Source organism: Vitis vinifera, chromosome 11 (genome assembly GCF_030704535.1).
Source record: "Vitis vinifera cultivar Pinot Noir 40024 chromosome 11, ASM3070453v1".
Classification (NCBI taxonomy): Eukaryota; Viridiplantae; Streptophyta; class Magnoliopsida; order Vitales; family Vitaceae; genus Vitis; species Vitis vinifera.
The window spans coordinates 17193481-17337659 of NC_081815.1; the positions used below are offsets into that span (position 1 = coordinate 17193481).

At 34.0% G+C, this 144179-nt stretch overlaps 4 protein-coding genes across 5 annotated transcripts; 1 reads left to right on the plus strand and 3 right to left on the minus strand.

Annotated features, from left to right (window-relative positions):
* The first annotated feature begins 20066 nt into the window (after positions 1-20066).
* Positions 20067-71054, plus strand: LOC100258105 (DNA ligase 4). Its single transcript, XM_002263931.4, has 27 exons — positions 20067-20475; positions 22094-22185; positions 23109-23194; positions 23264-23400; positions 26871-26945; positions 27193-27284; positions 28459-28530; positions 46327-46406; positions 46510-46547; positions 46636-46642; positions 46956-47111; positions 49778-49853; positions 57854-57978; positions 58076-58110; positions 58207-58265; positions 63946-64029; positions 64463-64558; positions 64658-64706; positions 64869-64956; positions 65159-65362; positions 66003-66128; positions 66325-66424; positions 66522-66627; positions 66869-66999; positions 67131-67292; positions 68813-68968; positions 70091-71054. The coding sequence occupies exons 1-27, from the start codon at positions 20143-20145 to the stop codon at positions 70812-70814; spliced, it is 3489 nt and encodes a 1162-aa protein (XP_002263967.1). The 5' UTR covers positions 20067-20142; the 3' UTR covers positions 70815-71054.
* Positions 71055-71572: 518 nt separating this feature from the next.
* On the minus strand, positions 71573-85293 carry LOC100263241 (uncharacterized). The gene is made up of 2 exons (XM_002264145.5): positions 84244-85293; positions 71573-71967 (listed from the first exon to the last, which is right to left on the minus strand). The coding sequence occupies exons 1-2, from the start codon at positions 85186-85188 to the stop codon at positions 71809-71811; spliced, it is 1104 nt and encodes a 367-aa protein (XP_002264181.3). The 5' UTR covers positions 85189-85293; the 3' UTR covers positions 71573-71808.
* Positions 85294-89075: 3782 nt separating this feature from the next.
* Positions 89076-96447, minus strand: LOC100240983 (APO protein 3, mitochondrial). Of its 2 annotated transcripts, none has more exons than XM_010658597.3 (4): positions 96224-96447; positions 92348-92743; positions 90491-90918; positions 89076-90124 (listed from the first exon to the last, which is right to left on the minus strand). In XM_010658597.3, the coding sequence occupies exons 2-4, from the start codon at positions 92716-92718 to the stop codon at positions 89715-89717; spliced, it is 1209 nt and encodes a 402-aa protein (XP_010656899.1). In that variant the 5' UTR covers positions 92719-92743; positions 96224-96447; the 3' UTR covers positions 89076-89714. The 2 variants fall into 2 exon arrangements, with proteins under 2 accessions (XP_010656899.1, XP_010656900.1); XM_010658598.2 differs by lacking the exon at positions 96224-96447 and adding an exon at positions 95713-96201.
* A 122-nt stretch (positions 96448-96569) lies between these two features.
* LOC100244514 (transcription factor bHLH35) lies at positions 96570-99709 on the minus strand. The gene is made up of 5 exons (XM_002263963.5): positions 99574-99709; positions 99331-99496; positions 98960-99196; positions 98684-98854; positions 96570-96894 (listed from the first exon to the last, which is right to left on the minus strand). The coding sequence occupies exons 1-5, from the start codon at positions 99642-99644 to the stop codon at positions 96805-96807; spliced, it is 735 nt and encodes a 244-aa protein (XP_002263999.1). The 5' UTR covers positions 99645-99709; the 3' UTR covers positions 96570-96804.
* Positions 99710-144179: the final 44470 nt, after the last annotated feature.

Sequence of the window (144179 nt, forward strand, 5' to 3'; positions counted from 1 at the left end):
TCTTTTTGAAGAAGCTTTTGAAATTCTTAATAATCTTATATGTCCAAATTTCAAGATTTTAAGTGGTATATGGATATGTTTTTAGTTAAAGTCATGTCAAGACTTGATTGTGGAAGTCATTATTGGAAAGAAAAATTTATATATGGTCTACCAACTTTATTTGTTGAAAATGTTAGACAAAGAATAAGAAATATCCATAATGGAATAATTCCTTATGAGTCATTAACATGTGGAAAATTAATTACTTTCATCAATAATGAAGGTTTAGCTCTTTCACAAACCTCAAATTAAAAAGTCAAATGAAAAAAGAAAAACAAGTTAGTAAGAAAGAATGAGGAAAATTTTGTTCATATTATGGGTATGATACAATAATAGCCAATTCAGAAAGAAAAAATAAACAAAGTAATATAAAAGGTAAAAAACCTTCAACAAAGTCAAAATTCCAAACGAAATTTGTAAAATTTAATTCCAATAAATCAAAATCCTCAAATAAATCAACTCTAAAAAGGAAAACACCAACATGTTATAAATGTGAAAAAGTAGGTTATTACTCAAAAAATTGTCAATTAGAAAATAAGATCAATTCATTAGAAATAAGTGATAAACTCAAAAATTTAATGATAGGACTAATGATTGATAAAGAAAATGAATATTCAAGTGAAGATTATGAATCATAAGAAGATAATCAAATATTAATAACACAAGAAATATCAAGTGAAGAGTAAGTTAGGATGAAGAAGAATCAGATAATAAAAAAAATTATGATGGAATTTGTGCATGTTCTTATAAATCGATAAATTTGATTTCAAAAATTTTTAAAACTCCTTTAAATATTCTTATTCACAATTATGTGTTCCTCATAAATTCAATATCTTTTAAATTTTGGTATCTTAAAGATAAACTCATTAGATATCTTATTCGTGCTTTAAAAGGTGTACTCAATTTTGAATTTTCTTTACACATGGAGCAAGAACGGATTAAGTTTGGGAAATCCATTTATTCTTGTTGTATAATAGATTAAATCATATTATTTTTCTCCTTATAATAATGCAAAAAGAAATTATTTTCAACAACTTCCTCCTTAAGTTAGAAACGCTTTAAGAAAACAATATGAAAAATATATGCAACAAGTTAAAATCACAATTCCTTTTTTCCATTGGTTTTTCAAATTTAGGAAACCCTTTAAAAGAATTGCAACATTAACCTCAAGAAAAGCAATAGAAAATTCTCCTCATAATAAAAAAATATTAGATCAACAAAACATAAAATCAAGAAGAATCAAGAGAAGATCAAGTGAAATAAAATTTAATTAAATTTTGTTTTCTTCTACCCTGGGAGAGGTGGAGGAAACATCAACATCAAAGATGGAAAAAACAACAAGTGAAATTAATGAAGTCCAAAAAATAGAAAATAAAGAAAAACATAAAATAATTAAAAACAATAAATCTAGTATCTTCGAAAGTAGATAAACATGTATTTTTTGATGTTATAGACAATAAAAGATAAGGAAACACAAAGAAATTATTTACAAAACTTTAATTCTCATAGAAAATTTAAATAAAACTCAAGAAATTAGACTTGCACAATACTCAATGGATGAAATTTTTAATAGATTAAAAAAAGATTTAAAAGCCTATAACTATTGAAGATTTAAAAAAAGAAATACAAGAAATAAAAAAGCAAATAGATCAATTAAAACAAGAAAACGAACAAATAAGAAATATAATACAATACAAACAAGAAAATTTTGTTGAAACATCTAATAATCAAGATCCAAGAATAATAATATCTGATAAACAAACTCCTATAGAATCATTTAAATATACATTAAAAATAGATTTTCAAAGACGGTATACAAATAAAAAAGTCATAATTGAAGATTTTGAAATAGAAATGATAACATTAATAGACTTAGGAGCTGACATGAATTGTATTCAAGAAGGATTAATCCGTACTCAATATTATGAAAAAACGAGACAAAAACTTTTTGTTGCAAATAAAGAAAAATTAAACATAGAATACAAACTTCAAAATGTTCATATATGTCAAGATAATTATTGTTCAAAATTATTCAATTAAAACTAAAGAAAAAATTGTTTCTCTTAATCAAAATTTAGAAAGTCTTCAACTATTAAGTCAAAACACTATTAATCATCATAGAAAGAAATTCAATTATATTCATATAGGATTAGTTCAAGTTGAAAAAAACCCTTGTTTCGTTTAGGTTTAGACATTCCTGTGTTTGTCTGCTTAAGAGATGCTAGGTCAACAAAAATTACTGATTCTGTTTTTAGCATGATTGATTCAAACCTTGCAAATGATCTTGTTTATTTGAATTGTTTTCCAAACTTTTCCATGAATATAAATGATCCAAGTATTTTTTTTTCAAGTTTAACTTTAAACATTAAAACCAAAAATATGAATTTTGTAGAAGAAGCTCAAGCTATAACAATAATTTATAGGATATATTATAAAGTCATAACTATTCAATTAAATCCTAGAGTTGTATGTCAATTTGTCAAAGATAAAATATTATTATTACAATACAATCCTAATAATACACAAGCTTTTGTTCCTAAAAAACTAAAATGGAATGAAATTACTCAAGGAGATCAATGAGAATTAAAAGATTTAACCAATCCAAAACCAATTAAACCTTTAACAACTTGTAGACCCCCCGGAGGCAGGGAGTTTTCTTTTTATTTATTTATTTTTTCTTTTTTCCTACCTTTTTTCTCGAGCCACTCGACATGATGGGGAGGGCTGTTTGTGGGGCAGTAAAAGGGGACTGATGAGGGAGCTTTTGGGCGGCAGATGGGACGGGGTACGGAGATGGCTTGGAGGAGAAGCTAAAGGAAAAAGAAGAGAAAAAGAAGGGAGAGGAGAGGATTGGTCAGGGAAAGCTAGGGCGGGCATCCAGTGTGGTTTATAGGTATGTTCATATTTCACCATACTTCTTGTTATTCTGAGCATCACTCCCACGCCCTTGTTGATTTAGTTGATGTTTTTTTTACTCATGCCGTTGATGTCTTCTCCATTGCATCAATTTGGTTTGAATAATGGATGGGGGTCTCTATCATATTCATTATGCCATCCAGATATGCATGGTGTTGTTTTCTTGGTTTTGTGTTTTGAAACCCATTCTCTTCTCCCCCAGCATGAGCGTTAAGAACCATGCAAGCATGGCTGTATCATACCCATCTCCTACCTCACCACCTCACCACCTCACCACCTCACCACTCACACTTCTCATTCCCTTTTCTCCCGTGCTCAGCCCTATTTCATCCACGTACCTTCCTCTCTTCAGTGAGTGGAAATTCACCCTCGCTTTTCGTGAGCTCCTCCGTAATACCAGAAGCCTCGCCACAGTTGTAGTGGATGACGATGTCGCTTTCCGTAGCAGCAACAACAGATGTAGCCCCGCCGTTTGGGTGTAGCCCCGCCACCCCAGCAGCAGCAGTTGCGCCTTGAGGTCGCGAGCTGATTCTCCCCGACGCCGGCACGCGGTTCGCCCCGTATTGCTCCGACCGCGTGGACAGCTGCACCGATCATCAGCGACAGCGGTAACGTCTTCTGGACGTCGCCACTATTTCTCCCTCCATCGACCAAGCTGGCAGCAACCACACCCTTGGACCGCTAGCAGCTCCTTCTCTGACGCAGGCATGGTGCGTCTTGACCTGCTCCGGCCAGGTGGACAGCCGCGCCAGTCGTCGGCGATGGCGACAATGTCTCTTGGTGCCGCCGGCGGTAGGAGCTCCCTCGGAGGGTGATTTCCAGGTGGGAGGGGAAGCTAGGAAGGAGATGAATTTGGTTTGGGCTTGGGATAAGGCACATGGCCCAATTTTGTGTTTGGTTTTGGATTTGGGCTTGGGCTTGTGGGTTGAGTTTTCTTTATGTTGGACGTGGGCTTGGGCTTAAGGACTTGAGTTTATGATATTATCACTATTATTATTATTATTATTATTGTTATTATTATTGTTACTTGTAGACCCCTATGTGGGGCTTGATTTGCTATAGCATATTTGGCCACGTGTCACTCTCTGATTGGCCATCATGGAATCAGAGTAGTGCTTTTGAAGGCCAATCTGGGGTCGACACGTGTCATCACGAAATCAGACAAAAATCATTTTTGGCTGTTATTTGAGGGAGAAAAAGCCAGCTGCAGGAAGGAGGTTGTCTGGCCGTTGGAGGAGTGCTTTTGGAAGGCTGCAGAGTAGTGGGGCTGGAAGGAGGCTGTCTCTGCAGATATGGTTAGAGGGGCAAATCCGGGAGAAGAAAAGCTGGTTACAGAGGAGAAAAAGAGGAAGAGATTTTGGAGAGAGGTGAGATTCCAGGGGCTGCTGGAGAGGGTAGTGGAGGCTGGCAGAGAGTGACTTGAGAGAGATAGAGAGAGCTGGAAGGGGGAAGTTTTTCTGGCTAAGTGAAGACACCAAACGGCAGTAACGAGGGCAGACTGCTTTTGGTAGGGAGAGATACAGAGAGAGTGGGAGAGAAAAACGAAAGGAAAAATCAGAAGAGAGAAGTACCTGGGCTGCTGAAGGGATTGCCAAGGGAGTCCAGAGGGAATTTCTATTTGAGAGGAGAGTTCTCAGCTCAGGGAGTAGAACGAGAAGGTGGGATTTCAGTCACAGAGAGAAAAGGAGTCATCCAAATTTTGGTTGTCTTCGACTTCAGGTTTTTTTTTTCTTTTCATAACCATATTTTACTCCTTTCCTAATATTTGAAATGTTCATTTTGACTGTTTAAGATCTTAAGCATGTTTTCATCCCTGCTTGCTTGATCTTTGTTTATTCCTGTGTGAGTCACATGGTGTCGATGTTGTTTGTTTATGTGTTAAAACCATTCACTTAACCCACCAGATTGTTTTAAGCTCTCCGATCTTCATGAAGTAAACTTTGGTTTAATGGTATTATCATCTCTTGCACGCACTTTGTTTTCTTCACTTTCTTCTCTGTTTTTTTTTGTGTTCTTTTGGAGTGTTGGATGTCTTGCTTGGGTTGGTCGTTTGGATTGGGTGTTTTCTAAAGGCAACCAGTACTAGAGACTTTGGGAGGATCCAAACCAGATGGGGCAGCTATGTTTTCTTTGATACTCGTTATGGTCATTCAAAAGGGATTGAGGTGAAGCCGGTGCTAAGGAGCATGTCTTTCGTGCCAATCCAGCATACTTTGAGCCTACTGTAATTGATGAAGTAGAGCCTGGAGCACACAGGCAACTTTTCTGTTCAGGAAAACTCTCCGGTGTCAAGGAAGATGCCATTGACAACTCTGCCCCTGGCCATTACACCCTAGAGAAAGAGAATATCAATCTCTATTTGAATCGCATCAAAAATCTGGCGAATAACTGTGTTGATCTTCAAGTTCTTCAAGTCTTCAGTGGTGGTTGGAAGTGGTATTGATTTTGTATTTGGGTTTCTCTTGTTGGCACGATCATCCGTTGATTATGGCAAAAGGTCAAGATCAGATTCACAGCTTACTCCTCTTTTCAGGCCACCCTTTAATATTGATTGCTCACTCTACACCACTCTCTATCGCCTGGTCTCCCAACTGGTTTCATCACTCATTACTTAATTAAGGTTTGATAGATTCCTAAGTGTGGAAGTGGCCTGATCTCAAACTAATCTGGTTCTTTATCCAAGGATTCGTCGTATACTTTCTTCATATATCCTCTTCATTTTCATTGAGAAAGACTAGGCGAAAGTCCCACCAGCAGCTATTGTTATTTTCATGCACAAACCTGAGATTCCTATGAATGAAGATTTGATGGAATTATTGACTCTTGAAGAGAAAACAAATTGGGTTGAGAGCAGTCCCACCACAGTTTTCGACATTTGATCCTAGTACCCAATAGGTTGATGTGGTTGATGCTAAGGCATGTACTCAGGACGATGTAGTGCTCAAGGCATGAAGGTTGCATGAGCCCTAGGAGATGTTGTCGCTGTCTAATGCATGCATGGCGATCTCTCTAAGGTTGGATGGTGCCTTAAACGTGGATACGAAGGAGTTACAGCCTAACCTGTTCCCATACCCTAGAATCCACCTCATGTTGTCCATCCTATGCTCTTGATATATCGATTGAGAAAGTTTTTTTTTTTTAAGAACCGCTTCCTGTAGCAAAGATCACAAGCCGAGCAGACATCATCATCTCAATTGTTAAGACAATCAAATATTGTGAGGGGTCTCAGCATGTGGTATAGTCATCATGTGATCAGAAAACCCATGGTTGGATGGCAGTAGTGGTGATGTGGAGACAAATGAATGCCTGAACAATAATGGTGATTGTTGGCAGGATAAAACAGCCAACATCACTGCATGCAAGGACACATTTCGCGGGAGAGTGTATGAATGCCCCTTAGTGGACGGTGTGAAGTTTAAGGGAGATAGTTACAGTTCCTAACAAGCGTTTCCTAGTCCATTAGTGGCTGCATGGCCTATCTTGTGCCATGCGTCACTTCCCATCACATCCTTTGTTTTTTTTTTTTTAATGGTTGCCTCAAATCTCATCTTGTAAATATTTTTCTCAAATTTTGGTTTTCATAGTTTTCCAATCTCTAAATTTTTCATCTTTAACCTTTCTTTAGACTTTAAAAATCCGTTTTTCTAATAAATTTTGTTGCCATTTTTTTTTTTCCCTTCGGCATGCAATTTTGGACCACTTGTCCTTGTTCCATTCTTTCCCTTTTGATTTTAAAAATAATCTTCCTGGAATCAAATACCATCTTGAAAATATTTTTTCTCAAAATTCCGGTTTTCTAATAATCTCCATTTTCCCATTTTTCACCTCTAAAGTTTTCAAGATCACCAAAAAGTCCGTTTTTCAATAAAATTTGGCCGCCATTTTCTTTTCGGCGAGCCACTTTCAAATTTTTCATGATTTTAAAATGTTTTAAAATAAACATGAATATTAATTCCGTAATTCCGAATAATGGAATTTACGTAATTAATTCATGCAAAAATAAACGGGCTTTGGTGGGGGCCCTACATCAAATAATCTTTTTTTTTATAAATAAAAATGAATTTGAATGAGATGTCATGCATGCTATTGGTGTTTCTTTATCTGGTTTGATGATGTGAGTGATATACTTTATGCTCATTACTATGCACTAATCCCATTTTGTGATAGCGCGTTGCCGTTTGCTGATCAGGTACGCATCCACTTTCACTTCGGTTATCCTCTATTGCATATTCTGATACTCATACGTGCATGATCGATTTGAGTATTCATTGACTTTCTCATTGGTTGCCATGTTAGCTTCATTCTATTAGTAGAGACCCGACATTAGGGACTTAGAGGGGTGCTACGGTCTTTACTGTACCTTCCCGATAAGTAACCTGACCCCCGAATCCGATCCGGTTTTTCGTAGATCACCTTTTCCAAATAAGGAGTCACACTTAGGGTTTTTCTTTCTTATTTTGTTTACCCTTTTAAAAATAAAACAAAAATAAGTGGCGACTCCAAGTCATTTTCTTAATCAATAAAAATCAATTTTTCAAAATAAAAATCGAGCTCGCCATTCGAGTGGGAAACGCATTGGAGCCATCGAAATGCGGGGTCCACAAAATGGCGACTCCACTGGGGAATTTTAGAGGGTCAAGCTTGAACTTAAGATGAAGCAAACATGACATTTGATGAGTCTATCAGTGGATACTCACTTCTTGATTGCACATTGAGGGTTCCCGAGTTTTCACTTGGGACATTTGACATGATTGATTGTATTGGTCGATTATCTTGATTGGAGTTTCTGACACAGTGATTTTCTCTGTGCTTCATTGATATATTCATTTGAGATTTTGACATGCTGATTATATTGATTGATCATTTCGTATTGCTTAGCGCATTGATCCTGTTTTTGCCATGATTATTCTGATCACTTCACATGCATACACTCACCACTGTACATCACTCAGCTTGCTGTGTTGTTTCTCTGGCTTGCATATTATCTTGATCGTCTTTTGAGCATGATGTTCATATCGCTATTCATCCTGATAGTTGTAGCTTTTTGTGTGGACATGAGTGATATATCCTGTATTCTGCTTGACTGTATGATGCATGACTGCCCTCCCTCTGTATGATTGCATGTTGCCTGTCTATGTGGGCCGCACATATATCCCCTTATCTCCAACTCTCTTGGTTTCGGTCATTCCTTTCATCCCGGTTCTCACTATTGCAAGTGTGAGACCTTCTGTGTGTTTGCTTTCTGACCGAGCTAGAGATTAGGAGTAGGGTCTAGCGACGGGCTATACCGATGCACGGGAGCATTCTGGAGAAGAGTGACACTTTGATGTCGATTGGAGTCCGATCATTGAAGACCTGTATAGCCCCGAGCTAGATTTTATTATTATTATTAATTATTATTATCATTGTTATTATCATTATTATTAATTATTATTATCATTGTTATTATTATTATTATTATTGTTGTTATTATTGTTATTATTATTGTTATCATTGTTACTATTATTACTATTGTTATTATCATTATTCTTGTCATTATTATTATTATTATTATCATTAATCCAAACTTTCAAAAATCTAACTATTATTATTATTATTACCTCAACTTTCAAAATCTATTTATTATTATTATTATTATCATTAATCCAAACTTTCAAAATCCTATTATTATTATTACTAACCCAACTTTCAAAAATCTCATTACTATTATTATTATTAATCCAACTTTCAAAATCTCATTATTATCATTATTATTAATTCACACTTTCAACATCTATTTATTATTATTATTATTATTATTAATTCACACTTTCAAAATATTATTATTATTATTATTATCATTAATTCAGACTTTCGAAATCTTATTATTATTATTATTATTATTATTATTATTATTAATTCAAACTCTCAAGACCTTATTACTATCATTATTATAAATTCAACTTTCAAAAGTCTATGGTCTCGCAGTTCAATTTCCTAAAGTCCGTTTCTCATTTTCTTTAACAAATTTCAATTTAATCACCGGAGCTCTAATCTTCAAAATTTAATTCCAAATACTCCAATTTTCAAATAAGCTCCAATAATCCAGTTTTCACTCGAATAGTTTTCAATTACATTTCAGTTCCTAAATAATCTTCTGATCTTCTTGATTTACATAAGCAATAGTGATTCCTTCATAATTCTAAAACACGGGATTTGTGAGATTAGCTCATGAACAATAAATCGGGCTTTATTGGGGGCCCTATGTTTGACCCTTTTTGACTGTCAATTATCGTGCTTACTGTATTTTGCTTGAGCTTCATTTTGCACTCCGATATGTATGAGCTATGTTTTGTATTCATTAATTGTGCACTAATCCCGTTTCTTGATAGCGCATTGTGGCTCGTGGCCGAGGTACGCATCCACTCCCTTTCTAGTCAATCTCTATTTTGATTCTCATATTGTGTATGATTTAGGTGAATATCCATTGACTTTCTCGTTGATTGCCACGTCAGTTTCATTGTATTAGTAGAAACCCGACTTTAGGGGCTTAGAGGGGTGCTACGGTCTTTACTGTACCTTCCCGATGAGTAACCTGACCCCCGAACCCGATCCGGTTTTTCACAGACCACCTTTTCCAAAACAAGGAGTCACACTTAGGGTTTTTCTTTCTTATTTTGTTTACCCTTTAAAAATAAAACAAAAATAAGTGGTGACTCCAAGTCATTTTCTTAATTAATCAAATCATTTTTTCAAATTAAAATTGAGCTCGCCATCGAGTGGGAAACGCATGAGCTGAAATGCGGGGTCCACACAACTCCTTCAAAAATTATACAACATATAGATGGTACTGTTCAAATAGAATTTAATCCAACTTTAAGATATTCATTTAATCAAGATTTTATTTCTATAAGATCTTCCACTTCAAATACAAACTTAAATAGTGTCGATTTTACACCAAAAATTCCTATTCCTGTATATCAACAACAAGAATCTCCTCATGTGTCACTTACTCATTCTGATATATATCATAATCAAGTTAATATTAGTCATAAGAAAAATTATAAAAAGACTTCTTTTACTCCTAATGTAGAATGGATAAAATCATATTATTTTTCCCCTTACAATAGTACTAAAAGAGCTTATTTTCAAACACTTCGTCCTCAAGCTAGAAATGCATTAAGAAAACAAGATGAAAAATACATGAAGCAAAAGAAAATGATTATTCCATTTTTCTATTGGTTTTTCAAACTTAGAAAACAAAGAAAACAACTCATAACTTTAAGAAATGAAGAAGGACATCAATTGGCCATAAAACACTCAGAAAATATTCAAAAAAGAATTTCAACAATAACCTCAGAATTAGGTTCTCAACCACCCTTAAATAATCATCAATTTAATTTTGATAATAATTCAATTTCTACTCCACCCTTCAAAATTCCAAGAACCAAAGATGAACAAAGCCCACTAATTTACAAAGATATTAAACAAGTTCAACAATAATTAAATTATAGAAATCATTCTCTTCAACATTTAATTCAACAAATAACAAAAATTTCTCAAGTTTTGTTTTCTTCTGTCCCGGGAGGGAAGATAGGATAAACATCAAAAACAAAATGGAAGATAGGAGAAACATTAAAAACAAAATCTTCTTTAACTTTATCATCATCATCATCATCATATCTTTAGAACAACATTTTATTGTTCCTATAAATGTTGCAAAATCAAATATATAACTAGCTACACCAACAGAAACAATATTAAAAGAAATACAATTTAGATTAGATAAACTTAGTATTAATGACATTAATCAAAATAAGAATCAAATTTAAACTATAACAAAAGGAAAATCAGAAGTCAATAAAATAGAAAAACAATTCAAAATGTCTCCAGACTTAATAGTTAAACCCCCATCAACAATTAATGCAATTTCTAATAATTTTGGAAGTAGAAAAAATTATTATTCAAAACCCTCTTTTCCTGACATTCAATTAGAAGAAAGAAATTATCAGTTAATTGTTAGTTATGATGGTAGTAGTTTTTATGAATGGAATATAGATTGAATGAGTGAACATCAAATAATTAATTTACTTCATGAAATTATGATGGGTGCTAATGCTTATAGAATCAAGACTAGTAATTCTGATTTTCATGTTGTCGGTGCTTTAGTCATAGGATTCACTGGTTTGCTCAAAGGTTGGTGGATTATTATTTGAGTCGAAATGATAGAGAATACATATTAAATGCAAAAAAGACAATAATTAAAGAAGAAGGAACATTTGTCCAAACTTATGAAGAAGACGTTGTCAATACTTTAATATTTGCAATAATAAAACATTTTATAGAAGATCCACTCTGTTTTCAAGAAAGAATTTCTAAAATTCTTAATAATCTTAGATGTCCAAAACTTCAAGATTTTAAATGGTATAAGGATATATTTTTAGTTAAAGTTATGTCAATACCTGATTGTGGAAGTCATTATTGGAAAGAAAAATTTATATATGGTCTACCAACTTTATTTGTTGAAAATGTTAGACAAAGAATAAGAAATATCCATAATGGAATAATTCCTTATGAGTCATTAACATGTGGAAAATTAATTACTTTCATTAATAATGAAGGTTTAGCTCTTTCACAAACCTCAAATTAAAAAGTCAAATGAAAAAAGAAAAACAAGTTAGTAAGAAAGAATGAGGAAAATTTTGTTCATATTATGAGTATGATACAATAATAGCTCATTCAGAAAGAAAAAATAAACAAAGTAATATAAAAGGTAAAAAACCTTCAACAAAGTCAAAATTCCAAACGAAATTTGTAAAATTTAATTCCAATAAATCAAAATCCTCAAATAAATCAACTCTAAAAAGGAAAACACCAACATGTTATAAATGTGAAAAAGTAGGTTATTACTCAAAAAATTGACAATTAGAAAATAAGATCAATTCATTAGAAATAAGTGATAAACTCAAAAATTTAATGATAAGACTAATGATTGATAAAGAAAATGAAGATTCAAGTGAAGATTATGAATAAAAAGAAAATAATCAAATATTAATAATACAAGAAATATTAAGTGAAGAGTTGAGTCAGGATGAAGAAGAATCAGATGATAAAAAAAATTGTGATGATATGTGTGCATATTCTTATAAATCGATAAATTTGATTTCAAAAAAATTTAAAACTCCTTTAAATATTCTTATTCACAATTATGTGCCCTTCATAAATTCAATATATTTTAAATTTTGGTATATTAAAGATAAACTCATTAGATATCTTATTCATGCTTTAAAAGGTGTACTAAATTTTGAATTTTCTTTATAGATGGAGCAAGAACGGATTAAGTTTGAGAAATTGACTCTTCTAGTGTTTCCTAAAAGTAATCTGTCATTTCAGATTCATAAAGATATAGAAGGTTTAGATAGGTCACAAAAATGCATTTTTGACAATCTTTGGAATGCAAAAAGTGATATCCAAAAGTTAAAAGTTTTACATGTTTTGTCTTTCTATTTTAAACAACTAAATGATAACTTAGACAATTTTCCTAACCCTTCAAGTTTTGATATGCATTGCATTCCAATGGATACAGATCTTGAAAGTTTCAATTATAGGAAAATTTCAGAGAAATCTAAAGTTACATTTTCAAAATGAATCTCCAACACTTTTTGATGAAAGCCTAGAATTTCAAAAATCAAGATTTTCATTTTTCAAGCAAATGAATTTGAATATTTCTTAAGACCTTGGACATATAATAAGTCAAAAGGCTCAAGCTATATAAGAAACTAAGCAAGAGCATAAAATGTAATTTCTTGGTGACTGTAGCACTTTTGGAGTTACTATTCAAGGGATGAGTTTCATTTGGCGTACTCATTATGGCCACACCAATAATGAATTTCCAAAGCTTGATCGTTTGTGTAGGGAAATTCCACTAGAAAGGCATGATTGTAAGTGTGCTCTTATAGCATTTGCAGAGCTAACATTGACTTAGACAGATATAGACCTGTAGTCATCGATTTCAACAATGAGTCAATAGAACCAATGATGAAAATATCGATAATCACGAATATATCGACGGATATTTTGGAAAAAAAATTCAATATGCCAAAATTTGATCAAAACTCATGGAAATGTAAGATAAACCTCATAGCAATGTAATTAGAAATATAATAGACAATTTAAAGTTGTTTTCTTGAAGAATTTAATATATGTATGATATAATTTGCGATATTAAATGTAATTATATCATGTCGGTCGATAAGAAATGTGAATTTTGTAATTGTACACTCATTATGAAGCTTCATGAAAGACTTTATTTCATTAAATATCAATAATTTTTACATATTACATTGCAATGACCCTTTAGTACCAAAATAAGGATCGATGTGATTCAATGGAATTGGTATATGAAGGAACTCCGTCTTGCTATTGGTGACAATATTGGTACCAACTCATTGAGCCTCGATAATATTGGTTAAAAATTCTAACATGCCATGCATATATCTCTTGAGTCCTGCCCACTGCCTCTACATGGATAGGATACTCGAGATTGACCCATGTGTTCATGTCAAATCCTCCTTGCATTTGATATGGAACTTGGTATGACATTTGTGCAGCAGAGGGGTAGCTCGGCATACCATACTCTTCATCAGTTGAACTTGAAGGTTGACCATAACCCATCACATAAGGAGGGTAAACGTTAGCCTCATTCGAGGAGTCACTAAATTGAGTTCCTATATTCATAGATTCAAAACTCCCTGAAAGTAACTCCTCGTTATATGGAGTCATCATCTATTCTCTTCTTCCGTATGGCTTCCCAATAGCTCTTATACCTAGACCAGCTCTTCTAGAGCCATGGTCTTCATTTTGTGTGCAATGCATGAAATCATTTTCACAGGTGAATTGACTCATTGGATATTGATTTTGTTGGCGTTCCCCAATATCTCTTTCTCCGTGATCACTTCCATCATTAGTTCCACCTCTTGAACCATCGTAACTAGAATTAGAAGTACCAGTAGCACTAGGTCTACTACTTTGGCCAATACTTGTGGAGTCAACCTCTTGGTGGGAATTCAATGCCTCTTGAAATGAATCCTCAGTATCTTTGCTAAAACTTTCACTATGAACTTCTTCGGACAACACACGTTCAACATCAACTCCAAATTCTCGAGCATGAGCAGCAATTCGTGGATCAGGATTACCAACTTCATCATCTAAGTGTATAGGCCTGACCCATTGGAATAACTGATTATCTTATTCTTCACCCACCTCGGTTGAAATGTCAAGAAGATCAAGGTAATCTTTCTCAGCAACTCGATCATTTTCTGTCCATATCACGTAACTTTAGCTTCATATTGTAGTAATAGAAAACTAATTGTTGTAGTCTCGAGTAAGCCAAACGATTGCGTTGCTTTGTGTGGATTAAAGCAAATGTACTCCAATTTCTCTCACAAGCAGAAGATGACGCAGTTTGTGAGAGAACTTTAATGGCCAAATTTCTCAATGTAGGTGTTAGGTTCCCATACATGAATCATCATTCAGCTGCAAGAGAATTCATAATTATATAAATACTTATGTGATGAATTTACAATAATGATAATCAATTTTTTTTTCTATTAAGAAATAGTACTTACCGGGCACCATGGTTGACCTTGATGCAATCGCCGCTTGATCACCAAATCCTCTTTTTGCAACTTGAAAAAGCACAAGCTATGTATTCATAATTTAAATTGTTAATATCATATTTATTAGTAAATGTTCAAATAAAATGATGAATGAAATAAGAGATTTGAGTAAAATAAGAGTTTCTTATTTACCTCATTTCCAAATTGACCAATCGATTCAGCATTTGAGTCTAATTTAGCAAATACTTCATGGACTGCTTGAATTAAATCTGGATCACTACCAACTCCACGCCTATATTGAAACCTTGGATTCAAGAAGTATGCTACAATAAAATTATGTAGATTTAGTATTGTGTAAGAGAAAATGAAATAAAATCAAAGTAACAATTGATGAAAATTAAGTACCTACTGCATGAAGTTGTTGTTTTAGTGTTTTCTCCCAACGATCTTTGAGTATTTTGAAGATCCAATCACCAACTTGTTGACGATTGATTTTTTCTTTCATCACTTGCATAAGCTCGTACACAAACCACATTGTTGGAACAACTTTTGAATCCATGATTCGAAGCACCACGTATAGTGGCTCAAAGTATGAAACGACATGTTTCACTCTATCCCAATACGGATGATCAATCATTAGTTTCTCTATATCTCGTCCAATGTTTGTCCGACTAAGCTTGTGTAGTGCCCATTTATCACTCATAAACAATTTCTTCAAATCAACCCTTTTTTTAAGAAGACTTTTAAGAGCAATATAGTTTGTAGCAAACCTTGTAGCTTCTGGTCGAACAATGTCTCTACCACAGTACTTTCTCATTTCTACAAGTAACCAACAATGATTGTAAATGAAGTTAGTTATCTTACGGGCATTGTGTATCACCTATGCAGTACTAAGTCTTTTCCCAATGTCTTCAAACATTAAGTCGATGCAGTGTGCCGCACATGAGGTCCAATATAAGTTAAACTTTTTCATCAACAACTTTCCTACTTTCACAAACGCTGACCCGTTATCTGTGACAATTTGGACCACATTATCTACCCCAACTTCTTTGATGACATTCTTCAATAGCTTGTATATGTATTTGTGGTCTTTGATATTGTTTGATGCATCGACTGACTTGAGGAACACTGTACTCCCTTTTGAATAAGCCATGAAATTAATTATGCTTAATCTTGTGGGCCATGTCTATCCATCTAACATTATGGTGCAACCATATGTCTTATATTTTTCTTTTTGCTGGTTCACATAAGATTTCATATCTTTGTACTCCATTTCCAAGTACTTATTCTTTATTTCATATGGAGATGGAGGTTCGATTCCCATTCTTACAAATCATATGTAAGAAATATTTAAAACATGACACAAAAGGCTACACCTATTGAAAGTATGAAACAATATAAATTTTGAGAACTTAAAAATTACCTGCTTGTTGTGCACCAATAATCATATTCTTGAAGTGGTGAGAGTTTGCTTTATTGGGCGCGACACTATCATAAAAGAAGAATTTGTTTATTAAGCGTCCCATCGTTTCTTTAATTGAACTACCATTTGATATATCTTTAATATTTTTTTGCTTTGCTTTAGAAGACTTCTAGAGTGAGGGTGCAATAGGCGATAATGGGTCTGAATGTCGCATACTTTGAGATTTCCGCATTATCGGTGCACTACTAGGTTGTGATGACTCCCCTATTTTACATTTGCTTCTTACAAGATTTTCATGTTGTTGTTGCTCCCATTATGTTACCTTCGATGCACGAACCGCTTCTCGAAAAGCATCCCACTCATCCAGGTCCATATTTGTTGGATACATGTACACATCTTCATCTTCATCATCATCATCATCCTCGTCCATGACATGTGTATGCCTAGCCCCCATAGTGCCACGTAATTGATCTCTGATCTCTTCAATATTTGTAGTTTTCTTTGCTTTTGCTTTACTTTTTTCATGTAACATATCTCGTATCTCTTCTTTCACTTCGGGTAGCACTGAAAGACACTTTTTGGTGTTGTTATTCGAGTCTTTATGCGCTAAATGATACTTGAATCGACTAATGTCTCTACTCTTCATCACCAGCCCACAAAAATTAAAAATTGTCCCATTTTGGTTTCCCTCTAATGGTAAACAATACTTCCAAGCTAAATCTCGACTGAATGTGCCACTCCCACCACCTCCATCTCCACCTCTACCTTTACCTCCACCTCCACTTCCACTTCCACTTCCACTAGCCATTGCAAATTTATTGAACATATACTATTTCATTACAATTGAATAAAAATTTAAATTAAACAAGTAATTAAAAATAAACTTATTGCAAATATAGTAATCATGTCAATCAAACTTATTGCAAATGAATTAATTAATTAAAATTGAAAAGAAAAAAATTTAAAGAAATTGGGAAGCTAATAATATTGTTAATTAAGTTAATAAATTAACTAAGCTAAATTAATTCTATGAAAATCTATTAATTCATTCAAGAGTTAAAAAATGTATTAATTAATTCAAATGTACTAATTAATTACGATTGAAAATATAAAAAAAATTTGAAAAAATTGGGAAGCTACTAATATTGTTCATTAAGTTAATAAATTAACAAAGCTAAATTAATTATATGAAAATCTATTAATTCATTCAAGAGTTAAAAAATGTACTAATTAATTCAAATGTACTAATTAATTACAATTGAAAATATAAAAAAAATTGAAAAAATTGGGAAGCTACTAATATTGTTAATTAAGTTAATAAATTAACTAAACTAAATTAATTATATGAAAATCTACTAATTCATTCAAGATTTAAAAAATGTACTAATTAATTATAAATGAAAAGAAAAAAACATTGATGTACTAATTCATGACAATTGAAAAGAAAATAAATAAAATTGAAGATTTAAATAATATACTAATTAATTACACTTCAATACAAAATAATAAAATTTTAAAACAAACATACCTTAAAAACAAAATGAGTAACCTTGGGAGCAATGAGAGATTAAATATGAAATGTGGATGAAATTGGTGAAAAATGAGCTATTTATAGAAAAAAATTGGGTCAAAATAGCTGTTGGAATCTCATTTTACTGTTGGAAAACAAAATTGGTCGTTGGATCGAAATTTGGGTGAAATTTGATCATGGGATCATCACATAGCCGTTGGGGTTCAATTTTGGCAGTTGGATCACATCCAACTTCAATTTGGACCATTAGATGCACATGAAATTGACCGTTGGAGCTCGGACAAAATCTAGACCATCGGATTAACGCGGGAAAGCTGGGAGCCGTCGGATTAGCAGTAGGTGCAAGGCGCCGATTTTTTCAAAAAATCGGTGAAATAAACTGAAACAAAAGGAAATTTCTTCAAAATTTTCCAATTGGAGGCAAATTTTTTCAAAAAATCACCGATATTTCTCTTTTTACCGAAATTTATGGATATTTCTTCCGTCGACATTTCACTCCCCTCTTTCGTTTCGCTGACCCCCGAAACACCAAATTTTGTCGAAATTTCAACGAAAAAACCGACATTTTCAACCATGAATAGAACTAACCCCTGCTCTTCTCATAGATTATGAACTACTTTATCAACTAATTTTCTCCCATCTTGATCAAACTAATGGATTTGGAAGAAAATTAGTAGTCTGTGTATTAAATGCCTTCATCCGGGATTTCAAATCAGTTGAACTCATTATCGAAAGTAAGCCTCCTAAATGGTCGAATGATGAAGGAGCTTATCTTGCTCAACATCTAATCCTTCTCAAAGTCAATCATAGAAAACATCAATTGTTTGGTACATAGGACCCTTGCCCTTGTACTAAAGTCAGCCTCAAAAAATAAATCAAACATTGGAAGTAAAAAATGATTGCAAGAAACCTTGATTATGAGATTTATAGTTCTTCTAATTATAATCCCATTGTTGAAGACAATATTCAAAAAATCATCTCTGCAAATGTTTTTCCAAAAGTCCTTATTCTGTTCTAAACACAATTTTCTTATTTTGTTGATAAATATAAAAAAGATTATGTTATTAAAAAAGAAGCTCAACAAGTTTTTAAGAAATATATCTTAGAAATGCTTAGTTAAGAGATATCAAGAATCTTTTGTACATTTGTTTCATTATATTTATCCTTTGAGGTATATATATATTAGTATTGATACTATTACAACAATAGATTTTGTCTACCAATGTGATTTTCAGAGAGCAACGTGGAGAAAAGAAAATTTATTTTCTCCTTACTTCATTCAAAAGACCTCTGACAAGAAAAGAAAACTTGCTTCCTTTGTCAGGCTTCATACAACCAGTTGTCCAAGAGTTGATTATGGATTTAAAAAACTTTCAAGCATGTAGATTTCATCAACACTTATTTATTTATTTTTAATTTATTTGTAATTACAAAGCTATTTACATTTTCTATCAAACTTGAATTAAATTTGAGGTATATATATATATATATATTAGTATTGATACTATTTCAACAGTAGATTTTGTCTACCAATGTGACTTTCAGAGAGCAATGTGGAGCTCCTTACTTCATTCAAAAGACCTCTGACTAGAAAAGAAAACTTGTCTCCTTCGTCAAACTTCATACAACCATCTGTCCAAGAGTTGATTATGGATTTTAAAAACTTTCAAGCATGCAAATTTCATCAACACTTATTTATTTATTTTTACTTTATTTGTAATTACAAAACTATTTATATTTTCTATAAAACTTGAATTAAATTTGAGGTATATTATATAAATTGAATTTGCAATGTTCTTAAAAAAAAAACCTATTTTATAAAATAACTTATCAAAACAAGTTTTTTATTCTTTATTTTTAAAAACTATTTTTGAAAATAATTTGTTAAATACCCTTATTTTTTTATAAAATATTATAAAATTACTTTTAATTATTTAAATTGAAAACAATTTTTATAAAACTTAAGTCCATAACTTTTAGCTTTATCAACTTCAATTTTTTTGTTTGTTTGTTCTCTCCCCTATCTCTCTTGGGTTTGTCCATCCACTTGCTCTCGCTTTTATTTCTTTTTTATTATATATAATTTTTTTAATTAAATATTTTCCTTATTGCTTAAATAACGTGTTTTATATAAAACATATATTAAATAAAATTATCATAAATAATTTTATTAAATATTAAAAAAATTATTATATAGTGTGATATTTTATTATATTATTTTTGCACATGACCTTGTGATTATATTGTATTTTTTATTATTTTTTATTTTAAAATAGTTTATTAAAATATTATAATATACTTATAATTAAATAAATGAATTATTTTAATATTAAAATATATCATTCGATAATCATTTATAGTTTAATAAATAAATAAAATATTTATATTATATTTTTAAAATAATATTTTATTCAAATATATATGAGATAAAATTTGATCACGTCAAGAAGAAGTACAAATAATTCGATTAAATTAAATAATTAGAGTAGAAATATATATTTTTTCGTTTTATTAAATAAATAAATATTTTAATAGAGGAAAAACAAAGGGGCCTTCTTCCTGAAGAAGCCAAGCGTATTTAAAATCCAAGTTTGAAAATTGAAAGTTTTCTCAGAGAGTCTTCTCCATTATCAAAAATGTGCGAAGAAACCAAGTTCAGTGTTCTGTGCAGCCTCTTCACATGGATTCAGAGGAGCAGAACCTCCGCCAAGAAGCGTTCCAAGTTCCGCATATTCCTCGACACCTTTTGCATAAACGGCCACCAGTTCAGCGCCATACGATTGATCCTCCCCAACCTCGACCGCGAGAGGGGCTCCTACGGACTCAAGGAGTCCGTGCTCGCCACTTGCCTCATTGACGCCCTCGGCATGTCCAGGGAGTCCGAGGACGCCCTTCGCCTCATCAACTGGCGAAAAGGGGGTGCTAAAACCGGCGCCAATGCTGGAAATTTTGCCATGGTCGCGGCTGAAGTGAGTGTGCACTGTTTTTGGTTTCTGGGTGTTGGGTTTTGTTCGAGGTTTGGCGGTTTGCGTGAGTGGGCTTTGGTGGTGTTTTACTTTATTTTTATTTATTTATTTATTTTTGGAATAGGGTATTCTAGGAGTTGGGTCATTGTAATTTAATAGGTTTCGTTGAGTTTGGTCTTGTGGGGTGTATTTTTTTTCCATTGCTTTCTGGAATTTGTGTTCTGAGCATTCAGTTTGGTCGAGGATGCTTTCATGGTGTTTTGAATTACTTTGAATTTGTTGTTCTTTGCATTGAGTCCTTGAAACTCGATCAGTTCGGGTGACTATGCCTTTATGTTTTTTTTTTTTTTTTAATTATTAAATATTTATTATAATTATTATTTTTTGTTTTTTTCTGAATTTGGTGATCACAGCATTTTGTCATTGTCATTTTCTCAGCTTGGTTGAGAATATGACACATGGGGTTTCAAATTTTTTTTTCCCTAATTAGGGGTTCTTAGCACCGGGGAGTTTTATCAGCTTTGTTCAGTATGCTTTTATGAGGTTTCGATTTTGGATTTTAAATTTTTGGGAATTTTGTGGTCTTGGCATTGAGATATTGCAATTTTATCCATTTTGTTGAGCATGCTTCTATGGGTTTTCATAGTTGGGGATTTATACACCATTCATTTACCTACTTTCAACATCATTGAAATAATCAGTCAAACATCATTGTAACAACATGAAAAGGTGGATTGAGATTTTGGGATATGCTTATTAGTGGGACTCTGTAGGTAGATCAAACTTGCGAAAAATGGTATGATTATATTTTTGGGATAGAAAATTGATTTTGGTTAATTTTTTTTTCTAATTTTAAATTTTATCAAAATCAATTTCTCCATTGTATTGGAATAGTAAGTGCAAAGAAGGATGAGAAACCCATGTACAAAGTTGGGTAAAAAAAGGAAACTTGATCCATATTAGTGCAAAAAAGCAAATCGATCCACATAGGTCAAAACAGTTAAACTAACTCTTACTACAACTTAATGGAGGTAAAAAATCTCCTAAAAGGAATCAAAAGTCTTGCTCCATGCTTTGCTAACACATCACATGATTGCCCAAGTGATGAAACCATCAGAAGGAGTTTTCAACTTTGAAGAAATACCAATAATTTGGATCAACAAATCCTCCAAAGGGCTAGAATTTCTGCCTTAATGGCTAAACCCTTTTGCAGGTTTAGAGAATGCTGTTACTGTTGTACCAAAATTGTCCCTGTACAACTGTCTAATTAATATTGGGTATATAATTGACAATTCATTTTCTTTCAAATTCTTTGAATGGTATGGGGAATTTTAGGCCTTTTCAAGACAATAGATTTTATTAGATGCCATGATTTTTGTTTGATTAAGCTTGTTTTCATAAGCAACTGGCCAATCAATGTTGGTTATTTATATCAAGAATTCATTTTCTTTCTAGTTATTTGAATGATATAGGATCCTTGGGCTTTTTAAAGACAATGTACTTTATCAAATGCCATGGTTTTGTTTAATCAAGCTTATTTTCATCAGAAAGATCCAGTGAAAGTACTAACTGGTGTTCTGTTGAAGTTTGTGATTGGTACTCTGTTGTTCTTTGTAAATAGGTGCTGCAGCGTCGGCAAGGAATGACTTCTGGTGGACTGACAATCAAGGAGTTGAATGATTTGCTTGATTGTTTAGCTTCAAGTGAAAATAGGTGGGCAATTTTTAAGGGCTAAACTTGGTTACTAAATGTTCCAATGAGCTCTTTTTAAGAGCTAAATAGCATGGTCATTTATCAGGAGAAGTTACAGCGTGAGGCATGATATTCCTTCCCAAGAGTGAAAACACACTTTACTTCTTGAATTTGTTTATAGTTTAAATTGTTTTTTTCAAGACATGGCTGACCTTAAACTTGCATTAGTGCATAAAGATGTAGCATGAGAACAGGAGAAATAATTGTATTGGGAGTTTTTATTTATTTATTTTTTAATAGATGATGGATGGAATTAGATGTGGAACTTTCCCATCTTCACCCCAACTCTTTTGCCACTTGATCCAAGCCTTAGGGACAATAGAAGTAGTATTAACATATATAAACAATTGCCCTTGAGGCCTAGCTTAAGCGGTAAAGGGCTAGGAAGAATTTTTGGGAGGTTCAAGGTTCAAGTCCCACTGGGGACAATCCATGAGCCTCATTAACCAACACCAAAAAGCACAACATAGAAATGCATATCTGTATAAGAAAAGAAATAAAGGGATAGTTATTAGTGAAGTTGATTATTATCAGGAAACTATAAATAGGGGATGCAAACAAAATATATACATAACTTGGATGATGTAGGATAGTTCTGAGGTGCTTGCCTACAGTCAAATGAGTGTGGGCTAGGGCTAGGGTTCCAGTAGTTTAGGATTTAAGGAGGGAAATGGAGGGTTAAGCTGTTAAGGTAATGACAGTGGGGAAAATAAAGGTGAGAAAAAGAAAAGATTATGTGGCTTCATAGCATGCCTTAAGTTTGTTGTCATAATGATTATAGTAATTATTTGGCTTTGCTTTTTACCTGAATCATTTTTATCATACTCTTGTGAAGCATGACGCTTATCTTTCCTTTCCCTTTATTTTGGTCACTCGTGCAACAGAACAGAGAAGACTTCAGTCCTTTCTACCCTGATCAAGAAAACAAACGCACAGGAAATGAAGTGGATTGTCATGATAATTCTGAAAGGTTCCGTCTATTAACAACCATGATTTAAGATTTTTTTGGCTTGTTATTTACTTTTTAATTTGCTTGTAGACCTGAAGTTGGGAATCAGTGAAAAAAGCATCTTCCATGAATTCCATCCGGATGCAGAGGACTTGTTTAATGTCACATGCGACTTGAAACTTGTTTGTGAAAAGCTCAAGGATCGAAGTCAAAGGCATAAACGCCAGGTCTGTTACAAATCTTGAAGTACTTAGACAATTGACTATCTTTTTTGCATTTCTGATGATGTGCACACAAATCTAGTACGTTTTTTTGGGTTCTTTTGAGTTTCAGTAGGGGGGATGGTGTGTGTCTGTTTTATACTCTTTATATGGATGATGCATAACATTTGAGGTTTGGGGGTGGACCTGTTGATATACCTCATTTCTGCCTTTCAGCCTTTCTCTGAGCCACTGCTGGGGCTTGAGGCTAACTTGGAGAAGAGTAAGCTGATCCTATTTGGCCAGGCTAGAGAGATAGACAGTTCAGCAAATGGTTTGGGATGCCGATTTGTCTTGGTTTGCCTTTGGAAGATTATAATCAAAAGAAATCTATCTATTCTCCCTACTTATTTCCTGACAATTCATTTTTCTCATCGGTGGTTGGGAGACTAGAGAGATTAAAATCGCTTTCTATCAGGACACTTGGAAAATCAAGGGAATTCATTAGGTGCACTATGATGGAGTTTGCTTGCCAATGGGGATTAGAAGGTTGGGTTGCATTGATTTAGATTTATTTGGAAAAATGGTAGCAGAGATTTTGCATTGGAGGGGAATGGAAGTGGAGCCAATTGGTGGTGGAAAAGTGTGGGGAAGGAAGGGTGATGGTGCCTTAATTAGTTAGGGGGCCTCATTTTGTATCCTTGAGAAGGATGATGGAAGGGTGAGAGATGTTCTCCAGATTGGTGATCTTTAAGGCCATGGACAAGAAAGGGTGCTTCACAGCATGATGTATGGGTGGGGAGAGGGCATTGAATCCAAAAAGTTCACTGGGTTGTTTTGCATTGTGGATTGTAGAGATGCCATAGTATCAGATTTTCACTGTTTATGAGGCAGGGACACTAGAATATTAGATTTCTTAGAGCAGTTTATGTTTGTGAGTTGGATCTAGTGGACATCTTTTTGATGTGATCTATGGAGTTAGAAGCAGTATTTTTAAAAGTAAAAGGTGATGTCAAGCCGATAAGACTCTTTTTAGCCTAAGGTGAAAGGCGAAAAACAAGATAATAGCTTGACTATAATAAGGCGATAAAAAATATACATATATTTACCTACTCAATACTTAAACCAATATAAACATTGTCTTCAACAGTAAACACTATTAATTTTTCATCCCTAATGGTGTCTTATAAAATTAATAAAATAGTAATAATTATTAAAAGTGTTAAATATTATACCCCACATTATAAGAAACATCATATTACCTAGTTCGTTATGTTCAAATGCATATTTTAATTTTCCAGACATCTAAAAATCATAATAAGAAACAAATAAGAGAATGGACATCTTAGAGAAGCTTTGGGCATCATCATCATAGTCATCATTAAAATCAAAATTGTCATCACTTCCATTAAGACTAGATTAATAACCGTCCATCTCATTATCACTATGATTGATAACATAATACTTCATTTTATATTTTGTTTAATCTAATGTTAGATTGAATTAAATTACAATTTTAGTATGTTTAATCTTAACCCATGGTCAAAGGTCATTGCCCCTATGCCTTATGTCTTATTCTAAGACAACTACCTAAGTGCTACCTCTTTGAAGCCGCCTTGCTTCAATCTTCTAGAGGCAATTTTTTATTTGCCCCGCTTCGCCTGGTGGCCTAAGTGACCAAGGCCATCGCCTTTGATAACACTGGTTCGGAGTTTGAGGGAGGGTTTGAATTTAATTTAGGGAACGATATCAAGGAGGGGTTGTTCTAGGTCAGGCCTTTTTACTTTTATTTCTTGTATGGAGGAGGGGTTAGGTAGCTCTTGAAAGAGGTTTTATTTTTTTATTTTTTTGATAACCAAGGAACCTTCCATGGTCATGCCCTTAGGACTATCTGTGGGAACCTAAACCTAGGGGTGTTGACCGCCCTGCAACAACTCTTGAAGGAGGTTTTATGCCATCAGGAACTCTTTAATGGTGCTATTTTTCATGGAAGGTGGCTAAGAATTGGCTTTCATAATAGACTGGTTTGGGAGAAGAGTTACCTAAATGATGCAACACATCGACAATCATCTTTCATTGCAAGGAGGGTTCCATCTTGTCTTTGTTTAGCCAATCTGTGGTAGGGCTGTCTAGGGACTTGCGTGCTGGTCTTGGTGTAGAAGAGTGAGAGGCTCTTGGTGGAACAAAAAGACTTGTGATTTGGGGTAGAGATACAAAGAGTGGGGAGAAGTGGAATGTTTTGGGACCCAATAGTTGTATTGGTTTTTGTCTTTTATAATATTCTTTATCATGTAATGGAATATTTAGGTAAGCTTGATTGACTGAATCATGGTAAAACCTCATGTACCTTTATGAGTGGATTGCTTTATTTTTGTATTCTTCCATTAATATGTTTATATCAAAGCTTCTGCATGCATAACAAAGTAGTCATCAACCTCTTTTTCTGCTGGGTCATGGACTCACCGGCCTAACCACATGTCGACTCTTTTTTCTTGGTTTGGTCCAAAAAGATATTTAATATTCAGAGATCCAAAATTTGACTGAACATACAAATTAACTCTGGTTAGAAATTCTCCATTCACAATCCTCATCTTTGTTTTTGAGGTATTATACAAACTCTGGTTTGGCTGGTTTTCCAGTTCACTGGTTTGAGCAGATGTGGGCCAAAAATGCTTATACGTATACTAAAGAGGAACTTTTGTTATGTCAAATAGAATTCTAAATGTATTATCAAAACCTTGAAATTGGGTTGAATTTTTGGCAAGCTTATAAGTTTGGTCATCAGCTATTGATATACAGTGTTTGCGACTTATGATTTCAACATGAAACGTTGTAACTCAATAGTGAAGTTGATTGGTATAGGCCTATGAAAGTTCAAAGAAGCAAATAGTCATAAGAAAGTGTGAAACTGAAAAAGGGAAGCAGTTCTTAGAGTCTTATTATATGAGTAGATTCAGTTTTGAAGTTCTATGGAGCTTGTTCCTCAACAAAAGTCTGGCACTAGTCATTGGCATATCAGTGTTAAGGTTTTGCCTCCCTTCTTTCCTTCATGTTCACCTCAAGGAGGCCCTCAAATCATCTATGTGCCTTTGATGATTACATGGGATATATATATTGCAGTCAGGAACTCCATGATGCTGATTGCCTGGTGTGTTCAAAGCTATAAATGCTGTTTGTTTTGAAGCAAATGGGATTATGCCATGCAGGACTGAGGCATTTCGATAGTATGTTATTGTTTCTAGTATCTCATGTAAAGAGGGTGTTATTCAGATGGCATTTTATTGTTTCTGAATATAGGGTCTTTCTTGAGATAATACGGTTGCTTGCATTGGCAGTCAATAATGAGTACAAGAGTGCACATATGCCTCACTGGCTATTAATTGTGTAAACCAACTAATGATTTTCCTGCCTTGTTGAACTTCTTTGCCAATGCATGGTTTTGTCTTACCATATTTTTTATTTCAAATAATGAAAATTTTCCTTCATCATTTTTGTAGGATATTGAAGTTGGAAAAGCTGTGCGACCCCAACTAGCTATGAGGGTTGCTGATGCAACTGCAGCATGGAAGAAGGTTTGGGTTTAGTGAGAGCTTGGTCTTTTATGCTTCAATCCATAATATGCCATTTTTATTCTTAAAACATCCAAGAATCTCAAAAAATTCAAATTGATATTCTTGTCTCCAATTTTTAATTGTTTGTTTATTCTTTTGGCTGCCTCAGAAGCCTCTCTTTTGTTCTAATAAATGATTTTTTTCTTGACTTCAGTTTGTTTTAGTTCCATTCAATAATTTGTGGTTTTGCTTTCTCCCATTTGTTTAGCTTCATGGGAAGGAAGTGGTTGTTGAGTGCAAGTTTGATGGTGACCGCATCCAAATTCATAAGAATGGAGAAGAAATACACTTCTTCTCAAGGTAGGTAGACATATATCAGTAATTTAATGTTCCTCAAATTTTTATTTTAAAATTTTTTAACTTGGAGATTTTGTTGGAACTTGTGTGCTTCCTTGGATTTGCCTTAGTTTTGCTACTAGCCACAAGGACAAGTATTTGCTATTTTAGGTCTTAACTCTTAGTTCAGATTAGGCAAATATTTCTCAAAAACAAGGAGTTCTTTAAGCAAGGACAAAAATATTGTGAAATATCACTGATATTTTGTTGAAATATCATCTATCGGATCACCTTGACATGATAAATAGGATGGACATGTTGATTGGGCGAAATTTCGAAAATTTCCTATTTATTGATAATATATTGGCGAAACACCGATATTTTACCGATGTTTCAGCAATATCGTTGATTTATTCGGGTGCTACGTCAGCACTGCTACACTTTTCCCTTTTTTAAATGTCAAAATTGTGAATCTCTCTATGGGTTTGGCCCAACGTGTAGCCTCCCAGGCCACCGCTTGCCCTATCATCCCATGCTGCAACGTAACATGAAGTGGGCAACTGCCTTTTAAATAGGGAATTTTTTTGTTTCTCACTTCTGAAGTGAGATTCTGTTTCTTAAAGAAATGAAAAATAAATACCTCTCAGCACACAAGAGTCTGAATCAAACCCAGGTTTTGACGGTAAAATGTTTGGCCCCAACCACCCGACCGAGTTATATATATTTATGAATAAAACTATTGTAAATAAGTTAATTTTATTTGTATAGTAATTAAATATAAGATAAATATAAATATATGAATAAAATTATTAATATTTTTAAATAAAAAAATACTTATATATTTTATCAGTTTTTTATATCCTCCAATATATCCAAACTTAGTGTTTTCAAATTGGGTATATTTTTGCTTAATATTATTACAAATTTATTTTGTACATATATATTCCTTAAAACAACTTCAATTTATATATTATTGTTTCATCTATCATTTCCCTTGAGTTTTCCCCAACATTCCATGAGTTTTGATCCATTGTTGGCCCATTGATATTTTTTGTCAAAATTTTCATCAATATATCCCTATACATCCATAAAATCCAACGACTGATATATTTGTAAAAACCAATATTTTCATCCTTGCATGGAAGTGAGTCTATGTACTTTGCTTTAGTATGATTCATGAGCTGTGCCATTTATGCAGGAACTTCCTTGATCACCCTGAATATAAATATGCAATGTCAAACATTGTTGCACAAAATCTTTTGGTTGATAGGTAAGAATTCATATCAAGTCTATTTGAAATTATATTGTTTCTGAGTGCATTTTTTTTTTCTCCATTTGTGTTTTTTTGTTCTCTCTACTTAAAATTAAATCCAGACTGGATTGGTTATTTGAATATGGAACCATTGCCTATTCCTGCATTCCATGTTTCACATTTATTGTTTATTGTTGAAAGTTTAAGGTAACACCTTTTTCTATTTTCAAGGTGGGACATAAGTCATGTCACAATTTAAAGTGCTAAACAAAAACAATATGTCAATGTTTAATTAATCTATTATTAAATTTAATAATAGATTAATTAAACATTGACATATTGTTTTTGTTTAGCACTTTAAATTGTGACATTTAATATATCAATATATCTCTTTGTCGTTTCCTATCAAAAAAAAAAAAAAAATCTATTATTAAATTTTGTAAATAGAAATAGGGAAACGGGCCAGAAATATTTCGACCAAGGAATGTAATTAAATTAAAAAAAATAAAGGAATGATAAGCAAGAGAAACATGGTTGAAAAATTATTATAACAAAAGTAACATGTGGTGACATGACATCAGCCTTACCAGATTCCTGCTTAATTTTTAAAGCTTCGGGTATATCTGAATGTATATTTGGCATTTCTCAAGTAGCAAATTTTCTTGGAAAACATTCCTATCATGTCATTTCTCTAACCCATTTCTTGATACTCGTGGTATCTCTAGTGATACTAAGCTGACTTATTCTTACAGTAATATGTCATGCATTACCATCTCAACTTGGTAATAAATTAGAAATATTGAATTGTTCTAGCATGAGCTTCCTTTGTTCTGTTGCAAGTTTCAACATGTGCTTCTTCTAAGTTTGTGCTTCTAGTAGAAAAAAAAAGGTTATTGCATGTAGAAAAATTGACATCTAGGAACTAAACTTCTGTTTACATGAATATTTTAAAACTGTCAAAAACTCATGTTGGACATGATACGCCATGGTTTTGAGCCTAGCCATATCAGTGATGGTTGAATATACGACATGGTTGTGGGTATGGGCATATTCAATATTATCCAGCATGTCTATTCTCCAGCATTCATCAAATAGGATTTTACACACGCTAGAGATGTGTCTGATAAAAGTAAAGAGGAAGCTGCTCCCTGGTTCACTAGAAATTTCCAGGATAATTCTTAATCTGTTCACCTGTAAGATGAAAATTCTTAATACCTTTCATATTTTTACTTACCATGTGGTTCTAGTTGCTGGTGTGAAGAACAAGCTCAGTTCATTCATGTGTGAAAGCATTTGATCAGTTCATGACAATTTTGTTACAGTAATGGGTGGCTTAATTCCTTCTGCCTTAGGTTGCTTCTTTTTTAAAGATGAAAGAAAACTCTGAATCGAATAAGAATCAGTTGTAGGTCCAGGTTTAATCTTTAGGATGGCATATGACCATGTATGGCCCCACTTATCTCCTATGTTATAACCAAGGAGGGAAAATTTGCCCATTTTTGGTAAAATATCAGCAAAAGATTGGGATTTTGGGAGGCACCAACATGAAAAATGGAGAGGAAAGATGGTTGGGTGGAAAGTCACCGATTTTTTCTATTTTTCACAATTTTCTTCGGATTTTTATCGCTGAAATATTGGCAACCCACATCAGTGCTCCTTAAAAAATTTCTAAGGGAAGGGAGGTGAGTCTCCAGCATGAAATGGGTGGCACTTAGTCACCAGGGCTATTTTGCCCTTCATAATATATATCTATGCAAAAAAATGAAAGCCTAAAATAAAAATTTAGTACATAAGTTAGTTTTAATTATCTTATTTTCCAATTTCATTTAACTGATTTTTAAAAATATAAGATCCATCATGATAATCTTCCTAATGAGTCTTTCTTTTTATCTTTTGTATGGTAATTGTTGGAGTGCATGATATACATTGTGGGCCTAAATTGTACAAGCTCAAGCTTTTAGAAAAATTGGTTATCTAACATGGTATTAGAGCCTCATTTGGCGGGAGGTCATGTGTTTGAACCTTATTTCCCCACTTTATTAATTAAGTCCAAAGGAGGCTGTTTATGGTTTGTTTATCGAGGGTCCGTGTGTCCTTATGTGCCTTTTCATGTGCGCAAATGGGGTTGCACATGAAGGAGAGTGTTGGAGTGCATTGTATACATTGTGGGCCCAAATTCTACAAGCTTAAGCATTTAGAAAAATTGGTTTTCTAACAATAACTAAATATAAGAGAAATATAGACTTGTAAATAAAAATATGAACATTTTTAAACAAAATAAATCATATATATATATATATATATATATATATATGTTATTCTTTCTTTTTATATCATTGAATACAACTAAACTAGATAGATCATCAGTTTAGTATTAACGTGCTTTCAAGTTTTGCATATTATTGTTGAATGTCACAAATTTTATTATGTATTTTGTTTTTACAATAAAACAACTTCATATATCTATTAGTTCTTATTTTATCATTTCTTTGAGGTTTTTTTTTTTAATATTTTTATGAGTTTTAATTAATTTCCATCCGATCGACATTTTTATGACTCCGAATGCATCCCTACCTCCCCCTTAGGTGCGTGCACACATGAAGAATAGCAGACACAAACAAAAAAATGCATCCTCTTTCCTTACCAGACACTCACATGACACACACACACAAATGCATCCCTTTTCCTTACCAAACACTCACATGAGCATGATGGATATATTAATATGACCTTCATCATAGTGGACACACAAAAGTGCATCCCCTTCCCTACCAAAAACTCATGTAAACATGATGGACTTATTAATGAGACCTTCCTCATAGAGCACACAGACAAATGCATCCCCTTTCCCCACCAATCACATTCACAAATGCATTCCCTTTCCTCACCGAACACTCACATGAACATAATGGACATGTTAATGAGACCTTCATCACAAAGCATGTGCGCGCACACACACACACACACACACACGCACGTGTGAGCACACACACATATGGACAATAATGGACCATTGAATGTGATCTTCAATGAGGACTGCACACACAAGTGCATCCCCTCTCCCTACCACACAAATGCATATGCACACACAATAATGGACTAATGAATGAGACTCCAATACAGGTCACACACAAATGCATCCCTTCCCTTTGCTACCCACTACATACACACAGATAGACAAATAATAATGTACCAATGGATGGGACCTTTAATATAGAACATATACACAAATACACCCCTTCTCCCTACCACACAATCACACATGCATAGACACACACACATGCACATAAATCCCCTACACTTGTACATATGCACACACAAAGGTACAATCTCGAATCAATGAATTTGACCTTAATATAGAACTTATACACTAATGCATCCCTTTCCCCCCCACACACACATGAAACAAACATTAATGTCCTTATGAATGAGACCCTTAATAGAAAACTATAAACCAATGCATTCCTTTCCCACAACACACATTGATAGGGAAAAGGAACTTGTTCCAAACCCCAAGCCTTAATTTGGAACATTAAAGATGATTTAAGTTTCTCTTGGGGATGCATTTGTGTGCTCACACCTATGCACACCTGCATGTACATAAAGTGCCTTTTGCTTAGGGGTTTGCTTGTGCACACCTCCTTGATGTCTTCTGCTTGTGTGCATAGCTCAACTGTGCACAATATTGACTTTTTTTTTTCCTCAAAAACTTTTCTTTCTTCTTAAGCTTTCTTTATCCAAGCTATTAATGGACTCCCATGGTACCTTATTTCTTGTTTTCTAATGCCTAAATTGCTTCTTTTTATACCCAAAAAATCTAAGAAAAAAATCAAATGCAATGATTAAGGGTTTAGCAACAAACTTACACATTAGATCAATTTTAAGTAGGCAAACACACTCATTATTTTAAAAGGTTAAAGGCGATCTTGAGGTGTTTTACCCAAATGAGGAGAAGTGCAAGCTTCGAGGTGGAACAAGGTTTATAACTCAAATACACTCATTGTTTTACAAGGCTAAAGGTAGTCTTGAGGCGTTTTACCCAAATGAAGAGAAGCGCAAGCTTTGAGGCGGAACAAGGCATAAACTTAAATAATAATAATAATAAAATCAATTGAAAATTAAATAATAAGATTTGTCTCTCATAGACTCTAACTTTCTCTCACACCTTTATCAGATAATCTTAAAAATTATCACTTGAAAAATTAAATAATAAGAAAACCATACAATTCATAATAATTAAATTAGTTGTATGTTATTTTCAATAGTTTCTAATTTAGTTCCAATTTGTCTCTTATAAAATCTAAATTTATCTCATGCCTTCATCAAATAATCTTAAAAATTACCATCACTATCACTAGTAGGATCCTCTAGGTGAATAATAACTATATCCAATTACTCTATTGTCTTCTCCATTAGTGTTAATGTCAACCCTTTTTCTTCTTCATCTATTGATTATATTGATTTTTTTTTCTTTATCTATCAATAATAAGAAGTGATCATATATAAGTTCAGTCACTACAGTGACTAATAATTCTTTTATTTATTCTTCTAAATCTTTTCTTTTCCTTTCCATTTAAAGGGTTAATTGGTAGCTAACTAAGTGCCTATCACTTAAAAGGTTTAACCCTAGTCATGGATGCAAGACAAAACTTATAAATTATACTAAAACTTCGTAAAAACAAAAATCATTAAAACCAATGAACATTGAACATTAAACCTCTTAAGACATGTATACAAAATGCCTATAAAGGCCCTAAACCCATTAAAACCTTGTAAATATTTGAGGCTATAAAGCCTCAACAGGGTGAGACTTAAGCTTTTATACCTATATTGAGGCTATAGCCTTTAGGCTAATTTGCATAACCTTGCCTTGAGGCCAGCCTCAAGATGTAAGCCTCAATAACCTTTTAAAATACTACACTGATATCAGTTTAAATGACTCCATTAAAGTGCTAAATTTGAGTTCTTATCACAAACTTCAACTAGCTTGTTGCTAGTCCCTTAGCAATTAAAAGCAAGGAAAAACAAAGGACTCAAACTAAGCTCAAAGGTATGATATAAAAAAAAAAGAGTCAAAAGACACAGAGAAAAAAAAAAGAAAAAAAAAGAAAGAAGAAAAAGAAAGAGTTTGGTTTATAAGGTAGTAATAAAAGCTGCATGAGTTATCCCAAAGTCTCACCAAAGGTTCCTTTCTTCATCAAGCACATTAAGTTTAGCTTACCCATTAGCCACCCTTATTAATTTGCAATAATTAGCTTAGAGGGCCTGCAAATTTTCTTGCTTGAGTTAGTTTACACAAAAGAACTTCCATGCCAACCTTCCAACCTTATCACTGTTAAGTTGCATCCAACTTCATGATAGTAAAAGCCTTTGGGTGCTGCATTTTATTCCTTCATTTTCTTTGTCTTTGGATTTTTTTTTTTGCTTTTTCTTTCTTTTATTTTTCTGCATTTTCTTCCATTCTTCTTGTGAAGAAAAATTGTATTTCTCATTCATATTTTAAAAGTATACAACCAAGGAAATATATATACAACAATAGAAAAGAAAGAATAAGGAAAGATCCCTACAAATCAGGGATTATATATACATAGTTGTATAACTTCCACAACCATTTATTGCTGCTTTATCCTCTACATTTGTATATTACAGCTGTAATAATCTTCAACAATCTTCAATAGCTGTAATAATCTTCAGGGGAAAAGCTTGATTGTCGGATTGGAATCGATGACTTAAGCCCCTTTATAAAGGGCATTAAATTTCAAGGGCGTGACTTGCCATTTCAGATAAGGGAAAGGCTTCTCTGTCGTAGGCGACAGAGGCACTTGCTTACACCAGTAGAAAGTCTAATTGTATCACTGGGAAGGGGATCTATCTTGAAGAAAGAAAACAACAACTACTCTATATGGTAAAATATAGTAAAAAAGCACTTTAAACGCTCATCCTCAAGTTGGTGAATAGATATTATTCATTCCTAGCCTGCCAACAATAAACTGAAATGTTGTACCACTCAATCCTTTAATTAGCACATCTGCAAGTTATCGATTGATGCAAATAGAGTACAAATTAGTTCGCCATTTGACTTCTCTTTTATAAAATGTTTGTCTACTTCCACATGTTTGATGGGGTCATGTTGCACAGGGTTATGTGCACTATCAATTATTGACTTGTTATCACAATACAACTTCATAGGTCCTTCCCATACAATCTTCAGATCTTCCAAAATTATCTTCAACCATAGAAGCTCACAAACTCCTAATGCCATAGCTTTGAATTGAACTTCTGCACTTGACCTTGCAACTACATTCTATGTCTTGCTTTTCCACGTTACAAGGTTACTTTCGAGGAATGTACAATAGTCTAAAGTCGATCTTTTGTAATCAACTGATCCAATATAATTTGCATTAGTGTATGCTTCCAATGTCAATTTTTTGCCTCTTATAAACAACACTCCCTTTCCTAAAGTACCTTTTATGTACTGTAGAATCAAATGTGCTGCTCGAAGTGTACTTCTTTTGGATTGTGCATAAATTGACTCACTACTTCCAAAGCATAGTGTCACAGGATGACTCAAATGAGCCTCCCCATGGGCTTATATAGAGCCAGGAAGCTTCTGGAGACTCCTAGAGTGGGAAGAGTGTGGAAGGTTTTAGACATGCCTGGAGAAATTCGCACAACTCTACACTATGGTGGAAGACATGAGAGGAGTCTACAACCTTCTAGAGAATTCCAGAGGTCTCTTGTATATCCTTGTACATAGGCTTGTGCCTAGAATGATGTAGGACATTCTAGAATATACTTGAGTTGTAAGGAACCCTCCAAGGTTCTAGAGAGTTCCATTGGTGCCTATAAATAGGTGAGGGCCTCATTTGGCCAAGACACCAAGCAAGTGAGCTTCCAAGCACTTGTAAAGGCTTCCTTGAGTTAATAAGAGCTTCCATTCTTTAAAGAGTTGTCTACTAAGCTTCTTAAGCTTTCGAGTCGTGAGCATCTTAGCCTAGCAAGCTAAGCATTGGGAGCAAGGTTGACTTAGCAAGATCAAGCATCTTGACTTGCCTAAGTGCCGCACAAGCTTAGTGAACGACTAAGTCTGTGACAAGTGGTATCAAAGCGCGGTTACGAAGTGGGCATAGCAAAGGAAGCATGTCGGGCTCTAACATGGAGGAGACTAGCGAGCAAACCTGTGGAAGGGAGATGGAGCATATTGCACGGGGCAGAGGCAGGAAGGATAAGTCTTGTGACGCCTTAGCCAACTTGGAGGCAAGGCTAGCCAAGGTGGAGCTAGCCATGGCGGACACCCGGGAAGGGGTGGACTTGATTGAGCAAGGCATGGAGAAGGGCTTAGAGGATCTAAGGGAGCAGATCCAAGACCTTCGTGAGGGGGTGCTAGGCTCACAAGTTCAGCCGGTGTCACACGAGGAGTTCATGTCCTTCCAAGACAAGGTCATGAGCATGTTCGCTAGTGTGGAGTCAAGGATGGAGGCCTTGGCTGCACGCATGGAGACCCGAGACCAACAGATTCGTCAAGAGCTGACCATCTACAAGACTGTGGTATCAGCACGAGTCATGGCCACTCATGGGGCACCAAGAGTGGAGGTGCCCAAGCCACACACGTTCAGTGGCAAGAGGGATGCTAAGGAGCTGGATAACTTCTTGTGGCACATGGAGCGTTACTTTGAGGCCATTGCATTGACGGATGAAGCCACTAAGGTATGCACTGCGACCCTTTACCTCACCGATAATGCTACTCTATGGTGGCGTCGACGGTTTGCCGACATAGAGAAAGGGACGTGCACCATAGACACATGGGATGCCTTTAAGAGAGAAATCAAAAGGCAATTCTATCCCGAAGATGTGGCTTACCTAGCAAGGAAGAGTATGAAGCATCTCAAGCACACGGGCTCGATCCGTGAGTATGTCAAGGAGTTCTCTACGCTTATGCTTGAGATACCCAACATGTCCGAGGAGGAGCTACTATTTAACTTCATGGACAACTTGCAAAGCTGGGCCGAGCAAGAATTGAGGAGACGTGGTGTTCAAGACCTAGCCACGACCATGGTAGTAGCAGAGTCCTTGGTAGATTATAGAAGGGGAGACTCCTCCAAGCCCAAGCCACCATCCAAGGGTAACCAAGCCAAAGGTGGGGGAGATAAGGGATCACGCGGCTACGCTTCTAAGGAAGGATCAAGCAAAGGCCCTAGTGGCAAGGATGGCAAAGGCAAGGATAAGCGGAAGGAGTTCACTCTCAGGACCAATTGCTTCCTATGTGATGGTCCACACTGGGCACGAGACTGCCCTAAGAGGAAAGCTCTAAATGCTATGATCGAGGAAAAGGAGCAGGAAGGTGATGCTCAAGTAGGATCGTTGCAGCTCCTAAATGCCCTTAAGGCCAAGCCGATGCCTAAGACGCCTCAAAGTAAAGGGCTAATGTATGTAGAGGCCCTTGTGAATGGGAAGGCCACTAAGGCCCTGGTGGACACTGGTGCCACTCATAACTTTGTCTCGGAGGATGAGGCAAGAAGGCTGGAGCTCCAAGCATCCAAGGAAGGAGGATGACTCAAGGTAGTTAATTCAGCTGCCAAGCCATCACATGGAGTAGCTCGCAGGGTGACCATGCACATCGGCTCATGGGAAGGAAGGGTCGACTTCACAGTGACACCCATGGATGACTTCAAGATGGTGCTAGGGATGGACTTCCTGTACAAGGTCAAGGCTGTGCCACTACCTTTCCTACGCACAATGGCTATCCTTGAGGAGGAGAAACCATGCATGATCCCTACGGTCACCGAAGGTACGCTCAAGACCCCTATGCTATTAGCTATGCAAGTTAAGAAGGGGTTAAAGAGGAAAGAGGTGACTTACCTCGCCACCCTGAAGGAAGAAAGGGATGATGGGTCGGGAGAACCCATGCCAAAGGAAATCAAGGGAGTCCTTGATGAGTTCAAGGACGTGATGCCGCCTGAGTTGCCCAAGCGACTTCCTCCTAGGAGAGAGGAAGACCATAAGATCGAGTTGGAGCCGGGAGCCAAGCCCCCTGCTATGGGGCCATATAGGATGGCACCGCCTGAGTTGGAGGAGCTAAGGAGACAACTTAAGGAGTTGCTAGATGCGGGGTTCATCCAACCATCCAAGGCTCCCTATGGCGTGCCGGTTTTGTTTCAAAAGAAGCACGATGGGTCCCTACGGATGTGCATAGACTATCGGGCACTCAACAAGGTGACGGTAAAGAACAAGTATCCTATTTCGCTCATCGCTGACTTGTTTGATCAACTTGGTAGGGCAAGGTACTTCACGAAGCTGGACCTAAGGTCGGGCTACTACCAAGTAAGGATTGCGGAGGGGGACGAGCCGAAGACTACATGTGTGACCAGGTATGGCTCGTACGAATTCTTAGTGATGCCTTTTGGACTCACCAATGCCCCAGCAACGTTCTGCACCCTCATGAATAAGATCTTCCACCCATACTTAGACAAGTTCGTGGTGGTGTACTTAGATGACATAGTCATCTACAGTAACACCCTGAAGGAGCATATAGAGCATTTAAGGAAGGTCTTCAAGATCCTAAGGCAAAACGAGTTATATGTGAAGAAGGAGAAGTGCTCATTTGCTAGGGAGGAAGTGAGCCTCTTAGGGCATTGCATCAGAGATGGCAAGCTGATGATGGATGATAGCAAGATGAAAGTCATCCAGGAATGAGATCCACCAACCAAGGTACCACAACTCAGATCTTTTCTTGGTTTAGTTAATTACTACCGGCGGTTCATCAAGGGTTATTCGGCAAGGGCAGCTCCACTCACTGATCTTCTTAAGAAGAATAAGGCACGGGAATGGGACGGAAGGTGCCAACAAGCCTTTGAGGATCTAAAGAAAGTTGTGACTGAGGAGCCGGTGTTGGCACTACCTGACCACACCAAGGCTTTTGAGGTACACATCGATGCCTCAGACTTCGCTATTGGGGGAGTCTTTATGCAAGAAAGGCACCTGATTGCATTTGAGAGTCGCAAGCTAAATGACATGGAGAGGCGTTACACGGTGCAAGAAAAGGAGATGACAGCCATCGTCCACTGCTTGCACACTTGGTGGCACTATCTTCTGGGGTCTCACTTCATAGTGAAGACCGACAATGTTGCCACTAGCTACTTCCAGACACAGAAGAAGCTAAGTCCTAAACAAGCTAGGTGGCAAGACTTCCTGGCTGAGTTCGACTATACGCTGGAGTATAAGCCAGGAAGTGCTAATCATGTGGCTGACGCCCTAAGCCGCAAAGCGGAGCTAGCGTCCATGACGAGTCAGCCCCAAGAAGACATAATGGATCTTCTAAGGGAGGGACTGCAACATGAAGGGAAGACTAAGCGGTTTTGGGTGGAGGACGACCTACTCTATACTAAGGGGAGACGACTCTACGTGCCTAAGTGGGGGAACATAAGGCGGAATCTGATAAAGGAGTGCCATGACACCAAGTGGGCTGGGCACCCTGGACAACGACGCATGAGGGGACTACTTGAGTCGGCTTATTACTGGCCTCAAATACGGGATGAGGTTGAGGCCTATGTGAGGACTTGTCTTATATGCCAACAAGACAAGGTGGAACAACGACAACCTAGAGGCCTGTTGGAACCACTACCCATAGCAGAGCGCCCATGGGGTAACGTCACCATGGACTTCATCATCGGGCTACCCAAGTCGGAGGACAGCGACTCTATCATAGTAGTAGTGGATAGGTTCTCTAAGTATGCAACCTTCATAGCAGCCCCGACTGACTGCACTGCAGAAGAGCCAGCGAAGTTATTCCTAAAGCATGTAGTAAAGTATTGGGGGTTGCCTAAGTTCATCATCAGTGATCGCGATCCGCGTTTCACTGGGAAGTTTTGGACGAAGCTCTTCAAGCTTATGGGTTCGGAGCTTCACTTCTCTACAAGCTTTCACCCATAGACGGATGGTCAAACAGAAAGGGTGAACGCCTTACTGGAGTTGTACCTAAGGCATTTCGTGAGCGCCAACCAGAAAGATTGGGCTAAGTTGCTAGACATAACCCATTTCTCATACAACCTGCAAAGGAGTGAGGCAACCAATAAGAGCCCATTCGAGCTAGCCATAGGGTAGCAACCGTTAACTCCTCACACTCTAACGATTGGCTATACGGGGAGAAGTCCAGCGGCTTTCAAGTTCGCGAAAGGGTGGCACGAGCAAGCCGACATAGCGTGCTCATACTTGGACAAGGCCGTTAAGAAAATGAAGAAGTGGGTTGACAAGAAGCGACGTTACACGGAGTACAAGGTGCTTGTCAAGCTCCTTCCTCTACAATTCAAATCCCTAAGGCCGGTGCATAAGGGCCTTGTGAGGAGGTATGAAGGACCCTTCCCCATACTTGGGAAGGTCGGCAAGGTGTCCTATAGAGTTAAGCTACCACCAAGGTTGAAGATTCATCTTGTCTTCCACGTAAGCTACTTGAAACCCTATCACAAAGACAAGGATGATCCAAGCCGAGGGTTGTCTAAGAGGGCACCTACAACGGTCGTGACCTCCTATGATAAGGAGGTAGAACACGTCCTCGCAGATCGGGTCATCAGGAGACGAGGTGTACCGCCTGCTACGGAATACTTAGTGAAATGGAAGGGACTACCAGAAAGTGAGGCTAGTTGGGAGCCAGCAGATGCACTATGGCAATTCCAGGAACAGATTGAGAGGATCCGAGCAGAAGGCGTGACGAGGACGTCTACGGCTTAGGTGGGGGAGAGTGTCACAGGATGACTCAAATGAGCCTCCCCATGGGCTTATATAGAGTCAGGAAGCTTATGGAGACTCCTAGAGTAGGAAGAGTGTGGAAGGTTCTAGAGATGCTTGGAGAAATCCACATAACTCTACACTATGGTGGAAGACATGAGAGGAGTCCACAACCTTCTAGAGAATTCCAGAGGTCTCTTGTATATCCTTGTACATAGGCTTGTACCTAGAATGATGTAGGACATTCTAGAATATACTTGAGTTGTAAGGAACCCTCCAAGGTTCCAGAGAGTTCCATTGGTGCCTATAAATAGGTAAGGGCCTCATTTGGCCAAGGCACCAAGCAAGTGAGCTTCCAAGCACTTATAAAGGCTTCCTTGAGTTAATAAGAACTTCCATTCTTTAAAGAGTTGCCTACTAAACTTCTTAAGCTTTTGAGTTGTGAGCATCTTAGCTTAGCAAGCTAAGCATTGGGAGCAAGGCTGACTTAGCAAGATTAAGCATCTTGACTTGCCTAAGTGCCACACGAGCTTAGTGAACGACTAAGTCCGTGACAATAGCCTATGTTTGGCTTGGTATGAGAAAGATAGATTAGTTTGCCAACTAATTTGTAATAGGATTCTCTATCTACCATCACATCTTCAAGGGCCTTAAAAAGCTTGTGATTCTGTTCAATGGGTGTCTTTATTGGTTTACACCCTAGTTTCTTTGCTTTAGTTAATAGATCTAGCGCATACTTTTGTTGGGATATAAAGATCCTATGTCAAGAGTGAGCCACTTTAATTCCAAGGAAGTATTTTAACTTGCCAAGTTCTTTAATCTTAAATTCTTGCAATAAACAACTTGGCTATGCCTCAATTCCTTGCAAGTCATCTTTTGTTACCACTATATCATCCATATAAACTAAAGAAGCTATAACTTCCCTTGAAGTAGAATGTTTAATGCACGATCACCCTGACTTTGTAACCCAAAGCTTTCATTATTCTAGTAAACCTGCCAAACCAAGCCTTGGGAGATTGTTTTAAGTCAAAAAGTGCCTTTTTCAACCTGCACACCTCATTCTTCTCTAACTCAAACCTTGGAGTAACCTCCATATAGATTTCTTCATCAAGATCACCATGTAAAAAGGGATTCTTTACGTCAAATTGCTGCAAACTCCATCTATGATTAGTTTCTAAAGATAATAAGATTCTTACAATATTCATTTTTGCAATAGGAGCAAATGTTTCAAGATAATCTATCCCATAGGTTTGAGTACACCCTATAGCCACTAATCTCGCCTTATATCGTTCAAGTGATCCATCTGCCTTTGCCTTGTATTTCATAGTGAAGACTCGTTTACATTACTAGCTTCTTTCCTCGAGGCAATTCCACCAAGTCCCATGTTTTGTTCTTCTCAAGTGCATCCATCTTAACCTTTATAGCTTCTTTCTACTCTTTAGTTCTCAATGCTTTAGAGATAGTTTTTGGGCAATTAGCACTTCAAGGTTTGGGTCCTCATGGAGAGTCCTAATGACACAAAGTGAGGCAATGTGAGGTGGATAAGAAAACTTTTATGACCACTAGACAACTTCTCATAGGACACAAAGTGAGACAAAGGATTTGCAGGCTGTTGAGTACACTTCCTAACGCCCTTTCTAGTTAAGATAGGAAGATCATAATCATAAACAACAGACACATTACTTTCATAATCTTTTGAATTAGAAGTTACCTCAACATTATCAACACTAGAGATTTTTTATGAATTATGAACCTACATTGGTTGAACAAGGGGTTTCTTCCTCCTTGAATATACTTGCAATTGGCAAGTAGCACTTTGAGTCTGTTTATCCTTTGCTGTTGGACCAGGAGTACTTGGATCTAACTCATTTGGTAAAAGAACAAGAACGAAGGATGATAGTGAAGACAAAGGATTTTGATTTTGTGAGGATGGGAAGGATGCAAGATCAAGCAAAAACAAATCTCTATCCTTATCTTCCATGAATGATGTCTCCCCTTGAAGATAAGGATTTGGAAAGTTGTTTTTCAGTTTCAACGAATGTTATATCTACAGAGACAAAGAACCGTTTGTTGGAGGATGATAACACTTATAACCTTTCTATGTAGAAGAATATCTCAGAAAAACACACTTAAGAGCCCTTGGATAAAATATAGTTTTTCAAATGAACATGAGCAAAGGATACACACCTAAAGACCCTAGGAACCGGGTGATTTGTTGTTTTGAAGTAAGGGAAAATTTTCTAATAGTTTCATGGGGTTATTATAATCAAGAACTCTAGTAGGTAGTCTATTAATAAGATGTGTAGTGGTTTAGATAACTTCTGCCCTATAATTTTTTGGAAGATTTTTTTTTGGAAAAGAAAAGCTTGGGTAACAACTAGAAGATGGCCATTTTTTCGTTCTGCCACACCATTTTGTTATGGTGTGTTAATGCATGAAGACTCACGATTGACTCCTTTTTCTTTGAAGAATGGTGACAATACTTGATTAAAATAATCCTTAACATTATTAGATCAAACTCTTTTTATCTCAACCCCAAATTGATTTTTCACCATGAGGAAATTTTTTTTGAAAGGTGGAACGGAGATCTGGTTTTTGTTTTAAGAGAAAAAACTAGGACACTTTGAGTACAATCATCAATAGATGAGACAAACCAACAAGCCCCAGAGATATTATGAACCGTAGAAGGTCCCCAAATATCATTGTGAATAAGAGGAAAAGACATTGAAGCTCTTGTATTACTTATTGGAAAAGAAACACACTTATGTTTTGCAAGTTCATAAACATCACAATGAAATTAACCCAAATCAAATCCTTTAAACAAACTAGGAAACATTACTTTAAGAATACTAAAAGAAGGATGACCAAGACGAAAGTGATATAACTGTATTCTATTTTTATTTGAAGGGTAGGACCCTTAGTGTATTTCGCCCATCAAGTTCCTTAAAAAAGTAGAGCTCATTCCTCTTCTTAGGAAGTCTAATCATTGTCCCCATACTTTGGCCTTGGAATTTACAAAGTGCGGAAGAAAAGGTCATCATAAAGTTCAAATCCTTTGTAAGCTTGTGAATTGAAACTAGATTGGTAGATAGTTTTGGCACATGTAGAACATTTTTTAAAACAAGGTTCTGATTTGTAACTACATTCCCTCAACCAGCAATTGTAACCAATGTTCCACTAGCAATAACAGTTATTTATTTATTTATAATCGAGGAAACTTCCTTGGTCAAGCCCTTAGGACTCTCCATGGGGAACCAAACATCGGGGTGCTGACCCCTATAACAACCAACACTAAGTAAATTTAGGGTATAATCAGTGGCAAAATTCAAATTCAGGACCATGCACCAATTATTGGGACCATATTTCCCAGCAATAACAATTTTCTTATTACTAGGATTGGGTCATATGCTTTGTAGCCCTGATTGTGTTGAGGTCGAATGTGCTTGTCCTTGCCCTCCTCCTTGATTACTCTTTGTTGTCCAAGAAGTATTTTGAGTATTTGAGGGCTTACAATGGAATTTCCAGCACTTCTCCTTGTTGTGTCATGGCTTCTTATAGTAGGTACACCATAGAGGGTCTTTATTACCGGATCTTGATCCTTTTGATTGCCCATTATTTCCTCCTACTCCACTAGAATAGGTATTCGATTGCTGGTTTGATTTCACAGCTCTGGGATTTGCATATTTTGTAACTAAGGTTGAACCATCTGTTGGTTAAGGCTCCATCATAACTCTTCTTCACCCTTCTTCTCTAGGAATTATGGCAATTGTTTCATTAAGTGAAGGAACTTCTTCATTTCCTAACACTTGCACTCGAATAGGATCGAAATCAACGTTCAATTCGGCAAGAAAGTTGTAAATCCTCTCTCTTTCCATAAAACGTTTAAGAAGGGTTGTGCATCATTGCTGCACTTCATCTCAATTCACTGATAAGGATCTAACTCTTGCCATAGGTTTTGTAACATATGAGCATGTTCAGTGACCGAGCGGTTACCTTGTTTAGTAGATGAGATCTTTGTCCTAATCTTATAGATTTGTGCAACATCTTGAACTTTGGAATAGTTTGCCTGCAGGAATCCCAAATTTTCTTTGTTGTTGTAAAAAACATGCAAGTATTGTTGACTTCTAACATCATTGAATTCCATAACTAGGACATCACCATGGAGTCTTCTTCATCCCATGCAATGAACTTCAAATCATCTGGTTTCGGTCTCATCCTATGAAGATGACTTAGTTTGCCCTTCCCTTTCAAGAAGGTTTGAACAAACTGAGACCACTTCAAATAATTTTTGCCATTGAGACATAAACCTGGTTGAATATTCTGCAACTCTCTTGTTGTAGTGTTGATGACTTCATTTGTTGTTATTGGATTAGAGACTTGCTGATTGGTAGATTTTGAAACCTCAGACATTTTTTTTTTCTTTTGGACAGAAGTGGAAGAAATAAAATAAGAGGTTGAGGAAGGATTGCAAAAATGTAAGCCATAATAGGAAATGCTCTGTTTTCAGATTAAAAAATAGAGTAGAAGTTCCGCTAAAAAACCAGAATTTGCAGGTTTTTAAAGAAAAAACCCAGTAATGAAGGCCGGAAAATCAGTGATGAAGGCTGAAAAAAAAAAATAGAAACCCTAAAGAGCCTATTTGGCTTTGATACCATGTTGAGAAAAAATGTATTTCTCATTCCTATTTTAAAAGTATACTACCAAGGAAATATAAATACAACATCAGAAAAGAAAGAATAAGGAAAGATCCCTACAAATCAGAGATTATATATGCAAATATACACACAACTATATATACAGTTGCATGCACGGCTGTATAACTTACACAACTGTAAATTACAATTTATAGCTATATATCCTCTACAGCTGTATATTACAACTGTAATAATCTTCAAGAATCTTCAATGGTTGTAATAATCTTCAACATCTCTTGAACCTCTTTATATATATGTATATATATTTATTTATTTAGGTAATCAATGCAACCATTCAATCTTGGCTTATGTAATGGCCTTCAACTTGTGACTCTTAGACTTGTTGGCCTAAAGGCATCAGGCGATGAAGCATCCTTGGGGACTTACTACCAAGCGCTGAAGGAATACACAGTAGATACCATGCCGCTTGCTAAGGATTCTCCCATTTGGATGAGAACCTCAACTTTTGCCTTAAGAGACCTCGACAATTAGTTTGAACATGAGCAATAACTTATTTTCCTTCTAAAACTCTACACAACAACTTATGAGGTTTTTTTCCCAAATATTCAGAATTAACTTAGCAGTATAAGACTAAATTGTAGTGTGCTCAGTGTGTAAAAGATGGGTATAGAACCCTTTGGGAGCCTACAATTGGGTAATTCTCCTTATTCAACCCTTTGAGCTTCTTTCCAGTCAAATTGAGGTTTCCAATAAGCTAACTGAAATTGAGTTCCTCAGTTCAATCAGGAAATCCTAAGGTGAGACCTTGATCCTCCTTCAAAACAACTCTACATCACAACCAAAGTTAAATAACTGCAACATTTTTTGGGTCTTTAAGGACTATAAACTGAAAACAAATTGTGCCAACAAAAAAAAGAAAAAAAAGAAAAAAAAAAAACTGAAACCGGAAACAAAAAATGGAAACTGAAATGATCCTCAAAAAATGAAATGTTCCTCTCTACACTTTCCCACTTAGGAATAATGCTTACAGAACATTTGTATAAGTGAATATGGACAGAAGGGATCTGTATTCCTGGGCAAGGGGGCTCTATTTTAGAGGTTTTCAGGGGCCACCACTAATCAATCCACAATCATTGCTCTTCCCGCATGTGCCAGAAAGGGGGTTGAATTTCTGGCAGATGGAGTCCTCTGGTTTAGAGGTGTTATTAGGTATATTGGTTTATTCTTTGCTATTCTTTTTTATAATGTTTGTATTTCTCCCCTCCACCCCCCTGAAAAAAAAAAACAAAAACAAAAACAGTACATATGCTTACATGCACAGGATTGGTATCTGTACTACAATGTTTGTTTACTTACTGACATGTTTGCATGCAGATGATCTGCAAGTTGAAGCACTTTACACATTCTTTTTAACTTTTCCCCTTGTAATGTTATTTAGGTGTATACTTGATGGTGAAATGTTGGTATGGGACATATCGCTGAATCGTTTTGCTGAGTTTGGTTCAAATCAGGAAATAGGTTTATAATACTTTCCAATCTGATATGTTATGTTTTCTTTTGTCATCTATCTGTCATCAATTCTTGTAGCATTTTAATTTATGGAATAATTTTCTCCTTACAGCAAAGGCAGCAAAGGAGGGGCTTGACAGTGATCGGCAGGTTCTCTCCTGTGAAATATTTGCTATTTGTTATTCTCATTTGAGGAGCTATAATTGTAAAATTTAATTTATACTTCTTTGTTATGCAGTTGTGCTGTATCCTTTTTTTTGGTGTCTGACTTGAGTGGAAGTCAATGCTCAGATTTCAACATTTGAGGTGCTGCAATTGGTTTGATGGAAGGAATTGGTTATAATTGGTTATTGTTGAAAGAGAGAGAGAGAAAGGAGAAAAACCTTAATTCTCATTCATGTAATGTCTACTTACAATTGAGAGATATATATATACAAGGCTAGGAGTCCTAACTACCATACATGTGACCTATATTAACAAGGAAAGATAATATACTATAAATACATTATATTCAACAGTTATAATTGATTATGCTTGCCTTGACATGTAATTGGGCAGATGTTGCTTTCGACATTCTTTATGTTGGAGATACTAGTGTCATTCACCAAACCTTGAAGGAACGGCATGAGCTTTTGCAGAAAGTCGTGAAGCCTTTGAAGGGTCGTTTTGAAATCTTAGTACCTTCTGGTGGTCTTAATACTCACCGTCCTTCTGGTAAATAATGTTACAAGAGACTGATATTCTATTTACATGTTATTATAGTTCAGAAGTTCTTAAAATCATTTGTCATGTATAATGATTTTCTCAGTAGATTTTGTTACATGGACTCTCGAGTTTACCATAAGTACTTGTGTTGACGCGACATAATACTAGGACATTAATACGGCTACTCTTTCAAATCAGCTCTTATGATCACTTTAGCAAGAAAGAAGCAGGGGAGGAGAAAAGGATGGATAATGATGCTATTATTGCATATGTACCTCAAGTTGGATGATGAGAACTCATTAAGCTGGAATTTAAGGAGGTTATGAATGGAAAACCCAAGGAATACTGCAGGAGGAGAACTTTTATTGGTGGAGCTAAAATGGGTACATGAAATGCATTGAGATTTGTACATGGCAAAGAAATGAATCAGAAGTTATGATGTTGTTTTGCAATCTGTGGCTTTTAGCATCTAATTTTGGTGCACTACATGGACTACATGAACAATCCCTTGTGCACAGGTGTGCTGCACTAGTCTTGGACACATCTACTAATAATCTCCCTTTAGTGACTGTTTCCCAAATCTTCTCTTCATTACAATAAATAGAGAAGCTGTAGTGGCAGATATTGCTATATGGAAGGTGTTGGGGCCACCGGAGTGCAAGATTCATCAGAAGGTTATGTGATTAAGAGTTGGAACAGGTTGGATCATTCTTATCTTGTATCTGGAATTGATTAAGAATGTGGGCAAGGAGGATGAGATAGTGTGAAAATCATCTAAAAAAGAAAGATTTAATGTGAAATCGTACTGTAAGGTAAGCAGGTAAAACCATAATATTTATTTGATTCATATAAGGGTTTGGGGATCATTTGCCTTTCCCAAGGTTAGTTTCTTTGTTCTGAAAGCAGTTTGCTAGCAGATTCTTATTTTGGACCAGCTTAGGTAAGACGGTAGGACATTTTGTTAATTGGTGTTGTTTGTATATGCAGGAGAACAAATCGGCCAATCAGTTATTTATCAGTTGTGGGATGACCCAAAGTTTGTGGTTTTATTGTTTTCAACATATAGTATCCTTTTTCTTTTCGCCTCTTGAGTCAATTAAGGACACAGTACTTAGTTGGCAGGTAAACTATGTTCTTGAAATTTAACAGGAAAGTGTGGAATTGAGCCCCACTTGTTTATTGGTATTCCTTGGGTGCTTTCTCGGTCAATTAGGGACTTATTAATCAGTTAGCAGGGAAATTCTTTTTGTGAGGGAAGAGGCAAATATGGAATGCAACCGCAAGATGCTTAGCTTGGTGTATCATAGAAGAATCTTGGATGACTAGGACTGGTCAAAATTGTGGCTGAAATATATTTTTAACAACTCTTTGTTTGAGTGGTCCTGCAGATTGGTAGAAGATGAAGACAATTCTTTGTAGACTTAGTTTATATTTTGTCTTGTTCTAGACGAGTAACAAGTATTTTTTTCTTTTTCCTTTTTGGGCAATCCTTGTACGCATCCCTTGTATATGGTTGGTTGTGCCCCTTTTACATGCATGTTTCTATATAAAATTTATGTACTTGTCAAGATATAGTCACAAGTCCCACTCAATTAAAATGATTTATTTATTTTAGTGCCTGCATCTGTGGAAGCTACACCTTATGGGACTTGCATAATGGGAAGGGATTCCTTTCCCAGGCAGGAAACATCTATTTGAAATCATTCACAGGTCCCATTTACTATGGACGTAGGAAATCTCCAAATATTAATTTTCCATTAATTCATTGTATGTGGTCATGTGGGGCCCTTCGTTAACCTTCTCTTTCTATAATCCTATTCTGAAGCTAATCTACTCTCTGAAGTTCAGTTATCCTTGCTGAAAATTCCATCCCAAGCTATTTAGAAATCCATATATATCGTTTGGGTTAATATTTATTTGAATCTGGCTGAACCTACTTTATTTGCAACTATATTGTAGTCTACAGACTCTGATATTAGGATTTGGTCATTCTTTCTAGGATTTTTTTTTGATAGGTAAACAAGAATATATAAAAGATGCCAATCAAAGAGGGGGGCACACCCTAAGTACACGAGAGGTATACAAAGGAAGCCAAAACAAAAATAGAAACACCTCAAAAAGCACACAAAACACCCTCTCTCTATCACTCAACCAATCAATAAAATCTAACAAGGAAACGGGACCATCTTGAATATGTTGGTGAGGCCAAAGGAAAAGGGTACAAATAAGGAAGTCCTTTAGGGCTTTGATTTGAGCGTTGAATTCCATCAAAGTATCTTTGATTCCTCTCCTACCAGAGAATCCAAAACAGGCAAAGAGGGGCTATCCTCCAATTTTTTTTTCTTTCTATTTTTGCTAAAGACGTTCTGTTTTTTTCTAAATTGTTTTAAAATCTCTAATACATGAAAATACATGAGTCCTTTTTCTTGAAATTCCTTAGCTTTTTGGGATAATATTTATATGTACGGGTATGGTTAGATCAACCTGACTCAATTTGTAAGGTGTCAATTGTTGCTTTAAAATCCTTTGTTTTTTTCTTCAGATTTTATTTGGCATTAGATCATAATTGTATGCTTAGTTTACTAGGGAGTTTGAGGTCTTTTGTAGTTTTTTAAGCTGAACACTAGGCACTTATTTGAATTCTTGTTACTGTTTTACATATGCTGCTCATACAGGGGAACCATGTTGGTCACTTATTGCTTATGATGTGGATGATGTCGAGAGGTTCTTCAAGAAAACTGTTGAAAATAGGTGAGCATCCTTTTCTTCTTAATTGTGAAGCATTGTTCAGCTATCAAGGTATATTTTAGACTCTAATATTTATTTTCTCTTCTTCTTTATTTATCTCGCTTTTTCTTTACATGCTTCTTTGTTTTAGATTCTATATTGAGGTTTGTAGATGTTAGGGCTTAGCTTATCAGTAGACTCTGATGCACTTTGTCCATGCACTTGCTTGTTCTTCAAATACTTATTTGTTTTAGATTCCATATTGAGGTTTGTAGATGTCAGGGCCTGGCCCATTATTAGACTCATTTACTGTCCATGCACTTATAATTCATTCTTGTATTAGAAGTATGTTATGGATATCATCTACAAACAATGTATTTAAATGTAGAGTGGAAGAGTGGGCCCATATCACTTAGGGTTTGCTTATGTTGACATTTAAGATGGCTTCATTATTGGAGTGGATTCCTGTTAGGGAAAAAGAATGACAACATGGGTGGTAAAATTTTAGACTGGTATTTGAAGGTCAACCTTTGGAGGTTTTTCCCTATTTGCTAAAAATGCATATGGGCTAACAAATGGAAGGAAATTGTCAGTGAAAATTTCAAAAGTTTTAAAGAAGGACGGACGTACCAGTGGCTTCCACTATACCTCTGACAATGTATAAGTATTCTAATATAATTCTCTTATTATTGTAAATGTCATATTATTATATCTTATTATTTTTTTTTGCCACTTATCCTTTAAAATCCTTCTTTTGCGAACATTCTACATTTTGGCTGTGCAAGTGGAAGAAAGAAAAAGAGAAGAAAATGATTTCTCACTGGATTAAACCATAAATGTTAAAAATACATGATCTGTATGACTATTAAGGAAAAAAATGTCTCATATACAAACTATTCTATCTGTAGAATTTCTCCATGGTCTGCTTCTTACCAAATATACACAAAATATTGACTAAACAAAATTCTATGTTGCATCCCCCCTCAAGCTGATGCATAGAGGTTGTGCATTCCCGTTTTGCCAACTATAGATTCAAATGTGATTGTTGATATTCCTTTTCTAAAGATATTTGCCAGGTATTGCTAGGTTGTTACAAAAGGTGTGAAAATCTGTTCACTCTTAGTTTTTTCTTTGATGAAGTGTCTATCCACTTCAACATGTTTGGTGTAATCTAAACCAGATTATGTATAGCACAATAAATCTTCATTGGTACTTTAGGCTCTAATTTAAACTCTTTAAGCAATCCTTTAATCCATAAGACTTCACATATTCCTTAAGCCATAGCCCAAAATTTAGCTTTGACATTGGATCTTGCCACAATCGTCTGTTTCTTATTTCTCCATGTAATAAGATTGCCTCTTGCGAAGGTGCAATATCTCATCCTTGATCTAGATCTAATTTAGATCCTTCGACATTGGATCCTTTTTGTAGGTAAGCCACCCAAAAATATGCACTTAATGGCTCTAGATCTAATTTAGATCATACCCTACTTGGAAGATGAACAAAGGCTGCACACCTAAAAACTTCAAAAGGTAGGGACCTAAGATATTAACATTGGGAAAGAGTGTTCTTAGAACTTGGATAGGAGTTTTGGAGTTTAGACTCTTGGAGGGCATGCAATTTATTAAATAGGTAGTGGTTAAGACAACACCACTCTATTAAATTTAGGGACATTATGGGTAAGCCTTAAGGCTCTAGTGACTTAAAGTAAATGTTTGTTTTTTTTTTTCTCCACTACTCCATTTTGTTAAGGTGTGTCAAAACGTGAGGAATAGTTAACAATTCCATTTTCAAGAAGATAAGATCCCAAAATATTGTTACCATATTTTTTCCCACTATCTGCACTTATCAAAAAATTATTTTTTCCCACTGTCTATCTAAAAAAACTTCAAATTTGGTATGAAACTGATTTTGAATATTTCGAAGAATGATTTGAAAAATGTGGCAACTTCAAATTTCTCTTTGAGAAGGTAAATCCCAAGTTATGTGAGTACAATCACCAATGAAGCTTATGAACCATCTAAAACTCAAAGAAGTAACATAAGTTGATCCTTGCACGCAGCTATGAATGATAGAAGACGATATTTTAGATTTTATTTTTTATTTTGCACAAGCAATGGAGCACGACGACTCTTAGATAACTCATAAATTTCACACTAGAATTTAGAAGGGTCTAGAACAAAAAACACTTGGGGATATAAAAATTCGAGGGAAACAAGTTTGGATGTCCTAAACAATAGTGCAACAACCAAATCTGCTCTTTGTTCCTGAGTGCCTTAGTGACATGAGCTTGAGCACTTTTGTGCACTTCAAAATGTAGGTAATACAACCCTTTTCTCTCTTTAGCATTGCTGATCCTCTTCCCTATAGTAAGGTTCTGAAGAACACATTGAGTGAGAAAGAAAGTTATAGAACAATTTGTTCTTTTGTAACTTCATTAATGGATAACAAATTAGAAGCAACATTTGGCACATGAAGAGATGGTAGTGTCAAAGAGGAAGATAGAGATATTGAACCCTTCCCAAGAGTGGGAATAAAAGAGCTGTTGGCAACCTTGACTTTATCTTGGCCTGAACATAGAATATAGTTTATAAATGCATGTGAATCACTATTCGTGTGATCAGTTGCCCCTAATCAATGACCTAAGAATTAGATGAGATTTTATCAAAGACACTTAAAGTTGTATAGGTATTTACTTGATTAAGCAAAATTACTAGCATTTAAGTTCCCACTCTGTCCCAAAATTTGGTGCAAGGCCTCCAATTGACTTTTGGTGAAAGGGGCGTTATTTGAGCATTGAGTTGTCTCACATGGTGCCCCATTTGTGGGTTCAGAATTCTTGATGATCACACTTCGATTCGCTTTCTTAAGGTTGCCTGCCTCCTTTGTTACTCAGAGAAGAAGGTTTTCTATGTAGTTTACAGCATGTTTCTCTTGTTTGTCTTGATTTGTTGCAGTAGTCACGCCACCTAGTATCTTTTTTTCTAGGTTTTTTTGTCTGATCTAACCAGTATTAGGAGAGTTAGCACTCTCTTAAACTATTTTACATGCTGAACTTTCTTGTGAATAGGCTTCATCATCACAGCCCTGTAATCTTCACTCACATAACAGAAAGTTTCCTCTAAAGATGGAAAAGGTTTCTTACCAAATATTTAACCTCTAATCTCATCAAACTTAGGATTGAGCCCTGTTAAAAATCCAAATACTAGGTCTTATTCCAACATCTTTGCAAGCATCACTGCATTCTCTAGGGCCTTCACATGTAAATGTTGATACAGATTCAATTCTTGCCATATAACTGCCATAGTGTTGTAGTAGGTAGTCGTACTAAGATCTCCCTGCTTTGTGTTGTGAATTGTTGTCCTCAACTCAAATATATGAACAACATTTCCTTTCTTGGAATATGTTCGAGATGCCACATCCCGAACTTCTTTGGTAGTAGAAAGAATAGAAAAGGTTTGTTGATCTTAGGTTGCATAGGGTTGATCAAGCATGAGGTGACTGGGAATTTTCAGCTTCCCATTATTTGGAAGAAGGATTCAAGATTTTTGGTTCCTTAATAGTACCACGCAAATACCCATCTTGCCTTTACTCTTAAGGAAAAGTTGCACAGCTTGTGACCATGCAAGAAAATTCCTACCGTTTGTTTCTCAAGAGTAATACAAAGGGCTGGATTATCATAATGGGTGATGGATTTAGGCTATTGGGTTGTTTCAATCAAGGATGAAAATGTCAATTTCTACTTGGATTTTATGGATATAACTGGATATATTGAGAAATATCTATAGAAATTTTGGAAATTTTGACAAAAAATATCGATGTAAAAAAATTGATGAAAACTTGTAAAAATAAGTAGAAAACTTTAAGAAATAATATACTTATTCAAATTGTTTTTTTTTTTAAATAATATATCTTTAATATATTTTGTGAAATTTTGTAATAATACACAAAAATTGAAAGCACATAAATATTAAAATTATAATATATTTAATTTGGATATATTAAAGGATATAAAAAAATGATGTTATATATAATTATTTTTTTATTTGAAAATATTCATAATTTTATCTATAAATTTATATCTATCTTTTATTTAATTATTATACAAAAATATAATAATATAATTAAAATTAACTTATTTATAATAATTCTATTTTAATTTATATATGTATAGTTAAATGTGCAAATGTAAATTCGAAAGGCCTTTGGTCCCGTGGTGGTTAGTGGAATCCCATCCCATGCCTAAGCACTAGGATTCAACCCGTAGCCTTCAATGAATTTTTTAAGAGTTTAAGAAGGAGCAATCCCACATTGGAAGTTTTAGAGGCAAATATGATGCATTTAATTGGTGTCTACAAAAAAAAATGGGGAAATATTGGAATATTGCTGATTCAATGATGAAATATCCGAAAAATCATAGCAATGAGATTTCCATACCGCTTTTCGTGTTAGTCCCTTCCAACATGTGATGTTTTGGCAAAAATTTGCCAATACTTGCTGACATTTTCAACACTGGTTCTAGTAGGAGGTTTTTCAAAAATCCCTACCATGGTGGCAATGAAGGCCAAAAAAAAAAAAATTCTAGGAAAGGATTAGAATATCCTTCCAAGCAGTATGAGTGGAAGAGACGAAAAGAGAAGAATATGATTTCTCACTTGATTAGAACAGAAAAGTTTTATAGGATATAAATACAAGATCCTTACAACTATTAAGGAAAAAAGGTCTAATATATAACTATTCGATCCCTAGAATTATTCCATGATTTACTCATATTCAATCCCTAGAATTACTCAATAATCTACTTGTTGTAGTATGTGGTTCATATTGAGTTTGGAAAAGAAGGGGCAAATATCGTCGTTCCTCTCCGTTCCACTTAGGGAGCGTCAGGGGTATTTTTGGAATTTTTCCTGAGGGTTAATATAAATACCCTTTCTTGTAACCCTAATTTTTGGAGTAGTGAAAATCTTCAACCCTGTTCCCGTGGATGTAGGCATTCTATCAAACCGCGTTAAATCTGTGTGTTTTTCTTTTATTTTCTCTAATTTCTTCATTCGGAATTGTTGTAGGAATTACAACAATTGGTATTAGAGCGTCAGGTTTTGGTTTGGGATTTCTTTTGCAAAGTTCGACATAGTCAAGTTCAATGGATTTGGGAATTTCGGTCTATGGCAGAGGAGGATTAAGGATTTGTTAGTGTAGCAAGGCATGGTGAAGGCATTATGCGGAAAACAACTAGAAGGAATGAATGACATAGATTGGAAGGATTTGGAAGCAAAGGCTACGACAACTATCAGGCTTTGTTTGGCTGATGATGTGATGTACCATGTCATGGATGAGGAATCACCGACAACAATTTGGTTGAAATTGGAAAGTTGGTATATGTTTAAGTCATTGACGAACAAGTTGTATCTTAAGCAAAAATTGTATGGTCTTAAGATGGCAGAGGGCTTAGATCTAAGCTAGCATATCAACATGTTCAATTAGATCATCATTGATTTGAAGCGAATTGATGTGAAGTTCAAAGACGAAGACAAGGCGTTGATGTTACTGAATTCCCTACCTGCTTCTTCAACGTATGAAAATCTGGTCATAATTCTGATGTGGGGAAAAGAAACTCTAGAATTGGAGGAGATCACAAGTGTTCTATTAGGTTTTAATCAGAGGAAGAAAGCCAATGATGAGAATTCATAGGGTGAAGGGCTTGTGGCAAGGAGTAATCAGGAGTGTGAGAGAAACAAGTTCCGGAGTGAATCGAGTAACAACAAATCTCGATCTAAATCTAGGAAGAGAAAAGACATACAATGTTAGAAGTGCGGAAAAAGGGGGCACATGAAACGAGTTGTCCAGAGAAAAAGAAAGGGGGCTTGGTATCAAAAAATAAAGAAGGTTCATCAAAGTCTACGAATGTAGTGGCAGAAGAAGACTTAGAGAGTGGTGATGGTGATATGTTGTCTGTTTCATCCAGTTCAGATCATTTTACAAATTCTTGGATTTTGGATTCAGCATGCTCTTATCATATGACACCTAATAAAGATTGGTTTAACACATACAAAGTAGTAAATTCTGGTTCTGTTCTGATGGGTAACGATGCTTCGTGTAAAGTTGTTGGAATAGGGAATGTTAGAATTAAAATGTTTGATGGTGTTGTTAGAGCGTTGTGTGATGTTAGACATGCACCTGATTTAAGGAAGAATTTGATTTCATTGGGGACTTTAGACTGTAATGGTTTTAGTTACAAGTCTACAAGTGGAGTAATGAAGGTGAGTAAAGTGCTATGACAATGATGAAGGTGCAGAAGCTAGCAGGAAATATTTATAAACTGTTAGGTACCATAGTTGTGAGTGGAGTCGCAACCGCAGAGTTTGAGTCAAACAGTACAGTCTTGTGGCATATGCAGTTAGGTCATATGGGTGAGCGTGGGATGATGGCCTTAGGCTAAAAAGAGTCTTATCGCCTTGATATTGCTTTTTGCTTTTGACAACACTGATTACACTACCCCTTTTTTCAGCCTTTATGATTAAGAATACCTCATTCAAGGATGTTGGTGATTCCTTTCCGAGTACTCACGCACATACTTGATCATATTCCACATTAATTTTAACTAATAATTCAAACATTTGTTATCTTCTAGTAACTTAAGAAACATGGCAACATCATAACTATTCTTCATTTTAAGATTTTGATGACAGTCCAGTTCAAACCAGAATCCTTTCATAACATCATAGTACTCAATTACAGATGAAATACCTTACTTTTTTGAGTGAATGGTGGTCTTTATCTTGTAATTCTGAGCAACATCTTGGACTTTGGAATAGCTTTGTTTCACTACCCCATGAATTTTCTTTACTATGGTCAGCAACATACACGTTCTGCTGATTTTGGGTTGCATTGTGTTCCACAACTAGGACATGATCATTGGGTCCACCTCATCCTAGACAACAAACTTGGGATCATCTTCACTTGGGGCTAGTCCAATCAAGTGGTTGAGTTGCCTTTTCCCTTCAGAAATGTGCGCACATGCTGAGAGACCATACCAAATAGTTTTGGCCATTAAGTTTGAATGAGGGCTGAAGATTTTGATATTCACTTGTAGGTGGTTGGTTCTAGAATGTAGTGTTTGAGGTAAGATTTTCAGAGGTTTTGTTTTTTGGGGTTTTCAATATAGTGGGTAGCAGAAGCAGAACATGAAAGAATAGTAGTGCAACAACTCATGTAAAAAACTGTTGAATTATGAAAATGTGAAAAGATGAAAAGTGATCAATCCATAGGATTGGACTTCATATACCTTTCTGGTTAATGGGCAGTAGTAGTGTGGATTTATTGCTTGACTTTTCTTCAATAGATATGCGAGGTGATCCTTTAATGGTGGTCATGGACTTATTTTTTGAAAATGACTCACTTTGACCCTTGTTGGAAAGCAATGGATGCCAATAATGTAGCAATTCTTTTGTTTAAAGAATTTTACAAGTTACATGTACTCCTCATTCCATTGTTTTCTCATAGGCATTTTTAAATTTGTGACACTTGTGGGAATTCTACTTAAAAAGATTAGGATGAAATTAGACCTTAGAACTTAACTTGTCTTTTTCTCCTTTTCCAACCATAGAGAGAAATGGAAGGTTGGTGCTGGTACAGTCCTTTGGTTGTGTGAATCAATTTGAGTTTGGGATAGGTCAATGTAAACGATAGTCCCTTGATCCAGTTTAAGCATGATGTGGAACACTCTAAACCCAACTCATCCTTAACCCAAATTGTTGGATGTTGTTGTGGTGGTTATCTCAATCTCTTACATCAGCATTCCTCCTCTTCTGGGAGTTTTGTGCATACTATGATTAAATAGCACATTGATCACTGGGTATGCTGTGCATGTCGAAGATGTATTCAGGTTTTTTTTTTTTTTTTCCCAATTCTTTTTTAAAATAAAATGTCTTATATGTTACATTATTAATCTAAGAATAGAGGGGCCTTTAAGTTTTTGATGTAGTTAATTTCTTATGCATGGAATCATTTGTCATCAATTTTAGAGATGAAGGCATTGTTTTAAAAGACCTTGGTTCAAAATGGGAGCCAAGTGACAGGAGTGGAAAGTGGTTAAAGTTGAAGCCTGAGTATGTTCATGCAGGTTCTGACCTTGATGTTCTTATAATAGGTTTGTAATTTCTTCTCTTTAAATTTTGTTCCCATCAAAAGCAATAAATGTATGATTTTGAGCTAGATGAAATATTGACTTTGCCTACTGTTAATAGGAGGGTATTATGGTTCTGGGCGTCGTGGAGGAGAGGTGAGTCACCTATCCTTCTCCCTAATTTATTTTTGTCTCTATGTATTTTGGTTGCATAAGAAGTGATTCATGGATTTTCCTTTTGATTATTTGTAGGTAGCTCAATTCTTGGTGGGCCTTGCTGACCATTCAGGCCCTGACACATATCCCAGACGGTAAATGACTCTAAAATGTCAACCTATGTGCCAACAGCATACTCTTTCTCCACACTGAAATTTTCAATCTTTTATCTTTTGGGTTATGTCTACTATTGAGACCACTTTTATCTGATGATATAAACTTATACAGGGTGCATAGTGGATTTTTCTATTAAATTGTGCTTACTGTGAGGATTTTTAGCATTTGGAAATTAATTTAGTTAAGGTTATGCTTCACTGAAGAACTTCAATGATGAGCCCTTGTGTACTTTTAGGATCATAAGTGTTAGCCCTTTGACTTGGGCGACATGGAGCCAAGGGCCTCATGGGTAGGCATCTTGCACCCATGAGGGCATGCACACACATTTTGATAATATCTGAAACAAAAATTTTTGAAGACCATAGAATTTTAGGTTCCATTGTTTAATCCTTGTTAGTCTTATTTGATATGGGGTTAACTTTTTAAGCATGTGTGTGAAAAGTAAACTTGGGGAAACTGTTGTTCAATCAATCCAACAATTTTAGTAGGGCGATCAAGGTATCTGGAGTTTTATCAATCCAAAGAGGCACTTAATTGAATCTGTTCTTTGAGAAACTTAGTCAGGATTGACTGCCCGGGGATTGCAAAACTAGTTATTATCTAAACCAGTCTTCTTGAGATTCACTTATACGATATTTTGGGAGCATCAAAATTCAAGGGCACCCAATGCTTAAGGTTGGCGATCCTGAGTTTGTTTTCTTGAAGATATTTGTCTTTTCTGTTTACTCATATAAATTTTCTTTTCTAAAGCAATTCTGTTCCTTAGTACTTGTCTCCTATAGTTGTATCTTTCTATTGCTTAATACAATTACAAAAATAGATTCTTATAAGAAAAAAAAAACCAAATAAAAATTTTTTGAGAGCATAATTTATGGACATTGAGGAGAACAATTTACACAGAAGGGAAGAGAGGAAAATGGGGATGTTCCCTCCTAGAAATCAAATTCTTCTTTCAAATCTTATTCCTCCATTTAGTTTCTGAGGGAAAAAAACTTTAGCCCCATCTCTATCTCCTCTATGGGTCTAGAGACTTCCTGGTCTCCTTGTTTTTGTCCCCTTCCAAGACATCCTCTCTTGGAGCCCTTTTGTTGTGACTTCACAGATCAAATAAATTAAAGACCTTTCTTTCTCCTACTGTATTTGTACCTTTTTTTTAATTTTTTTTTATCTCTGTTCATCCTTCTTGCATGGGAGGTGTTAGGCCATTTTTTCTCCAAGTTCTATTTAGCTTCCTCACTATGAGTGGCAGTCCTATTTAGAACTTCTCCAGAAATGAGAGCCTTTGCTAAGTTGGTGGGAAATATGAATGTTAGTACATGATTTGTCGGAGATTAGAGCCATTACAAAACCATTGGCCCTGAATCCTAAGTCTTGTTGGAGAGCGGAGAAATTGCTGATTATCTCTTCCTTCTGGCACAGGTTGTTTCCTGGTTTAAAAGAGCAAGTGGCTGAGGTTTGTGGATTAGAATCTGGTAATAAAGGCGAACCTATAGTTAGTAATCCTTCTTAGAATTCATTTTACAAATGCAAATTGTCAACTGCACTATTTCTTGTGGCTTTCCCCAGCTGGTATTGTCATGTATTGCGTGTTATCTGTCATTGCAACTTTCTTTGTGGATCTGAATTTGGCAGTATTCAGTATTGTAACTAATTTTGGATCTGTTCTCCCTCAAACAGGTTTGTAAATTTTACTATCAACAATCTCTCTACTACCTCTTAGAAAAGTTCCCATTATAACTGGAATTAATCTGCCTGAGAATGCTCCTTAATATTGCTCAGTTAAGTCATTCTTAAGCAGACATGTAATAGATATACATATGCATAGTGACGTCAAAGGGATGTGTAGAATAGGGTAAAAAAAAATGTCGTATATTAAATTGAATAAGACCATACAAGGACTTCTTTAATTTGCAAACCTTTTCTTTTCCTAGCTTTTCTTCAAAACCCGGTGGTAAATCCATAAACACTTCTTCCTCCAAATCGTCACTTAAGAAAGCGTTCTTCACATCTAATTGGCGTAAAGGCCAATTAAAATGTACCGCAAAAGAAAGTAAAATCCAAATGGAATTGATCTTTGCAATAGGTGAAAAGGTCTCTTGGTAGTCAATTCAATAGGTTTGTGTGAGACCTTTGGCTACTAACCTTGCTTTACACCTTTCAATGCTACCATCAAGCTTACACTTGATTGTGAAAACCCACTTGCATCCCATTGTCTTCTTCTCCTTAGGTAAATCAACAATTTCTGATGTTCTGTTTTTCAAAAGAGCATTCATTTCTTCTTGTACTGCTGACCTCCACTCCAAGTGTCCTAGTGCTTCCTGTATAGTTCTAGGAATGAATAAGTGAGAGGTATTTGAAGTGAAAGCTCTATATTTTTCTGGGAGTCTTTGATAAGACATATATTGGCAATGGGATATTTGGTACAATTCCTAACTCTTTTTCAGATTGCAATAAGGGTATCAAGATTAGAAAGAGGTAAAGAAGTGGAGTCCATAGGAAGATTACTTGGATTTTGAGAACTAGGAGTTGATGATTGACCATGCTCAAGATTGACTTGATTATTCTCGGTATTAGAACTAAACTTGCGCTTAGTATAAACACAGAGCTCAGTGGACATAGGTTGAAGAGTTTCTCCCCCTGTTTGTGATGCAATCTTATTTGGCATAGATAAATCAATATTTCCCCCTTTTTCACTAATTAAAACATCTGTTTTTTGGTTTATTTCAGGAAGAAAAATACTAGGTTTTGGGTTCTTCCCCTGAAGAGCGGTTTTGTTATAAAAAGGAATATTTTCAATAAAATTGACATCCATACTAACATGAATTTTCCTAGTGGTAGGATTAAAACACTTATACCCTTTTTTATTAGGAGCATAACCTAGAAAAATACATTTTTCGGTTCTTGGATCAAATTTGGATCGGAGATGAGTTGGCACATGGACAAACACTATATAGCCAAAAAATTTTAAGGGTAAATCTGAGGTGAGGCGTGTGTTTGGAAAAGTATTCTTAAGAGTTTGTGAAGGTGTTGCATAGTTTAGAACCCTTGTAGGCATTCTATTAATCAAATAACAACTTGTTAAAATTGCATCCCCCCAAAGATGTGTAGGAACATTCATATGAAACATAAGAGCTCTACCTACTTCAAGTAAATGTTTGTTTTTACGTTTTGCAATTCCATTTTGTTGAGGAGTGTCCTTACAAGTTGATTGATGAAAAATACCTTTCTCTAGCAAAAAAAATCACCTAAATAATCATTATAAAATTCTGTTCCATTGTCACTCCAAAGAATACTTATTTTGGTTTGAAATTGGTTTTCAACCTTAGAATAAAAATCCTGAAAGAGTTTTGCAACCTCAGAGTTAGAGTTCATTAGATAAAGCCAGCATAGGCATGTGTGATCATTAATAAACGTCACAAACCATTTTTTCCCAGTTAAAGTAGTAATCCTAGAAGGACCCCAAACATCACTATGTATCAAATAAAAAGGCTTTGAGGCACAATACAATTTTATTTATAAGAATTCTGATGGCTTTTGGCCAAAAAACAAGTTTCACAATCAAAAAAAGTATAATCCAAACCTTTAAATAAACCTGGAAACAAATGTTTTAAATAGAAAAACCTAGGATGTCCTAATCCGTTATGCAATAGCATTATTTGATCATGCACCAGGATTGAACGAACACTACCAATAAAACCTTGAGCTTGTTTATTCTCAAACCGGTTGTCATCAAAATAGTAAAGATTGTCGATCAATCTAGCACTGCTAATCATCATCCCCGAGTTCAAATCCTAGAATTCACAAAGAGAGCCACCAAAAACAACATGACAATTAGAATCCTTAGATAAACGACTTACGGATAAAAGATTATAAGAGAGTTTTGGGACATGTAAAACGAATTGTAAAACAATCTTATCAGACAAACGAATAGAGCCTTGCCCAACAATAGAAGATAAGCTTCTATCTGCAATTGTTTATTTCTAGAACAAGGTGTATAAGAGATAAACAAATGGGATAAATTAGTCATGTAGTCAGAGGCACCTGAATCTATGATCCAAGGTGTAGATAATGAAAGAGAATATGCACACGAAAGGCTACCTAACTGAGCAAGAGATGCTATAGGAGTACTAGGAGTCAATGGAGCAGGTTTCAGCAGTTGGTCTAATTGTTCTTTGCTCAATGAGGGTGTCTCGGCAGCATGTGCTTTAGCAGGGAAGCGATTAGAGTCACCTTGCTTATTAGTTTTCCATTCAACGGGCTTCCAATCAGTTGGCTTCCCATGTAATTTCTAGCAGGTTTCATGAGTGTGACATGGTTTATTACAATGATCACACCAAACTCTAGGCTTGTCATTTGGACAACACTGGTTATTAGGATTGTGAGTAGCCGTTGTTGCAGTGCCTAATAAGGCTGATTTTTCCACAGGTCCAGAGAACTTCTTCCCAAGCATAACATTCCTCCGGCTTTCCTCATGACGCACTTCAGAGAACAATTTACCTAAAGAAGGGAAAGGTTGTTGACCAATGATTTTACCCCAAACTTCATCAAACTCAACATTAAGCCCAACTAAAATCTTGAATATCCATGAACTTTCTGCTATCTTCTTAAAATAATTACAATCATCTTGATTTTTCCACTCATAGTCATTGAATAAGTCGAGATCCTGCCATAAACCCCTAAGCACATTAAAATATTTGGTAACTGAATTCTCACCTTGATGAATATTGCCCAGTTTGAGTTGTAACTCACAGATTTGGGACTGATTTCCAAGGTCTGAATACATCTGAATAATGTTGTCCTGGTATGGGATTGCATTTTCCCATTAATGCCAAGGTTGGGAGAAGCGGTGATAGCCCCGTGCCTTGTTTGTGCCCCTCATATGCCTGTATCATATGTTGTGTGATATCCCAACTATTTATTCTTTTTTAAAGAACAAATGATCATTTTACTAATTTTTTGCAGAAATCATAAAATACATGAGAGGCTGATAAACCACTATTTGTAGCAAAATATAGTGGGTGACATTAGAATGTTTGCATAACTTAATATCTTGTTTTTTAATTGATTGGAGATATTTGTGCAATACAAGACCCATACTGACTAATCTCCTGACTCTTTCTGAAATAAACTAGTGCAATCCATTGATTTGCTAGAGTCAGTACATGATAGCAATTAGCACCCACTTAAAAATGGGTTGGGGAGGGGGGAACTTTCCAACTGACCTAACAAACACCACCCACACCACCCCAATCCTCCCAACCAACCAAGCAGAAACCCATCTGATTCATGCTTAATTAATATATTCTTGATATTTTTGTTATCATTTTCAATATCTTTTTAATATGAAAGGCTCAATATTTTGATATTGGTTTTCCCCATTGAATTGGTTTGGTTCTTATTTGTGTGAAGTTCTGAACTGGGGCAACCTAACTTATGTCTAAATTGACCATTGACATTATATTTAATAAAAGCATTGAGCAAAAAACCACATATATTGAGCAACATCTTTTGCTATATTGGTTTTTGGTGTGAATTCTTTTTTCTTATTTATCTTACCTTACTTTGCTACAGAAGGCAATTCATACTTAGACTTTAACCGTGGGTGTGTGCACATTAATTGCATTACTTGTTCTAATTATATGTTTTTTTTTTTTTCAGATTCATTTCCTTTTGCAGAGTGGGTACTGGACTTTCTGATGACGAGCTTGATGCTGTTGTAACAAAATTGAAGCCTTATTTCAGGTATTTTTCAGAAACTTCCCTTGTGTTTCAAGTGAAAATATTAAGACATCAATGAGTTGTGTTAAATGGTATTAGAAGCAACCAAAACAGGTCTGACTACAAGGTTTCCTTCATGACCTCTATCCTTATGGTCTTGAACCTATAAGTTTTCTAGTTGGTTTTGGGCATTTGTTAGCTCTTGGTTTTTAATCCAATAGTATAATGAGTGAGATAATGCCCATCAAGGACTTGGATCCAACATTTTCGAATGACATATTTGTCTAGTGACCAGGAGGTTGGCAAGACCTGATGTATGTGCTCCTAAAACTGAAATATGCATATGTAAAAAAAATAAATTCAGTGGACATAGAAGGGTCATGCAAGTTTGATTCATTTCCTATCTACATTGAGATTTATTTGTACACATTTTTAAACCACTCCTCTATTTTTGCAGGAAAAATGAATACCCAAAAAAGGCACCACCAAGCTTTTATCAAGTCACAAATAATTCAAAAGAGAGACCAGACATTTGGATTGATAGCCCTGAAAAGTAAGGATTTTATTTTATTTTCGTCTAAAATGCAAGGTTTATATTGTTCTAGCATCAAATTTGTCATTTATTATTATTTTTTCCCATGCTTTTTTGCAGATCAATTATACTTTCTATTACTAGTGATATCCGAACAATAAGGTCTGAGGTATGAACCACAGCCAGAGTCACTAACTTTAGTGTTTAAATTAACTATAGCAAATAATATATTTTGTTTGGAAGTGGCATTATGTTACCTCGTGCAACTTGATTTTTCTATACCTGTATTGTAACCTCATTGTATTTTAATTTATACCCTGCAAAATTCCAGGTATTTGCTGCACCATACAGCCTGAGGTTCCCACGCATTGATTGTGTGAGATATGACAAGCCTTGGCATGAATGCCTTGATGTGCAATGTAAGAAAAGATATTGTACAAATAATTATCTAGGTTATGCATCCCATATATGTCCACTTGTAGGTTTCTATTGTTTCTGGCTTTCGCTTTCTTTGTTCATTTTTCTTTTTCCCTCTCAATTGCAGGTTCAATTTATATGGATGTAAATTATGTTGGTCATGTAAAATCTTTTACTAAAGATTTTTTATTTACTTAATTGTAGCTTTTATGGAATTGGTACATTCAAGCAATGGTACCACGCAGAGAGGGGCAGATTATGGGCGCATGCAAGATAGTAAACCAAAGCGCATGAAATCCTCTAAGAAAGGAGAGCAAAAGACTGCTCATGTTGTTCCTTCTCATTTTATGCAGACTGATGTTACCAATGTCAAGGGCGAAACGCTAATATTTTCGAACATGATGTTTTGTATCCTGTGATGAGTTTCCCTGTACTACCAGCTACATATCTCTCCAACTCAGACAAAATGTTTCCTGAATCCCTTCCCTGGTTTACCACCATCCATCTTTCTCCTCTTAACCTTTACATGAATCAAAATCTTGGCCAACATAGGTGGAAATATTCTCTTTGCTGGACATTATAATGAAGGGGATTTCCTCTTCTAGGTGGGAAAAAGCCATTCTTTGATTGGGAAATCAGTTCTTTGCCATCTAAAATTGATATCAATGAGATTGCAAGTTCTTATAATTAAAAAAATAAAATAAAATAACAGCTCCAGCAAAAATAGTAATGATAAGATTTAAAAAATGTGATAAAAAGATAAAAACAAAGAAAAAACATTTCCTCGTTTCCAGTTATAGAGTTACATGTGCACCATATATGAGGGTAATGGCTTCATTATTCTATTTCTGATACTAGTGTATCTCCAAGGAGGAATACAGTATCTTATTTATGTTTTATTTTTCCTTCTTTTTTCTGCAATCGAGGTATGTGCTTCAATTCTTTTTTCAATACTTTGAAGCTGCTGACCATTTGGACATGTCAAAAAAGATATCATGTTTTAATATTCTTTGATGCCATGCTACTAAAGCTTCCTTGACACATATAGACTTTGTTAATACACCTCCAACCCATTCTCTTGATTCCTTGCATAAATTGGTGGTTGAGAATGGAGGAACCTTCTCAATGAATCTGAATAATTCAGTTACACATTGTGTTGCAGCTCAAAGTAAAGGTCTCTTTCTCTCTCTCTCTCTCTCTCTCTCTCTTACCTATACATACACACAGACACATACAGACACTTGCATGCTTATATGCATGCATGATGATATATAAAGAATAACTTGCAGTGGTAAAATATCAGGCACCCACACACACTTGCATGCATAGATATATACATGCTTGAGAAAATGCAAAAGAATATCTTGCAGGTATCAAATATCAGGCAGCAAAGCTTCGTGGAGATATTATTCATTGTTCTTGGGTCTTTGACTGTTGTTCACAGAAAAAGCTCCTTCCTTTACAGCCAAAGTTAGTAATTCCAGCTTCAACTTCTCCCTTATTTCATAGTCACTAATGTTTTAGATAATCCTTCTATAAAATTTTAACTGGGCATTCTCTATTTTAGGTACTTTCTCTTCCTTTCTGAACATTCAAAGAAGAAGTTACAAGAGGAAATTGACAAATTTTCTGACTCCTACTACCAGGATCTTGACATTTCAGACATCAAGCAGGTATATTTGTGTCTGGAATGTTTATTATTATCTTCACATAGGTGAAAATTGATGCATTAGCTGCCAAAATATCAAGTTAAATTATAGAAGGGAAATTGGAGAAGCATTGTTCAGAAATTTCAGGAATCTCATGCCCCATATTGAGGATTTTTTTTTTTTTTTTTTTTGTATTTGAGCAACTGGAGATGCCCACAGAAAGCTTATGCATGAAAGTAAGATGGTTTCTTTTTTCTTCCTTCAGCTTTTAAGCAATGTGGATAGGTCAGACAACTCCAAAACTATTGATTACTACAAGAACAAATATTGTCCAAAGGAAAAGTGGTCGCGCTTTCATGATTGCTGCATTTGCTTCCACTCCTCAATACAGTCTTCGTAAGATTGCACTTATTTGTTTTTTCATCTATTTGAACTAATACTCTGTTTGAACTAATATTCTGTTCAAATTAATCTTTTCAAACAGTTGCTTAATTATTTTATTTTTAATAAAATTAATTTGCATGAAGTAATTCGGATTGGGAACTTCTGTCAAAACTTGCGCTGAGGAGGATGAAGCTTGAAGTTTCCATGGGTGGTGGTAAAGTTGGCAATAATCTTTCTCAGGCCACCCATTTAGTGGTCTTTTCAGTACCAGGATTTGATTTGGACTTCAGTGACATAATGGAAAGGTAACTTATGGTTTATTATCTGATCTGATGCCAAATTATCAGTATTTACTTTCTTTCTTTCCTTTTTGTCTTTATTTAATTTAATTATTTGGGGAAGTCTGTTTCCTTGATTAACACATGGTTTCCCAATTTGAGGATAACTGTTGAGTAACTGACAGTTCCTGGTTGCACGAACTGATCAAGTACATTATTGAATTTTTATCATTGCAATTACACATAAAACATGTGAAGTACACCACAAATGCAATGTAATTGATTGCATTTTGTGGGATTTGATGATTAGTTGGATCTTTAGGCTGTGCTCTGTTGAAGTTTCTCATCGATGGTTTCAACCTTTTGGGAAATGGCTGCTCTACTATAACTTTTTTTTTTTTCTCCTGCAATCATAACCATCACCAACTGCAACCTAAGACTTTTAGAAAAGATTATTATGTTGCTAGTTACATTCTATTTTACCTCTATGTTTAATAGTTAGGGTGTTCTTCCCCTTTTCACAAAATTCAAAATATTTTTTTCTATGGATCCCAAAATCAATTTCCTTCTTCTTTCTAGTTTTATCTAGACTCATATCCAAGGCAAAGAGGTTTGATAATTTCTTTTACTAGGTTTGAAGACAGGTTATGATTCATATTATCTCTAGTCCATCTATAGCCCATATGAATACCTTTGGTTGTGCATATACATTACACAAGTTAAAAATTGCATAATTAAAAGCTTATAAATTGCTGATTCTGTCATAAATTAATCAGGGGGGTGTTGGATTTTGTGAATATATTTTGTTTGACCTTTAATTTCAATGTTTCAATACTCATGATACTGAATGATGGTCTGCATGCTTTGTCTTGTCTGAGCATTAGTAAATTTCTTGAAATTAGTTCTGTATTACTTTATGCTTCATTCTGCAATATATATAGGTTTATGTGTGCATATTTTTTCTATCCATCCTCCTCCAAATGTACATGTATATCTAGATAGAGAGTGAATTATGACACAAGAGAGTGCAAGATAGGAAAATGATTCAAAATATAATACACAAGTTGTCAGCTACACCCACAACCACTATGCTGACTTCTATGTTGAATTAAATGTTAAACCTTATAATATTTAACTGCTTGATGAACTACACTAGGGCGACTGCACTGACCCCCAAGATTGAACCAGTAGTCCATGATTCTGCCATCAAAACAGGTTGATTGCTGGTCCACTTCTGATAACTGTGATTTTCTGTTTGTCTTGTTTGTTTTTTTCTTTTTAAATTTAACTAAAAATTGTTGTTTAAATGATATAGTTCATATTATATTTATTCATGTAATACTTAAAATATTAATTATAAAAATAAGAGGAAAACTTGTTTTCAGCGTGTAAGCATGCTATTAATGTTACTGATTAACAATGGTCCAACCAGGTACTCTGTTACAATAGTTATTATTGTTATCTAACTCTTGATTCCATGTGTCATGGAAATTTTAATATTTTATTTTTTTCAACTTATCTTTTTATTTGTGTTCCTTCTTGTACAGTTTCTCACCAGCAGAGAAACATCTTCTATGTAATAAAAAGTTGCATGTTGTTGGGTATCAATGGTTAGAAGGCTGCTTGGAGGAGGGCCGGAGGTTGCAAGAACAGAAATATAGCCTGAAACCTGAGGGCTTGGAAGAGTCAAACTTTGGAGAATGGTGAGTGCCAAACCTCTCTTATTTTGAGTTCTGAGCACCATTTTACTTATGCAAGCATGTTCTAGTATTTGGGTTAGGGGATTACATACCCTTGGAACAGAAGTTCTCTGAAAAATTATATTTGGCATAATACTGCTTAGTGCTTTAGAAAATTAAGAATGATTGGAATTTGTGTAACAAATCATTATTTTCTAAAATAAATGTCAGGGAATTGTGATTGGATGCTTATAATGCAATCATGTTTGATAGGAAAGGGAAGTTTGGTGTTAAAAGCCATCCCAAGACCTTTATGATTATAAAATTTAAGCTGTTAGGTAATGAATCTAGAATATATACCAGGCTAACAATTGTACTGGTTACTGTTTTGGTAATACATCAAAGCCAGTCTAATCAAACTTGTGAAGAAATATCACTGCATAAGACAATGCATATTTATAGCTTTAAGTACAAACTTACAAGAACTACAAAAAATATAAATGTATGATGAGCAAAAGTTGTGTTCTCCCTCTTCGCCTCCCTGAAAGTATCCCAAATACTCTTGAGAGGAAATGATGAATCTAGACTATCTGCTAAGTTACTTTTATATTGGTGAAGCCCAAAAATAATGATTTCATAACCAAAAGACCCTGGTCTTAACTTCCAATTGCAACTGTTAGAAAGTGTGAAAATTGTATAGAAATATCTTCTTTTGAAATTGCTAAGAGAAAGGCTCTTTTTTCTTGCTGGCGACAGAAATCCCAATCCAATCAATGCTGAAAACTTTGCTAATGTGTTGGATGGTCCATTTCCATTAACTAGTAGTTAGAAAATCTTGTCTTTCTGAATAAATAATACTTCTGATATACTTGTCTTATCACAATGTGGTCCCAAACTGCTATATGAATTTTTACATTTCTTGACAATGGATTTTTGTCCAGATCAGTGCATATTTGAATTTAAGGTTTATTTTCTGGATACTGAATTTCTACATAAGATTGGAAGTGGTTGGATTTGTGGAACTTAGAAATTTTAGAATTGAGATGCAAAATGCCTTGCTAGCCTTTGTTTTAACCCACGATTATGTTGTCCTCAATTAGGGTATCTTAATTATGTAGCCTTTGCTGTGTGTCTTTGTTTTTCCAGCAAACATGATATAGATGTAGAAGCCCCTTCTGTTTTGGACAGTGTGGAGAACCAAAATTTGGTGTCTTTTCCAGACAAAGAAGGGAAACAAGGTAGAGGAAAAGCTCCTCCAGAAAGCATTAGTATCTTGGCCTCGCCCAAGAGGGACGAGAAAAGGAAAAGAGGAAGGCCTGCTGGCCCAAGCACAAAGAAAGGAAAAGCAGGTTTCAGCCAAGCTCGAAGGACACGGCCCCGGATTGGTAAGCCACCTAAGATATATGAAAACGAATCAGATGCAAGCGATTCAGGTGAAAAAATGGAAGAGGAAGGGACCAAAATGGGAGGGAATCATGCAATCCATGGAGTCGAATGCAAGGAATGTCCAGAAATCCAAGAGACTGAAATAGTAGAAGATTCTGAATCATCACAAAGAGGAAAGACAGAAGAAAAGGAGGTTGCACTAGATAATGTACGTGAAAAATGGTTAGATAGAGCACAGGACATTGAACTGGATAGTGAAAATAAGGTTGACAACAGTAAAAAGACTGAGAAGCTGGAAGTTATGGTTGATCCAGTTCAAGCCATGCTACTAGACATGATACCGAGCCTTGGAGTGAAAAAGGCGGAAAGTACAAATCCTATTATTGATGATGAGAAGCCTCCAGTAGAGCAGGGTGCAGAACCTGTGAAGAAAAAGAAAGTCAGCTACAAGGATGTCGCTGGAGCACTGCTGAAGGATTGGTGAAATTGTCAGAATCATACTGGACTGTAATATGTTGTCAACTCTATATGAACGTTTCCTGTAAGAGATAATAGCTCTGTATATATTACTACTCGGTCCCGTATATTCTCTCAGTGTCCCACTTCCTGTCCTGAGCTTCAGTACCATGCAACTAGTTCAATCCCCAGAAACTGGGTTCTCTTACATGAATCCGCAGAAATGTTGTGTTTTTCACTGATGCAAATAGAGGCATGAAATTTTTTTTGACAATTGATAGAATCATAGTGGGAAAAGTGCCTCCATTGGCAGAGTTGGGCTAGAGTCCATGACTGCCTTAATTATTGATTGGGCATGATATAGTCCAAACTGTCAACAAGGATAGCATAAATGGGAAAGGAGCACTGCTAAATGCTTGTCTTGGATTCTATATATATGGAAAATATTGGAACTGGAAATGGGTATGAAGCTTACATTTCAAATCAAATAAAGAAATGGAATTGAAGTTGTTTTAATATCAAAATATGTGGAATGATTTTAATGCAAGGATGATCATCAAACTTTTAAGCATGACACTGTTGTGAAGGCCATAAATTGGCCTATTCCATAGGCATTATCAACAAAGATAGAGAAAGCTTTATCACTCTTGTCAGCTGCATCCTGTTGAATTTCTCTACTAAACTAGTTCAAATTCCCAGATGGTATGCTGTCCTGAACTTCAGTTTAATGAACATGATCAACTAAACACAGCAGGCACAAAAATCTCTCTTTTCAGAAAGTAGAAGTTGAAGGGAATTACTGCCAGCCATATTTTTTTTCTGATAGATAAATAATCAAGGATTTAAATACTGCCAGCCATATGTACAGCTCCCAAGAATTGAAACAACTTTGAAATTCAGGTAAATTAGTTACATCCTGAAGCAAACTTTTGTGGCATCTAATGTTCCAAACGCCAATTCAAGATATAACAGGTAAAGAGAAAAGGAAAGAAAAGAAAAAGGAAAAACATGTCTTCTCAAAATCACCATCCATACTTGGCTTGAGTTTCAGCTTTAGTAAGGAAGCCTTTTGCTCGCCGTTCTGAAAGTTCCATCTCCTTCTGCTTCATATCAAAGTATAAAGAACCAATCTGGTGTTTCCTTTTGTGCAGCTTTGTAGGCTTCCCCTTCGTTGAAACAGGCTACACAAGACAAACAAACAAATAAATAACAGATCAGGTAAGTGGCATCTAGTTTAGAAGAGTGTAAGTATGCTGACGGACTTATAACCAAGCAATTGAATAAAAACCCTCTAGTGTTACAAAAAGAAAAAGAAAAAAAAAATCTATGATTATAGTCTCTACATTTAATAATTGCTGAAAAGCCAACTTGATTTATGGTCACAAACCATAAATCACTTACAAAACCTCCCATTTTCTCTACGAGACTTAAGGTTCTACTCTCCCAATTGTCATTATCCAAGTTCTCAACTCCATCCTGTAGAATATATATATATATATGTAGAGAGGGAGAACACATAGCAGAGACGTTTGCAAAACCAAACAAACTTCAAGCCTCTCAATGGAAATGGATGGCCAGTTGTTGATTTACATCCTATAGTAAATGCTTTTCATAAGAGTTTAACAGACAAGTAATCTTCAATTAACTGAAAGGATGTACAGAACAAGTCCAATGAGAGTTCAGATGCTACTCTGTCCAACAAATGAAGGCAAATTTCATGAAATATAATTTGATGGAGGTTTGTTTGCTAGAGACTGAAGTTTTAGTTTTAGGGTGTGAACATTAGATAGAAACTTTGGTGTAATAGTCATTACCTTAACTGTTCAATTTGCTTGCCAGTAGTTCTATCAAAAGCCAAAGAAAAATGAGACAGTGAACAAATAAATTTAATTCTAAAATCCTGTCAAATTTGGTCAGTAACAGCATTGCCATTCAACAAATCAAATAACGTCATTTGCAAGTAGGCCTGTGCAAGTGCATGTATCTGCATCCCAACAGAAACATTGAAGACTTACTTGATTGTGCCATTATTAATTAGTCACTACATCCTCCAGAAAGGAATAGAGAACCATGGAATTTAACAGAATTTCATCAATACCTGAGTATATGTATTGCCCATCTTGAAACAACTTAATTTTAGCAATTCCACGAAAGTACAAAAAAATTGTTTTTCAACCACAGTTGAGGGAGAAGAATCCTAGCAAAACTTCAAAAGCTGAGTGGTAATGTCCAATCCACTTTAAGAACATAATTAGTAAGGTTAAGCATGGTCTTTCTTTTGTATAGGAAAATATACCAGAAAATTCCTAAAATGTGGAGGACATCATCCTAGTGCACAGAAATATACAAGCAATATACAAAGAAGTCAGAAAAAGAATGAAACAAACAATGCCAAGGGCCTCAGACCTCCCCTTCCCTACAAATTCCCTCAACCAAGCAAACAAATACTCCAGAAAGATATCTTTCAGTTTCAACTCCAAAGGTTCCATGCCTCAAGAAAAATATGAAATTTCTTCACCTTTAAACCCCTTAAAATAAGCTCAAAGGGGCTGTTGTTCAAACTTTTCTCCCTCTGTTTTGTAGAACTGTCTGCCAACTAACTCTGTATTCTTTAATAAGGAAAAACTTATGCAACCCCAAAGATGGAAAACAAATGGACCATAAGCTACAAGCAGCCAAGCAATGGGTAAGAAGGTGGTGAATCATCTCCTCATTTTGCTTACATGTGCTGCACCAATTGACAAGGATGCCTCCCACTCTCATCGGCTAGTAGATAGTTAAGATCCTCTCCAATACTGCTGCCAAAACAAAGCACTAACCTTAAAAGGAGCAGTAGAAGCTAAAATCACATATCAGGAAAGAGCTGTCCTATCTAGAGTGAGCCTAACAAAATAAGTATAACAGATAAACAACCCCTCTTTAAGTAGCTTCCTTATCAACTTATTGTCTCTTTCCCCTCTAACCTCCATAGCAAAATGCTTTCCAAGAAAAGTTTCACCATCTGTAACTCCTAAACATGAAACTTCCTAGGGAACCTTAGATCCAAATGACCTCGTCCTTCCTCCAAGCTCCAGTGATCAACTACCAAGACCTCTATATTCAAAGCAATTTTTGGAGATACAGAAGGCAATCCTGAATGCAGATCTCTCCAAACCAAATGTTTCACCAAAACCTACTCTGCTTATTCCCCACATAAGTATATTCAAAATTATGAAAACCGTCCTACCCTTTCCCAATGCCCTTCCAAGTCCATTTCAGTGCCAGGATCTTCATCTGTCTCTCCTGATCAATCTTTCAAGCCACCAGTTTCCTCCACTACTTATCTCTATCAACTGCAAATCTCCAAAGCCACTTGCCTGATTTGTTAAGACCAGTAAGGCTTCTAATCCCAGTATCACCCTCCTTCAAAGAGCAAACAATCACCCATTAAACGAAAGAAATCTCCTTTCTTCCTTCCCAACCCAGCCCCCAAAAGTCTCTCTAGAGCCTTACCAAGCCTGTTCTGAACTGCCATTGGCACTATGAAGGTGGGCATCAAGTAGATGAGTAAGCTCAATATGGTGCTCTTTAGGAGTGTTAGTCTGCCTCTTTTAGAAAGATATTGCCTATTTGGAGATGCTACACTTCAGTCCAAGCCTTTCACCACTCAGTCCCACACACCCCTTGCTTTAAATAATGCACCCAAGCAAAGCATTTATAGTTAGATAGTTAGCCACCCACTTGATATCTAAGCACTGAAACTAAATTCCCAACATACTCCACATGCACTACAAGGATGAGCTTACTCCTTCCAAATTAACTCTTAATTCAAAGACAGCTTCAGAAAACAAAGGACACAACCAAGATGCAACAATTGCTCTTCATCCAACTTACAGTTCAATTTACAAAAGCAAACATCAAGAGTGAAATGTCAAGGCTCCTGCCCCTCTTTTGCCCCATCCTAACACCCTAGAAATAAAGCAACTCAAGGTCTACATTAGTAAAAACTAAAAGACAGAAGGAGAGAGAATCCCATCACTTTAAATCTCTGAAGAGAAAGGTGTCATTCACAGCTATGCTTAAAGGTGAGAACATCAACAACACTCCAATGAAGCTCTTACCTAGGAGATTTTGAAAGAAACCAATTGCTGTGTCATTAACCAAAATCCAATATTTCACACTACAGAAGAGAGGATATATCCATCTCCCCAATTGCATTTTGAGCCTCAGAAACAAACTTTCCTGATCACCCTCCTAAACTTACTGACATGATTATCCCTCTTTAATGGATTTTGGTTATCTAGTGAAAAAAATTTGGTTTTCCTATTCCCTTCCAAAGCACTAGAATTTTACCTTTGATTGACTATACTCCAACTTAGCCATGCCTTTTAAACCTAACTCTTCCTCTACTTAAGCTCCTTCCCTTCTTATATCCATAATATAATCTTCCCTAAAAATTATAAACAACTACGTTGCCAAACACATTTCGATTCTAGTCCTTGGGTCCTCCTTCAAAGGCTTTACTTTCCTCATCAAAATAGAGCCAGCCTAGTGTGTCAAAAAAAATCTATAATCATCTATTAGGAGAATCGCCCAAAAATAAGCAAGTTACCAGCCTTAATTGCTGGTAACTTGGTTCCCCTTCATAATTCCCTTGAGATTGAGAACCATTTTCTCCACAAACCAGAAGCTTTGTTGTCATTTCCCTAGAAGGTTGTTGATGACACTTTTTCTTCCATAATTGGTCAAAGCATAGCCTTCATCATTCCTTTTTCCTTGAAAAATGTGTTACATGTCCCAACCTGTCTTGTAGTCTCTTGTTTGCTAATAAAATTACTAAAGATTTGAATTGTTTCATAACATTCAACTCTTCTCATGGCATTTTTTTGGACTTGATAACCGAGAGGATGAATAGGCATAGTGAGAGGAAAGGTGTACTCTACTACCTCAATACACATTGGAAGATTGGTGATGCTATTCCACAAGCTCTTGTAACCACCAACCACCCTTCAAAAGTTTATCAAATATAGATGTGGCACAAGTGGTTGGGATTCTTTCTCTTGAAAAAGATGTTTCCAACATTGTTTGGTAAAACTAAATGCCATGATTTTCATTGTGAGGTTTGTGAGTTTGCAAAATACCATCATGTATCTTTTCTCATAATAAATGAAAAAGAAACTTCTCCTTTTAGTTTAATACATACAAATGCTTGGAAACCCTCTAGAATTCCAGATAGTTTAATATATAGAGATCTTGGTTACTTTCATTGATGAGTACACTTGTACCACTTGGGTCCATCTCCTAAAATCCAAATTGGGAGATAATTCCATTTTCCAAATATTCAGAAAATTGGTTTTTACCTAATTTGGTACCAAAATCCATACCGTAATGTCAAATGATGGGAGGTAATACTGCAATCATGACCTTGTCACCTATCTCCAAAATGAAGGTATCGCACATCAATCTTCATGTGTAAATACCCCACAACAAGATAGGATAGTAGAGAAGAAAAGTAGGCATGTGTCGGAAGTAACAAGGTCTTTACTTTTTCAAATAAATGTTTCAAACTCATACTGGGGAGAAGCCATTTTGATTGCTACATTCCTAAAAAATTGAATGTCTTCTTGAGTCCTTGACTCCAAATCCCCTATAGATGTACTCTCAAGGTCTTTTCCTAACTTTAAGGGTATTAAAACTCTTTTTGATAAATAAAGAAAAGTTTTATATAAAGAAAAGAGGGGACACCAAAATTAAGGGTATTGAAACTCTTCCTCCAAAAAATATTTGGGTATGTATCTTTCATTCACATTCTCATGCAATCTAGAGATAAACTTGACCCTAGAACTCTTAGGTGCATCTTTCTTGGATATTCTTCCATTCAAAAAGGATATAACTTATAAGTACTACATCCTCCCACAAAAAGATCATATATCACCATAGATGTCACTTTCTTTGAAAGTCAACCCTATTTCATACACACTTATCATTTAAGGGGAGATTGGACGAATTAGAAGATAAGTTGTTAGAGATCTTTCCTACAAACAATAGGAATGGTGGGCGAGTGAGAGAGCATGAGTGAGAGAGCGAGTGAGAGAACGAGTGAGAGAACGAGGGCGGCCGAGAGCGAGGAAGTGAGTGAGCCCGCCGGCGGCGAGAATGTTTCTCGCACGGAGAATAGGAGGAAAAGGAAGACGAGGAGTTTCGGGGTGGAGTCCAAGTCCTTCGAGCTGGAAATGGAGGAGAGGAGAGGAAAAACCCTAATAACCATCACAGAAAGCAAGAAAGGGGTATCGTCTTGGGTGCGCATGGGGATGTACAGCGTCGGGCTGTTCATGGAAGGCCTTCATCAGTGCATTGAAGATGTGAAAGAAGACAGATGGGAAAAGGGTTGGAAGGAGAAAGGGAGGAACTTTTCTCTGGTACGCATTACGAACAGGGGGGGATGCTTTTTGCGGTTGGGGGTTATTGATTTGGAGTTGAAAAGTTATAGTATTTGTATTCCGAAGGGCAAAGGAGGCAAGGGGGGATGGTCGGCAATGGTGGAGGCTCTCTATCAGTTGGATAACAGTATTACTAAAAAGGAAAAACAAGAAGAAATGAGGGTAAGGGGAAGGCAGTGCACGGAGATGACGAAAGGGAGGTCGTTTGCAGATGCGGTGAAGGGTGGGTGGATCAAGGAGTCCAAGATCATACGAGTGGAGGTGGCACGGGAGGAACTAAGTAGAAATCTCAGTAGGCTAGAGCATTGCTTGATCGGAAGTTGGAGCCCCAACAATACAACAGAGGAAAATCTGGAAACCTTGGGTGGGGAAATGGCCAAAGCTTGGGGTTTGAAAGGCAAGATGGGGATGGCGAGTATGGGAAAAGGACGTGTGTTGCTGGAATTTGAATTTGTGGAAGAAGCGAGACGGGTTAATCTATCTGGTATTAGGGCAGTGAGAGGTGTTCAAGTGGGCTTGGAGCGCTGGGACCCAAACTCAGGTTGTTTGGAGGAAGGGGAGACAAAAAAGGAAATGTGGGTGAGAATATTAGGGTTACCAATTTCGTTATGGGTTTCGTCGGTGCTGAGAAGGGTGGGAGATGCGTGTGGAGGGTTTCTCGACGTCGATCCTCAAACGGAGAGCTTGGAGGAGTTGCAGTGGGCCAGGGTCTTGGTCAGATCGGACGGCGAGGCTTTCCCTGACACTCTAGAGTTAGGCATTGAAGAGACGACATACTTTGTAACCCTATGGTGGGAGAGGATGCCGTCGATAAGGACGGAAGAGGGGCGAAAGCAAAGCCTGTGGAGTCCAACAATGAGGGAGGTTGAAGGTGACGAAGCTTCACGCGCTGCTACGCGAATGGAGCAGTTGGTGGGCGTGGGAACCGAGGCGAAGAGTCAGTCAGATGATGGGACTGACCGTCTGTCGCAGGACATGGGCCCCACTGTAAAGAGAGCCCAGACGCGAGTGGGCTCGCCGCAGGGGTCTGGCTCGAAATCTGGGCCTTCAGCTTCTGGGCTGCTTTGGGCCTATGGGCCCAAGTTACCTTCAGCTTGTGAAGCCCAAAAGGGGGATCAGTCTGGGTCGTGGCAATCTAATAGATTGGGGCGGGGTGCAGGCTATGGTATGGGCCAGGCTCATAAGGGGAAAACCAATTTAGCCCAGACCCACCTTTTAGATAATGGGCTTCTTTTAAAAATCCCTTCTTCTTGCTCCAACAGTCAATCTAAAGCTGATGACTTGGAGAGAGAGTTCACCAGATGCAGAGAGGAAGAAATGGGGAGAAGACAACAGTCGGACCCAAACAACCCGAGGGTAGAAAGAACGCTAGAAGAAGAAGCTACGAGGTATGTCTCAGAGATAAATATGGAGGGTACCAGGGCACAAGGGTCTTCCTCTTCTAATCTTTTTTGTTTTGGTCGGACTCCGGAGAGGGAGTATTACGACCATTCTGGGGGGCGAAGAGAGGGAATTCTGGTTGGAAGTGGGTCACGAAGACCAAATACAGAAGATCATACAGGAAGAAGGGATGGCTGTTGGGACCTGGTTGAGATCAGCAGCGTTGACCCTACGGGTAAAAATTTGGGGTGGACTACAGACCAGCGGGCTAGTCAAGAGGGCAGGAAGGAAGACCAGCTCAATTGGGAGGAAAGTAGCCTGATTAAATTCAGCCACTTTTTGGGTTTCTCAACGGAAGGTCTGGAGAAGGAAATTCTGAACTTTCTGGGAAAAATCAGGAAAAGAAGGGAGAAAATAATAGACAAAGGGCTACTGGAGACTACAAGATTCGAAAGGGAGCTTAAGAGATTGGAGTGCTCTGTTAATTATGAAGGGGACATTAGGAAGAAAGGCCCTCAACAGGGCAGAGGGATCCAAAACTCAGTTGTCCAATGAATGTAAGACTTCTGAGTTGGAATGTGAGGGGCGTGAATGATAGGTCCAAGAGGAAAGTTATCAAGTCAGTTATCAGAAGCCAAAAGGTGGACCTGTTCTGTATTCAAGAAACAAAGATGCAAGTTATGTCTGAAGAGGTGGTGAGGAGTCTAGGGTCGGGGAGATCTCTTGATTGGAAGGCTTTAAATGCTATGGGGACAGCAGGGGGTGTCTTGATCTGCTGGGAAAAAAAATCTCTGGAAATGCTGGGGGTGGAAGAGGGCCAATTCTCCATTTCCTGTAGATTCAGGAATGTGGGAGATGGAGTAATCTGGGTGTTCACAGGGGTTTATGGTCCTTGTTCCAGAAAGGATAGGGAGTGTTTATAGGAGGAGCTCGGGGCAATTAGAGGACTGTGGGAGGACCCATGGTGTTTAGGAGGTGACTTCAATTCAACTCTATACCAAGCTGAAAGGAGTAGAAATGGGAGGATCACTTCAGCTATGAGGAGGTTTGCCCAGGTCATAGATGAGTTAGGGCTAATTGATACTCCCTTGCAAAGGGGATCCTTCACTTGGAGTGGGGGGCTCAATAATCAATCGTGGGCCAGGTTGGATAGATTCCTGGTGTCCCCCAATTGGATAGATCAATACAGTAGGGCTATTCAAAGAAGATTGCCTCGCCCAACCTCGGATCATTTTCCGATTTTGCTTGAGGGAGGTGGCCTAAGGAAAGGTCCTTACCCCTTCAAATTTGAAAACATGTGGCTCAAAGCTGAAGGATTCAAAGAGCTGATAGAGGGGTGGTGGCAAGGGATAGTGGTTAGAGGAAGGCCGAGCTACAGGTTAGCAGCTAAGATGAGGGGCCTGAAACACAATTTAAAGATCTGGAATAAGGAGGTTTTTGGAAGGTTGGAGAAAAACAAAGCTGAAGCCCTTCAGCAAGTGGAGCGATGGGATGTAGTGGAAGAAGAGAGGATTTTATCAGAGGAGGAGTTAGGTCACAAAAAAACAGCTAAGGAGAATTATTCAAAATGGGTGTCGATGGAAGAAGTGCACTGGAGACAGCTATCAAGGGAACTATGGCTTATGAAAGGGGATAGGAACACGGGATTCTTTCACCGTATGGCTAATGCCCATAGGAGAGTCAATAATCTGATCAAAATTAAGATTAATGGGGTGAGGCTTACAGAGGATCAAGAAGTGAGGGATGGAATAGTAAATGCTTATCAGCAACTTCTTTCGGAAAGCTCGGATTGGAAGGCGGATATAGGGGGCCTTGTGCTGAAGCAGATCAGCCTCTCAGAAGCGGAAGCTCTTGAGTTCCCTTTCTCTGAGGCTGAGATCTATGCTGCATTAATGGGGATGAATGGGGACAAAGCCCCGGGTCCGGATGGTTTCACTATAGCATTTTGGCAAAATTGTTGGGAGATTGTCAAGGAGGATGTCTTGGATATGTTCAAAGAGTTTTATGATCAGAATTCTTTCACCAAGAGCCTAAACCATACATTTCTGGTCTTGATTCCGAAGAAAGGGGGGGCAGAGGATTTGGGGGACTACAGGCCAATCAGTTTGCTTGGGGGTCTCTATAAATTATTGGCTAAGGTGCTGGCCAATAGGCTCAAAAAAATCATAGATAAGGTGATTTCTCCTGATCAGAACGCCTTCATCAAAGGGAGACAGATTCTTGACGGTTCCCTAATTGCAAATGAGGTAATAGACTCTTGGCAAAAAAGGGGAGAGAAAGGCCTAATCTGTAAGTTGGACATTGAGAAGGCGTTTGATAGTATCAATTGGCAGTTTTTATTAAAGGTTATGCATAAGATGGGCTTCGGATCAAAATGGATAAGATGGATGTGGAGCTGTATTTCTACTATCAAATACTCAATGCTGGTGAATGGGGTTCCAGCTGGTTTCTTCTCAAGTTCTAAAGGGCTTAGGCAAGGGGATCCCCTATCCCCCTACTTATTTATCATGGGAACGGAAGTCCTTAGTGCGTTAATATCGAGGGCCGTTGAAGGGGGGTTCATCTATGGCTGTAGGATATGGAAAGGAAGAGGGCAGCCCGTCAACATAACTCATCTCCTATTTGCGGATGATACAATTGTCTTTTGTGAGGCAAAAAAAGAGTCCCTGTTGTACTTGAGCTGGATCCTCTTATGGTTCGAGGCCGCCTCAGGTTTAAAAATAAATTTGGAGAAAAGCATGGTCATTCCGGTAGGGGAGGTGGAAGGGGCGCTTGATATGGCTGCTGAAATTGGGTGTAAGGTGGGACAGCTGCCCACTGTTTATTTGGGGCTGCCCCTTGGGGCGCCTAATAGGGCCTCCTCTGTTTGGGATGGGGTGGAGGAGAAAATGAGGAGGAAGCTTGCTCTTTGGAAGCGTCAATTTCTGTCCAAAGGAGGGAGAATTACTCTCATTAAGAACACGCTGGCCAGCATTCCTTTGTATCAAATGTCATTATTCCGCATGCCTAAATCAGTGGCAAGAAGATTGGAAAAGCTTCAAAGGAATTTTTTGTGGGGAGGAGCCAATGGGGGGAATAAGGCTCATCTAATCAAGTGGGAGGTTGTGTGTATGGATAAAAAGAAGGGAGGGTTGGGGTTAAGAAAGTTGATTTGGTTAAACAAAGCTCTTCTAGGCAAATGGATTTGGAGGTTTGCGCGGGCTAAGGAGGAGCTGTGGAAAAAAGTGCTTGAGGCTAAGTATGGGCAAGAGGAGTTTGGGTGGAGAACAAGGAAGGCAAATGGGGTGTTTGGGGTTGGTGTGTGGAAGGAAATTCTGAAGGAGTCCACTTGGTGTTGGGATAACATGGTATTCAAGGTGGGAAAAGGCAATAAAGTAAGGTTTTGGATTGATCCTTGGTGTGGAAACAACGTGCTGTCCGAAGCTTTCCCGGACCTCTTCTCCATGGCTGCCCAAAGGAACGCCACTGTGGAGGATTATTGGGATCAGAATCTGAGTCAAGGAGGGTGGAGTTTAAGACTGTTGAGAGACTTCAATGATTGGGAATTGGGGTTGGTGGACAATATGTTAGTTGAGTTGAGGAATTATAGAGTATCTATGGAGGAAGATTCGATTTTTTGGAGGGGAGGAGCGGACGGGCTGTTTAAAGTTAAGGAAGCGTATAGGGTGTTGATTAATGTTGATGAAGCGGTTTTCCCTCATAGCAATGTTTGGGTGGCCAAAGTTCCAACAAAAATTATTTCTTTGCTTGGGAAGCTACTTGGGGGAAGGTCCTTACATTGGATAGGTTGCAGAGAAGAGGATGGCACCTCCCTAATCGGTGCTTCTTGTGTGGATGTGAAGAGGAAACTATCAATCATATATTAATTCATTGTACGGTGGCAAAAGGTCTATGGGATATTATTCTTGCGTTGTGTGGTGTACAGTGGGTCTTTCCTAATTCTGTAAAGGAGGTTCTTAATAGTTGGAAAGGCTCTTTTGTGGGGAGAAAAAGGAAGAAAGTGTGGAAGTCCATCCCGCTTTTCATTTTTTGGACAATTTGGAAGGAGAGGAATAGGCTTGCCTTTAAAGGGGGTGTGTTAGCCTTTCAGAAATTAAAGACTTCGTTTGTGTATAATTTTTGGGGTTGGGCTAAAGTGTACATTGATATGGAGTCGAATTCCCTTATAGGTTTCTTGGAATGGATAGCTTCCAAGTAGGGGTTGGGTTCTTTTGTTTTTTGGTTTAGGGTTTGTAGCCTTGTATACTCCCTGTATGCTGTTCGGCTTTTTGCCTTCGTTAATATAATCGTTTACTTATCAAAAAAAAAAAAAACAATAGGAATGGTGGGGGTGTCCTTCCTTATCTGGTTGATGTGCCAAATGCTTCTACCCCAGATTTCACATCAATTTTCCCTACTGCTGAAGATTTTCAACCCCAAAACATTAAGATTTTGCCCATATCCCCTATTGTTTCAAATGCTTCAGCTTGGATCCCTCTGATGAATCAGCTAGTGAACATATTCCAATAGATCTCCAATGAAGCGACACCAAACTCTAAGGAAATTTGAGAAGATTTTCCATTGAAATTCCAGCCAATGAACCTAGGAATCAGCTCAAGGAAAGGGAACATGTGTTGCCAGCAAACACCTCTAAACTAAAATTGTATTTGAGGAAGGGAAAATCTACAACATCCTCTCACATCCCATTATCCTACCTTGAATCAGGTAATGAAAATACTCATTCTAGTGTCTATAATTATTTGTATTGACTTATTGCATTGACGAAAACCACTAGAAAATGCACTCAGCATCCTACTTCAAATTTTACCTCACTACATTGTTTATCCTCCACATATTGAGCCTTTATTACCCAAATGTGTTCTACTAAAATTCCAAACATAGTCCAAGAGACACTTAGAGAGAAAAATTGGAGGAAAGCAATTAATAAAGAGATGCAAGCCTCAGAAAAAAAAAAAAAACACCTGGGATTCAGAAAAATGCTCCCCCCAATCTATTGATAACAAGAACTCTAGGAAGTTGATGGGACGCCATGGCCACCAACCCAAGCGAATGTTCATCCTTTAAGAGGAATGCCCATCAAAATTAATATAAATAACTTATGGTGGAAGCAATCCTCAAATCAATCACCACTCATGGGAGAACTAACCTGTTGGAATCTCTCAAATTGTCATTTAACTAGGGGATGCACATTAGTATGCAAAATCAGATTTTCAGAAAAGTAGTCCTTTAAGCCTCAAAAGATAAGTGACTCATAAATAATTTGTTGCAGTAACTAGGGTCAAAAGATTAAATTCTTTTATTCAGACAAGATGGGGGCCAGAAACTAATATGCATTGAAAATATGTTCTTTCATAGCAGGTCATCCTTCTGATTTTCTTCAACAATATTTCTAACGGTAATAGTATCTCATCATCTTTATCATTAAGTGGAACAGCAAGATAACAAGCCAAAATCTGTCAACACTGGTCCATACCCAATTCATCCCTCATTTGGCAATTGCAATACCAAACTAAATATGAATTCAGACGAATAGAATAGTATTAAAGCAGACAAATAATATTAGAACAAAATGCAAATGGGGCAAAGTATAGTCTCAAAACAACATCAAATTTTGACAGACTTAGAACACTCAAGAACAAAAGGCTAAGTGTCATATACCTGGTAAGAAGGACCAAAAGCAATTCCAGTTAACTTGACTTGGTCCTCCCTTGGCCTATTCTTAATCAACTCATCTTGCTTCACCTCAACAATCTCCACTGGAACCTCATTCCTCCCTCTCTTTCCCGGCACCCTCACTGCACTTTCTGTCCCTGCTACCTCTGGCAGTGCTGCCGCAGACCCATCACCCCAGTTGTTCTCATAATGTCCATAACCACCATAATTCCCATAACTACCATAACCTTCATACACCTGCTGACTCTCCGCACCTCCAGACCAATTCGAACTTTGTTCCAATGAAGCCGAAGACGACCCATCAACCCAATTGCTCTCAAAATTCTCCACAGTTTGATAAGCACCCGAGGACCCATCAGCCCAATTGCTCTCCGAATTCCCTACAGTTCGACCAACACCGGTTTCTTTTTCCGAATTCGTTTCAGGCACATCAATACCCACCTCAACAATCGATCTTCGACCCGAACCTGAAGAAGGGATCGCACCCAACGTTGCCTGCGAGTGTTTGGGCGCCGGAATGGCCGATAACCAGGAACTGACAGATGGGGTTTGAGTCACAGACTGATTGCGGCGTTTTCGCTCTCTCTCTTCATCCTCGTCGTCCTCCTCCTCATCCCGAGACTTGAGCACAGATTGCGGAATTGGGGGCCTGAACTGAACGACCCTTTTGGGTTTAGGGTGAGAAGAAGGTGGGTCTGTGAGGGTTTGTGATTTGGAGGTTGGAGGTGGAAGAGAAGAAAAGATGGAGGACTTAGGTTGAGGAAGAGAAGAGAAGAAGGGGGTTTTGGAGGCAGAATCTGAGGCATTGCTTGTAGATTTTGAGGTGGGTTTAGGGAGAAATAGGCCCTTTTGCTGTTGTTTTGCCTCTTGTTGATGTTGTTGTTCTGCTTCTTCGTCTGAAGAAGCGTAGTTGGCTAGCAAAGAGTCCATGAGAGACCTCGAACAGAGGAGGAAACAGAAAGAAGCCGACGAAGACGAAGGAAGAGAAAAATGTTGGGGGAAATCGTCGATTTTGGGTTTGGAATGAAATAATTTCATTTTTCTGGAAATTTTGACTTGCCAAGCAAACGGGCGCTGGGCCTGGCCCAAGTCTCCCATGCTGGGGTCTGGCCAATCTTTTCTGGATTTGAGGGCCTGTTCAGAATTTAATGAGAGAAACAAAGTAGAATTAATTAGTATGGCTTAGGATTGATTTTATGTTTCAAAACCAAACTACATAAAAAAATAAATGTAATTTATAAATATTATAAATTTTTTATAATTTATTTTAATAATAAGTATTTTTTTATTTCATGTGTTAAAAATGAAAAATAAAAAGAAATTAAATTAATTATTTTAGAAAGAGGAACAAAATTTTGTGTGATAGAATAATTGAAAGAACTAGAGAGGTACATTTTCTATTTTATTTATTTTCATTTTTATCTTTGTTGTTATATTGTAATTAATTAGAGAGTACAAGAGTTGCATGGTTTAATTTGTACAAATGAGATTGAGTTTGATAATTTAGGTAATGATCTATTGTATTGTAAAGTTTGAATATGAATGTTGTTTATTTATTTTATTGATATCATTCATTTATGATTTTATAGAAAAGTCTCCCTTTTTAAAAAATAAAAATAATAATAATAATTTTGTGAGACTATATATATTTATATTAATGAAAAAATTATTTCTTTTAAATTAATTTTGTGAGATTACATGTTCTGTCTTATGACATCAATAAAATAAGGAAAATCATTTTTTAATTAATTTTATATGTAAATTGAGTCATTAATTTAATTAAATCATTTTTATTGTACTAATACTAATAATAAGAAAAATCATTTTTATATATCCATTTGAATTGAATCAAATTTTTTATATACATAAATATTAAGCAAGAAATCGTTTTGTAAATTAATTTTGTAAGTTTATGAAGTTTAAAACAAATTTTGGATATATTAAGTTTTTTATTTATATTTTATATTGTTAAAGAAAATCATTTTGTTTCATAAATGAATTTTATAAATAAATTAGATGAGATTTGTTATTACCATGTATATGTTGATGAACTTTGTAATAATGTATGATTAATCAAACTTTTTTTTATCATTGTAAATGTTCTAAATCAAAATCTTTATCATCGTTATTTTTTTATTAATTATTTCATCTTACTTAATTATTTATTTGTTTTATTTTATTGGATCTTTATGCAATCTTGTTAAAATAAGAATTCATGTCACTAATTAAATTTTGTAATATTTTGTAATTTAGGCCTAATTTTATTCATGTAAATAAAACTCAAATTCTTAAAGTTGTTAATTGAATCACATTTATATAAATAAAACCTTGCAATTCAAATACACTTTATTCTCTTTCTTATTATTAAGATTGAATCCATTAGTTAATTCATACCAAAGTTTCCTCCACTTGCTTATTAAAGACCGCAGATATACAGACTTAGAGGGATATTATGGCTTATCAACATACCTTTTCGATAGGTAACCTGACCTTCAAATCCATTTTCGATTTATAGGCTTCTCTTTTTTCGAAATAAAGAGTTACTTTTAGGGGTTTTCTTTCTTATTTTTATTTTCCCTTTTAAAAAATAATAAAATAAGTGACAACTCTAACTTTTAAAACAAAAATCAAATTTTCACAATAAAAACAAGTTTCATCATCGAGTGGGGACACACGTGAAAAATGTGGGTCCATGAGTGGTAGTTAATAAGTTATCTAAGTATGTCACTTTCATAGCAGCCCCTACTAATTACATTGAAGAGGAGATGGTGAGGTTATTCTTAAAACATGTTGTCAAATATTGAGAATTGCCTAAACACATCATTAGTAATCATGTTGTTGAGTTCAAAGTTTCAATTCTCTACTAGCTTTCACCCACAAACCGGGGTAGACAGAAATGGTGAATGCCTTATTGGAGTTGTACTTGAGACCCTTGTGAGTGCCAATCAAAGAGATTGGGCTAAGCTATTGGATACATCTTAGTTCTCCTACAATTTACAAAGAAGTAAGGCAACTAACAAAAACCTATTCTAACTAGCTATGGGGCAACAAACATTAACTCCTCACACCCTAGTTATGGGTTATAAGAAAAGATGTCCAACGACTTTCAAATTCACTAAGGGGTAGCAAAAACAGGTAGACATCGTCTGCTCATACTTGGATAAGGCCACTAGGAAGATGAAGAAATAGGCTAATAAAAAGAGGCGACACATTAAGTATTAGGTTAGAGACTTGTTGCTTGTCAAGCTACTTCTTCAGCAATTCAAGCCCCTAAGGTTGGTACATAAAGGCCTTGTGAGGAGATATAAAGGTTCATCCCCATACTTGGGAGGGTTGACAAGGTGGCTTATCAAGTGGAATTATCTTCGAGGTTGAAAATTCATCCCGTCTTCCATGCGAGTTACATGAAACTCTATCATGAAAACAAGGATGATTCAAGTCAAGGGATACAAAGAGGGTGTCTACGGCTATCATAACCTCATACGACAAGGAAGTTGAGCATATCATTGCAAACCAAGTCATTGGGAGACAAGGTTGCCTCTTGCTACGTAGTACTTATTGAAATGGAAGGGACTACTAAAAAGCGAGGCTAGCTACGAGCCTATAGATGTGTTGTGGTAGTTCTAAGAGCAAATCAAGAGGTTTCAAGCAAAAGGGATGATGAGAACATTTGTAGCATAGGTGGGGGAAAGTGTCACAACCTGCTCAAAATGATTCTCACTTAGGTTTGCTTATATAGACGAGCAAGAAGCTTCTGGAATCACCTACACTAGTGGAGTGTAGAAGATTCTAGAAAAGCCCAAAGATATCCACATATCTCTACACAAGTATGAAAGGTAAGGGAAATGTGTAGAGAATTCTAAAGAGTTTTAGAGATATCTTGTACATACCTTATACATAGAATTTGTATATGTTATTGTAGAGGGTTTTTAGAGATATAAGAAACCTTTGAGGGTTTTAGAAAGTTCCATGAGTACCTATAAATAGATAATAGTCTCATTTGGCCAAGGCACCAAGTACTTGAGAGCATTCTAAGCCTTGTAAAGTATTCTAGTGCAATGCAAGTTCCTTTCATCCAAACCTCTAAGTATTGCTTCCTTCATTGTTCCTAACTTCTAAGTCACATAGCATTACTTAGCCTAGCAAGCTAAGTTCGGAAAAAGGCTGAGTTAGCAACATTAAGTGGTTTAAGTTGTTTAAATATCACACATGAGGTTAAAAAACACTTAAATTTGTGACATAAGGTTCCTCAACTTTGGGTTTTTTTCTATTATTATTATGTTTTTTTTTTCAGTCCTACGTGAGATGCATATGTAGATAACTAATGTGGCCTTGGCTTATAAGGCCATGACTTATGTCATTGGCTTACATAGCATTCCAAGGTGGTTGTAAATTTGTAATATGCCTGCTTTGGTGATAGCATAATTTAATATAGAAGGATAATTCTAGAATTATATAGATGTCACTATTGAAGTACATGTTAAAAAGCATTAATCTTCCATTTTGTACTTGTTTTGAAATTGGATTCTTACAAAAAATTTTTCCTTTTTTTAAACATATGATTATATAATTCTCCCAAAAAATACATCAAATTTCAATTTGTTTTGTTAAACAGAGATAGCTCTCCATGTAAGAATGCCATAATACAATTGTAAGTAGTTGGAGTTGGTTAATTGTCTCAAAATCAGATTAAAACCATGCCTGTCAAACCTCTAAGATATCTTTAAGCATGGTTGGAAGATCCTTCCATGTATAATTTTTTGTTGAATGGCCAATCTGTAACCCATGGGCATGTGCATAAGGAACAAAAAGAAAAATAATAAAAAATAAAAAGGACCCATTCATCATATTGCATATGGGATTGAACACCACACCAGAACCAATCACCAGAATTTGCAGGTTAAATGCAAGCGTTTCGGGTCATAATATGGGCAATATGGGCAAATAAGATTGGCAGTAAGTTACAATGTCTCATCCATCAATCGCCCAGTCAATGAGGATGCCTCTCATCCTGTCGTCGTTTGTGACATATAATTTGGTGAGACACGGCCAGAACACTGATTTCCTGTAGTATGCATATATTTCATCAATGTACTCAACAACTGCGAGTGAATTCTTGTCATTTCCACCAAATCTTCCATCTCCATCTCCTCCTTCATCCTATCTATTTCCTCCTTGGCACAGATAGGTCACTGATTGCCTCGTGGTCTTCCACCTCAATGATGACACGATCCTCTGATTCACTTGGCTTAGGGGTTGAATGCAGGACCAATTACTTGAATTCCTCAGGTATAGTTGGTTGCCTCTGCTTCTTGTTAGCCATTTGTGCAGCAAACTTCCTAGTAATGGGTTGATGCATCAGAATTGGTGGGTGTTTCTTATCAGAGACTGCATCTTTTCAGAGAATCTTTATCGACTAAGATGCCCAGAATCTCACCCAGGTTCAACTCAGCACTTCACACTACCCACTTTTCTTCATCCAGCCCAGGGACTGCAACATCTTCCCTCATCATGGCGACGTAATTCTCTCCCACGTTTGCTCCAGCTTGTGCAAACAGTTCTACCACTGCAGGCAACTTTCCATAGTACCTCTGTAAACCATTTACCAGCGGCCCACCATCCTGCACATCTCGCACATGCCACACATGAACCGGAGGAATCAAATCATCCACTGTTGCCTCCTGCCATGCGTGCTGTCCATCCCTCATCTGGTGTTTGTAAGCTTGACAATTCCTGACTCTGTGACCCTTAGGCCCCACTTGGACCTCTGAACAATATCCACAAGTTTGGACAGCATACTTCTGCATAAGTTTTGAGGCTCCTAACCACATTTTCTCCCAAGCCTCCATGCCTTGGATAGCAAATCCTGAAGAGTTGCCAATGAATGCATTAAACACCCAATAATCATCACTTTGTACTATGGTCGTGCCTCATGACCAAGTGCTAGATTAATGAGGTCATCATGGCCTCATCTCATCTAATCATCCTTAAATTACAATCTAAATCATAGAAAATACAAGAGATGTAGTTCAAAAATAATCGGTGAATGACATAAAGGAAAAATTATTTAAATAAAATAAAAGAAAAAGAATTGCAATTTAAGAGTAAAGCAATCACAACTTAAGGTGAAATCCAGCTATACCATGGCCCAAAATTTGATTAGTCAATATATTTTATGAAAAGAAAACCCATATAATAGGCATTTGGGGAAAATTTTCAAAAGAAAACATACCTTGTACATCATCAGCCAGCAGGTGCATAGACTTATTTTCACTTGACTGGTTTCTCTTCTCCCAAAACCCGTACGCATTGATGTCTTTGCCAGGTGAATCATATTTAGGAAACCTCCTTTCAAAATCTATCATCCTACCAGCAACATTATAAACCGGGAAGGTCCTTCTCCTTGTTGGATATTCAGGGATGTCAAGGCCTGCTTGAATACATAATTCTACAATAGCTGGAATCTGATCAACTTGGAGCCTCTCATTATGTGAAACAGCTCTCCCTAATCTGTCATAGAGATGAAAAGATTCCACGAGAGGCAAAACATGTTCCACACCCCCTATTTCCCAAACATGCTCTTTGCTTGCTGGGCTACCTGTGACATTGCATGTTCTGATCTTATGTGGTGGATGACCAACATGAACTTCTCCACATAATCTGCACAAATGTCCATCATCACACAAAAATAGAATTTCTTAAAGATTTGGCCAACCAAATCAAGAATTCCAAACTGACACATTCAGTAACAATTACTTGTCTCAATAGCTTTCTAATTTGCAACCTTATGTGACCAAGGTTCACAAAAATGATAAACTTTTTCTGGATCATTATTTTACATTTAATATCTATACGAACAAAACGAGAACAAAGAAAAATTATTGGGGTTGCAATGCCTATATCTCAAAGAACCTATAATACATTTAGCAAAATTAAGTTAGGTTCAACAAATGTATAATACATTCTAAAAGACATATCTTGACATTAGATTCATTGTTTCTTTTGGACACAAACCAGAAAAAGTACTACCCATTCCATTAAGGATTTTAAACAATCTTCATTTCCCTAACCCACCAAGACTACAAGAAGAATTAAATGTTCGTAAGCCCCATTTTGATGCTTCAAACCAATGTTTTTAGAATTGTACCGATCATTAAATTAGAAAAGTTATTAGGTCAAAATTCCCGTTAGTATTGACATTATAAATATATAATTTATATATTATTAAAATTAAAAATAATTAAAAAAATCTATATATATATATATATAAATAGTTAAAAAAAACTTATAGATGATTTAAAAAAACTTGTAGATGATTCATCTTTTTCAATTTAATATTATTAGATTAAATCATGATAAAAATAAATGTAAATGTATTCATATTTCTAATGTTGTTAAATATTATATATTAAAAAATAAAATAAAATAAAATATGATTACCTAAGTTTCTCCATATTTTAACAATTATATAAATAGTACATAATAAAAAATAAAATAAAATATTATTACCTAAGTTTATCCACATTTCATTCTATCGAGTATTTTGTTAAAATTTGATAAATTCTTTTGCCTGTATTATTGTTACGTTTATCATCCTACAAAGAATTGAAGTAAATATTTACATTTGCTTTAAAGTTTCTAAATATGCTATTTTATTAATGTGAGTACATGATCGAGGAGCTCAACTTGGCCCTGTGACAACCTACCCCAACCAGTAAAAGAACTGGCCAGTCCATCAATTAGCCAATTCAACAGGTGGTTTTCAAAGTTCAAGGGTGGTTTGACATGCAAAATGGGTTGATTAGTGGCTCAAACCGGAAATCTAATCGATTGCGACCCGATCCAGTTTTAAAAACAATTTTTTTGAACTTCTTTGACTAATAAAAAAAAATAGATGCTCTTATTATTTCTTTTCTTTTTTGACTAATAAAAAAATAGTAGGTGCTCTTACTATCTTTTTTAAACTTTCATAACATGATAGTTAAGTATAAATTAAAATTTGTAATACATTAAAGGTTGCACCTTATAACCTCTTGTGATCAATTTAAGTTTTAAGGTCTCAAATAATAATGTAGAAAAACTGATTTACCTGCATGAATATATGATAGTGCTCTTGACAACCATTGAAACACAAGTAAATAGTTTGGCTCTGGCAGCATAGACTTCATGAGCGAACGGCACTAGTCCCTTGACCAGCAATCCATTTTCAGGAGGCCGTAAAGTGATCTCAGAAACCTCTTGTCTAGCTTGCTTCTGCAATCTAGCTTTACACTTGAGTTCATTAACACTAGTAACCCATGGCTTCCTCTCTGACTTCTTCAGCTTCCTTGGTAGCTCCTTGCAAGTCGAATTAGTTGAGAATGATCTAAATGGAAGCTTAAATTTACCTAACTCGATCAAACTTGCAAAAGAGTTCTGCACGACAATCTTGCGCAAGTTTCTAATCCGTCTAGGTAACATTCTCCTTACAAGTTCTCCAGTTACTCTGAAACATATAAGAATGGATTAACAATAGAAAGCTTGAAATGGTATTGAGCTTTTTAATGCCCCAAAGCCATAAATAGAGAACCACATAATCCTACAACAGAATAACTCTCAAAATCAAGAGTTCATATTACCATGCATTAATTTAAATTACAGATACCAACAGATATTCATGCCAAATTAGAGTATCATATTCTTCAACTTCTTTTAATTAGACCACCAGTACCAACCGAGGTGCCACCACTTTTTTGATACACAACAACACCCCACCATTCTAAGACCACCTCCATAATTATTCTCACTAATTTCTTCTTGCCCACAACACTATAGGTATTGTTCATTTGGTGTGTGTTTGTGTGTGTGTGTGTGTGTGTGTGTGCATACTCAGTTTTCTATTTCCATTTTAATCAATATTTGATAGAAAAACACCACTTCCTTAACCCACCATTTCCAGAAATAGCTTGGAAATCAAACTAACCACCCATTTCACTTTTCAGATCATCTTCATCGGAAACACTATAGAATCAAGGCAATGCCACTCAATTCAATCAATTAGAAGCAATGTCATGGGCCAAGAACAATATAATCACCATCACTTAAATATTTTGAACAATTGGGTGCCACATCCAATCTAATCAACAACAGTCTAACTACCAAAACATATGTACTACTCTCCATCATTTTAACAAATAGATGCACACAAAAGGAAACAAAGGTATAAATAGCTATACTACAAAATTCAATAAGAAACTGCATTCAAAGAAAATAAATCCTCTGTTTAGTTACTGAAGAAATGGGGGAAGAGAAAAGAAAATTTTAAATCTTATAATTTAAGTGGTTTTTGTTTCTAGAAAATGAAAATCTCACCTAAAGCTAAATGCTTAAGCAGAGTTGAGGGTTTCCTTTGGCCACAAATCTTGAAATTTATGTAAGTTTTTTAAATTTTCAATTAATTTTTCTTTTCCTAACTTTTCTCAACAACCAAACAAGCTTTTAGAACACAAGATCATTATAATTAAGAATTTTTAAGTATTAGGGTTTGGTTATTTTAGGGTTGATCTTTTAGGGAGTGATTATGGTAAAAGCACTCTTAGCTTGTATCACTTTTGTCAGCAGCACTTCTATCAGAAATGCTTTTACAGAGAATCTGTCAGTGTTTGGATGTAAACAAAAAGAAAATGTTTTTGATAATATATTACATTAAAATAAAAGTGTTTTCAGTATAGATAAATTACCAAAAAGGACATTATAAATTTCATTGTATTTTATAGAACTTATGTATATAGAGGTACATCTATACTATTAGAAAAACCAAAGATAATAATTTTTTATTATGAAATTTTTTTTGAAAATACATGCAAAAAAATAATTGAAATGAATCACCTTGATACTTATTATCAAATGAAACAAATCACCTAGCGGCTAGCACAACACCCAGTTGCCAACAATATACAGAGTGTAAATTTCTCCAAATAGAGTCTATGGCTCCCTGTAAGACTGTTATCATCAATAAAGCATATACATGAAAGCAATTTAACTTAGCATTAAACTAGTACCCTGTGTTACATTCTTTAGAAACCTTGTTCCTGATAGCTTGATCGATTACTTATGCTATTACCCAATGTAGAAACAGGTTTCATTATTCACTAGCAACGACAAGTTACTGAAAAGAAAACAACCATACATCATAGAGATACAGAAATACAAAATGACGAAAATCTAACTAAACAAGGCGATAAACAGCATACTTTGTTCAACACAATAACCAAGCACACAGGGGCAGCAACAGCATAAATATATGCAGTACACAACTGCAGACCCATTCCCCCAACCAAGTCATGCATATATGCAGACACTGTTTCTTAGAGGCAATTCTTCAAACATGTAATATCCCCATTTTTTCAATCAAGTCTTGCAGTATCAAACAAAACCTTAAAATTCTTGTTTATGAAATCAAATGGAAGCACAGAGATGATACCAAATGTTTGATATGGCTAACTCCAATAAGGATTGGTCCTTTAGGGAGTGATTATGGTAAAACCACTTTTAGCCTGTATTACCTTTGTCAGTGGCACTTCTATCAGAAATGCTTTTATAGAGAATCTGTTAGTGTTTGAATATAAACAAAAAGAAAATGTTTTTGATAGTGTTTTTGACAAGGTTTACATAAAAATAAAAGAGCTTTTAGTATAGATCAATTACCAAAAAGGATGTTATAGATTTTATTGTATTTTATAGAACTTATGTATATAGAGGTACATATTTACTATTAGAAAAACCAAAGATAATAATTTTTTATTATGCAAGAAATTTTTGAAAAATGCATGCAAAAAAGAAATAATTGATAAAACAATAATTTTTTTTATATACATTAGCACCCTAATACTCATTATCAAATGAAACGAATCACCTAGCAGGTAGCACAACACCCAATAGCCAACAATATACAGAGTGTAAATTTCTCCAAAGAGAGTCTATAGTTTCCTGTAAGACTGTTATCATCAATAAAGCATGTATATGAAAGCAATTTAACCTAATGAGAAACTAGTAACCTGTGTTACATTCTTTAGGAAACCTTGTTCCTGCTACCTTGATTCTATTACTTATGCTATTATCCAATGTAGAAACAGGTTTTATTATTCATTAGCAACAGCGAGTTATTGAGAAAACCAAACATACATCATACCACAGAAATACAAAACAACAAAAATCTAACTAATCATGGCGATAAACAGCATACTTTGTCCAAAACAATAACCAAGCACTCAGAGGCAGCAACAGCATACATATATGCAATACACAACTGCGGACCCATTCCCCCAACCAAGTCATGCATACATGCAGACACTGTTTCTTAGAGGCAATTCTTCAAACATGTAATATCCCCATTTTTTCAATCAAGTCTTGCAGTACCAAACAAAACCTTAAAATTCTTGTTTCTGAAATCAAATGGAAGCACAGAGATGATACCAAATGTTCGATATGGCTAACTCCAATTTGGGTGATGCAAGGATATGTGATAGGTAATATGTTCAAGTTCCTGGAATGAAACTTGGAACTTTAAGAAAGGGGTGGAACTTTAACCCTGCCTACAAATATTAGAAGACAAACAATAATCCTCACTAAATGCCAAGAAGAAAAAGATCAAACATTGATTTCATAAAGAAAAAGAAACAAATCAAGACAAAGCAACAGCGGTTAAAGGGTAAAATTCAGTTCCAGCTCTCCACCAACTTCTCTTAGCTGCCACTCTCCCAACAACCAAACAGAAATCCCAAAAACCCAGAACACAAATTGTGAAAAAACCATCGGCCAGTAAACAATAGCAGAACATCACCGACAATTAGGGTAAAAATCAGACCAAATCCAGAAAGAAACAAGCCAGGAAAGTTTTAGAAAAATTCTGGCGAAATTTAAGAAACAGGAAAGGCGAAAGCAACCCAGAAAACCAAACAAAGAACCCAAGAGAGAGAGCGCTTACCTTGGGTTCCGGGTTTTCACAGGATGAGGTGGATTGGAGTCGTCGGCGCCGGTAGAAACCAGAGCGGAGAGGACGAATGGTGCCTCTTATTTTCGAAAATAGATCTTTTTTAGTAGACTTGGTTATTGAAAAAATTGACTGATTTTCATTTTTCACATCTATCTTTACCAGTATTTGGGTTTTTTTAATTTGAATTTGAAGATTAATAAATGAAATATTTAATTAATAAGTTCGAATTTGGTCTATCATACCATATCATATTACACAAGATGTAAACTAAAGTTGAAATTTTGACATCTCATAGGATCATACATCTTATGAATTCACAAATTGTAAAATGTAAATATTTATCAGAAGAGAGAACTGCCCCATTATCTGGATTCAAAGACACGAGTTCATAACATGGTAGTAATACAAATACGGGATTGACCACAAAAATATCCAACATTATGAACCTTCCCATCAAAGAAAACAACCTAGGAGCAAAACCCTAACCAAATCTAAAAAAATACAAATCCTAAGAAAATAACAAATTCACGGTCACCATGCCTTCCACTATGACGAGAATTTGGATCCATCCATCATATACTCATAGGACTCTGTGGATCATTGAGAGCTGCTATGGCTGTTTCAATCTTTATTTTTAGAACATCTTTCTCCTCCTCATCTGCCTGTAAAATTAAATCCAAACAAACAAAAATCACTAAAAAGGGAAAATGATTTGAATTTTACAAGCCGTTAATTATAATTTTTATTTTTATTTTTAAATTTTTTGAAATTCAAGCTATGGTCAAAATGGCCATGATGCTTCACGCATCAGTTCAACCTTCAACCACAAGGAAAACCAATTTCACGTTTCAATCATTGCATAAAAATCTCCAGGAGCCCATTGGAGAATTATGGGATGTGAAAATTAAGGAATATGAAGCAGATGTGACGGGAAAGGGAAGAAAGTGACGCTGAACCGTGTGGAATTCAGTATTCTATTTCACATTTGGATACAGGAAACACGTTTCCAACGGATTTGCATTTCCCCACGAGTTTTCCGTGGACTTTCCCTCTTCCGCCTTTTAGGTAAATAATGAATTATTGGGATTATGCCGGTAAAACTTTTGACCTCCCCCACCGCACACGTAGCCGGTTTTCCGGATCCACAAATCTGGACTATCTTACTCATTTTAGAACCCACAAAGAAACACCAATTTCATTTGTCTCAAAAACTGACAAATTATTTTTAACAACTCATCCTACGTGTACTGGAGATGGTAAAAGCCAAAAGGCAGAATATTTGGGTGTGAACACGATGATGCCCTGAGACGCCACACACCCTATCATCATCGTCATCCTCCCTGAAAGGAAGATAAGGCGGGATCTATAATTTTTTTATTATTTGTTTAATTAAAGTGAATACTAAAGCGGAAGTCTTTATTCTCCCCTTCTGGTTCTATTCCAACACTCTGGATTTCACTAATCATAATTGCCCTAAATTATATTCCCCCTATTCTTGTGCACTATGATGACCCACTTTATTAAAGGGGTCAATGGGTCTTCCGCTCCATGGGTCCCCCAAATCCATCCCCTTTTCTATACCTGGGATTCCCATATAATCAGTAAAATTTATTAGTTTCTGTAAATTTTTTTAATAAAAATAATATAATATATATATAGCAACGGAGAAAAGGCATCAATCAATTATTGGATTCAACACAATGATACTGTATTGAATAAGAAAAAATTTGTCAAACTAAGGGAAAATTTGAACCGTGTGGTCCAAGAGCATTAATTTTGTTTGCATAATGATATCATCGTGTAGGGTGAACTCCACTTGGCCCACCCACTGAATGCCCTCAAATTATATCAGAGATAAAGAAGTCGAAAACTATTTGGTTTTTAGGATCCGTATTTCAAAGCCCCTAGAATTCAAAATCATTTTCGAAAACGATGTTTTTGATGTATACCTCTCATTAAAATTAATTACGTTTAGTCGTTCTCTTGTTTTATATGGGTTATCCATAAAATTCTAAATTAAGATTTTAAAAAACATTTTAAAAAATTAGATGTTCAATATTTTATAAAATATTTTTAAAAATCTGAAATATCGAAGAAGAAATAATTTACAGATAATTCTCCGAAAAAACTATTTTTCTAAAAACACATGAAATGAAAAAAAAAAAAAAAACTTTTAAGGCTATATATGATTTTAAACATTTTTTAAAATAAAAAATAAATTATACTCATTTTTATATTTGAATTTTTCCTTTCTTTTATTAATTTTTTTTTCTTCCCTTGTTGCTGCCTAAAGCCGAATACGTAGACTCACATTCAATGTATCCCACCATCAAATCTTTGCTTGAGGTCGTATTAATTCAGGAAATATTTGAAAAAATAGATATAACATTAGAAATTTAAAAATAAAAAAATAAAAATTAGTGAAAGGTATAGGAAATGAAAGAGACTAACCTCAACGAAAACAGTCTTCAAAAGCCTGCCAGAGAAAGCAGTAATGTTGGCTGTAATGATTTTAAGCTTCAGAGATTCGAATACTTCACACAGCTTTACCATTGTGTCTGTTCTTTTACTACATGTGAGGCTCACAACCACGGTCTTTTCTCCCATGTAAACGACCCTCAGCTGGAATCAAGTGGTTAATGATTAATTCACCAGTTCAATTATTGCAAAACCTTGTCTACATGGAAAGAAAAGTTTTGTTTGGATGGGGAGAAAATGACACCACACCTCAAGGACCTCGATTGGGGAAACTCTTGATCCACCGGAATCATAGCAGTGCTGAGTCCTCTTCTTCTTCGATTTCGATACCAACACCGGAATCTCCTGGTCGAATTCGTACCCCGGCGGACTCTTCTTCGATTTTCCGGACTCCAACTCCGATATCTCGGCCTGAATTCTCCTCTCTTGCTCGTGCAAGTCTTGGATATAGTCGATCGCATCTTTAATTATCGACGCCTTATCCATCTGAAATTCCAAAAGAAAAATTCATAATCTGAGAAACGATCCATAAAAGAAACCGTTAGTACGCATTCGCATGTGCGCCATGGTACCGACCACTCCCTTATTTCACGCCAAGTGGCATTATCTTTGAAATTCACCTTACTGATATTGGGGACCACCGCTCTCAGTGCGAACAACCTCTCGTTCAGCTTCTTCCTCCTGTTCCGCTCCGAAACTATGTTCTTCGACGCCGCCGACGACGCTGCGCCGTCCGGCGAACTCGAATCGTAGTAGCCGGAAAACGCCTCATCCAGGCCCCCCCAACTACACCAGAAAAGGAAACCATTAGCAACATGTGAATTTCGAAGAGACGCAGAGAAAGATTCTGACGATGATGATACCTGTCGAACTCTTCACTTTGGAGAAACATATTGGTTTCCCAATAGTTTTTGAACTCCTCTGTGTTGTCCATCAATAGTCTTTGATTTTCCGTTTGGGTGTTTGGCTGTTTGGCTGTTCGGCTCCAGATGATGTTCCGCGCTATTTATAGCGGGAGAAGTGCCTGGGACACGTGTTAACCTGTGCTTCTGTTGCTGCGAGGAAGCTATATCATCTTGACCGTTCAATCCTCTTCCTCACCGCGTTAAACCACTTTTTGCCACTCGACACAGCTGTAGCGCCTCCCGCACGCTCCTAATCATTGGTAGTTTTCGGCAGTTGTGATCGTTGTGAGTGCCCCGCACTCTCCCCCCTGCGCGTGGCATTTTCTCGTCGCAAAAGAATTCAAGTTACAATTGTTGGACTCCAGACCCATCCACTCGGTAATTAGTCGCCGTCTCCGTTGCGAGCAATTGATGGCATACACTGTTCGTCGCACTAATGCTTTCTAGAAGTGAATTATATTTAAATTGTTTATTAGGGTTTTATTTTTTTATTGAATTAGGTATGGCCGCATATCTTTATTAAATTAATTAATGCCCACATGACACACATATAAGATATACAAAATTAGAATAAATATTAGTTGAAAATAAAATAAAAAATTATTTGAAGTCTTTATCATGACACTAAGAAACAATCGATTCAATAATTTTATATCAAAAAATAAATAAAAAATAAGGTTTAAGAGAGAGTAAAATTAATATAAAATACTAATCATGTAGTAAAAGATGATGATTTAAATAATTTTATATTTAAGAAATGAATGAGGTGTCAAGAAGATACAGATTGATGAAAAAGTGGTGATGCTCTTATTTAAATAATAATTTCTTTTTAAAAAGCTAAAAATAATATTAAAATATATTTTAAAATAACCTGTCAGAACAAACGTACGATGAAAGATAAAAAAAAGTTGTTAGGGTGTTAATATAAATGTTAATGACTACCTGTTTTTTAGAATAAAAAACAAAAAAATATTTTATATTGTTCGTGTTTTCCTATAATATTTTTTAATCGTTTTATACCCTTTTTATTTATTTTCTAAGGTTATTTTTAAAAATATGTATACAGCCATATAAAATGATCAAAAATAAAATAATAGATATAAAAATTATTTCTAAAACATATTTAAAATATTTTAGGTTCTCAAATAGACTTTTATTTTATAAAATATTATAAAACAAATTTTAAAAACTATTATCAAAAATTGTTTTTAAAAACAATTACTAAACAAAGCCTAAGTTAGTCACGTAGAAGCTTCTGTTATAAAAGAAGATAAACATTAGAGTTATGCAATTATATCAATTGATGAATGTTTTTTATGAAATAAAATGAATTTAATTTTAACATAAATTTAAATTTCACTCATAATATACTTTGATAAATTTGGATTTTAGAAAACTCCTCGAAAATGTAATCGTAAAAATTTTGAGTAATGATGTTTTCGATAACAATTCTCAAAACACAAATTTTGACTATGATTGTTAAAAACAATTTTTTAAAGTAAAATTTTGTTTATGATTTGAATTTGAAAAATAATTTTCTCGACTTATTTTTTAAAAGATATTGTACATTTATGTATAATGTAAAATTTTTTTAAATATTTTTCAATCTTTTTAATTATTGCTTATAACACTCTATAAAAGATAATTAAAACTACTTTAAACTCATATTGTTTCAAAGAAAATTGTTTTCAAAACGAATTGTGATAATAGTATTTTTTTTTTTTTACCAAATATGTTTTCAAAAAGTAATAAAAGACTATTTTCAAGAATTACTAGGCCTCAATTTTTTTGAAAGATTTAAATTATATATATATTATTAATTCATATGACTAAGTAATAGTCTATTTCACAATTATTTTAGGAAACCTTTAAAATCCATGTTAAAGTGATTTTAGGAAGTGTTTTAATTTAAAAAGTGTTTTGGAAAAAACATCTAAATGTTTGACAAAATATAATGATGACAAGGAAGGGTGAAGGAAGCATCGCAAAGTTAAATAAATATTAAAAATAAAGGATGTGCATTTTTTAATTACTTTTTACTTTCTTTCTTTGTTTGGGGCCCTTTGTCTATTTCTTTTGATGATGTCATTGGGATGACATCATCCGAATGGCATCATCAGCTCATCATCAACCGTTGATATGGGGTGTAAAATGGGGCTTTGGATGGAGAAGTAGGTGATTATTTAGCGGTTTTTGGGGCTTGACTTTTGGTCTATGCAATCACACGTACAAAATGCCTTGGACTGAAAATTGTGGCCATTTTTTCTAATTTCATTCCATGTATGGTGGGATCCGAGGCATGGTTTGATTTGAATGGACGTGTATTTTTATTTTTATTATCCTTTCATTGCATGGATGGTTAGAGTAGGCATATTTCTTTTATATAAAATGGTAATTCATGTTAAATTTTTGGAATGATCATGAGTTGTGTGGCATCAAGGTGAAGTGTTTTCTCTTGAGCTATCTTATTTTGGTATTACCAATTATTATTATTAATTTTTAATTTATAAATTATAATTTTTTTTAATTGATTTTCTATTACTCATAAAACTAAAAATTGTTTTTGGATGTCTTGATTATGCTTATTTTAATTCAAATTTTGAAAAGTGTGAGGCAAATGATTAATAAATAGAAAAAAAAAAAAGAGGAAAAAAGGGTGAATATAATAAAATAAGTTCAAAGTGATAAGTATTTATTCTTTTTTAATAGAGTTTTTCTACCACCAATCTCAAAATAATGATAAATTTTAAAATATATATATAATTTTTTATGAAATTATATTTTAAGATGAAATACACACATATATATATATAAAAGAAAATGAATCTTGAAGACATATTAGAAAGGGTACAAATTTCCCTCCAATTTTTAACACATTTTCCTTTCATCAATTTTTTTTTTCGATTTCAACAAAAAGAAAATTGATTTTGTGTTTTAAAATGGGTTTCGATTTCCTTGTTGAATAAATTTACTTATCAAAATTTCTCTCTATTTTCTTTTATTTTTTAATATGACTCTCGAGATCTGAAACAAATTAAAAGAGAAACATACGATACGCGTGCAAAATAGACCATGTGAAATTTAAAGAAAGATAATGATTTGTGAACCATATCAAAGAAAAATGAGTCAATCTAGCATAATTGATTTGCTTATTTATGAATTCTAGTTGTTATTTTCATTTATTTTATGACGATTTCAAAATAAAAAAGAAAAAAACATCTAATTTTTATAAACGACTACTATTAATGTATGTGTTATAAAGATTCAGAATATTAAAGTCGTAGAAATCATTTTCTAAGAAGAATATATACAACTATATGTGGTCCAATTTTATCACATATTGAAAAAATATATATTATAAATCAACTATAAAAAAAATGGAATCTTTTACTTTCCTTTGTATATCTACTAAAATCCACTTTTGAATTTAATCCCATCATTTAAATTGAGGGATGACCCATATTCAAGAACTTCACACTTTGTGTGAAATTGATTAGGGTTTTAAGACTTTTGAGTTAGGTTTGGGCGGTTTTGTTTAATTCTTTGGGCTAATGGCAAGATTCAAAAGAAAATATGGACACACAATCTATATAATATAACTACATCTATGTACAAAAATGTTGATTTTATAACTTATGTTACATAACCCATTTGAAATTATCAATTGACACCAAACATAGTAATTGAAAAAAAAAATCAAATCAAATATTTTATATTACATTCACATGATAACAATAAAGAAAATCGTTATAAAGTATCTTAACTTCATATAGATTTTTCCGAAAAGATGCTTTGCACTATATACTGGTTCATTGGTCTAACTCTTGACTAAAAAAGATTTGAAGACACGCCTCATACATAATATTAAGCAATTAATCGAATTGAAATTCATTAAAATTCTTATAGAAAAAAAAGAGAATCAGGACAAAAATTATTGACTTTAAATAGCTTCGTTTCAATCAATGAACGATGAATTCAATGAATGATGGCTTTATTGATAAGTAAAGTCCAAGTGCGTATAAATATTTGTTTGAAAAAATTTAGGATATTTATTCAACCTTTGATCATTGAAAGAATATAATAAAAATACAAACAAATAAGATTTTGATAAAAATAAATCGAATGAAAAATAAAATAAAAGTAAAAAAAAAAAAGTAATAAGAGACGAGATGAATACAAAATAATAATAAAAAAATAATAAGAGACAAGATGAATACAAAATAATAAGACTAAATCATATATGATGTCTTATGACTAATTTGGTAGTATAGTAGGACCGTTTTTCTTTTATTTTATTTTGTTGATCTCATTTAGTGGTAGTCAAATGGCATCACACGTTCATTATCAGCCGTTGACATGAGGGATTGTAGCATGGGCTTTGAAATGGGAATGTAGGGGATTATTTATTGTTTTAGCGCGGCGCGACTTTAGGGGATAGCATGAGTCTCCTGGTCTCCACCGTCCACGTACTAAATGCTTTGTATTGACTAATTCCAGGCATTATTTTGATTACGTATTTAATGAGGTAAGGGAGTATCTACAAGGTCATGATCTTTGTTGACTTGACTTGGGACACGTAACTTATTATTCTTTCTATTATATTTAGGAATGTATGCCACTCTTGGTGTAAAAATGTGATATGATGACTTTTGTAAACCTATAAGAAAAGAAGAAACTCTACACCCTACTCTAATAGAATCAGATTTTTAAGTGTTCTACCATATCATTTTTAGGGTTTGATTAAGTCGTAAAATAATTTTTTTTTTCTAAAAATATAGAATCAACAAGTTTATATACAACTCACCTTAATATAAATATAGTTACACGATTTATGTTTAATATCATTAAGCCGATATAGTTAGATTTTTTAGGTAATTGAATATTTTTGAACCGCTTTGACGTGTTGCTGGTCATTGTTTTTAGGCTGTAAAATAATTTGATTTCTCTAAAAATATAAACGAACAAGTTTATATATAAACTGTCTTAATATAAATAATTGTACAACTTGCGTTCAATGTGATTAAGCTAGTACAATTAGATCTTTTAAGTGATTGAATATTTCTCAACCGTTTTCGCGTGTTGTCGGTCATTGTTTTTAAGTTGCAAAGTAATTTGGTTTCTCTAAAAATATAAAACAACAAGTCTTCATTCAAATCCCCTTAACATGAATAGTTATACAACTCACGTTTAGTGTAATTAAATTGATATAGCTAGATTTTCTAGGTGATTCAATATTTCCCAACTGTTTTGACGTGTTATTGGTCATTGTTTTTAGGTTGCAAAGTAATTTCGTTTCTATAAAAATATAAAACAAGTCTCTATACAAACCGCCTTAATATAAATAGTTGTACTTTAATCATCTAATTGTTTTAGCGTGTTACTAATCATTGTGTTTTTAGGTCGCAAAGTAATTTTGTTTTTATAAAAATATAACTAGATCTTCTAGGTTTCGATATACTTAAGCTAACGGAGCTAAATCTTCTAGGACTTTGAATATTTCTAATTTCCTTGACGTATTATTGGTTGTTATTCTTAGGTCACAAAGTAATTTGATTTCTCTAAAAATATAGAAAAAATAATCTTGTATACCAACTTCCCTAATATAAATAGTTATACAACTTAGGTTCAATGTACTGAAGCTAATATCGTTGGATCTTCAAGGTATTTGAGTATTTTCCAATTGCTAATATCGTTGGATCATTACTTTTGTGAATTTGATTGCTAAATATTCTAATATTTTTCTTACTCTTTTTACAGATAATCTAATATTGGTCCATGATTAATAATTGTCTCACCATCTAATAATTATTTATTATTAAAAATAATAAAAATAATATTTTATAATAATAATAATAATAAAAAAAAAAAAGTAGAAAAGAAGAAGAAGAAGAAGTTATTGTCTAATGATAATAATAATAGCATAAATCAAAACTGAAATATGCCTTTTAATTTCTAAATTTTTACTTATTTCTATAGATAGTTTAAATTATGTTTGGTTCTCAAAATTTGATGGAAAAAATAAAGGTGAAGAGAAAAGGTAAAAAAATAATAATAATTTTAGTATCTATATAATTTTATGAAGAAAAATAAAAAATATATTTAAAGTCAATAAATTATTTTTATGTGTTTTTTTAATCTCATTTAACTTTTTTTTTATATATAATAATTAAATAATTTAAAAATATATAAATTTCTAACTAATTTTTATTATATTTTATTTTCTTTTCTATTTTTCACAATAAAACCAAACATAAGAAAGTTATTTTTCTTAAAATTAATTTTTCTTTCCTCAAGGCTTTTTGGAAATCAAATTTAGTATATTGATTTAAAAATTTTGAAAAAGGACAATAAAATAGGCATAAAAAAAAGTAATAATGCTCTAAAAATTAATTTTTTCTTGAAGTACTAAAAATTTTCTTTATCTCTACCATTATTACACTAATTATTCCAAAAAAAATTTGCAATTTTTTTTATTTAAATTTAGAAGGAGCAATAAATAAACATATGGTATAGCATTATCAAGAAAGATATTTTGTCCCTTTGATTTGTAACATAGAAATTTATAGCATGAGCCTATACTATAACTATGTCTTTTCATTCCATGAAAAATCATTAATGTCATCTCTAGTTGTTTTCTTAGAATCAGGGCCCATTTTCTTGTCTTCTTCTTTTCCTTTTCTTCTTTCTTACCTTTAAAAGAAAAGAAAAAAAAAGATTACTTGAAAAATAATTTTGTCATGTGCTTCATATAATTTTTAATGTTCTCCAATTTTTTAAAAATATATTTCCTTTTTCTCCATTAGATTTTGGTCAAATTTTTTATTTTCTAGTATAATTTTTTTTTTCAAACTTTGTCCTAAATATAAATTTTATGTCCAATGAATAAAGTTATTATAAGCGTCAAAACACACGCATAAATTATTTAATCTATAACCAACTAGAAAGCGACCCAAGTACCACATCCATGTGTATATCATAATTGTCAATTTTAATACCGTTGTATTTCTTATCCAAGAGAATAAATTTGACAAGATAATTAATCTAATGATTCAATAAATAAATTAACTTAGATTCAAATAAGAAGAATGTACGAATAAGATTAGCCTAATCACATGAAAAGGAAACTAAATGTCTAATCAATTGTAGAATAATTCAACTTACGATCTCATGAACTAGATTCAATATCCGCATATATATATGTTTATAAAAAAAAAGGCTTGGAAACTCATTAATTGAAAAATATTAACATTTCAAAATCAATTTGGTTACAAACCAATTTTAGATTCATATAAAATGACCAGGAAAAAAAAAAAAAAAAAAACCATCTCTATCTTGATTGAGAAATTCATGTTACTTGTCCATGAAGAACTCAAGTCTAAGGATGCAAAATCCTTTCAATTGTGACAAAATGGTCATAAATGCTTGCCCTCCCTCACATGTTTGCTCTTTGAAAGTTGAAGAGGGTAGGACCAAGGAACATACAATAGGATGCTACATATATATATATATTAATTTTTTTATAAATAAAATTCGTGTTTTAATAATAATAATAATAATAATAATGTATGTTCAAATGGAAGGTACATAAAAAATTGCATATTAATATAAATATTATTCATATTATTTTCAAAAATAAATAATTATATGCAATGATAATGCATATTCATATGGTTGGTCATAAATGCTTGTTCTCCATATAGTATAAAGGGTAGGAGTAGGATCACAGGCAGTTGATTTTATTTTCAATATTTTAGAAATAAATTTGATGCGGATATTATTAATAATCGATAAAAGTTCAATCATGAGAGAGACAAATTATAATAAAAAATTCCGACTATGTTATTATAAGGTATTTTTTCGGTATTTATCGAAAAGTGTCATGTATATAATTTTTTATTTATCATATTTTGATTTATTTTTTAATTTAAAAAAATAATCAATATGGAAATAGAGATCCATTTGGAATTTGGAAACAAGGCATGGAAGTGGGAGAAATGTCATTGTCCCACAGCGACATCCTGAGTGCTGTGATAATGAAGATGAAACGAGAGCCGTAGATTCGAAATGGGAGCAGTTTAATAGTGTGGGCCGCGAGGTGCGGGGTTGTAGGAAGGCGCGACTTTGGGTCTACCCGTCTACACAGACTCACGCGCATCATGCAGAGAAAGCGACGCCTCCGGAACCCGACTGACTCCCTTTCCCTCATTTCCCCCTCCTGGGCTCCACCTGCTTACCCTGCTCCCTCAGTGCCCTCCCTTCAAATTCCAGTTTTATTTTTATTTTTTAATATATACTATTTATTTTTAACTGTCTATTTTATTTTATTTTTAATTTTATAAAAAATAATTTTTTCATAGGGTGAAAAAAGAAAAAAGAAAAAGAAAAGTCAAATGACAGCAATCATAGGAATGTTTTTTTAATGAATACTGATTGATAATTTGATGTATTTTTGGATGTTTGATTTATTTGTTCATTTATTGTTGGAGATAGATTTTTATTTTTAATTTAATTTTGACTAAATTTGTCAGAGTTTATTTTTTCTTTTTATAAAAAATAATATTAATTTTCTACCTTTTAACCTATTTTTATGAAGTGATGGAAGATATATTTGACAATGATTTTTTAATCGAAGCAAATTTAGTTAAAGTGTTTTAAAAAAAATTACTTATAAGGTTTTGTTATAAATAGTAGAAAGTTGATTTTCCTATAATATAAATAATAAAACGATTATTAGAATCATTATTAAACAAACTCTCAAAGTTGAAATACTTTCAAATATAGTTTAAGAGTATCTATACTTATAATAGTTTTTTTAAAGTGTTTTTAAGAGAATCTGATTGGGTTTTTATGGAAAAATTTAAAAATGATTTTTCAAAATTTTAAAAGCATTTCTTAAATTTTATCAAATATTGATTTTTTTTTTTTTTAAAATTTAAGTTAAAAACACTTTCTAGAATCTTAGAAGAAAAAATGTCTTAAGCAAATAATATAAAGAGTAATTTTTTTTTTCAAGGTTTTAATTGCTTTAGAATAAAATAATTTTCATAATTGATTAATATTGTATTATATAAATTTATTGCATGCTACGAATGAGTGGCCAACTCATATCATAAATTTAGTGGCATCACAATTTTAAGAAAAATTATGAGTGTAATCAAAGTATTTTTTCGCCAAATATCATAAAAATAGTTTCACAATATTTTTACTTGAAATATTTTCTCTCAAAATATTTTCAAAACAGATAACATTAAAAAATGATTTTTCAAATCAATTTTTTTTAAAATTTTTATCAAAATACCTTTTAAGTAAAAAATATTTTCTTGGATTATTATCAAACAAACTCACAACTTTTGATTATTTAAAAGTGTTTTTTTTTCTTTTTAAATTTTATCAAACATCTGGTTTTTTTATTTTCTTTAAAAATAAATTTTAAATTAAAATTGCTTACTCTAAATGAAAGTGGATTCCCCATTTTTTTTTACTAATTTATTTATAAATAAATTTAATATCTTTATACATTATATAAGTATTATTTAAATAAATATTAATTAGACAGGAATAGAATTTGATAAAAATATCAAATTCTCAATTTTGAATGACAATTTTTATATTTTTTAGAAAATAAATATTAAAGTACTATCTACTAATTGAATGTTGAATAACCAGAAATGCAAAGAAGACACGTGTCAATGGCTAAAAAAATGTATTGCGTCAGTTCCTTTATGCCCAAGGAAGCGTACTTTTAATAAACTTAAATATTTTTTTAATAACCTTAAAAAAATGTAATACACCTAATGAAAATGTTACATCAATTGGACAAGCCCATCATTCTCTCGTACCAACACTTGGCCCCCAATAATGATGCATCAATATGTAAAACGACCATTTTACCCTTGATGCAAAATGGGCTCTCCACAGTGTCTTCACTGTCAAGAAAGAGATGGAAACTAATGACAAACATCCAAATGTAAGTCAAATAGAAGGATTTGGGTCAAATTTTGGAAATTGAAAGCAATGGGTGTGAATGGAATGAGGTAGGTCGAGGAGGGGGGAAAGGCAAAGCACCGCTACAAAAGTGGTCCATGTCTAGGATTTTTGTAATTTTGTTGGAGCGGGGTCCAAATTGTCCAATTGAGAGCCTCAAAATGAACAGTGATGGACATTTTTTTGTTTGGATCGGAGGACTTTTGGGCGATTTGCATTATGAATTTGACCCAAGAGGCCTTCGTTAGTGGATCAATCAATGGCAAAGCAGGTTCACGTTTCGCCCTCTTGACTCGGTTGACTCCACGTTCATTCCCACTTCCCCTCCCTGTCTTTTGTGCCTCACGTGGGAAATTCAGTGGCTCACGGTTGGGAAAATCATTGCTGCTCTTTTGAAAACTTTTATTTTGAATATTTTTAGAATTTAAAAGATGTTTATGGATTTCCTTTTAGCTTAATAAAGACTTAACTATAATTTTTTAAATTTTCAATTTTCATCGTGTTTGATAAAAACCTTTGGAGTAATTTTGGACGTATTTGAAAACTGTTTTTAAAAATAATTTTTTGAATAAAAAAAATGTTTAACAAATTAAGATGGATTGTTTTTTAGAACAAATTTGATGTGTTTTCAACTTTTTTTTATTTATAATATCTTATTTTAAAGAAATATTTTCAATTATAAATCATTTTCATGGAGAGAAAGGGGCTATATTAAAATAATCACAATCAATATTTTATTGGTTATTTTGGAGAGAGAGAATATTCTCTACCATGTGTATCATTTTCAGAGAGAGAAAGTCACATTTTACATATTATTATTATTATTATTATTGTCACTGAGATCCACTTGACCCAAACAATTATTTAGTACTGGAAAGTCGCAGATTACAATTATCATAATTTTAATTATTTTTGTTGGAGGGTGAGAGATAGTGATTGGTTATAAATGGAAAAGAAATATGAGACATTTTAATTACCTTAAATCATAACATAAAATGAAAAAAGTTTCATCAATTGGCATTTCTAATATGGAAAAATCCACACAAGGACACTATTAAAAAAAGAAAAGAAAGGAAAATTCCATTTGGTGAGAAATCATGAAACAAAATGAAGTGTAATAAAACTTTAATAAATGGGCATTGATGTATATAATAATTTTTTTTCTAATGTTTTACTTGAGACATAAGTATTTCTTGCATGAACATGGTAAAAGATTTTATCTTTTATATATGGAGGAAGCATTGTAAAAATATTGAGAAATATCCAAATGGGTGAAATCTAGAAGAGGATTAGGAAAGATTGAATAGGTATGGAGAAATATCGATAAATTCATATAAATATTGGAAATATCATAAAAATATAAGAAAACATTAGAGATATATGAGGAAATATCAGTGATATTGGTTGATTTTTGGTCAATCTTTTCACCTTATTTTTCATATTAGGGTTCATCTATATATATGTAATTTCAATGATATTTCATCGGAATTTCACAACATTTTCATTCTTGGTATGACAATTAGGTGGGTTGTTTTTTTAAGATACCGGTGCTCTTCCCCTTATAATAAAATAGATTTGAAATAAAAATAAACGAATTTAGGGTGAGTTTGTGATTTTCTTTAAAACACAAGTCGGGTTATAGTAGGTTTAAGATATCAAGTTTAGGGTGAGTTTGTGATTTTCTTTAAAACACAAGTTGGGTTATAGTAGGTTTAAGATATCTAGCTATGTGCTGTTCCATCGTATGTAATTAAATAAAAAAAAATTATTTTTAATTTTTAATTATTTTCCTTTTTTAACACATATAAAATAAGATATTTTTATTTTTCATAGGATTAAATTATAAAAATTTATAATATTTGGTTATTTATAAATTATATTTATTTTAAAAATTAAATAACATGAAAAAAGATTAAAAAATTGAAACAATAATAGTAATATATATATATATATTTTTTTTTGGAAGAGAATGGACATGATAAGGATGGGTTTGAATAATCAAAGCAGGTTTGAGATGGGCATCCTCCCGTAAGCTCTATCAGTCAGAACAGACGGGCACATGCACAACACTATTGTCTTAAATCCTCAATCATGGGGTATAGGGATAAGGATTTTTTGTTTTTATTTCATGGACTATGAGAATTAGGATTTTGTTTTATTTTTATTTTAATTAGTAAATAAATAAATTTGGCATCATATGAGGGGCTGACCCACCCATGCGTCAACAATCAAGAGATTGAGAGCTGATGAAATCATGAACACTTATTTGTTTATATAATTTATTTTGCTTTGTCCATATTAATGGCTTCTAGAAAGGATGCTAATGATTGTTGAAGTGTTTTCTTTCTAGAGTTCTTAGTAATAATTGAGAATATGAAACATACTTCGAGAATATGAAACATACTTGGAGAATTAAGTAATTTCATAACTTAATTTAAGTTATTAAATAAATTAAGTATATTTGATAAAATAATTTAATGATATGAATTAAAGTAAAAAACAACTTTAAGTAATAAATAAAATCAATTAACTCATTCTTATCTTTATATTTTTATTTTTATCTTTTCATTTATCCTAATTGCCTTCATAATTTTTTTACTATTTCCTTACCTCCACTGTTATTCAATCTCCTTTACCCCAATTATAATTTATGAGATAAATATGTCAATTTATTGATTTAAAATATATTTTAAGTTAATTTTATGAAACAACTTTAATACTTAAAATAATAATTAAGTAATAAGTTTTAAGTTAACAATTTAAGTATAACGTAACTTAGAGTTAATTTAAGTCATTAAATAATAAGTATTAAGTTTTATCAAACACCCCCTTAGTTTTTTTTATTGTCAATTTTTTTGACAAACTTAACCTTGGATCATTGGTGATTGGTGGAATTTTTATAAAATATATAATTTCTATATTATTAGAATTAAAAGTAATTATAAAAGTTTAAAATATATATAATTAAAAAAATAACAAAACAACATTAACATCATTTCAAAAAGTGAAGACATTTGCTCAATTATCTTTTTGCCTTTGTGATATCTGTAGTCTTGGATGTGGGCTTGTTCTAAGAGCCATCTCAACAATCCCTCCCTTAATACGATGCTTCTATAACTCAAACCCATGATCTTTGACTACGATACTAATTCTTGAATAAGATTTTGTTGGAATTGGGTTTGGGTGCCCAAGTGGGTTGATCTGACCCAGCCCAATAAATGAGAAATTGAAGGAATGATATTTGAGAGTTTTAAAATTATCTAGAAACTGCCACTACTAAAAGAAATAAAATAAAAATGGAAAGGTTTTTTTTTGTGAGAACTCTCCCTAAAAACGAGAGAGAGAAAAAAATGTTTTCTCATTTTTCTTAAAAACACAAAAGAAATAATACAATTCTTCTAAAGGAATAAAAGTTTTTTCTTGAAGTTTTTTATATTTTTCTCTGTGAAAACAAAGGTCAAGGTTTTTATGTTGTAAGAAAAGAATGATTCTCGTATTTATAGTTTCATTCATGACTTGAGATAAGAAAATTGGTGAGTAAAATAACCAATCGAGATTCTTGGGCATTTTAGAAGGTAATGCGAAAGTCTTATTTTTCATCAGGTTTTGACAATTTCATCTAAAAAACAATTAGTATTAAGTGAGGGTAGGTCAAATCTTTTGTGACATTTGACATCGCACTCTATAGGCCTATTTTAAAAGCCATCATTTATGTAACTCATTTTCGGGTTTGAGAGCAGCATTATTACACCCCAACAAATAGTAAAAAAAATAATTATTTTGATGACATATTTTGAGTTTATTGAGTTTTTTTTTCAAAAATTTGACCAAAATCTCAAATTTAAATTCGGAATAAGCCACATGTGTGAAACCTAAGGGGTTTAACCAATTTAGTGGTCTAAAGACTCTAAACTTTATAGTGTCGAATCACATGAGGCTGACTCAACTGGATACAGACCCATCTAACTTCACCAAAATTAGACGGATTGCTTTCCTTCACAAAAGGATGTTCGAACAAGTGGTCCGAGCACACCCATCCGAAGCTTAAGTCACAATATAGCGAGAGTGAATCCAACTTTTTGAATGGCTATGTGCGTGTACCTTTTTCATGCTTTTGGAGGGGTTTTTATAGAACGTATGACACTATTGTCATGGTGTTGATTGTGCATTCATGTTCTTCTTGCACTGATGAATGTCGTCATGGAGGATATTATGCCTTAATAAGATAATCAACGCCATTTTCTCAACGTAGATTGGGCAATTATGTCAAATAAGAGCTGTCGATTAACGTCATTTGTTGTTTGTCGTGCAAGAATTCTGGACCATGTCGTTGATTGTACATTTACGTTTGTCAATATCACTGATTGCATGTAATGACCGAGGGACATTGATTTTTGAGCGTAAATGTTGTTTTGATTGTCGCTTAGGCATTGGCGATGGTTAATCATCCGCTCAATGTCTAAAATTTATGACTGGCTTGGTTTGTCTGTTTAGAAGTCCCCAGTCGACTTGGTCTGTCCATTCCGTCAACATTGGGGTAGAAGGAAATCTCTCTTTCCTTTTGTGCCAAATAGAGCTTGCCTTGGTCCAGACGGATTATTTGCTTACCTTGGAGGACAAAAGAGTCTTGAGCCTGTAAAGGATACGTGGAGGGAAGCCCCCCACATCAATTAGTTAAAATAAATAAAAATAAATTTGAAATAGCAAATAAAAATAGTTTATTTTTCTTTTTACTTTTCTTCTCTGTTTTCTTCTCTTCATATTTTCCCTCAAATTTTTTGGGAATCAAATATAGTCTAATAAAAATAAGTTTTTAGCATTTACAAGAAGTGAAACTTTTTACTGTGTAGCCTTGTTTTAAAATTTCAGTAAATAAGACAATATCTAATATTGGTTGATCGAGGTATGATTTGTTTTTCTATTTTGTAAAATCGATGATACATTTTGATAACTTGGAACTAAACACACAACATGAATTTGTTTTAGGGTATGTTTGATTCCCGGAAAATATTAGGAAAAGAAAAAAAATGTTAAGAAAAATTATTTTCTTATATTTAGTTTCATAATAGAAAATATAAAAGAAAATAAAATATAATTAAAATTAATTTAAAATTTATATATTTTAAAATTATTTACTCTTGTTATAAAATAGAAAAATAAGTAAAATGAGTTTAAAGTAACGTATAAAAATAATTTATTAAATTTAAGCATTTTTTAAAATTTTCTTTCACTTTTTCTTTATTTTTACTTTTACTTTTTATATTTTTTCTCAAAATGATCAGGAACCAAACATGTCTTAATATTTTATTTAAAAACAAAAAAAAATGATTTGTTTTTGAACTCCAAAATACAAGAATATAAACATAGTTTTGAGGTGGGATCCATGTTTTGCCAAATCAAATTAAATATCATATTTATTTTCCAAAAAAATCTTTGGACGATTGAAAATTACACATGAGAAACATGAGTTTGAAACCCATGAACCTATTTCAAGTCAAAATTAATATTTTGAAATTTGAATTTTTTTAATAATTCATCGAAGAGATTTTTTTTTGGAATAATTTCTGAGATGCATGTGAAATAGGATAAAAGGATTAGTCCGAAAAATGACTAGGACATCACATGGGCTGCTGGTCAAGTATGGCTGAGTGGAGAGAGCAAAGTCGCACTATCCCCAAAATTTGTCCTGATTGTGGGCTTCCAACAAGGATGGTAGCGACAGATACCATTGATTAATTTTGATTTAATCCATGTGAGATTAGAATTCCTTTATACAAACGTGGGAAACATGAGGGTTCTTTTTCATGTCATTTAGGTGGTAGTTAGGAAACGTGAACTTCTAGGAAGCATGAATTTCATAATCCCGAAATGAAATTTGTTTGGTAATTAGAATTTGAATAAGATGGAATTCAAATTTAGTCTCTATTTGGTTCCTAAAAAATACCAAAAAAAGAAAAAACAAATTTAAGAAAAATTATTTTTTTATATTTGATCTTACATGAAAAATATGAAAAAAAAATTTAATATAATTAAAATTAGTTAAAAATTTAGATTAATAAGAGAGAAAAATAAATAAAATAAATTTAAATAAACATATAAATTTTTTTTATTGATTTTAAATTTATTTTTAGTTTTTTTACTTTTTCTTTCTATTTCTTTTCCCTTAACATTGAGAACCAAACATAGCATTACCCTTTTGTATCCAATTGAAATAGTCATAATTTTATCAATATTTATATTTTTTGGTGACTTTTGTTGCATTCCCTAGATGGACCCACTTTGGCCGAATCAAATTAAATAATATATTTTTCATAAATATTTTTTTTTGTTGATTCTCAACAAAATAGCATGTATAAGAAAAGTTCTCTCATGGAACTATTTAGAAGGGATGAGGAGGTAGTCAAGATGATATGTATCCTAATTTTAAATTTTATTCGAATTCTCTATAGTTATAGGTTTATTCAAGCAATCTTAATCAATTAATCAACATAAGGAATGATGAATATTTGTGAAAAATGCATCTATAGAATCTTCCAAAATCTTTACCTATGTAAATGATCATAGGTCAAACAATCAAATCGACTCAATATGAAAAGAAGATACATAATTTTACTTATTCAGATTCATCTACTTCAAAGTGGTTTATATATAATATCTTGTGCTTTTTAGTTAATTATTTGAACACCGTGTTAAAATTAGTAGATTGATGCACCACCTTACCTTTTTATAAAAAAACTTCTGAAATTGATTCTTTATAAGTTTTAAGAATTATTAGTATGAGGGGTAATTCAATGGTTGACATTGTAACACGTGTGTCACCATAATAATTTAAAGATCATTATATTTTTATTTTTTATTACAAAACTCTAATTGTTTTATTTAAATATCCTCTTTAGGGATGATAACAAGGTAGATTGGAGACTGATCATCCCATACCGACACCATCCCATTTATATATATATTTCCATCTTACCTAAAAAAAAAAAATTAAATGGGGCAGGGTGGGTATAGGAAATTCCCATACCCGTCTCGCCCCATCCCGTTTAAATTTTAAATTTTAAATTTTAAAATAAATATAATTTATAAATAAAAATATTATAAATATTTGTAATTTAATTTATAAAAAGTAATATTTTATTTATGTTAAAAAAGTTGAAAAATGAAAAAAAATTAACTAAAATAATTTCTTTATTTATTTAAAATTATATATAATTGGGACCAATGGGACAAAATTATACTTGAATTCTTCATAGTTTCTTAAAACTTCTCAAACTCGCCTTGAATCCATTTATATTTATCCCAAACCCTTCTCATTAGGGATGAGATGAGAGGAGTATCTGAAAAAACTCGTTTCATTGTCATCCCTAATCCTTTCTGTTTTTTTATTGCTTATAATATTTTTTGAGTTTTCCTTAAAATTAACATCCCACTTATTTTTTTTTTGTAACCATTGCATTTGTCATAATACATCCAACACATACATACATATAACAAATTCAATGTTCAAGCATCTTAAAGTCAATTACAACCGTTAGGACCTTGACACATAATATGTTCGAACTAGTACACAAATGAAATAAAATTACCCACCTCATCTAAGAAACTAATAAATAGAAATATGAACATTCTTGAAAGTAAGAAAAGTGATTTGTTTGATGATTTTAATATTTTGGTTGAGCACACTACTCTACTACAAGAATATTGTCCTATTTTTGCTCAATCAAATTAAATATTTAAATATTATATTTTACAAAGACAATTTCTTCTTTTTTTTTTCTTTTCAACATGTTTTGATAACTAAGAATATTGTTTACTATTTGGTATTGATAGGAAAATAAAGGGAAAGGTGTGTTCACATGCATTCATTTAAGAAAAAAATATCATAAAATATCTATCTTAAAAAAATAATTCAAGTTTCGAAATATATACAATATAACGACTCACCGATAGTAAACAAACACCCTTACGGGGTCAAACAAATCCTTATACTGGAGTTGAGGATTGAATCTAATACAATTTGTAATAACGCACACCCAACGTGTAGATATTGACACTTTGAACCTAAAGGGTTTTTATAACTTTTAACACATTTCTATAGGGTTAAGATGGACCCCATACTTACATAATGTTAGAAATTTTCTCTCATATTCAATGTTAAATATCATATACAAAATTCTAATTATTTTTAGATAGATATATAAAGTTTGAATTTTATAAATTTGTTTCCTATTTTATGATTTTTTTTCTTCGAATGATCCCGTGAAAAATACACATTTTTTTTTCTGAAAATAAATGTATTTCATAATAAAAATATTAAAAGAAAGAAATGATATTTTCATGAGTACAAATTCAAGTTAATGTGAATTGCTACATCCCATGGACACCACTTGAATAAAATAAAATATTATATTTGAGGATGACCAACGTAGACAAACATTCATACTTTTGCCAAATCAAATTACGTATCACAATATTCTTTGATCATTCAAATTAAAAAGATGGATTTATTCGATATATTTAATGAGGTAGTAGGTAGGAACATGCATTCGTATGGAAGTATAAACATAGGAAACAAAAAATGAGACTACATTTTAGGTTGACCGTTGAGTAATGGTCATGGTTTTGTCACATCAAATTAAATATTATAATATATTTTTTTGGGTCCTAGGTAGATCACGGATTTGTTTTGATATTTGGGTCCCAGGTAGGTCACGAATTTGTTTTGAACTATAAAAATTGGAAACAAGAAATATGAGTCGTGCTGAATTGGAATTCTAGTTGGAGTAGGATTTTGCATTATATGGACATGTATATATGAATTGGAATTCTAGTTAAGAGTAGGATTTTGCATTATATGGAAATATGTTATGTGGACAATAATATTGAGGCATTATGAATTCTATTGAGTTTCTTTTACTTGATCGAACAACCCAAATTTAGTTATTTCAATTTGGTCAAATTAAATATAATATTTTAGGATGGCTTGTTGCATTCTATGGATTAATAGACCATTTTTTTTTAATGTTTTGAAGACTTGTAAATTAAATATGATTGATATGAGTATAATTCAAATTTAGGCACTAGGATTAAATATGTCTTTGTTTCAAAATATAAATATCAAATGCAATCAATGAGATTTGGTTCGATAGCTCAAAACATCGAGTTATATTCAACTCCTATATTCGTTGACATAGACATGATTTTGCTGATCAATTTAATTAAAACTTATATTTTAGCAATACTTAATGCATTTTATGGGCATATACACACTTTTTCCAAACCAAAGATTATATATTTTTTTAATTTGTTTTTATAATTAAAAAATAAGCATGAGGAGTATGGTTTTTTATTTTTTTATTATTATTTTTTAATTTTTAATTTTTATAGGGATTTTGAAGTACAAATGGTTAGATATATGATGTTCAATATCAATAAATAATAAAAAAATATGAAGAAAAGGATGTAAAATTTTCCTATAAAAGATATGAAATTTATAATTTTAAAATCTTGAATATTCATTCTCTTGCTCTTAGTTTTATGCCATCCTTATTGATGGTTAGTGGACAATGCTTGGATAAAATAATAATAATAATGAGTGGAGAAAGGTTCTATGAGCTTTGTATACATAGTGTTTTATGATTCTTCCTATTAATAAACTAAAAATTAATTAAGTTCCTTATATCTTATTCCTCGTTGTAAATTTTGGTACGACAGTATGTGAACCTAATGAATTTTAAGTTCTTTTAGGATGAATCTAATTATTGTCATTAAAATACATGAAAGTGAGCTAGAAAATATATGTATCAATTCATGAATCAATGAATGCAGTGTATCAATTACATGCACCAAGAAACAATAAAAGAAAAAGAAAGAAAAATGATGAAACCTTTGATTTTACTAAAGTTAAACGTAATGTGTTCATTAAGACCACTTTTGGTTTCAATATTCTCTCACTTTATCTATAATGATGGCTTAAGTTTACATTTACTAGATATGTAATCACAATCACTCTAAGGTCCAAAGTTTAACTTTGTGAATAAGCAATTTAAATAGATTATGGAGGTCTTACATTATGCTTTTAACGTAATTCCGAATATGCAATACAAAATTACCATTTTGCTTGTTTAAACTTTAATGAAGAATTTGTGCCAATTCTATCATGCCTTCAAGCTTTAACGATTTGAATTTAATGTTAAATATAGCTTAAACACTATTCCATCAAAATGTGCTCATGATGAAAATATGATGGAGCATAATCATTATGAACAATAAAGAGATCTTCTAATATCTCAATTAAAAATCTTTTCACAAAATATGTAGACCCATGTTACAAATATTAAAGGTCTTTCATGCCAATACTTTAGTTAAAAGGTGTCCCAATGTGTTTAATTGAAACAATATGATTCTACATTATTTATCTAACAACAAGATATTTTATGTCCTTAGCTTTGATACACTTGAACTTTTATTAGTTTTAGATAAGAAAATTATAATGAAATTATCACATAAAATTCTTAATGACCTAGAGATTGAATCTAAAATACAAAGATGATTTTTTTTTTTTTTTTAAAAAATCCAAAGTACATAAGAAGTAGTCTCACAACATGCCACAAAATTTGCTTTATGGTAGATGTAGCAATTAATGATTGTTTTGAATTTTTTTTCCATGAGATGTTCCACTAGCAAGTAGAAAAATATATCTAGATGTTGATTTTTCACTATCTTGGCAACCAAAATAATCAAAATATGAATATCAATTGCTTCAAGATATTCAATATGTCTATATGTAGCATGTAATCTTTAATTCCTTAAAGATATCATATACTTTATTGGTAGCAACTTAATGTTCCCATCTTGAATTGCTTTGAAATGTTCCCAACATTCCAATAACAAAACTATGGTCAGGTTGAGTGCAAGTTTGAGTGTATTGTTAGTAGAAGTTAACGTTTATTTTTAATTTAAATATTAGTATTTATCTATTATTAGTTTAACTTAGAATATAAAATAATTATTATTAGTTTGAATTAAAGTAAAAGATAGAGTTGACTTTTTAATTTTAGTTAGTCAAGGTTTATCCCCTTAAACGTTATTTATTTATAAATATTCATCAATCATCAATGAGAAGAGTATGCCATATTTTCTCAATCTTCTTCTTTCACTATATGGTATCAAAGCACTAAGCTCCCAAGCCTCCAAATCCTAAAGCCAACCACACTACTCCTTTCAAAGTCTTTCTTATGAATCACTATTCTTCCCATTAATCATCTTTGTCCCCATCTAACAATTTCTCTGCACCCTACAAACCCCTAGTCTCAACATCCATAGCCAACAATGAAACTAATGTTTTCATCATCCAAAATACCAACAGACCTCACTCCACTCTTATCACCATTGGATAGAAAATACACATCTTAGCATATCATTTCCAATGGATATGATTAATTTCCAAGGATATTGTATCCAATGAACATGATATTATAAAATAGCATATCCAATGTGATATGTTATGTTATGTCATTTATTTTTAGTTTGTGAAATGAATAAAAAATAACATGGAATATATATTATTTTTTAATGTTTAAAAAAATTATATTACATTTTAATATTTTTCTATTTTAAAAAATGAAATTTCTCTTACATTTAATAATGTTCATGATTAAAATATTCAAAATTTATAAATAATTTTTTTATATTATGTTATTCAACATATAAAAATAATTTATACATATCTTTTATAAATATTTTTTAACCATAAATTTAATTTTATAACAAAGAATTTTTATTTTGAAAAATAAATAATATAAAAAATAAAAAATTGATAAAAAAAAACAAACAAATTTATGATATATGAGATATGCATATCTTACATTTTAGTATAGGATTAAGATATCATATATAGAAGGAATATAAAAAAGATGGTGAATAATATATCTTATCACTTATCTTATTATGTTTGGTTGAATATATAATATGACAAGTAATGAGATAACTTATCCTATCTCATTTATAACCAAACATAGGATATGGTATGATATGGTATTCACTCTTTTATTTTATCCTATATTATACCCAACAAACCAAACATGGTCTTAGGGTGTACTTGTCACCTTGATGAAATTTGAGTCAATTAATTAAATTTTTGTGAGGAAACTAAAATTTTCATCTAACAATTGGATTAAGCTAAATGTTTTATAAGAACAATGCTGAAATTTTTTTTATGTGCAGACTTACATAATCAATGTGATAATGCCATAAATCAATGTTATTTTATTTTTGCATTGTGGTCAATAATGGGGTTGGACACATATTGTTGCTTGAATTTTTATGGGCTCACCCTAATTCACTTGACTGACCCATTAAGTCAAGTGGTCTAAATAATGTGTGTAATGTGTGATATATATAAGTGCAAAGGAAGGCTTCTTCTTCTTGGGGGTTGAAAAAGGGCACGCACTGCACACTCGTCTTGAGAGCACACACAAATTGAATCTTGAGTGTAGAAAGAGAAGAACTCATTGAACCCAGATTTTCACATCATCATGGACTGAGCATATTTTTGGACATTAGTAGAGCATGAAAATGGATTTCCGTGGCATTAATCAAGGTAAGCATTTCATTTATTGTCATTTAATGCATGTTTTAATGTCTACATGTGATCCTATGTCGTTTAAAATTTCATCAATTGGAATCAGAGCTATACATGGAGACATTTGAGTTGCATATTTGGGTTATTTTGGGTTTCCCGTTTTTTGGTTTGGAAGCCATTTTTGGGGGTTTTTTTTTTCTATTTGGTGTTGATTCTCGGTTTTCAAGCCCGATTGATGTTGGAGACTTGTAGAAAATATTGTTTGGAGCAAAACCTTTTTTTTTTTTTTTTTTTTTTTTTTTTTTTTTTAATGGTTTTTGGAGCTCATTTGACGGGATTTCGAAAATTAGGGCTTATTTTTTGTTCTTCCTTTTATGGATTTTTTTGGTGTAATTTTTTGGTTTAGATTGAAGGATTGATGTTTGAGGATGGAAACCTAAGTGTTTTCGTCGGAAAATGCACAAAATTTTGGCAATTTTTTTTTTTCTTCAGAAAAACCAGGTCATGTTCAGCCCGATGGAGAAGATGAACAGTGTATGATGATGTCATAAAAAAAAATAAAAAAATTGGTTGTCTTGGTATTCTTTGAATTATTATGCATTTGTTAAATTTGGTTTTATTGGGACAATTATTATTATTATTGTTATTTATGGTATAATTTTTTATCTTATACCAATAATGTTGTCCTATGCCCTTTTTGTTAAATATTTAAATTTATTATGACAATAAAGAACACTTGTGTGATTGCCTATCACAATTCCAAGTGTGTCAAGTTGTGAAAATTAAATATTTGAATTTATCATGACAATAGTGAACATATATGTGGTTGTCTATCGTGATCTTATATGTGTCAAATTGTGTTTGTTGAAATATTTTATCTCCCACTTTTGGTTGCTTTATTATTGTGATTACTAAGGTCTATATGAGTATTGTAATTGTCCTATTGATGATTATAATTCTTGGTAGGATGCTTAGATTGGTGAAGGAAATTAATTATATGTTATGAACTGTACAAACTTTCTTTTGCCATTTCGGTAATAAAATTAGTGCATCTTGGTTGTGATATTTAATTAGTTGTCCTTACCACTGTGAAATTTCAAAATTCCAAGCTATTGCTAAATAGAGAAATTCTGGAAACTAGCAAATAGCATGATATTGTAGTAACATGCATATTGTTTAATTTTGCTATTTTCTAGCTACCAGCAATCCTGGAATTACTCTGTAATTATCTGCCACCAAGCCTCTTACTGGAAATAACTTTGAGGAATGGTATGAGTCTTTCAATGTGCATATGACTCTGCACAATTTGGACTTGGCTTTGAGAGTTGATGAGCCAAGTAAGCCCATTGATGTGAGCTTTGCTGATGAAAGATCCTTTTATGAGAGATGGGAGCACTCCAATAGGAGTTGTTTGATGGTGATGAAGTATACTATGGATAAATCTATTAGAGAATGTGTGCCAGTGACGGAAAGGGCCAAAGACTTTTTGGAATATGTAAAGGCCAATTATACCAAGATTGATAAGGCAGAAATGAAAACTTATTTGAAGCTTCTCACAACCACTATGTATGATGGAGTAAGTGGGGTTAGAGATCACATCACCAAGCTAAAACACTACTTCAACAAGGCAAATGAGATGAAAGTGGAGTTGAGTGAGAAATTCTTGAAATGGTTGATACTTGAGTCTCTTCCTACTTCATTTGATGCGATGAAGTTGACTTATAATGCCTTGAAGGAAGAATGGACTTTGGAAGAGTTGATGTCCATTGTGGTGCAACATGAAGTCTCACTAAAGAAAAATGAGACTCACTCCATTGCTCTTGTTATTGACCAAGTGAGCAATATGAAGAAAAAACCTCCACACAAGAATTTTGGAGGCTCTAAGCAATTCAAGAGGAAAGGGAATTCGAGTCAAGGAACCTCTAATGCATCTACTTCTTCTAATGCTACAAAGAATGAGAGATTCAAGGGGAAGTGCAACTTTTGCCACAAGATTGGCCACAAGCAGACTGATTGCTTCAAGTTTAAAAATTGGCTAGAGAAGAAGAAGAAAGAGATGACAAACAAAAGGAGGCCGTCAAAGCATGAAGAATGTGTGTATATGGGTGATGGAAGCAAAGTGAAAGTAGAATTTTTTTGGCATGATAAAGCTAAGATTGACCACAAATTTTTTTTGTTGTTACACAATATTGCTTACATACCCTCACTTAGGAGAAATTTGATTTCTGTATCTATTTTAGATAGACAAGGTTACACTTTCCACTTTGGAGGAGGAAAAGTGGATATATTTAGCAATTCAATTTCGATTGGCAATGTTGTTTTGTTTGAAAATCTTCATAGTCTCAGTTTGCATCATGGTTCTTTATGTGATTCATCTTCTATTAATTTTGTTGTTAATTTCAAGCGTGCTATAATAAATTTGAGTTCTTTCATGTTGTGGCACAAACACCTAGGTCATATTTCTAGGCAAAGATTAGAGAGATTGGTTAGAGATGGTGTGCTTTCTAATCTTGATTTCTCAGACTTTGAGACTTGTGTTGTTTGCTTAAAGGGAAAGATGACAACTAAGACCAGAAAGAAGAAGATTGATAGGTGTGTAAGTACTTTAGACTTGATCCATATATGTGGTCCTTTGACACCAACTGCTTTAGGGGGTTATAAATATTTCATCACTTTTATTGATGATTTCTTTAGATATGGTTATGTTGAACCAATCCATGAGAAATATGACTCCCTAAATGTGTTTAAGGTCTTTAAGGCTAAGGTGGAGTTGCAGTTGGGAAAACCCATTAAAGTTGTGAAGTTTGATAAATGTGGTGAGTATTATGGGATATATGATGAGATTGGATAGAATCCTAGACCATTCGCTAAGTTTTTGTTGGAATACGGCATTGATGCTAGATATACAATGCTAAGCACTCTTCAACAGAATGGAGTTGCAGAAAGGAGGAATCACAAATTGTTGGATTTGGTAAGGTACATGTTGTTTAATTCCTCCTTACCGGAATTTCTATGGGGTGAAGCTTTAAAGACCGCAACATATATTTTGAATCAAGTGCCTAGTAAGTCTGTGCCTAAGACACCTTATGAGTTATGGCTAGGGAAGAAATCGAGCCTTCACCATTTTCATCTTTGGGGATGTAAGGCTGAGGTTAGGCTATATAACCCATAGTAAAAGAAACTTGATCCTAAAATCATTAGTGGTTTCTTTGTTGGTTATTGCATTGGATCAAGGGGTTCCAGATTTTATTGTCCATCTCATACCACCAGGATCATTGAGTCAGATAGGGCTGTATACTTTGAAGATGAAGTTAAAGTTGATCCCAATTTTGTGCCTCGTGAGATACCTTTTGGAGAAGAGCATGTTATAATTCATTTTCCTACATCTCATGTTCCATATGTGGATGTTCCTATTGTCCAACAACCAACCACTAATCAAGGAGAGCATGGTGATCAAGTGGAACCTGACATTCTTGTTGATGGTACTGTTGTTGATGAGATTCCTTTGAGGAGATCACAAAGGGTTCGTAGGCCGATTATTTCAGATGATTACATGATTTATTTTCAGGAGCATGAGTATGATGGTTATGATGCTTCTAATCCAGTCACTTATCAAGAAACAATTCATTGTCCTCAATTCACTTCTTGGAAAGAAGCCATGGATGATGAAATGAACTCTATGTATATGAATGGTGTTTGGAATTTGGTCGAATTGCCACGTGGTTGTAAACCAGTTGGATGCAAATAGGTCTTTAAGACTAAACGTGATTCTAACGGGCAAATAGAGAGATATAAAGCTAAACTTTTGGTTAAAGGTTATAGTTAAAGAGAAGGAATTGATTTTATAGAAACCTTCTCACTTGTGTCGACCAAGGGCTCTTTTAGAGTGATTATGACCATAGTAGCTCATTCTGATTTGGAGCTACATTAGATGGATGTCCAGACAGCTTTCTGAATGGTGATCTGGATGAGGACATGTATATGGAGCAACCTACTAGTTTTGTAGAAATTGGAAAGAAAGATTTAGTTTGCAAGCTCAATAAGTCAATTTATGGTCTTAAACAGGCTTCGAGGCAGTGGTATATGAAGTTTGATAGGATTATCACTCAAAATGGTTTTAAAGAGAATACAGTTGACATATGCATATATTTGAAGGTCAGTGGGAGTAGTTACATATTTCTTGTTTTATATGTTGATGATATACTACTCGTATAAAATGATTCTGACTTATTGATTGAGACAAAGTACATGTTGTCAACCCATTTTGACATGAAGGATCTTGGTGAGGCTTCTTATGTTTTGAGCATAAAGATTCTTCGTGATAGGGCTAATGAGGTGCTTAAATTGTCTCAAAGAATCTATATTAAGAAGATATTGAAGATGTTCAATATACACAACTGTAGTTCTACTAGAGCGCCAATTGTGAAGGGTGATAAGTTTTCAAAGGCTCGGTGTCCTCAAAATGATGATGAGAGAGAGGAAATGAGAACCATTCCTTATTCATCTTTGGTTGGCAGCCTTATGTATGCTCAAGTATGTACACGCCCTGATATTGCTTTTGTTGTGGGCATGTTGGGAAGGTACTTGAGCAATCTTGGGAGTCAACATTGGAAAGTTGCTAAGAAGGTCCTTAGGTATTTGCAAGGAACTAAGGACTTAATGTTGACATATCAGAGCACCAACATACTTGATGTAGTTGGGTTTTGTGATGCTGATTTTATTGGCTGCATAGATGATAAGAAATCCACTACGGGTTATATTTTTGTGATGATAGGAGAAACTGTATCTTGGAAAAGTGTCAAGCAAACACTTACAGCATCCTCAACTATGGAGGCAAAATATGTGACATGTTATGAGACTTGTTGCCATGCTATATGGATGCTAAATTTTATTTTAGCTTTGGGAGTTGTTGACTCCATTTCTTGACCGCTGAAATTATTTTGTGATAATTCCGCAACTATTGCTTTCTCTAAGAACACTAGGAGTACTTCTCGCTCCAAGCATATTGATGTAAAGTTCTATTTTGTTAAGGAGAAAGTGGTAGAGTCTCTTATTGATATTGAGCACATGTCAACAAAAGGTATGTTGGCGGTTCCACTAATAAAAGGCTTACCCATAGTTATGTTTCATGAACATATATCTTAAATGGGGTTGTTGGGAGCCTAGGTTGCATTAAGTTAATGGGAGCCATTTTTGGTATTATAATATTATGCTATTGTTGGAAGGATTGCTATTATTGTATATTTCTCTGTGAATCAAGCAATGAAGCATGTATGATTGCTTTTGATTATATGTTTTGATGAGATTCTAAGGGACATTGATTTATGATTAAGTGTATGTTGTGATGTTTGATTATGTAGTCCAAGTGGGAGAATTGTTGGAATTTTTTTTATGTGTGGACTTATATAATCAATGTGATAATGCCATAAATAAATGTTATTTTATTTTTGCATTGTGGTCCATAATGGGGTTGGACACATATTGTTGTTTGATTTTTTATGGGTTCACCCTAATTCACTTAATTGACCCATTAAGTCAAATGGTCCAAATAATATGTGTAATGTGTGATATATATATATATATATATATATATATATATATAAATGCAAAGGAAGATTTCTTCTCCTTGGGGGCTGAAAAAGGGCACGCACTGCACACTCATCTTGAGAGGACACACAGATTGAATCTTGGGTGTAGAAAGGGAAGAGCTCATTAAACCCGAATTTTCACATCATCACGGATTGAGCATATTCTTAGACACCAGTGGAGCATGAAAATGACTTTTCATGGCATTAATCAAGGTAAACATTTCATTTATTGCCATTTAATGCATGTTTTAATGTCTATATGTGATCATATGTCGTTTAAAATTTCATCAAACAATATTAGTATGAAGTTAATTGTTTAGTCCATACAAACCCGTTAACTGTTTTTCAACTAGTGGATGAGAATTTTATTGAAAAAAAATTGATTTTGGCTAAGTTTATTTGAATCAACATATTTATTCAGACCCAATTAGATTTCTTATTGTGTGTGTTATTTGTCGTAAGTGTTTGTGATTTTATCCATCCATGTATTGACAATTCTTTCCACTCAAAACTTCATCAAAAGATTCAACAACTGAGCCAATCGATATATTTGTTCAAAATCAATTAAATCTCTTATTGTGCATGTTATTTGTCCATGTGTTTGCAATTTTATCCATTTATGTATCGATAATTCTTTCCACTCACTCAAAACTTCATCTAAAAATTGTCGATACAAAAATATTTGTTTAAAGTCAATAGTTGAGCCAATCAACATATTTGTATTCAATAACTGAGCCAATCGATATATTTGTTCAAAATCAATTACATCTCTTATTGTGCATGTTATTTGTCCATGTGATTGCAAATTTATCCATCCATGTATCGATAATTCTTTCCACTCACTCAAAACTTCATCTAAAAATTGTCGATACAAAAATATTTGTTTAAAGTCAATAGTTGAGCCAATCAACATATGTGTTCAAACCCAATTAAATCCCTTATTGTGCATGTTATTTGTCAATGTATTTGCAATTTTATCCATCTAAGCATCGACAATTCTTTTCACTCACTCAGAACTTCATAAAAAAAATTGTCGATACAAAAATATTTGTTTGAAATCAATAGTTATTAGGTACTACTTTATGTGTCCATGCATTAGGAATTTTGGTTAGTTTAATTTTTAGGGACATAAGTGTTAAAAATTATACCTAAGTTTATCCACAAAAGTAAGGGTAGTTTTTGTTACACTTTCAACAAATACCTCCTCAAAGAATTCAAGACTAACAATTTTAAATGAAGGTTAGTAAACCAATTATTTTGTCTAAATTGTTAACCATGGCAAAAAATTTCTATTGAGAAATCATTGCTTTGAAGACCAACAATTTTGTCCACTCAAGTATTAACAATTTCTTCATTACTATGCATGTAGTCTTTAATTATCTAAAGAGTTGATTTTGGATAAATATATGATGAGACTGAACATATTTGTCCAAAGTCAATAGCTAAATCCATTATTGTGTATAACAATAAGATTGGTTAAATCTATCCATTCACATATTAGTTATTCCTTTACTCCATGTCCAATTGCACTCAATTATATACTAAAAAATCTACCATTAAATACTAAAAATCCTATTAAAATTTTTTGGAATGTCCTATTATGCAAGTATTAAATTTTTGCAGAAATCTATACTCATCCCTTTTGAGGTTGGATAAATAATAATTTTTTCTTTGTTTTGAAAGAAATACTAAGAGTCTGTTTAGCTATGTGATTTAAAAATAGATTTTTGTTTTTACAAAAAATAATTTTTTTTTTAAAAATTTTCCAACACCATTTGATTGTTGTTCTATGAAAATAATTTTTAAAAACAAAGTGAAATAGATATATAATTTTTAGAAAATAAGTAAGAGTTGTTTTCACCGGTTTTTAAAAAATAAAAGAAAAACATAAAATTGTTTGGTCATGTTTTTAAAAACTTTTTTTAAGTTAAAGAATAAAAAATAATTTTTAAAAACAAATTTTAGAAAACATGACCAAACGGATCCTAATACTTTGGTTCAATTTTTTACACAAGTCTCTCCTTTAATTCAAAATAGTAATCAAGGGCGTACCCATTGATAGAAAATGGAATGGAAAAAAGAATTTCAATGAGAAGGAAACATAACCAAAGAAATTATAACTAAAGAAAGGAATTAGAATAAGGATAAGAAAATAGAAAAAGAATGAAATTAATTGAGTTTGAATTGTTATTAATGAAGAAGTTAGAAATAAATATGTATGTTTAGCTTTAAAAAATTGTATATTTATGATGTTAAAATTTATATATATATATATATATATAAATATGTATGATGTCATAGCAATATTATAGTTTTATTGCGATTAAATCAATAGGTTGACCAAAGACCCGCGATTTAGGAATTAGAATTTCTAATTTAATGCCCCGTCTTAGTTTGAAAATGTTGATTGCTTATACACTTAAATGGATAATACCTAACTAACCAATGAATAGGTATACAACTGAAGTGATTAAATGATGGGTCAATATCCATAACAAAAAAGTATATAAAGAAAAGCTTCAATCATGCAATGCTTGGTAAAGGCACCTCTAATATTCCCTTAGATATGTATCTAAGCAAAAGGGCAATTGTTATAGTTATGATTGATGAAATGGAAGGAAATTTTTAGCATTATTCCTCCAAATTTTCAATGTATAATTATGATTAAAAAAAAAAAAGTTGTCCTTGAAAACTTTTAGATATTGCTGTAATAATCCAAGTTTTTCCAATAATTATTGTGATCGCAATTTGCTAGCTATGTGCTATTATTTGACATCAATGCTAACTAGCTTGTTTGGTATGCATCCATCTCTAATCCCAATACTAACATCGGGGTTGTTAGACACATAACTTTTTGTGGTCGTCGGGAGCTCCAATGCCCTTAACACCTATAAAGATGTTAGTACAAATTCATATAGTAAGGTTTCAATTATTCTTAGCACATGAGGCTATAAAAAAGTCGTTAAATGCTAATTTTTTTGTTGCAATATATACCATAGAAACTCATTGAAAATGACAGATAAATTAACTATATCACTAATCCCCCCCAAAAAATGGGAAAAATGTGCCTATTTTATTTTGCATCCATTGAAATGATTACTTTAAATCACTCCAAATACCTAATGACATCATCACTTTAAATATCCTAGAATTAAAATATCAATTAACTATTATCATTTTTGAATAAATAATACTCTACTTATCATATTATATTTATGTGAATCATTTAAATTTTGTTTGAGGTAGTTTTGTTCTTTTGGCTTAAGTTGAAAATTGAAATCAAAATCACAATTTTTAATATCAGTCTTATACAAATTTTGTTAATCGTGAAAAAACTTTTTCATAAATTAAAATAAAACTTTTATGAAACCAATATTTTTCAACCTTACCATTTCCCACAGTTTTATAATTATTCTCTATTAACAAATTTCAATAATTCCACTTTGAAATTTATTTCTCCATTAAAAAATTTGTATAAGTTAATTTAAAATTATTTACTAGATATTTCTATTAACACCTAACTTTTTCCTCATTTAAATTAAAATAATATCTAATGTTTTCTCTTATTTTTATATTCATTCCTATTAATATTTAATGTTTTTTAATATTAAAATTTCACTTATTTTATGCTTATTCCCTTTATTTTCAACTTCTTTATATTTTCTTTATTACTCCACATTTTTTTATCATTCCATATACATATATATATATATATATATATATATATATATATATATATATATATATATATATATATAGAGAGAGAGAGAGAGAGAGAGAGAGAGAGAGAGAGAGAGAGAGAGAGAGAGAGAGAGAGAGAGAGAGAGAGATTCCCTTGTCACTTCTCAACATTTCATCTAGTTTTTATTTTATTTTTTACTAACATTTCTATTTATACCAATATTATTGTAAAATAAAATAATCCATATTATGTGGACAACCACATTTTCATCCTTGCAAACAACAAATCCACCACTAAAGTCCATGATTTCTTCTTCTTCTCCTTTTTTTTTTTTTTTTTTTGTCTTTTTACTTTGCTGTATTTCCAGCATAACTTTTTGCCGATTCATCTTCATGCTGACATCCATTGAAGGTACGGAGGTAGTGGCTGCAACTAGTACTAATGATGTCAGCGTTTTCCATTGCTTCTGATAAGCCAAAGAGAGGAAGTGGTTACAGATCCCACGTGATAGTTTACTTGCTTTCTGTTATGACAGCTATCTACAGCTGTCTTTACTTCTTGTAATAGGTTTTCTTGAACAATATATAAACTCCTTCACTCTTGTTTTCTGATAGACAGAGAGAGAACAGAGTTTTGCTTTCTCAAATTCTAACTTGGTATCAGAGCTTCTCGATCAAAGGTGTGAGTATTCTCCTATTTTTTCTCCTTTCTCTCAGTTTTCCATTTCTTTCCTTAAGATCCAATCATGGCTTCCGCTTCCACCCAATCCTCTGACTCGATTGGATCTGGACAAAGCACTACAATGGCGTCCCATCATTCTTATCAGATGCTCAATCATACTCTACCTGTGAAACTTGATCGGACTAATTACATTCTGTGGAAATCTCAGATTGATAATGTTGTTTTTGCCAATGGATTTGAAGATTTCATAGACGGATCTTCCATCTGTCCAGATAAAGAACTCAATTCAGGATTGATCAATCCTGCCTTTGTTGCTTGGAGAAGACAAGATCGAACGATCCTCAGCTGGCTCTACTCGTCTCTCACACCAGCGGTCATGGCACAAATCATTGGTCACAACTCCTCTCACTCTGCTTGGAATGCATTGGAGAAAACCTTCTCATCTTCCTCCAGAGCCAGAATTATGCAGCTAAGGCTCGAGTTACAGTCAACCAAGAAAGGTTCTCTGTCTATGATCGATTATATCATGAAGGTTAAAGGAGCTGCAGATAGTCTAGCAGCAATTGGAGAACCTGTCTCAGAACAAGACCAGGTTATGAATCTCCTCGGCGGACTTGGATCCGACTATAATGCAGTTGTAACTGCTATTAATATTAGAGATGACAAGATCTCTATTGAAGCTGTTCACAGTATGCTTCTTGCGTTTGAACATCGCCTTGAGCAACAAAGCTCGATTGAACAATTCTCTCCTATATCAGCCAATTATGCCTCTTCATCTAATAGCAGAGGTGGTGGAAGGAGGTATCATGGCGGTCGAGGACAGAATCATACCCCAAACACCAGCAACTATACCTACAGAGGTCGTGGTCGAGGGGGTCGATATGGCCAAAATGGGAGGCACAATTCCAACAGCTCTGAGAAGCCACAATGCCAGTTGTGTGGCAAGTTTGGTCATACCGTTCAGATCTGTTATCACAGATTTGATATCTCCTATCAAAGCTCTCAGAGCAGTAATACTTCTCCCTCAAATGCTGGTAATCCAAACTCTATACCTGCTATGGTTGCCTCTTCTAATAATCTTGCAGATGACACTTGGTATCTTGACTCTGGAGCCAGTCATCATCTGACTCAGAGTGTGGGTAATCTGACCAGTTCTTCACCATATACGGGCACAGATAAGGTGACAATTGGTAATGGTAAGCACCTATCCATTTCCAATACTGGTTCTCATCGTTTACTTTCTGATTCACATTCCTTTCATCTCAAAAAGGTGTTTCATGTCCCATTTATATCAGCAAACTTGATAAGTGTTGCTAAATTTTGCTCAGACAATAATGCCTTAATTGAGTTTCGGTCTAATAGTTTCTTTGTGAAGGATCTACATACGAAGAAGGTGCTTGCTCAAGGCCAGCTTGAGAATGGACTTTACCGATTCCCAGTTTTGAACAGCAAGAAAGTAGCCTTTGTTGGTGCTACTAATTCTTCTACTTTTTACTCTCATAATTCCAGTATCTTTGATAATAAAGTAAAGTTATGGCATCACAGACTAGGCCATGCTTTTACTGACATTGTAACCCAAATTATGCAGAGTTGTAATGTCTCTTTTGAAAAGAATAAAAATACTGTTTGTTCTACTGTTTGCTCCTCATGTCAGCTTGCTAAAAGTCACAGATTACCTACTCATCTTTCATTTTCTTGTGCTTCCAAACCTTTAGAACTTGTTCACACTGACCTTTGGGGACCTGCCCCAGTCAAGTCTACCTCTGGTGCTAGGTATTTCATCTTGTTTCTAGATGACTACTCACGGTACACCTGGTTCTATCCTCTTCAAACAAAAGACCAAGCCCTTCCTGTTTTTAAGAAGTTCAAACTCCAAGTAGAAAATCAATTTGATGCTAAAATCAAATGCCTACAGTCTGATAATGGTGGTGAGTTCAGATCCTTCAAGACGTTTCTTCAGCAAACAGGCATTTTTCATCGCTTTTCTTGCCCATATAACTCAACTTAGAATGGGAGAGTTGAACGAAAGCATAGGCATGTTGTTGAAACCGGGTTGGCCTTGTTGGCTCATGCCTCCTTACCAATGGAATTCTGGCAATATGCTTTCCAGACAACTACATTTCTCATCAATAGAATGTCAAGTAAGGTACTCCAAAATAACTCCCCTTATTTCACACTTTTTCAAAAGGTTCCAGATTACAAGTCCCTTAGAGTCTTTGGCTGCTTGTGTTACCCATTCATCCGTCCTTACAACAGTCACAAACTTCAATATCGTTCTGTTCAAAGTCTATTTCTTGGTTATAGTCTTCATAACAAAGGATTTTTGTGTCTTGACTTTCTGACTGGACGAGTTTACATCACTCCTCATGTTGTTTTTGATGAGGGACAATTTCCTCTAGCTAAACCTCACCCTCTCTCCCCAAACAAAGACACTTCAACAGATACTTTAACTCCAGCCATTATAACTTCCTTTCCTTCTCCAACCTTCTGTTCTAATGGCAGCCACACATCTTCACTTTCTTCATCTCCTTCCACGAGTGAAGCTTCTGATTCTGTGAGTAGTCCTACTGTTACTCCTGCCTCTAGTACCTTACCCGAAGCTATACATGAGGATCAACCTCCTTCTCCTTCCCTTGCTCCACGCATGACAACAAGGCTAATGCGAGGTATAACCAAGAAGAAGACCATTTTTGATCTCTCTGCTGTAAAGATCTCAGAACCGTATACACTCAAACAAGCTCTCAAGGATCCAAATTGGATTCAAGCTATGGATTTAGAAATTGCTGCTCTTCATCGGAATCAAACTTGGGATCTTGTTGAACAGCCTTCTGAAGTTAATCTAATAGGCTGTAAGTGGGTATACAAGTTGAAACACAAGCCAGATGGGAGCATAGAGAGATATAAAGCCCGTCTTGTGGCTAAGGGGTGTAACCAAACTCATGGTCTTGATTATTTTGAGACCTTTAGTCCGGTGGTTAAGGCTGCAACCATTCGAATCGTACTAACTGTGGCTCTCAGTTTTCAATGGGAAATTAGGTAGCTTGATGTTCACAATGCTTTTCTCAATGGTGAGTTAGAAGAGCAAGTCTACATGTCTTAACCTCCTGGCTACTTGGATACTACATTCCCAACCAAAGTGTGTCGATTGAAGAAGGCTATATATGGTTTGAAACAAGCACCACGAGCCTGGTTTCAACGACTCAGTTCTGCCCTTATACAGTGGGGATTCAGCAACTCTAGAACTGATAGTTCTATGTTTCTACACTTTGGTGAGTCTACTACTTTGATTGTTCTTGTCTATGTTGGTGATATAATCATCATTGGCTGCTCCTCAACACAGATTTCCTCACTCATTGCTAAGCTTGATTCTATTTTTGCTTTGAGAGATTTGGGACAACTATCATACTTCCTCGGTTTAGAAGTCTCTTACCATGAAGGCTCTATGAATTTAAGCCAAACCAAATACGTTTCTGATCTGCTTCATCGAACCGAAATGTTTGATACCAAACTAGCAAAAACACCCGGAGCTGTTGGGAAAAATTTGTCCAAGTTTGATGGTGATCCTATGGACGAAGTCACTCAATATCGAAGTGTGGTAGGGGCACTTCAGTATCTAACAATAACAAGGCCTGATATAGCTTTTGCAGTTAATAAGGCATGTCAATTCATGCAACAGCCTACCTCAGCTCATTGGCTTTCAGTCAAAAGAATCCTTCGTTACCTTAAAGGAACAATGCAAGATGGGTTATTGCTGAGTCCTTCAACCAATTTGACAATCGAAGGCTTCTCAGATGCAGATTGGGGTGCTCAACCTGATGATAGGCGAAGTTCCAGTGGCTATTTGGTGTATCTGGGAGGTAACTTAGTCTCTTGGTCCTCTACCAAACAAAAGGTGGTGTCTCGCAGCAGTGCCAAGTCTGAATATCGTGCTCTTGCCTTAGCTACTGCAGAAATTATATGGATGCAAGCCTTGTTGCAGGAGTTATGTGTTCCTATACCTGCGATTCCCCTGCTCTGGTATGATAATATCAGTGCTTATCATATGGCAAAGAACCCTGTGTTTCATGCTAGAACGAAGCACATTGAAATAGATCTTCACTTCATCCGAGATCAAGTCATACGAGGCAAGATACAACTGCATTTTGTTCCTACTGAAGATCAGCCAGCTGATCTTTTGACTAAGCATCTTACAAGTTCTCGGTTCTTGTCTCTTAAGTCACAGCTTTGCATAGCTCCAAGACCCTTTCACTTGAGGGGGGATGATAAGCCAAAGATAGAGGAAGTGGTTATAGATCCCACGTGATAGTTTACTTGCTTTCTGTTATGACAGCTATCTACAGCTGTCTTTACTTCTTGTAATAGGTTTTCTTGAACAATATATAAACTCCTTCACTCTTGTTTTCTGATAGACAAAGAGAGAACAGAGTTTTGCTTTCTCAAATTCTAACTGCTTCGAAACACCCATTCAACGTGTGGAGTAGTTTGGAGTTAATAATTTGCTCAATAGTACTACACCTATTCACATGTTCTGTGGCTGTCATGGATGCTGCCATGCTTGTCTACTTTTGCATCAAAGTCTTGAGCTACCTACCCACATATGGTTATAGGAGTAGGAGTAGGATTAGGATTAGGAATGGAGAAAAGAGAGCTCCTATATGTCATAGAATTTGAGTCAATCCCATCCACGTTCATGGAAGTACAATTCAAATTTGGTAGCCTTTCCTTGTCTCTTGGTAATCATTGCCAGCCGTATGCTTACGTTTTTGTACGGTTTTTGTCTTCCAAGTTAATTATTGGCGAAAGATCTTGCAAGATCATGACTTAGAATCTATTAGAGGATTATATCTGATTAGCATGTGGTCTTATGTACGTGTGAGTGGCTCCACCAATCGAGAAAGGCAATTATTTTCATCTATGCGTCAGCAGCTCTTTCTATCCCCATACAATAATTGGATTGTCATTACATAATCTTCTCAAAAAGTTGATTTCATTAGTTGTTGTAATCAATCTTCTATAAAACATATCAACATGGCTAGGTATCCTTCTTGGGGTTGAACAAACTTCAAATTGAGAATCAATTTTGACATAATTTTTAATGATTTAGGTAGATATTGTTTGATTTAGGTTCAAGAAATTCTTATCATTTTAAAATATTTTTATATGATTAAGAGGTGTCGATATAATATCATAAATAAATTCTCCTATTAGATGTAGAATATCATAAATTGTAAAATCATATTTGTTAAAATTAAGTCAATAGTTTGATCCATTCACATATCAATAGCTTTTTCTATTAATCTCATTGTGGGTCCATTTTCATACCAATGGCTCTATCCATTCACTAATTAATGGTTATATTCTATACCTAAACTTAACCAAAATGTAGAGATATCAAATTAGACAATTGACTTTAATCACGGTAGAGTTATTATGCGTTTGGTAGTGTTTTTAGTGAAGGAGGGTTTTTTGGAAGTGTTTTTAGGAAAATTACTAATAGATTGTTTCTCCATAAAACACTAGGAATAATTTTTCAACATTACAATGATTTTTCAAAATTTTGAAAGTATTTTCTAAATTTTGTTAAATACTTGATTTTTCTTCAAAACCAATTTTTAGACTAAAAGCATTTTTTAAAAACTCTACTAAACAAACTTTTAATATTACAAGTAATGTGTTGATGTTTGGTTCAATTTTTGCTTTTAAAACTAAAATTTTAAAATTTATTTTAAAAATCATTTTTGGTAATATCTTTTTAATTTATATTTTTAAAATTTGATAATTGTTTTTTAAAAAATAAAGATATAAAAAAACTTGGACTATAAAAGCTATCTGTCCAAAGTTAGGTTCATTCATGTACTATTGGCTTTGTCCATCTATACCTACTACTAAATAAAAGTTTTGACTATCCAAAAACCCAACCCTTTAGAAGGTTGGTTTGAGTAAAACCTATTAATAGCTATATAATAATTTGCTTAGAGCCAATACCTTAGCTCATCTACAACTTAGTAGTTATGTTCATTCTTATCAATATTTAATAGCTTTGTCCATTCACAAATGCATGAGCTTGACCTCTAAAAAGTCGGTTTGGGTGAAATTTATTAGTAGGGATGACATAATAATTCGTTCTGAGTAGCAACTCTGTCCATCCATGTGTACTAGTAATTAATACTTCTATCTATCTATCTATCTATCTATCTATGTATCTATAAATTAGTGACTCTTAAATAAGATGTCGGTGTAGGTGAAATCTATAAATTGACATAATAATTTCTTCAAAGCCAATAGCTCAACTCATCTATATATCAATAGTTGTAACTATTTATACTCATTAATATCTAATAGCTCCGTGTATTCATAGATGCATAGCTTCTCAATAAAAGTGGTTTGAGTGAAAGAGGAAAAAAAAAATACTACCTTTTATGTTCTCTTTCTATCATGAATCATTAATACACAAAAATTAGATATCATGTTCTATAAGTCGACCCATTTTCAAGAAGTGTTTCTATAAAAATTCAATTTTCATAAAGGGTACACAAAATCTTATCAAAACAAATACAGAAGTTCTTATCAAGTTTCTAAAGAGTTTTTGACTTTTCAAAAACTAATCCAAACATGGTCTAACAATTAATTAAGACAAGATTAGGACATTTAACTCATGACATAGGCCAAGGTCTCCCACATTTGGGCCTGGTGGGCCGGGCTTGGACCAAGCCAGTCCTCACCTCATTGGTATATAATTCCCTCAAAATATGGATTTTTTTTTTCTTTTGCGAAAAAAGAGATTATAATTAATTATTAATTCCTTCTCTTCTTTATCCCTTAGCGAGCATAAGCGCGTATATAATTTTTTTTATTGTTAATTTGAGTTTTATTTTTGGAGTGGTTTTAAATAAAAAAAATTAAATTAATAATAACATAATAATTATTTGTCTAGAATCAACAACTTAGTGCATTTATATGTTGTACATAGTTTTATCCTTCCTTTTATACTAGTAGTTCATTGATAGCATTATCTATCCATAAATTAATGACAATTAAAAAAGTTGGTTTGGATATATAATATGAAGAAAATAATTTGTTCAAATTTAATAGCTCAATTTATCTACATACTAATAGTTACATTCTACGTGCTATCTTTTATGTTCCCTTTCTACCATAAGTTGTTAAGTTGCTCTTAAGTTTATAATTAATTAATATTAATTATAATTAATTATTAATTCCTTTTTTTCTTTCAAATCAATTAATATTAATATATGTTTTTCCCTATCCATTAGTGAGGATAGGAGCCTATATAAATTTTCTAATAAAATTATTTTTAAAATTAAGTCCCATCGTCTTTTTGTTTTGTTTTTATTTTATTTTTTTAATTTTATAACCAAATTTTAAAATTGAAGGTATTAAATATCTTTTAATAGCCAAATTTCATTTAAGTTAGAAAGTTAATACTCATCATTTAATTATATCTCATTATTTTTTACTTGACAAACAACAAATATACCCATTTTATCATTTTCAAAATATTACTAAAAATCACTAAAAGATTTTTTTTTTTTTTGGTCCTTTGTCATTATATAATTAACAAATGTATTTTTGCCTTTTATTTTATAAAGACTCAGAATTAGAACTATTAAACATAAAATCTATAAAAATTATGACCATAATTAAAGAAAAAAAGAAGTCTACATAAACCATACCTCTAACATTCTAGCATTTTTAAGCTTTTAATAGGGTTGGTAGCTTCAAATAGTACTATTGAATGTGGTAGTTGTCAATGTCCCAACATTTAACATGAGGAAGTCCATTTCAACTCCCATCAATAACAACGAACGTGACTAAAGACATGGTTCCTCTTGAGCATGAAAGTCCAAGCTAGCTACGGTTATAGGATAAAGAATGAAAGGAAAAAAGTTACAATCTAATAAAGTTATTTCATCCATATTTATCAAGTGCATTTAAATTTGGTTACTAATTTGTTTTGAAGTCACTACTAACTATTTATGTATAGGTTTGGTGCTAATTGTCATTGTTGGAATTTTTATGTATGGACTTACATAATTAATATAATAATACCATAAATCAATATTAATTTAATTTGTGCATTGTGATCCATAATGGGGTTGGACATACTGTTGCTTAATTTCTATGGGCTCACCCAAATTCACTTGACTGACCCATTAAGTTAAGTGGTCTAAACTGTGAATGTGTGATATGCAATATATATATAAGGAAAAAAGGTAGGGTGGCTATCCCATTCTGTTCTGTTTCTCTTTGGGACTGAGAAGAGACTGTACAAACGAACTCTTCAGAACACATTCTTTTGGGTGTTGAAAGGAAAGAGCCAATTGAATCCGGAACTTCTCTCTTTCACGAATTGAGGGCATCTTTGAACATCAGACGAACACATAAATGACTTTCTATGGAATCAATCAATCAAGGTCAGCTTTTCTTGATTCACAATTTATTTTACTGTATGCTTTAATGTCTTTCATGATATCCTGGTTATGGTTTAAATTTTTCAATAGTCATCCCAAATGGGTAAGAGCTAAAAATAGTCAATTGATCCATACCTCTAATATTCTACAAGTAAATGAATCCACGTTATGTGCATTTAGCATATGTTCCTCCATAGAAAATTTTAAAATCTTTTATAAGTAAATGGCTATGGTCTCATGGGCGGCATAAACTATCAAGATTATCAATTATTAATTGAAATATTTTATTTTTAGACAACATCAATAGTAGGGACCTAGTACTTATATTTAAGTTACTAACTAAGCACATATATGAGCCGGTGACCTTGTCTATCCGTAAATCAATGGAATTTTCAAAAGATTGATTTTGGTAAGCTCTGACCCAAATAGAGCCAATAGCTTAGCTTATGTATATAATAATAGTTTTGTTAATGTGGTGGATGCTCTATCCAATAATATATTAATGATGATCTCAAATGTTAGTTTTGACAAATATTTATCACTAGAGAGATAATATTTTCTTTTAAGTCAATAACTTAATTCCACAATATATTGACAACTCAGGTCACCTATTACAAATTCAAAAGTAACTTAAAAAATAATATCCCATCACTTTTATTTCTTTTATTTTAAAAATTTTATAACATAAGTTTAAAAAATGAAGGTATTAAACAACTTTTAATACCCAAATTTTATTTAAGCTAGAAAGTTAAACTCCTCAATTAATTATCTCATTCTATTTTACCAAGCAAATAACAACATTGCCCTCTTTTATCAATATAAAAAAATTACTATGAATTTAATTAAAAAAAAAACGAAAATGGTTTTGTTTTTTTACTTTTTTCAAATCCACATTTACTTTTTATTTTATAAAGAATTAAAATTAAAAATATTAGACATTTTTTATAAAAATAAAAAACACGATTTAATAAAATATTGACAAAACAAAAGTCTACCCAAACCATACCTCTAGCATTCTTGCATTTTTTAAGCATTTAATAGGCTAAGTAGCTTCAAATAGTATCATCGAAGGTGGTAATTCTCAATGTCCCAACATTCAACATGAAAAATACCATTTGAACTCTCCTCACTACCAACAAACCAAAGTAAAGACATGGTTCCACTAGTGCATGAAAGTCCAAGCCAGCTAGTGGTTATAGGATAAAGAAAGAAGAGAAAAAGGTTACAATTTAATAAAGTAATGTCATCTATGTTTATCAAGTATAATTCAATTTGGTTGTTTTCCCTATTTGTTTTGAAGTCACAACTAGCCATTTATGTATAGGTTTGAAGCTAGTTGCCGTCTCAAATGGGCAAGAGCTAAAAATAATCAATCAATTTATATCTCTAATATGATGTAACCGTATGAATATGCATTATGTGTATTTCGCATTTGTTCCATCATAAAAATTTGAAGTCTTTTGTAATTAAATGGTTGGTCTTATGGGCAACTGAAACTATCAGGATTACCAATTACAAATTGAAATCATTTATTTTTGGACAACATTGATAATAGAGACCTAGTATTTGCATTAGAACTACTAGATAAGCATATCTATGTACCAGTAACCTGTAATGAAAAATTTTAATTAAAAATCTTTTATAAATACAAACAAATTACTAAGAGTTTACTGAAAAATAACAAGAGCGGTGTTTGGTACTTTCAAATGCGTTTTTACTTTTTATTTTATAAAGAATTAAAATTAAACTATTAAACATAACATTTATAAAAATAAGAAACTTGATTTAATAAAATATTGACAAAACAAAAGTCTACCCAAACCATACCTTTGACAGTCTAGCATTTTTAAAGCTTTTAATAGGCTAGATGGCTTCAAATAGTACCGTTGAAGGTGGTGACTGTTGTCCCTGTATTCAACATGAGGAAAACTATTTCGACTCCCATTAATACAACAAATGTGGGTGAAGACATGGTTCCTCTGTATCATGAAAGTCTAAACTAGCTACCCATTGTAGGATAAAGAATGAAGAGAAAAAGGTTACAATCAAATAAAGTTATTTCATCTATATCTTTCAACTACATTTAAATTTGGTTATTTTCCTTGTTTGTTTTATAGTCACTACTAGCTATTTATGTATAGGTTAGGAGCTAGTTGTCGTCCCAAATGGGTAAGAGTTAAACATAATTAATCAATCCATATCTCTAATATTTTATAAGTGTATGAGTCAACATTATGTGCATTTAGCATGTGTTCCTCCTTAGGAATTATGAAGTCTTCTGTAATTAAGTGGCTATGGTCTTATGGATGGCTGTGGACTCGCATTTTTCACATGCGCCCCTACTCGATTGACAAGACTCGCTTTTTATTTGTGAAAAAATTGTTTTTAGAAAAGTCGGAGTCACCACTTATTTTATTTTATTTTAAAGGAAAAATAAAACAAAAAAGAAAACCCTAAAAAAAAAGACTCCATAATTTTGGAAAAAACATGTATTTGAAAAACCTAAGTCTGGGTCCGGGGATCAGGTTGCTTATTGGGAAGGTACCTCTAGAAGGTAACACCCCTCTAAACCCTATAAAGGTCTCTACTAACTAAATTAAGGGAAATGCGACAATTAATTGGTTAATTGTAGATACCTAATCAGACTAGGTGATTTCAAAAATAGCATGTCTAACAAGAAAGTCAAGCACAATCATAAAGAAGATTTAGGGTGCGTACCTGAATTGCATCTTAAGCATTGTCACAAGATATCAGAGTTAGTTCAAATAATATATCATCCAACATGCGCTTTATTAGAAATAATTAAACAATGAAACATATATATATCAAGACACTCAAGCACTATCAAGTATAGATGCAGTTCAAAGTGACAAGCATATTTACAGAATTTAGAAGGTGGATGATAGAGGACGTACCAGGACAACATAAATAACTTATAATGTGTTTCCATAAGACATGAGGGGTTAGATAATAATAAAATAAAGAAATCATAGCATGCTTGTTATCTAATTAGCATAACAAAAATAATCAAAGTATACGAAATCATCAATTATCGCACACATCTTGTGTATAATTCCTAAAAAAAAATATAGATATGATTTCGATAAATGGCAAGGGTGGCAGCAAAGATGGGTTTTGAAAAGATAATTTTATGTAGGGGTTTCACCAATTCCCCAATTGATATACACAAATCTAGCCTGGAATTATCCCATTTATTTGGGATCACAAGCTTGGATTCGTGTCTTACTCAAAACCGTAGTTTTTATTGAAAACTAAGTAGGATGCGAACCGAAAAATGGTTGCATATTATTTTAAAAAAACCAAGATTTTGATTCTAAGGACTTTAAATGAATTATTTTTAACACAAATTTTTCAAAGGTGTCTTTTGAGAAAAGCATTTGATTTAAAAATAAAGGGAATTAATATGAAAACAACAAAACACAAGAAATAAAATACCGAGCAAAATAGAGGAAAACAAATTCACAAAGTGAGATTTTTGATAATCCGAGCAAACTAAAGTGGTGAGAATGGAGACCAATCTTCATTATTTTCCAATGACCTCTAAATATTAAAGATAAAATTATTATAGCAACAACCAGAGATTTTTAGATTAA

Excerpts from the sequence above, each read along its gene's own strand:
- LOC100258105 (XM_002263931.4), top strand. The coding sequence starts at position 20,143 with ATGTGCGAAGAAACCAAGTTCAGTGTTCTGTGCAGCCTCTTCACATGG. Across the intron at positions 58,111-58,206 it reads CTGGGCGTCGTGGAGGAGAG|GTAGCTCAATTCTTGGTGGG; the intron begins GTGAGTCACCTA and ends GATTATTTGTAG. Across the intron at positions 67,000-67,130 it reads CACTCCTCAATACAGTCTTC|TAATTCGGATTGGGAACTTC; the intron begins GTAAGATTGCAC and ends ATTTGCATGAAG.
- LOC100263241 (XM_002264145.5), bottom strand. The coding sequence starts at position 85,188 with ATGGACTCTTTGCTAGCCAACTACGCTTCTTCAGACGAAGAAGCAGAA. Across the intron at positions 71,968-84,243 it reads CTTTTGGTCCTTCTTACCAG|CCTGTTTCAACGAAGGGGAA; the intron begins GTATATGACACT and ends TGTCTTGTGTAG.
- LOC100240983 (XM_010658597.3), bottom strand. The coding sequence starts at position 92,718 with ATGTTACCTAGACGGATTAGAAACTTGCGCAAGATTGTCGTGCAGAAC. Across the intron at positions 90,919-92,347 it reads ACTATCATATATTCATGCAG|ATTATGTGGAGAAGTTCATG; the intron begins GTAAATCAGTTT and ends ACATTTGTGCAG. Across the intron at positions 90,125-90,490 it reads GCTGGCTGATGATGTACAAG|GATTTGCTATCCAAGGCATG; the intron begins GTATGTTTTCTT and ends GCAACTCTTCAG.
- LOC100244514 (XM_002263963.5), bottom strand. The coding sequence starts at position 99,644 with ATGGACAACACAGAGGAGTTCAAAAACTATTGGGAAACCAATATGTTT. Across the intron at positions 99,497-99,573 it reads CAAAGTGAAGAGTTCGACAG|TTGGGGGGGCCTGGATGAGG; the intron begins GTATCATCATCG and ends TTTCTGGTGTAG. Across the intron at positions 96,895-98,683 it reads TGAAGACTGTTTTCGTTGAG|GCAGATGAGGAGGAGAAAGA; the intron begins GTTAGTCTCTTT and ends TTAATTTTACAG.